This window comes from Sminthopsis crassicaudata, chromosome 4, assembly GCF_048593235.1.
Source record: "Sminthopsis crassicaudata isolate SCR6 chromosome 4, ASM4859323v1, whole genome shotgun sequence".
In the NCBI taxonomy this organism is placed as follows: Eukaryota; Metazoa; Chordata; class Mammalia; order Dasyuromorphia; family Dasyuridae; genus Sminthopsis; species Sminthopsis crassicaudata.
Window position 1 is genome coordinate 434,050,326 of NC_133620.1, and position 121,896 is coordinate 434,172,221.

Genomic DNA, 121,896 nt, shown 5'->3' on the forward strand with positions numbered 1-121,896 from the left:
TCCAATTGATGGGAACCCCCTCAATTTCAATTGTTTTTTTCTGAGAAGTTGCTATAAATATTTTTGTACATATAGATCCTTTTCTTTTTTAAAAATCTCTTTTGCAATTCATGCTTAGTAGTGATAGTTAGGTAAAAGGATTTGCACAAATTTATATGTTCTTTGGGTATCATTTATCAATTGAGGCATGTTTCTTCCTTTTTTAAAAATTTGACTCAGTTTAAGAAGACTATTTTTGATAAGAGACAGGAGAAAAGGAGGAAATGGTGGAGGATGAATTCAAGAGACTATGAGATGAGGAAGGGAAAAGGAGTTTTTGGCAAATATGCTTATTTATTTTGCTTTGTTTTAGTCATGTAAACTTGAGTCAAAGAATTCAGTTAAGAGAATGGGGAGGAAATATAGCTGTAGGCTTGAAGAGATGGAAATTTGTGACAGCCTTTGTGGAGAACAAGATAGACCATTAAATAGGGATGCATAGAATAATTGTCTTTCTGCAGTGAGGGCTCCATTGACATTAGACAGCATAAGTTTAAATTTAGGGCTATGAAATCTTGGGTGCATGGCAGACTATACTTGTATCTTCTTCACTATCACAAATTATAGATTAGTTAATCCCCTCCCTCAGTAACTAGTTCTTTTGCAGAGAATTAAATCCAGAATTGCCTCTATAGCATCCCTGACAAGAGATTTTCAAGTTTATTATTGAAAACCTCCAAATACAGAGAACTCACCACTCCCCACCTCCTTAGGCAGCCCTTTATTGACAATTAAAAATTTGTCAATATATTTTTGTCAATGTTCATTATTTTGTCAAATTGTCAAACTGTTCAAATTATTCTCAAATTTTCTTCCCTGCAAAGCCCTAGCTGTGTGCTCTGGGGTCAAATATGGCAAGTCTAATCTCTCTTATACAGAGAAAATTAGACTTGAAAGAAAAGGGGGGCTCTGGTCCATGTAGCTCTTTGTGTGTGATTCCATGAGTAATGAGTGTCTTTATAAATTCTTTTAGAGGATGATGATAATGTTGATGGGCAAGAAGGGAAAAAAATGCCTTTCACATTTGAAGAAAATACTCCAAGTTTCTTAACCATGGAGAATCAGAAATGCGGATCTGACCTGGAGGTCATCCTCTAAGAAGAATGAAGCAGATTGGAAAGATGGATAAAATGACCCTTTTCTATGGAGCAAGCACATGCTGTTATCTATCCATCCACTGACCATTCTTCAGAGCCAGAGTATCAAGTATCGTACTCTGGAGAAGCAGGGACTAGTGCAGGCCATCCCCATTCCCATCCTCTAACAAGCATCAAGTCTTTGGCTTTGACCTTTGGAATCTTATGGGATTGAAGACCAAATCTCAGTTTTCCTTGACTAAGGCATTCAATGGACTATCTCTGCACCAACACACCCCACAGGCACTGCACCCCAGAGAGGGAGGGAGTGTCACTGGAAAAGAATGTGCTGCTAAGGGTCATACAGTTATTTCTCTTCCTTCCTCTGATTTACCCGATTGTACTGTGGATGTTTTCATGTTGACTCAGAAAGGAAGCAACTAGTTACAAAACCAACTACCATCCCTCTTAGCTCCCCTCCGATTTCTCAGTGGGTCTCTGCTCCCCCTAGACAGGCCTGGGTGTGGATCAGCATAAAGAGGCCATGAAAGCAATGACATTGCAGGCTCATTATTTTGTTTCATCTTCCCCTTGTTCTTCAAAGGATGACCCATCCCCAGCTGAAGAATGGAATTTAAGGAGGAGAACTAGTAGAATTAGAGAAACCAGAGGCTTGTATAAGGAACTTCCCCAACCTGGTTATCAGTTTCCTCATATATAAAATTCAGAGATACAAGATTTCAGATTAAGAAAAAGAATCTTCTTAATGATTAGAGTTGTGCCAGTGTGGAATGGGCTGTCTTCAGAGGTGGCAGGGGTTGGGGGAGGGTGGAGATCTTCAGGTAGATATTGGATGGTTATTTGTCAAGTATGCTATAATAGTGTTATAGTGAGGAATCTTTTTGGATACAAATTAAGCTAGATGGTCACTTAGCTTCCTTCCAGCTCTAAATCTAATATTTCTGTGTGATTCTGAATGACTTGAACTAGATAATAATTCATATAGAGCTCAAGATTTATTAAATGTTTACTTACACAAGTTTTTTGAGGTACATTGTAATGTGCTGTTGTCTCCAGAGACTGCCAATCACTCTCTGGTCTAGAGGAGAGACTTCTTTCCTCCAGAGAGCTGCCTCAAGTCTGGTCCAGACAAGACTCTCTGCTCTAGGTCAGAGTTGAGGCGGCTCTCTAGAGGAAGAAGTCTCTCTAGACCAGAGAGTGATTGGCAGTCTCTGGAGACAACAGCACATTACATATTGGTGCCCAATGTAGGGCAGATTCCAGTGGAAAAACAAGAACATATGACCTGCACAGTTTTTAAAAGTTCAGTAATCTCCTCCAAAATTATAATCAATCCTTGGCTTTTCATAACCTTGATTATGCTCTCTAAACATTTTCCTTGAACAGAAGGCGTTTGCCCCATTTCACTGAAATTCTACTTTAGCTCTTTAACAAAGTTAAACAAAGTTTCCTTGTTACTCATGCTTCTGGGTCAGAGAGGCTTTTCCACTGAGATCTGGATCTTGTCCGTCCCTGTTTGGGCGCCAAATTGCAAAGTTCCTCAGAATAAGTCCTTAAATGCGAAGGTCTGGGCTAGCTCCTCTGAAGGGCTCAGAATAAGTCCTCGTCAGGATAAGCAAAAAGTCTTTGCCCCACGTTGTGGACGCCAATATGTAATGTGCTGTCATCTCCAGAGAGTGCCGATCGCTCGCTGGTCTAGATGAGAGACTTCTTCCTCCAGAGAGCTGCCTCAACTCTGGCCTAGAGCAGAGACTCTCTATCTCTCGAGTGCCGCTCTCTTTTATCCTCCCAGAGAATGGGCGAGGGATAACACAAGGGCTTCTGGGAAAAATTACTTCAACCAATGAATTTGCTCCTCCTAAGCATGCAAGCTCCTCCCCAGGAGTTCACAGATATAAAACTCCCAGTAAAGGCCAGAACTGTACATAGATCAATTATTATAACTTCCATTTTACAGAGGTTGCTGCCATTGGGCAAGTTGTTCAAGGTCCTCCAGCTAATGAGATTTGAAACTAGATCTCCTGCCTCTAGGTGTAACAGCCTTTCTATTCTACTGCACTGCTTTTCTAAGATGAGCTCTTGAACTTCATTTGCCTCATTTTTCCTAAACCCATTTTGCATCTTCATTATATGTTATGGGTTGGACATGATTCAGGTTGGTCCTAATATAATAAAAAGAGATTTACTTAATCATAGCATGAGAAAATATTAAACAAGAATATTTAACATATTCATATACAATACATAACAAGAATATACAGAGTGATTCTACTGAGTGAAGCTTTCCTGACTCTGAGGTGCCCATTACAGTCTATTAGCCATGCTACTGAACATACCTGTTGCTCTTTGTGGCTGTTTTGTACTTAGATGACAGCATATATTGTGAACATCTTGATCCTTTAGTTCCCTAAGTCAATTAAAACTCAAGAATGATTTCAATTCTTTTTACGAAAAAAGAAACTCTAGTAAAAAAAAAATCAACTGGAGAATAACTGAAGAAATTGTGGTATATGACTGTTCTATAAGAAATGATTGCATGACTTTAGAAAAAGCTTTAGAAAAACTTTAGAAAACTTATATGAGCTGATGCAAAGTGAAATGAACAGAAGCTAGAGAATATGGCTGACAGTGACAACAATATTGCAACAATAATCAACTGTTAAAAAACAAAACAAAACAAAACCTTAGCTACTCTAATCAATACAGTGATCCCTGATAGATTCAAAGGACTCATGATGAAAAATGCTGTGCACCTCCAGAGAGAGAGACACACAGAAAGAAGACAAAGAGGGGAGAAAGAGGGAGAGAAAGCAGAGAGATCTAATCAACTGAGTAAAATTAAAGCATTTTTTTTCCACTTTATTTTTCTTGCCTTTTTTTGTTTGCAATGTGGCTAATGTGAGAATATGTTTTGCATGACTTCATATGCATAATAAGTATCATATTTCTTGCCATCTCAGTGTATGAGGGAGGGGATCCAGTGTGGGACAGAATTTGGAAATGAAAATTTAAAAATTTAAAAAAGGAAAAAATAGTAGTGAGGGATTGGGAAATTGTTCATACCACAGCATGACTTCTGGTTCCTCCTTTTCTCCCTCTTCTTCCAGCCCACTACTTTGCTTTGGATATATTTTCTTCCTGTCACATTCTTGACCCTTGGGTTGACCAGTTAAACTATGCATTCTTCTTTATCCTTGAATCCACTGCCTCCTATCACTTATCATGCTTTGCTAAATCTCAATCCTGGATCATCTCCATCATCTGCCTTCCCTGCTTCTATTCACATGCTTCTGAGTCATACTGTAGAAGTCAAGTAACCATAACGACTTGGTATACTCTAGGAGAACATTTCTACTGACCCTTCTCTCTCAGAAAGAAGGAAATGTTTCTACACTCACTCCCTTCTACAGGGTGTGTCAGCTCATGTGGCTCAGATGGGTGCTATGTATGCTAGGCTAAGGACTAGTTGACAATATTCTCTGCCTTCAATACTTCAACAGGTCCATTTCTAGAAAGAACAAGCTGGGAAGACTTACATGAGCTGATGAAATGAGCAGAAACAGGAGAACATGGTAAACAGCAATAGCAATATTGCAACAACAATTAACTACTCTGGCCTGGATAATAGGACCTTTGGGTGAATATTGAACAATGGACTGATGTCATCCAAGGTGAAGAACTCTAGGAGTATGACACAAGACTGTCCTGGGACCTCTTCTGTGCAACAAAAAATCATAGACTCATAGATTTAAAGCTGAAAGTGACTTTGAAAGGCTACTGAGTGAGCCAATTGATCAATGATGGACCGAGTCAACTACACCCAGAGAAGGAACACTGGGAAATGAGTGTAAACTGTGAGCATTTTTTTTTTGTTTTTCTTCCCAGGTTATTTTTACCTTCTGAATCCAATTCTTCCTTTGCAACAACAACAACAAAAAAAATCGGTTCTGCACACGTATTTTGTATCTAGGATATACTATAACATATTTAATATGTATGGGAATGCCTGCCATCTAGGGGAGGGAGTGGAGGGAAGGAGGGAAAAATTTGGAACAGAAGGGAGTACAAGGGGTAATGTTGTAAAAAATTACCCATGCATATGTACTGTCAAAAATGTTATAATTATAAAATTAATATAAAAAAGAAAGGCTACTGAGTGTACCTTTATTTTATAGATAAGGAAATAGCTCCAGAGAAATTAAGTGACTTACCTAGTAAGTGTCTATTCAGTTGTCATTCAGTTATACTTAACTCTTCATGACCACATTTGAAATTCTTGGCAAAGGTACTGGAATAGTTTATTATTTCCTTCTCCATTTCATTTTACATATGAAGAAACTAAGGCAAACAGTTTAGTGACTTGCCCAGGGTCACATAACTAGTAAGTTTCTGAGACTAGATTTGGACTCAAGAAAATGAACTCTGAAGCCCTAACTACTGGCCCTATGATTTAAATCCATGTCTTCATGACTGAGTCCAGTGTCATACTCACTTCTCTATGCTGCCTTTCTCATCTTATCAACTACCTGGATGATACCATAAGATATTTGAGGTAGAGTGTGTATGAGGGGACAGTGTTGGTATAGTAGAAAGAATACTAGCTCTAAAGTCATAAGATCTGGGTTCAAATTCTGTCCCTGAAATTCATTCCTATGTGACATTAGATAAGTCTTAATCATCTTTTATTTTCTCATCTGTAAAATGAGGAGATTGGAATAGATGACCTCTAAGATTTCTTCCAGTAAGAAATCTATGAATCTGTGAGTATCAATTTTAAAAGTGCTACAAAGCTTTATTTTGAAAGACAGCCTCAGAATTCAAAACATTCTCAGCAGGCTGAAATTAATGGATCCTAACCAAGAAGCTGAAATTTAACAGAAAGAAATGTGAAGTTCTGGATTTAACTACAAAAAAATCAGGAGGAAAAGTATATGGTGCAGAATATGAGTCCTGACAGAGAGACATAAGGGGGTTCAGTAGACTGCAAGTTTAGTATAATTCAATAACATTACTTGGCAGCTCCCAAAGTGAATAAGATCTTAGGATACATTTGTAGACATTTTGTCTCCAGATTTTTAGAAGTTATAAGCAAGACTATTGTCATTTGTTCAGATCACACCATTATCTGTAATGTGCTGTTCATTTCTGGGCATCTTATTCAAGAGGGACCTTGGCAAACTAAAGTAGATCCAGATGAAAGCAGACAGAATGTGAGGGATCTGGAAACCATATCATATGAAGAACAGATGAAGGAGCTAGGGATGTTGAATTTGGAGACCAGAAGACTTAGAGAACATATGACAATTTTCTCCAAATAATTAAAGGGGATTAGATTTATTCTGTATTACTTCAATACATATAATAATTCACATCTAGAAATCACTTAATGGTTTGCAAAATGCTTTCCTTCAATAACTCTGTGAGTTAGGTATTGTTACTCTACACATTTTATAGACTTGGAAGCTGAAGTAATGAGGAATAAAGTGGCTCATAGGATCATAGATTTAGAGCTGAAAGGTACCATAGAAGCCTTTGATTCCAACCAACTCAGGCTTTTTGTAGATCATAAAATCATAGATTTAGAGCTCCTAGTTTGAGTTTCTCTTAAGAGACATGCTGTAGATTGCTTTGTGATGTAGCACATTTCTGATAAGTGGATGTAACTAAGAAAAATGGCCAGTTATTGTTAGAGGGGATTTCTACATTGGATCAGAAGTTTGATTCAAATGGTAGATCAAGTCCTTTCTTATTTTGAGATTTTATGAGTATATGAAAGGAAGTATTTCATCTCTGGCTTAGGATCAGCTCTCTAGAGAGAGTTTTTCTTGATAAATATGTTTATTTAAGTAATATTTATTTACATAAGTTTGTTATAAATAAAAAAGAATGAGGAATTTGACAAATTTTTATGAATTAATTCAATTTAGAGAAAAGTTTCTGAGAAATTAGAGCTGTCAAGTATTTTGTAGGCAATGTCCAAAGAATCAGCAAGTTATGTACCTACACTATCAAAGTAGAAGTAGGCAGCTTCTGTTCAAATAGGGTTTGGACTAGATGCCCTTTGGGATCCCTTCTAAGCCTAGGAAGCCACAATTCTAATGTTTCTTTAGAGAAGTGTCAGTGAAATGTTTTCACCATAACACACATTAGTCAACCCTGCCTCTTTTTCCATTTCCTTCCCACTTTAAGAAGAATATCTTGGAATGTCCTTCCATGCCCCAATTTTTTAAATGAAAAAAATGAACAAGTGCATTTAATTTCATAGAAATATGACATATATTTTCCAACTTTATTTTTCTTTCTTCTTTCGGATCTTTGCTAAAGTAGCTTGGCCAAGGGCTCCCTGGATGCTGCCTCAAGGCTCTGGAGTAAGAGTTTTCAAGCATTACAGGCACAGATGTTTTGAAAATCTAAAAAATTTAGATTTTGTCCAAAGCAGTGGTCTGGAAGTGATGACCTGTTTCCAACTAATGTGGTAATCCTTTTCAATTCAATATTTTAAAAAATTCTGCACATGCCCAAAGAACCATCTGACTTTCCTATTACAAACACTTTGATATTGCTATCACAGCCTTCTCAGGGGAATTTGGGGTCTGTTATTGTTATGTGTCCAATAGGAAATCTCTTGACAAGGGGAAATGTATACTTAGCTTGGGTTAGTGGATAGAATGCTGGATTCTGAGGCAGAATTCAACTCTTCCCTTAGACTATTACTGGCTCTGTGACTTGGACATTATACTTAATCTCTTGCAACCCCAGTTTCTTAATCTGGAAAATTAGGATTTGTTAATTTCCTAATAAATAAATAAATAAAATACATTTTCTAATTTGTAAAATTTCTAATTTACACAACTTCATTAGGTTATTGTAGGGACCAAGGCAAGTATTCTCTATCTTGGAAAAAAAAGCCATTTCATTGGATCCTACCATTTCTTCAAACTATCATTTTATATCTCTTTTCTCTTTCATTAGCCAAACTCCCAGAAAAAGCTCTACTCCACTCACTCATTTCTTAATCTTGCTTCTAATCTCACCACTTGATTGAAGACTTAGTTTTTCCAGTTGTTGATGATTTGTTACTTGTCATATCTAATGTCCTTTTCTCCATCATCATCCTTCTCAACCTTTCTGTATCACTTGATATTTTATGCTATTGATGTTCCTTACTCATGAATAATATCTTCTTTCTGTTTCTGTCAATGGACTACCATCCTTCCAGTTTTTCCTCACTCTTCTTTTCTTTACACATACAATCAGTTTTCCAATTTTGTTGTTTCTATTGCATAGTTTCCTTTATATTTGTCCCTCCCTGTCCTTTTCTACTTATCTGGCCACCAATCTAGTTCAGTGATGACAGAATTATAGAAATAGGCTTTTAATTAGTTTTCCTCTGTCTAATTTATTCTTTATAGTAGAGTGTAAGTCTGACTATGTTTCTCCCTTACTTGCTAAAATTTCTTCTTGCCAAGTTTACCCAGTTTTGAAATTTGCTTAGGAAGATCTATCTCAGACACCAGCTCTGGGACCCTGAACAAATCACTTAGCCCCTGTTTCCTTGTTTTCTCATTTATAAATTAAAGGACTTAGACTACATGGTCTCCAAGATCCTTTCCAATTCTCAGTCTAGGATGCTGTGATCTCTGATCCTTCATTTTGTCTTCATCTTTAATGTCCAATTTCTCATTAAGCCCCTCTTGATATTATAGTCATAATATCTTTTCCATTCAAATTTTCCTTGCTACCCTAGACCAAGGTCTCACCATTTTCTGGATTATTTTGTGCAGCCGCATAATAGCTAATATACTTGCCTAAAGTTTATTCTTATTATATTCTACCTCAAACATTTATCCTCAAATGTTACTTATTGCTTATTAACCTACATTGCCTATTGCCTCTGAAAGTTCAAACTTTCTCTTCCTGAACTCTGAAGCTTTTTATTAATTTCTTTTTGACCCTTTCCTTCCCATTCTCTTTTCTCTTTATCTTTTGGGAAAATGGAAAAAAGATATACAAAAATTCATTGAAGAGAAAAATTCATTAAAAACAAAAAATACATTACAAAGATGTATGAAAATTTACTGAAGAAAAGAACTTAAAAAGTAACATTACCAAATGCAAAAGGAGGTTAAAAAAAAGCTTACTGAAGAAAAGAATTCCTAAAAAATTAGAATTGAGTAAGTGGAAATTAATGACTTCATCAAGAAACAGCAAGACATAAAGAAACAATAAAATAAAATCAAAAGAATGGAAAAAATAGAAAAAGGTGAAATATCTCATTGGAAAAACAATCTGGAAAATAGATCCAGGAGAGATTTAAATATTGGACTATCTGACAACCATGATAAAAAATAGTCTGGATAGCATCTTTCAAGAAATCATTGCCCTTTGAAGAAAATTGCCCTGGTGACCTAGAACCAGAGCATAGAAAAATAATTGAAAATATCATTCCTTGAAAGAGATCCCAAAATAAGAACTCCCAGTTGATGGTAAATTCTTCAGCTTGAAAGGGGTACAAATCAAGACTAAAGTGGAGGGAGTGTTGGTGCACGATTTTTTTGTTTGTAGATAATTGTACACTCATTGCAGTCTTTGTAGCTGAGATGAAATAAAGTATGGATTTGTTCTCTGATGCTTGTGGTTATCTGGAAAATATAGCCAAATTGCAGAGAAAAAATGTTGCAAGCAGTCAGAAACAAACAATTCAAATATCATGAAACTAGTCAGGATTACATAAGATTTATGCATCAGAGAGCTTGAAATTTGATATTATGCAAGCAAAGGAGCTAGAATTACAAGTAAGAATCATTTTATACAATGAAACTGATCATAATCCTTAGATAACGTGGATATTCAATGAAATAGAGGACTTGAAAGCATTCTTGGTGAAAAGATCAGTGTGGAATAGGAAATATGACTTTCAAAACTCAAGAGAAGCATAAAAAAATAAATATGAAAGAGAAATAACAAGGGATTCAATAAAGCTAAGCTATTTATTTTTCTACATGGGAAGATGAGACTTGTTAACTCCTAAGAAATGTATTATTATTATTAAGGTAGTTAAGTTAGAAGGAGTATACATAGACAGAATGTATGGGTGTGAATTGAATAGGATATCTAAAAAATTAAATTAAAGGATAAGAAAGAAGAATGTCCTGAGAGAAGGGGAAATAGATATGTAAAATGAGGTAAATTAAAAGAGGCATGAAAGAACTTTTGCCATAAAGGAGGATGGGAAAAGGATTCCTGGAACCTTATTATCACTGGAATTGGCTCAAAGAGAGAATAGCATGGGCACTCATTTATTTTACCCTATAGGAAAGTGGGAGAAGAAGTGGATGAGAGAAGGGAGTTTTTGTTCTCAAAAGAGAACCAAAATGACATCATTATTTTAGAGTTAAATTACAGTATACCCAACTGTGGCTAATCAGACCAATAGGAGCTTCAAATCAGGTACCAGAGATCAGGTACAAAAATTCCATGTGAACACTTGGGCTAGACTCTCTAAATTTGTACATCTTGCATTTCTTTTGAGTTACTTCAATTCTATTTTTGCTCATAAGGCATAGCGCCTTCTCTGAGGGACTCTCCCATGCTGTTAAGTCCTGTCCCAATGTCTCTCAAACCACATAATCAATTCCAGCATTTTTAAGAGAGACCTTGAGAATGTCCTTGCATCATTTTTTTTCTGACTACCACGTGAGCACTTGCCTTGTCTTAGTTCACCACAAAAGCATAAATTTGACATTTGAACAATGTAGTTCACCTTATGGAGCTGCATTCTGTGCAATAGAGTTTGAATGCTTTGCAGTTGAGTTCAAGAAAGTACTTCAGCATCTGGTTTTTTAGAATCTTCCTGAGACAATTTAAATAGAAACAATTCAGTTTCCTGTCATGGTGGTCCAGGTTACAGAGAGATACAGCAATGAGGGCAGCACAATGTCTCTGTAGATCTTCATTTTGGTAGTTAGTCTAATATCTCTTTCTTTCCACATTATCTTTCTGAACCTCCCAAACATTTAACTAGTTCTGGCATCCTTATCATTAATGTGTTCATCCCTGGAAAATATGCTATCTAGATAAGTGAATTTATCCACAAAATTCAAAAGTTCTTCATTTGCTGTAACTGATGGTTTCACATATTGATGGCGTGGTGCTGGCTGATGGAACACCTGTATTTTCTTGGTATCAATTTTTAGACTGAAATTAGTACAAACTGCAGAGAATCGATCCTTGTTACATCTAGATTTCAGAAGCTGCATTGAGTTCAATCATCTGAAAACAAACAAACAAACAAACAAAAACCCAAAAAACCCCATGTATCAATATTCCCTCCACTTTAGTCTTGGTTTTCAAGTTGAAGACTTTACCATCAAAAAGGTAGCTGACCTCAATGCTCTATTTATCCTCATTGAAAGCATTTGACATTACTGAAAACTTCATGCTTAAAAATATGGAAGTGAGCACACTGCTTTGTTTCACACCCCTGATGAAAATGTGATTCTCGTCTATTATCCAGAACTTGAGCAAGCATTTCATTGTGAATTTATGCATAATATTGATGAACTTCTCTGGACAACCAAATTTTGACCTAATTTCCCATAAGCCCTCATGACTGATGGTATCAAAGTTCGATCACAAATGTTGTATACATCTGCTCCTGGTATTTTTCCTGGAGTTGTTGGGCAGCAAACACCTTATTGACCATTATGTGGTCCTTTCTGAAGCCAGCCTGGCTCTCAGATAAATGACTAATTTTCAGCTGAAGGATGAGCCTTTTAAGGATAATTTTGGCAAGAATCTTGTCAACAGTGACTAAGACAGAGGATTCCCCCCTTTACCCCCAATTCTCATAGGACAATCTATTCTCTTTATCTTTATAGAGATGAAGGTGTCCTTGAACTCCTGTGGGGTAACTTCTTTTTGCCATATAACCCAGAAAGTTTCAATCATCCTTTGTATGAGCAACTATAATAGAATCATTACCAGATGCTGATAGAAGGTTTGGAGGAGGTTGGGAGATATACATGAGGGAAATATTCAGTAATCATAAATGTGAAAAAAAAAGTTAAAGAAAGTTTCTCTGATAAAAGCCTCATTTCTCAAATGTATAGAGAACTGTATCAAATATATAAAAACAAGGTTGTTCCCAACTGATAAAAGGTCAGAGAATATGAATAGGCAGTTTTCAGACAAAGTAATCAAATTTATCTATAGTCATATGAGAAAATGCGCTAAATCACTATTGATTAGAGAAATGCAAAATTGAGACACTAATGCTCTATTGGTAGAATATATACTGATTTATTTTCTATAGAGCAATTTGGAACTATGCCCAAAGGGCTATGAAACCATGTATGCCCTCTGACCCAGAATTACCACTAATAGTTCTGTATTCCAAAAATATAAAACACTAAAAGGAAAATGACCTATGTGTATAAAAATATTTATAGCCAGCTCTTTTGTAATGGCAAAAAATTGGGACTTGAGGGAATGCCATCAATCAAGAAATGGTTGAACAAATTGTGGTTTATGATTGTAATGAAAGATTATTTTTCTATAAGAAATTATGAGCAAGTTGTTTTCAGAACAAGCTGAAAAGATGTACATGAACTGATACAAAATAGATGAGCAAAAACAGGAGAACGTTGCACATAGTCATAGAAATATCAATTGTGAATAATTTAGCCATTCTAGCAATACAATAGAAGACAGTTCTGAAGACTTATGCTGAAAAATGCTATCCATCTCCAGAGATAGAACTGATGGAATTTTAGCATTAATCAAAACACATTTGAAAATTTTTTTTCTTTTCCTTCCTTCGTTCCTTTGTTCCTTCCTTTTCTCCTCCCTCCCTCTCTTCTCTTGTCTTTCTTTTTCTTTTTTCCTTTCTCTCTTTCTTTCTTTCATCTTGTCTTTTTTTCTTTTATAACATGACTAATATTGAAATGTATTTTGCATGACTACATATGTATACCCTATATTAGATTGCTTGTTTTAATAATGAAGGAAGAGAAGAAAAGAATTTGGAACTCAATGTTTAAAAAAATGAATGTTAAAATTATTTTACATTTAAGTGGGAAAATAAAATATTCAATAAAAATAAAATAAAATAGGAAAAATCTCAGAAACTTTAATAAAATAAGTGAAAATACAATACAACATAGAAAACAAATAGTTGATTTTTTTTTTACTGTTATTACTACTTATAAAAAGGAAAAGCTTGTGATTAGCCAGATGCAATTGTGTGTTGACTTGCATTCTCCACATTGATTAGCCTCAAAGTCATTTTCTCATTTTCTCATTTTCACATTTTCTCAATGAACCACATTTCAGTGATATTCAGTTGATGGTGGATTCTGCAAAGGAAAACCTATACTTTTTGATCGAGTTTAGCTCACGGTCTAGAAAGTTAAGTTCAGAAAGTTGAAAACTCAGCAGAGGAAATAACATAGCAAATTAAATGGTTTTGAGCCATAACAAAGAGAGTTTTCCTTGGAAACTGTCATTGTTTCCTTTAATCAAAAGCAATTCCTCTCAGGCTATAGGAAAATACAAACCAGAGCTTTGGCCAGTTTGAAGAGTTTGCTCCCTCAGATGTCAGACACTCAGTCAACAAACATTTATTGAACTTACTATATGCTAACCACTGTGCGAAGCCGTGGGAGCATAAAAGAGGGCAAAAGAGAATCTCTACTTTGTGATGGAGGAGACAATGTACAAACAAACGTGTACAAATAGGTGTATGGAGCCATTCTTTTGACTCCAAATATGAATGTAGGTTATAAGAGGCAGGATCAAGGGGATATTAGCTTTGTGGGAAATTGTTTCCATTGATATAGAACCTAGAGCTAGAAGTGGTCTAAGAAATCTTTTTGGCTAACTTCCCAAATCTCCATTTCACAGATTAAGAAACTGAGGCCTAAAGAGAATAAGTGATTTGTCCAAGGTGATAAAGATTAAAAAGAGGTGAACCTGAGATTTGAACCACAATCTTTCTCTCCAAAGTCATTGTTCTTTCCACTGTAGTACAATGCTTTTGGGTTGCTTGGTAGATCCTTCATTTCCTAGATCACCAAGTATTTAAAAAAAATTTTTTTTTACAACATTATCCCTTGTATTTATTTTTCCAAATTTTCCTTTCCCTCCCTCTATTCCCTCTCCTACATGACAGGCAATCCCATACATATTAAATGTGTTACAGTATAACCTAGATGCAATATATGTGTGTAAAACCAACTTTCTTGTTGCATGGTAAGAATTGGATTCCGAAGGTATAAGTAACCTGGGTAGATAGACAGTAGTGCTAACAATTTACATTCAATTCCCAGTGTTCCTTCTCTGGGTGTAGCTGTTTCTGTCCATCATTGATCAACTGGAAGTGAGTTGGATCTTCTTTATGTTGAAGATATCCACTTCCATCAGAATACATCCTCATACAGTATTGTTGTTGAAATGTATAGTGATCTCCTGATCACCAAATATTTTTGTAAAGCCAATGCATATCATTATTTATTGTTATTAGGCAATGGAAGCATGATTCTAACCATCTTGTATTCTGGAGTTGTGAAGGTTGAATGTTATTAAAATATCTAATATGCAGGACTGTGTGGTTAGGTAACAGTCAAGCATATAAAAGTTAGGACACAGTAAAATGACATGATAGGCTTAGCATAGTTTATTTTTTAAGTGTAATTTTATTTTTTCTACTGATAATAGTCTATTTCCTATGCCTCTGTCATTCCCTCATTAAAAAAAGAAAAGAAAAACAAAACCCTTGTAACAACTATGCGTCGTTAAGCAAAACAAATGATAGCATGCATCATATCCAAAAATTACGTCTCATTCTACATCCTGAGTCCCTCATGTCTCTCTAAGAGGGTGGATAGTATTTATCATCACTGGTCTTCTGGAATCATAGTTGGTCATTGCATTAATCAGAATTTGTAAGTTTTTCAAGATGTGACTTGCCAAAGTTGTTATCATATAAATCAAGGGTGTTAAACCCGTGGCCTATAATATGCTCTAGAGCAGCCTGAAGCAGATTAAAATGTAATCGAGAAATATTAAAAAAGATTCAGTAGAACACAGGTGATATTAATATATGGTTTTTTTTAAGTCAACATATGGCTTACAGGGACAGGAATCTTTTTGTATGATTTAAGGGTCCCTATTTTAAAAATATTTTATTTTTTCCAATTACATGTAAAGACAATTTTTAACATTCATTAAATTTTTTTGAGTTACAGTTCTTTCTCTCTCCCCCTTCCTAAAATAGCAATGAAATTAATGTAAGTTATATGTGTACATTCATGTAAAACATATTTCCATATTAGTCACATTGTGAAAGAAGAAATAAACCAAAAGGAAAAAAATAACCATAAAAAATGAAGAAAGCGAAAATAGTATGCTTTAATCTATGTTCAGAGTTTATCAGTTCTTTCCCTGGATGTGGATAGCGTTTTCTATATTGAGTCTTTGGGAATTGTCTTGAATTGTCATATTTCTGAGAAGAGCCAAATCATTCATATTGCACAATGTTGCTCAGATTTCTATCTGAACTTGACACCAGGGGTAAAAATTTGTCTCTAGTTCTGCCTCCTTCACCAACACATTCAGTTTCCATTATACTATCTTCTCACTCTTTGCTTTGTAGATTTCTCCACCATCTTGGGTCCTGAAAAATCTCAAATATTAATTACACATCAATACACACAATCATGATCTTCACAGAATTTTGTCTGGGATACTCTCACTTGGAATCCCTGACTTCACCAAGACTCAAATCAAATGTGATCTCTTTTGTGAAATGTTTGCTAATCTCTTGCCATCAATTTGTGATCTTGCTTCCAGTGAATTTTCATTTATTTTGCACATCATTTCTTTTCTCTTTCTTCCATCCCCACCCCAAGATGCATCTCAGTAGAATGAATGTCACTTGAAGGAAAAAAATATATTATTCTGTTTTTATTCTTGTATACCACCCTACAAAGTGCTTGGAACAAAGTGTTTTTTATGAGTGCTAATTGAATGAACAGCTAGGTGAGTCAGTGAATGGGGCCGATCCTAGACTCAAGAAGACTCATTTTCATGGGTTCAAATCTCGCCAACTATTTACTAGCTGTGTGATTCTGGGCAAGTCACTTACCCCTGTTTTAGGTTCCTCATTAGCAAAATGAATTGGAAAAGGAAATAGCAAACCACTCTTGGGTCTCTGCCAAGAAAACTCCAAAAGGGATCACAAAGAGTTGGGCATAACTGAAACTTAACAAAAATTGAATGGAATTAGATTTGATTTAGATCCTGGTTTTTATGTGAAATTTTGAGAACTAATTTACTCATTTCATTAACTTGACAAGAAACATTGAGTCCTAGACTTTGAAGAAATTTTAGAGATCATTTAGACCAATTCTCTGCGTTGGATGGACCTCCTCTGCAGGGACTCTAATTGCAACCACAATCACAATATTTGGACAACCACATTTATTCAAAGCTTACTCATGTGCCAGATACTATGCTAAGTCCTGGGGGTTAAAAAATGTGAAAACAAAATTTATACCCTTAAGGAGTTCACTTTCTAACTAGGGTGGCAGCAGGCAAACAATGAGTCAGCATGGACAACTAGGTACATACAAGACACATGCAGTGTGAATTAAAATTAATCTCAATGGGGAAGGCCTTAGCAACTTTGGAAACTTGAAAAGTATTCTTGTAGAAAACAGAGTTTGTGCTGAGTCTTCAAGGAAGCCAGGGAACAGATGTGAGGGGGGGAAACATTCTGAACATGGAGAATACATACATGCACTACTCTCACCTTATGACAGTATATGTAGGAATAACAGCAATGAGACCAATGTTTTGGGGTCATAGAATACTTTGAAAGTATAAGAAGATGGGAGAGATAAAAAGAAACCTGGTTGTGAAGGACTTTAAATGCCAAACAGAACCCTTTATGCTTGACTTTTAGGTAGTAGGGAGCTATGGGAAGTTATTGAGTAGAGGGATGATTGAGAACATCACTTTGACACCTACTATTGTTATCAGTTAGAGGAGACTGGCTATCAAATGGTGCAATCCTAAGAATTGAGGGAATGTAGCAAGCTTCATCTTGTGAATTACTCAACAGACACTGTTTAATGTTTCCTTGCATCACTTGCAAAGTTTGTTTTGGAGGAAATCGGTCTTTTCTCCGGACTTTACCTCATCAAGTTTGAGACAGCTTTATGGCTCATGGGAGGGAAATGAGCTTTTCAATGTCCCGTCTCAGATACAGGCAGCCTGTGATGTATGCCCTATGCAGCCTGCTTGCCCAGGTGAGTTTCCGCCATGCCCGGCGAGGACGGTACCCGTCCATCAGCCAGTCCAGTGTGATTATCAATGCTTCCCCCATTGTCTATGGGTGGGAAATGGCAGTCCACATAAGGACAACGAATGGAATTGGGAAGAGCAATCAATGTTTGTATAGATGAGTTGGGGATTAGCTGAATTACAGATCAACCTTTCTGCAGATAATTTCTGCAGATAGTTCAATTTGGGAACCAAGGACCCTCAATTAGTTACATTTCACATTCCTAAAAGGAAGCCACTAGAGTGGCTTTCTTGATCTCAGTGGGTGTTTATCCCACTTTCTGTGTACATAACCCCTGGGAGAGTGCCATCATTCTAATCCCCTCCTGGAACACCAGGTTCTTTATCTGGAGGAGACAATGCTATTAGATTCCCTAAATCCTGGCATCTCAAATACTCTGCTTGCCAGGGATTCAAACCTTCCATCCCTCAGACTTGGTAGTTTTGGAAAAGATACAGAAGGGAAGAGGGGAAGCTGTTTTGCATTAACTCTCTGTGTTGCCCTTGGGGTATTACGCTGTGACTTCAGTTCATTACTGGGGCTACAAGACTCATCTTAAAGATCAGAGAGGTCTTTATGCTCAATTTTCCTATGGGATGAATGATAGTCTCAGTCCCAGAAGGACCACCTTCCACTCTTGTTCTAGGGCTAAATGGAGTTAGTTAGTGGGTTGAAGTTGGGAAGACCTTGACTGATTATAACGTAGAGAGCTTATGATCACATCAGATGAAATGGTGTTCTGAAATCAATTTTTTAAGGAAATTGGTGACTTCTAATGTGGATGTTGCTTATTGAGAGAGTTATGTTTGTTGGCAGAATAGGATAGGATAGAATAGGACCAGAGAGGAGGTCACATGGGATGTGGGTGGTAGTAATAAAATAAAATGGGCCATCTGGTCATTTCCATTTCCTCATTCTGGTTGCTCAGGTGCATAGGCACAATTGTCTCTAAGCTACTAACGAATAGCAAGTGCTGAAAATGTCTTCTAAATTTTCTCCTTTGAGACGAAGCTCCAGTTGTTCCAGTCTAGTTGCAACTCTGATGACTCCTCTTTATATAAGGGTCCTTGGGTCCTTGGAAAAAAAAGTGATGTGATGAGAAGTTTAATTTAGAGAATGATAATTCACTATTAATAGTACACCCCATGAATATAAGCTGATATGTGAATCCTGAGATGATTTCTCCTTGTCAGCAATAAGTATATGGTTCAAGAGTGCACAATTATTCTAATGTACACTTACAGAAAACAATACAATAGGAGATAGATCCTCTGAGGGGAAAATACTACAATGCTTTCAAAAGCCACATTTAAATGTTTCTTCAGATACAGGGAATCATAGCTGCTGCTTTGGATTATCTAGGTCACTCCAGGCCACATAAAGAGAGGATAGCTATGAGCAGTTGATTGTATTTGTTCTCCTGGAAACTTCCTGAGTTTAATAGTCTTTTTGTCAACATATTCAGGCTGAGGAAAAGTTTATCTGTATAAATGTGTAATCAAAGGAGATAATATATGCAGGGTGCTTCATGAGCCTCATTAATTATGATGCTAATAGCTGACATTTACATAGTCTTCAAGATTTATAAAATTATTTATATGCTGTGTCTCATTTGATCTCCATAACAACCTTATGAGGCAGTTCCTATAGGTGTTATTATCCCCACATGAAATGACAGAACTCTGCATATATTCAGACCCTTCACTCTCCTGCACCTGGTTATATGAGTCAATAGAGAGACAGATAGATAAATGTATAGATAAATAATACATGAATAAATAGATTTGTTGTTGTTCATTCATTTCAGTCACGCTCAACTCTTCATGACCCAGTATGGAGGTTTCTCGGCAAAAATACTGGAATATCTTTGGAGTTAGCCATTTTTTCCTCCAAATATTTTTTAGTGAGGCAATTAGGGTTAAGTGACTTGTACAGGGTCATATGGCTAGTAAGTATTAAGTGTCTGAGGCTGGATTGGAACTCAGGGCTGGTGCTCTATCCACTGCAGCATTCTTTTACAGATGAGGAAACTGAGACAAATGAGTTTAAGTGATTTGTCCAGAGTTAGCCAACTAGGAAGTGTCTGAGGCTCGATTTGAAATCAGGAAGATGAATCTTTCTGATTCCAGACCCAGCACTCTATCCAGTATTACTCAGCTATCCCTAAACGGATAGATAGATGTATGAATAGGTTATTAGACAGACAGAAATGAATGGATAGACAGATGGATGCATACATGCATGGAAGAAAAGACAAATAAACTGACAAGTACATGGGAAAATAGACAAATAAATTGATAGATAGACAGATAAAGAGGGAGGGAGGGAGGAAAAGGGGGAGGGAGAGAAAGAGAGAGAGAGAGAGAGAGAGAGAGAGAGAGAGAGAGAGAGAGAGAGAGAGAGAGAGAGAGAAAGAGAGAGAGAAAGAGAGAAGAGAAAGGAGACAGGGAGAGAAAGAAAGAAGGAGAAAAGAAGGAGGGAGGAAAGAAAGGGAGAGTAGAGAGAGAGGGAGGGAGAGAAGGAAAGAGGGAGAAAGAGAGAGAGAGGAGAGAAGAGGGAGGGAAGAAAGAGAGAGCAAATGAGAGAAAAGGACAAAGAGAGAGATAAAAGGAAACAGGAAGAGAAAGAAAGAAGAAGAGTAGGGAGGGAGGAGTCAGAGAGAGAGGGAGGAAGAGGGAGAGAGAGGGAGATGGAGAGAAAGAAGAGAAGGAGAGAGCAAATGGAGAGAGAGAGAGAAAGAAAAAGAAAGGGAGAGAGAAAAGGAAACAGGGAGAGAAAGAGAAAAGAAGGAGGGAGAGAGGAAAGAAGAAAGGAGAGAGAGACAGTGAGAGAAACAGAAAGAAACAGAGAGAAGGAGATAAGAAAAGAAAGAAAGGAGAAAAGGAGGGAAAGAGAGAGAGAAAGAGAGAGATAGAGAGACAGACAACATATTGTTGTCTGGGCAATGTTTTCTTTTTCCTACATGGATAGTTAAACAATCTCTTTTTCATTGCCATGGATCTCAAAGACGTTTGGTTATAGGTTTGGTGCTCTATTTAATCACTTCAATGTTAAATGTAATTTCTTTTGAGAGGACTCTGGTAAGATAGTGGTCAGAAAACTTTCAGCTCTCCACATTTCCTCCATGTTAAAAGACACAACATTGACTCAGAGGGAATATAGAGCAGCAGAAATAAACAAGAGTTAAGGTAAAGCAGTTTTTCTCCTAAGGCAACCTAAGAAGACCCCAGGAAAAACTTGATTTCTGGGGCGGAGAGAAGAACAAAATCCTCCATGTCATCTTTGAAGAATGAGCCAACAATAAGCCCCAGGGACAGCTGTGGTGGGAGGTGGATTCAGTCTTAGAAACTTGTATCTCCAGGACTGTGTGGGGTCTGATGGCTGAGTAGAAGAAGGTTGAAGGATAAGGGATACCTAGCACAGACTTGCCCCTGGCTGGACTGCCACTGTGGACAATAGGGAACTAACACACACCTAGTGAATATAGTAACACCTGGATTGTGGGTACTTTCTGGTAAGCAGAGTCCCTGGGATCGGTCCTAGGGAAGAGAAGACAGCTGAGGTTTGCAGCCACCAGTGAGACTGCAGGAAGGATAATCATAGGTGGAACAGTGTGACCAGGGGCTCTAACCATGGTGTAGAAGTGGAGAAGAGACCCCAAGCTTGAGCCCCAGGACAGACCACACAAAATAACATCAAGGACCTCAGGCTTAGGGTACAATTACCCATATCTTGATATCAGAACTTGATCATACAAATAGCTGCTAAAACTAAAATAAAATAAAAAATGAGCAAGCAAGGGAAAAAGAATTCAACCATAAATAGCTGCCTTGATAGAGAAGAAGAGCAGAGCTCATATTCAGAAGAAAATGGAGATTAAATAGCCAGTCCTTTTTCAATGAGAAATTGGATAAGCACAAAAAGAATCCTCAGAAAACTTTATTCTTTTAATAATAGCTTTTTATTTTCAAAATATATGCAAAGATAATTTTCAACATTCACCCTTGCAAAACCTTGAATTCCAAATTTTTCTCTCTCCCTTTTTGCCACCCCCTCTCCTTGACAGTAAGTAATCTAATATATGTTAAACATGCAATTCTCTTAGAAGAACTTTAAAAGAAAGTTTATTTAAAAATCAAATAAGAAAGACCAAGGAAAAAATAGAAATAAATAAATAACAGTAAATTCAAGAAAATTATGAAAACCAACTTGAAATAGAGAACCAAAAAGCAAAGGAAGAAAATAATTCCTTAAAAACTATAATGGGACAAAGGGAAATTAATGATGTTCTTAAGACACAAAGAGATAATAAAACAAAACCAAAAGAACAACCAAAAAAAAAAAAAAAGAATATGAAACATCTCATCAGAAAATCAACTGATCTGAAAAGCAGATTGAGAAGAAATGATATGAGAATAGTCAGACTACCTGAAAATTATAATTAAAAATTTTAATACAATATTATAAGACATTATCAAGAAAAATCTCCCTGAAGCTCTACAAGAAGAAAAGCAGAAATTTACTTATCACCACCTGAAAGAGATCTCAAGAGAAAACTTCCAGGAATATCAAAGCCAAGTTTCAAAACTCCCAGATCAAAGATCTTGGAAGCAATAAGGAAAAAAAACAATTTAAATATTGTAGAGCTAAAATAAATATTACACAAGACCTAGCAGATAATATGTTGAAGGACCATAGGTCTTAGAATACTATATTTCATAGAACAAAAGGTCTGGAATTATGACCAAGGTAACTCACCTAGCAATGTTAAATATAATTTTGAGTAAAAAAAATGAATATTTAATGAATTGAAAGACTTTCAGTTATTTTGGCTAAAAATGCAGAACTTAAGGGAAAATTCAACACATGACATCTAGGAGAATTATATGATAAACATTAAAGACCAATTACGAGAGACTGAATAAGGTCAAATCATTTATTTTTTGTATATGAAAATATTTATCAATTTTTTATGGCTGTCATTTTCATTTTAGTAGTTTGAAAGAAAGGCTTGGACTGATCTGAATATAATGGGGTGATTCTAAGGTGTGTGTGTATGTGTGTGTGTGTCTGTTTGTCTAGATAGACATAATAAGGAACAGGTGTGAGGGGAAAAAAGGAAAAATAGATACAGAAGAAGCTAGTATGGGGAAGGTAGGTAATGTGGAAACCTTACTCTCATTGATATTGGGTTAAAGAGGGAACAGCATGTATATCTAGAAGGGTCTAAAAGTTTTCTAAATTTAGAAAGAAAAGAGGTCAAGAGGATAGGATGAGGGATGAGTTAAAGAGGAAACTGTTTATAAATCATATATTTATGCAGATTGATTGAATGGAGGGGTATAGAAAAGTATATAGATTAACAGGGATGGGATAAGGAGAGAACAACACATATATATCTAGAAAAGTATAAAAATCTAAATTCAGACAGAAACAAGAGGGTCAGGAGATAGAAAAAGAGGAGAGGATAAGGGAGAGATTCTTGGAGGGGTGGGTAGGTTAAGTAATAGGAGCACAAGGTAGCAAATAGAAGTAAATTAGAGGAGTCAGGAGGAATAGAAATAGGGTGAGAAGGATAGTGAGGAAAAAAGGAAGGAGGAAAATAAATCTAGAATGTGAATTGGATGAATTCATCCATGAAATGGAAACAGATGGTAGATTAAAATTTTGAACTCAATAAGTTACTTTCAAGAAATGTTACAAAAATGAGAGAAAACATAAAATAAAACTCAGGAGTAGATTTTATTATGTTAAAAAATCAGAAGTAGTAAACATGATCTCAGACAAAGTTAGAGCTAAAATGGATTTAATCAAAAGAGAAAAAGAGGGAAACTTCACCATATGTTAGCCATATTAATCAATATTGTTTTAGACTATTTAAAATAACTAGACATTATAAGGTTGGAATATTGCTGTGGTGTAGAAAATGATGAGATGGTGGATTTAGAAAAATATGGAAAGATTTGGATTTATGAAAGAAGATGCCATTTACCTTCAAAACAACAGAGGAAATAAGCATAATATGATCTCACATATATGGAAAGTAAAAAATTCACAGAAGAGAACCAAAAAAACTTACAAGGAAGCAAAAAAAAGGATAGCTCTGAATACAATGTGTAGTATTTATTATATAGGCTTTCTTGAAATGGAAATTTATTGTTATATGTTTTGAACCCTCTCTCTTTTGCTGTGCACATGACAAAGATTTTCCCCCCTTATTTTGTATTTGTTTAAAATTCTTAAAAAATACTCTGAGGAGAAAAATAAAATATATACGACAGAAAATTTAAAAAAGCAATCTCTTTTTCTACAGTATATCTATGATATAACTCCAATCCACACATCCATTATCCTAGTTCAAGCCTTCATTCCTTCTAACCTGGAGTCCTGCCTCATGTCTCTTCTCATTCCCAACCATATTTTAGAAGCACCAAAATGATTTTCCCATGATGTAGCTTTGATCAGGTCCTCTTGTTACTCAATAACTCTATTGGCTCTCTGTTGCCTCTCAGATAAAATATAAAATATTTAACATTCAAAATTCTCTAAACTGGCCCTTTTCTCACCTCTCAGTATTCTTATACCTTTTCTCCTTTCTCACAGGCTGTACTTCAACCATATCGAGCTACTTAATATTCTACACAACAGAACTTTCATCTCCCAATTCTGCATTTTGCTTGGATTGAACACCATTTAGAATTCCTTCTATCTTCACCTCTGCCTCATGTAATTTCTGGTTTCCAGACTCAACTGAAGCCCCCCATTCTTTAGGAATCCTTTTCTGGTCCCTCTTCCTCTATGTTTAAAGGATCTTCTACCTCCCCTCAAACTACCTTCTATTCATTAGTTTATAATTTCTACTTAATCATTAACAATATGGTTTATTTCACTTAAGTCTTTGTTTTTCCAGCACTTAGATACTAGAGTAAGAATGGCTTAATAAGTGCTTGATTGAGCTACATTAACAGAAGTGTATTGTTGCATTTAAGGGAGATGATATTCCTACTGAATGTTGCCCTGGTCAAAGACCATATCTGGGCCACTCTGCTCAAGTTAAAGGGACAATGGCAAACTGAAGTGACCTGAGAGAATGACCAAGATGGTGAAGAACCTAAACATTATTTCATATTTAGGTCAGGTAAAAGGGCTGAGGATGTTTGAGTTGGTTCTACATATTATTTATTTTTAATGGTACCTCAAGTTTAAAAATATTTTAAAACATATCATCTCATTTAATCTTCACAAAAACCATGTCATAGAGCTATTGACAATAGTGTTACCATTTTACAAATGTGGAAGTTGAGTCTCAGCAAAGTTATGGCCCTTGTCAAGGTTATACAGCTAATTGAATCATCAAGTTCAACTTTAAATGCAATTCTAGTTCCACTTGATTTCCAGGGTACATATCCATGAACCCTGAAAAAGAGAATAACAAGAGGAAGAGGTAGAAATAAATAATTATCTTCAGACTTTTCAATGGCCATTGAAGAAGTAAAATTTTTCCTGTTCTTTTAGAAAGCTGAATTAAACATTAATGAATAAAGATCTGGACAGGGAGATTTGGACTCAATCTAAGGAATTTGCAATTAGAATTCAGAAACTTAGAATTGGAATGATTCTTAGAGGCCATTGAATCCCCAATATAACTGAATAAGAATCCCTTATAGACTATATCCAGTAGCCTTCACTAAAGACCTATTGAGGGGAAACCAACTACCTTTTGAAATAGCCCATGTCACTGGTATATAACTCTAATTTTAATAATATTTTCTTGCATAAAGCTTAATTCATCCTCCTATTCTACCCTCTGGCAACTTTTTGGAAAGCATCTACTGAAGGAAACAAATAGGTAGAGAATTGCCATGAAGAACTTAATTCAAGTGACGCCAACATTTATTGAGGACTTACCATGTGTCAGGCACAGAGCTAAGTACCAAAGATATAAAGAAAAACAAAAGATAATTCCTGTACTCAAAGTCCTCACAGTCTAATAGGGGATAGAACCTGTAAACTACTATGTGTAAGAGAAGCTATATAGGTGATAAATAGGAAATAATTAACAGAGGGAATATGTTAGAATTAAGAAGGGTTAGAAAAGCTTTCCTTCAGGCTTCCTTGACTATTCTCCTGCTTTTTAGTTCCCTTTTCTGTGCTGACTTCCTGATTTAGAATATAAGCTCCCTGAGGACAGATATTGGCTTTCTTTTTGCTTGTATTTTCACCCCCAGAACTTAGTGTAGTAACTGGCTCATTTTTTGTTGTTATTTCTATCGAGCATGACTCTCTGTGACCCCATATGGGATTTTCTTGGCAAAAGTAATAGTATGGTTTGCCATTTTCTTCTTTGCTTCATTATACAGATGAAGAAATAGAAGTTGGTGACTTGCTTAGGACTACACATAAATGCTTGTTACCTTTACAAGAGCCTCCTAATTATTTTCTCAGTTTTTAGTCTTTTCTACCCTCAAGCCACCTTCCATATAACTATGAAAATAATTTTGATAAAGATTTATGTCTCTTTTCTTTATAAAAATTTTTAGTGGTTCCATTTGGCCCATTGAATCAAATTCAAACTCCTTAGCTTGGCATTTAAAGTCTTTTGCAGTCTGGCTCTCATCTACTTTTCTAGATTTATTTTCTATTATTTTCTTCACTCACTCAATGTTCTGCTCATATTATTCTATTTGCTGTTTTTTCAACTCAGTATTTCATTTTTCTCTCCCTTACCCTTTGCACAGACTGTCCCACATACTTGGAATATACTCCTTCCCCTATTCAGTCTCTTGGGAAGCAAGGAAACAATGATTTATTAAGCACTTACTACCTTCCTGGCAGAGTGTGTGTGTGTGTGTGTGTGTGTGTGTGTGTGTGTGTGTGTGTGTGTGTATGTGTGAACTTTATAAATATTATTTTATCTTCAGCAACACAGGGATGTAAGAGATATCATCTCCATTTCACACTTAAGGAAATTAAAACAGAGATGAAATTACTCTTCCAGAGTCACATAGGTAGTAAGCATCTTAGGCTGGATTTGAATTTGGGGCTTTTTGAATTGAGATCCAGTGCTCTGGACACTATGGTATCAGCCAGCTGCCTCTCTGAATACTTAGTTTCCCTTTAAGGTTCACATATGCAGTTTCCTTTGAGAGGTCTTTCCTGTTCCCCCATTTGTCAATGTTCTCCTTTCTCATATCATGATTTATTTGTGCAAATTTTGTATTCCTTCAATAGAATGCAAGCTTCTTGAGGGCAGGAACTGTTTCCTATTTTATTTTCATATCCTTAGAGTCTTATACACAGGAGGTGTTTCAAAATGTATGCTGAATTGAGGAATTCCACACTCATTTGGGAAATGGAATCTTTATTACTGTAGATCAACGTTATCTCCTTAAAACTTAAAACTGCCTCCTCTTTTTGCCATTTCTTCTGCCTTTGCTATTGTCTGCATTGCTCCAGGCTCTGTCCTGAGTCTTGTGCTCTGCTGGCCATAGATGTGGACTTAGTCCAAGCCTTTCTAAACTTTCTCATCCCTATTCCTGTCCATCTATTTCCAGACTCTAAAGTATTGGAAGATGAAAAGAATTAAGAATTTGAATCAAAGGGGATTAGACTATAAGCAAGCAAAAGATAGGGTTAATATTTTGATTCCTTTCCATTTGATTCAATTACATTCCATAAAATATCTACTAAGCCCTCTTACCATGTGCAAGACATTTTATTAGGTTTTGAGGTTACAAATATAAAACCAAAACTGTTTCTGACCTTAAGGGAGTTAGGGATCATTCTCTTTCTCCTTCCCTCAGCTCTTTACCTTAAAGGACTTAATTTCTTTTTTTTTTTTATTTTGTTTATTTTTAAAGCTTTTTATTTTCAAAACATATACTCGGATAATTTTTCAATCCTGACCTTTGCATAGCCTTGTGTTTCAGATTTTCCCCTCCTTCCCCCCTTCCATCCTTTAGATGGCAAGAAAACCAATATATGTTTTATATGTTAAAATATATGTTAAATCCAATATGTATAAACATATTTCTACAATTCTCTTGCTGCACAAGAAAAATCAGATCAAAAAGGAAAGAAAATGAATAAGAAAACAAAATGCAAACGAACAACAAAAAGAGTGAGAATGTTATGTTGTGATTCACATTCAGTTCCCACAGTGCTCTCTCTGGGTGTAGATGGCTCTCTTTATCACAAAATCATTGGAACTGGCCTGAATCATCTCATTGTTGGAAAGTCACATTCATCAGAATTGATTGTCCTTTAATATTGATGTTGCTGTGTACCATGATCTGTTGGTTCTGCTCTTTTCACTTAGCATCAGTTCATGTAAATCTCTCCAGGCCTCTCTGAAATCATCCTGCTGGTCATTTCTTATAGAGCAATAATATATCATAACATTCATATATCATAACTTATTCAGCCGTTCTCCAATTGATGGGCATCCACTCAGTTTCCTGTTTCTGGCCACTACAAAAAGGGCTGCCACAAACATTTTTTGCATGTGTGGGTCCCTTTCCCTTCTTTAGGATCTCTTTGGTATATAAGCCCAGTAGAAATACTGCTGAATATTCTCTCGGCTCTACTTACTTCATTTAGTATCACTTCATGCCAGTGTCTTCAGGATTTCTGAAATTATCCTGCTGATAATAGAATAATAATGTTCCATAACATTCATATACAATGATTCATTCAGTCATTCCCCAACTGATGGGTATCCATTCAGTTTCCAGTTTCTAGCCACTACAAAAAGGGCTGCCACAAACATTTTTGCACATGTGGGTCCCTTTCCCTCCTATAAGATCTTTTTGTGATATAAGCCCATTAGAAAGACTGCTTGATCAAAGGGAACGCACAGTTTGATAACCCTTTGGGCATAGTTCCAAATTGCTCTCCAGGATAGCTGGATCTGTTCACAATTCCACCAACAATGTATTAGTGAAGGGATTTAATTTCTACTAGGGAAGGGATGGATGGGGGTAGGTGTAAATGTACAAAAGAGATGATAATGGAATTTGGGGAGTATGGACAAATGTGTAAAACCTACAGGTATCTTGTAGATAAAGATCTCTAATTGATTCTCCAGGACTTGTGACTATGGAGCTAAAATGAAGTTGGAAAACCTGGTATATTTGAATCCTTTCCCTGCCATTTAGGAGCAATGGCATCTTGAGCAAATAATGAACTTCAGTTTTCTTCATCTATAAAATGAAGATGGCAATAATTCTAATACCCATAGGTTCTTGTTCAGGGCCAAATGTCCCTTGGGAATTGTGTAATGTCAGCCAAATGATTTAACCTCCTTCTGTCTGAAGGACTGTGTGTTCGTTTTTAAAATGAAGATTGGTTTATATGATCTGTAAGGCCCTTTTTAGCTTTATACATGTAATCCCATGAATCTATGAAATAAGTTAACACATAGAAAGTGCTTTGTATCTAGCAAGTGCTGTGTAAATAGAAGTTGGGTGGCTAGGTGGTGGATAAAGCCAGGAAGATCATATTTTTGACTTCACATCTGAACTCAGACACTAGTTGTATGACTCTGTGCAAGTCAATGTCCTCAGTTTCCTCATCTATAAAATGAGCTAGAGAAGGAAATGGGCAAACCAGTCCAGTATCTTTGCCAAGAAAATGGGGTCTTGAAGAGTTGGACTTGACTAAAAAATGACTGAACAACAATAAATAGAAGCTATTGTTATTGTTATTTCAAAGAATAATGCTGTTTTTGCCTCTCTTCTAAATACTTGAAATATACACTGGTATTGGTTAAGAGAAAGTAGAATGCTGATGTTTACCATCTAGAGTTGGGACTGGAGGTCCAGCTCATACCCCAGATGGCCTCCATATGTTAACAGTCTGATCCTTCTCAGTTCATTGTGTATTCAGGATGCAGATTTGAAGAACCTTATACATTTTCCCCTCCTTTGTGCTTATATTGTCTCTATTTAGGACGTGTGTATTCTGTATTAATTGTATCTTTATTGCTTTTCTTTGGACAAAGCTTCATTCAATCCACAAAACTGGGGATGGCTTTCTCTTTTTGACTCACCAAATACACACAAACCACAGGCCAATAAGGCGGCGATTAAAGGTCTTTATAGAATAAATCTCTCATTGACTAAAGCTTTGCTTTCTATTACCACAAGTCATCAAAGTCTTTTGATGTGTGTTGGGCCCTCTTGCTCACAGACCTCAGCTTTATCATCACTTAGCAGGGCTATGAATCTTAATACCAGTGTGAATGTTAAATTTAGAAGAGGTCATGTCCAACAGGAGATACATGTAGGAATCAACTTGGAGTTCAGGCTGAAAAATCAGAGAAAAGGAGGGGGGGGGAGAGGGAGATTAGGAGGGAGAATTAAATAAAAGGTAAGTCCAGAAGAAAGGAAAGGAAAATCAGCAGAGACTGGAAAATCTTTCCCAGCTGGAGGCCTCACTCCAGGCTGAGTTCCTGGGCCAATATTTGTAGTTGAGGTCATTCTTACTTCCAAAGGCAGCAGGGGATATAAGAATAGAGTACATCTGACTTAGGGGCAGACATGTATCCACTTTGGCCTCTTGGTACTTAGTCAATGATGAATTATGGGCAGGCTCCAAAAACTTCAAACTGCCTAGTGATAACGTGTTTTCCAGAAATAAATTTGCATGCCCTGACTCAGGCCTGAGTTCATGAAGCACCAAATTTCTGGGTGCAAATGCAAGCATTTCACTCCATTATCTGTATGTTTGGCCTCCCACAGACAAGACAAAGGAGTTGCTTTGGGCAATTATTTATTGGGAGGGGAGCTAGCTGTCCATCAGTTCTGATATTGGTGGTTTGAGTTCTTAGCAACAGTTTTCTAGCAAAGTCCCCCCTGAAGCAACAGTAACTCTCATTTTTCATGGTTTTCATAATCTTCTTCCCAAAATAGACCAATATTTTTTGTTTAATGGATGAAAGAGAGATGGTAATTATGACAACAATTCTTATAGCCCTAGAGCTCTGCCAGCTAAAGAGCAAAGGAATGAAGATGGATTTTTTTTCTTTTAAAGCCACATTCTTCAAATATGACAAACTGTAAATAAACCCTATAGTGCCTGCTGAGCCCAACTGGAGTGGTGGAAACACCACATATGGGCACTGGAGAGCTCTAGTTTGGGCTTTTCAAAATGTTTCAGATCACTCCTGACATGGCCTGCCTGTTGGAAGCCATCTGCTTAAAAAGGAATGCTCTTGGCGGTGGGTGAAGGCTGCCAGTTTTACGCACTTAATTTCAAAACCTCTCATTTGCCACAGTGTGACTGTCCATTTTTGGATCAAGGCTAAGTATTTAGGATGAGATTCTTGGGTCTTGGATAAGCTGCCCCAATTAGAGTAAGCATTAGTTTAGTCGATTTCGGTTATGTCCGATTCTTTGTGATCCTTTTTGGGGGAGTTTTCTTGGCAAAGATACTGGGATAATTTGCCATTTCCTTCTCAAACTCATTTTACAGATGGGGAAACTGAGGCAAACAAGGTCAAATGACTTGTCCAGAGTTATACTGATAGTGTTAGAGGTTGAATTTCACTCAGGTTTTCCTAACTCCAAGTCCTGTACTCTATCCACCATACCACCTAGGTGCCCTTAATTTTACTGGACACAGTTTAAGGATTGTGGTAATATGGAAGGAGGTAAGGGCTTTGATGGGCCTTTCTTGGTACCCTTCTTATGTTGCAGAAGAGGAAATGAATCTGTTTCCTCTGGTGAGCACATATTGTAGAATGCAAGTATTCTGCAAACAGGGACAGCTTTCCACTCTAAAATCTTGTAAATAACAAGGGATTGTTGGATGAAATGCCCCTTAGATTGGCCAAATTCATATGGAGAGTGAAAGTTGAACAAAATCTATGAATTCTCTAGATCTTGCTTAACTCATATCCAAACCACCTGTCCTTAACCTTGCGAGAGGAACAGACTTTGCTCAGCTAATACCTGTTCCTAGAAACCCGGCTCACTTCCATAGCTCGGATGGATCAAAGTGAAAAGAATTGTCTATTTCCAAAGATTCCATCTCTTTCATTGGAGAATCTCCTGATGATATTTTAGCATTTCCTCCAGAGGAGAGAGAGTCCCAAATGACCAAGGCAAATGACTCGGTATCCTCCTATCCAATACAAATTTTGTAAGAAAAGTAAATTGAGTTACTAATTACTGCAGGAGAGGGAAATAGGAATAAGTCATTGACCTCCAAGTTTTCCAAAGTATCTACTTCATGACACTCCTGAGGGAGAAACTGTGAGGTACACATTCATTTGGAGGGTCAAATTCATCTATGACCATTAGGTCATACCAATAACAATGATTATTATTTAAATAGACAAAGTACTTTGCATACTTTTTCTCATTTCAGCCTCATTATCTGTGAAATTGGTGGTAGTGTGATTCTCATTTTATAGATGAGAAAATGGAAATTCAAGGATCTAATATCTTTAATCCTGGAAATCTAGGATCATATTAATTTAGTAAATATCTAAGGCAAGATTTTAATCCAGATCTCCTTCAATGTATTACTTATAAATTCTTGTTTCCTTTCTACCTCAGAGGACAAATCATTTAAATTTATTTTGACTTCAGTTTTTTCATTTGTTAAATAAAGGAGTTGGTCTAGGGGTTCCTTACAACTCTAGACCTATGAAACTATAATTTGAAATCAAATACTGTTCACTAAACCAGGCTGCTTCTGGTTATGATTGTTGTTTATCCTTATATATGTTTTATTTTGGGAACTAGATTATAAAGCCTTCAGGTGTAGGGAATAGCTCATATTTGTCTCTCTCTTCTATTTCTCTTTCTATCTAGCAAGCAATCAGCAGACATTAAATAACTACCTATTGGGTGAAGAGCAGTTAGTTAATAAGCATTTATTAAACTCCTCTTATGTACCAGGCACTGTGCTAAGTTACTCAGAGTAAAAAAAGAAGCAAAAGGTAGTCCTGCTCTCAAGGAGCTTACCGTCTAATGGGGAGACAACAGAATAATTATGTACAAATAAGTTAGAGAGGAAAAATAGAAAATAACAATAAAGAGGCACTAGTATTAAGAAGGGTTGGGAAAAGTTTCCTGTTCAAGATGGGATTTTAGTTGAATATTGAAGGAAGACAGAAAATCCATTAGGCAAAGAGGAGGGAGAACATTGGGATAGCCAGGGAAGATGCCCAAAGACAGGAGATGAAGTATCTTGTGCAATGATTAGCCAGGAAGTCAGTTGTCAGGATTGCAGAGCATGTTGTGGAGAATAAGGTGTAGAAAGAATGAAAAGGTAGGACAAGGCTAGGTTGTGAAAGACTTTGAATGTCAAACAGTATTTTGTATTTGACTCTGGAGGCAATAGGAAAATACTGTATTTGTGTGTGTATGTATGTGTGTGTGTGTGTGTGTGTGTGTGTGTGTGTGTGTGTGTGTAGTAATGTAAGGGATGGTGGAGGGTGGGGAGGATGTTAGATATCGTCTAAATCACTGGAAGGATGGACAAGAGTGGGTAGAGACTTGGGGCCAGCAGAGCCACTGTAGGCTATTTTAATAATACAGACATGAGATGATGAGGACCTGCACCAGGATCCACTAACTATAATTTTCTGAGCTATTAAAAAAAAAGAGATCCACACACAATCATTGTGTCCTCCCATTATTGTGAACAATTTAGAATTAGCTGTTAAATGTAATTATTACTCACTTTAGGTCTAATGCTATCCAACAGATCTTCCCCACCTTAACAACTTATATACACAAAGTAGACAACTGTTTAAGATGGTGATGATAGCTGGCATAAAGAAAGACAAATGTATCAGAGGAGAGAAAAGGATGTATTCAAGAGATGTTGCATTGGTGAAAGAATATTTTAGATAGGTCTTTGTATAAAATAAATCATACGGGCATTCAAGGACGGCATGGTGGGTGCTGGCTCCTACCATTTATGTGATACCATGAAGTCTTTGGACCTCATTTTTCTCACCAATAAAATGAGTGGATTTCACTGCAAGGTCTTTAATATTCTTTGTAACTCTAAATTCTTGCAAAATAGTATATCATCTTCCTTTGGCAGATGAGGAAATTGAAGTTCAGAGATAAAAAATGGTATGGCCCATGGTCACCCAGCTAGTATGTATCAGAGCCACGAGCCACGGTTCTCAGCCAGGTCCCAAGACACTAGGTTTAGCCTTCTTTCCACCAAGCCATGCTCCCTGTCAGCACAGAAAATCTGCAGCATCCCCGAGCACTCAGAGAATTGTAATTAGTATTTCTAGGCTCTGGAGAATAAACTTTTGCCTTCCTGGCAAGAGTTAACTCTAAGGTATAGCTGAAAGAATGTGGAGTGGGCTGGATCCCACAGGAGGGGCAGTCTGGCTGGACTTGGGTTCTGAGCTTTGCTATTGCAATCAGAAGACAGCCCAAGTCCGAGTTACAGAGCCCTTTGAGGAGGTGCCAGAGTTGACACATGTTCCCAATTATCAAATGTGATCTTGAGACAGTGTACAAGTTGCACTTGCATTCTGTCAAAGTGAAAGGAATGGCGAGGTCGAGATAAAGGGAGAAACACTGCTATGGTAGCTGTGCCCAGGAGGGGTAGCTAACACTGGGCAAGAACAGGAGCCCATCTGCCCTTCCCCAGACCCAAAGCTTTACCTTTGCAGAGCTGGCCATGGAGAGCATGTCTTTCTTTCCCCACACATTTGGGGAGCAGAGTGGAAGGAAATAATGTGTTTGGAGGAGTCTGTTCCTCAAGTATATTTGTTGGATTTTGGGTAGCATTCTTAAGTATTTAGCCTGGAAATTCCATGCATCTTAATATAATAGAGGGTGAACTGCAGTTTAAAACTGAAGAGAGATCTTAACTCTGATCATTAGTGGTATTCATAAAATTTTGGACAGAATGTTTCCAAGTTAAGCTGAGCCAGGACATAGGGATGCTTTTTATCCATCCAGTGGAACTAGGTTATTAGAGATGCTATCTAGTATATTAGAAAGAACATAAACTCTGAGTTCAGCTCTAATCCTAACAGATGAGGAAATGGGTTCAAAAATCCAAAAGAAAATGTCTAGGGCTACTTACTAACCATGTGATTCTGGGCAAGCCACTTAACCCTGTTTGCCTCAGTTTCCTTATCTGTAGAAATGAGAAATTGGCCAAGAAAACCCCCCAAAGGGTCACAGAATCAGATATGACTAAAATGATGGAATAATAGCAAGCTGGTCCTAGTAAATGTCAGAGTTGGGACTGAAAGCCAGGGTTTTTTTGCCTGGAAATGAAGGTCTCTTTTGCAATACAGCTATACTGATTGCTTATTGTATGTAATATTCATAGGATCCCTAGAAAGAGTCTTTGAGGTCATAGAGGCTAATCCCTGTCATTTGAGAGGTGGGAAAGCTCTATGGAAGGTCCTGTGCCAGCAAAATATAACTTCTCAAGAAGTTTCCATCTTGGTTCACCTGTCTCTTGGCTTGGGGATTAGGGGAAGGATGGGAAATGAAGAAGACAGTCTATTCCAGTGAGGAAAATTGGCTGATGTGAGCAGGGCTCATTTGACTCCTGCACCTTTGTCCAGGGAAAGAGAGATATCCTGAGATCTATTCCCATGGACCTAGGTGAACTTTGGGAAGTCGAGGGCATATTGGGGCAAAACAAATTCTGCATGTTGGCCACGTGGAAACTCTCAGAGCCAATGGTTTATAAATCTGCCAAGTGGCCAGGGAGTAAACACATCAGGGAAGAAACATGGGGCAGCTCCCCTGCAGCTGATGCACGCAAACCAAAAACAGACCTTGTTCAGCCATCTGCCTCATGAGAGCCATATGACTGGATTCAAGAAGCATGCTTGAGGTGCTGAGTAAGATGGGGCACCTCAGCAGAGGCATGTGGGAGCAGCCCGGGCATCTCCCCTGGGGATGGAGCCGTGGCCCTAGAGTCAGAAAGACATTCTTCATCATTGACCAATGACCCTATGTTTAGGCAGGGTTAATTAGCTGTTTGGTCCCTGCTGAAAATCTGTATCCATATTATAGATTTTCTGCTTTTAGGGGAAGCAGATTTCATCTGGGTCTCTAGCAGAGGAGAGGTCAGAAGGACAATATGGGATGTTAGTCAGATTCAGGTAGCATATTCCTCTCATCTCTGGGAACCAGGAGTTTTGCCTAAAGCTGAGAAAGGTAAAGGATTGGTTCATTTGGGAGGCTGAGAAGGGGTCTGAACACATTTATTTGGACATTGTGGGGATGCTTTTTGAGGGAAGATGAGAAAAGAGAAAGGGGGGATGGGTCTTAAGCTTTCAGAGTTTTGGGAGAAGCTAGACAGAACATGGAGTTAGAAAAATTCCTTTGGTTATGCAACTGCTGTTCTTCCGCACAGAATAATGTGAAGTTTTGGGGTGTTTTTTCCAACATGAATTGGAGCCCACACATTGCTGGCTTGTGTGTCCCTGGAGACAGCTTGGGGTAGGTCTATAAACCAGAGATCCCTCCAGTGTGTGGGAGCAAGAGAGCAGGCAGCTGAAACCACCAGGCCAGCAATTGTTCTTGGAACCCTCCAAATGGGGTACAGCCAAACTGATATCCTCCTGTGTTGTGTGAAAACATTTGCTCCCACGCTGGGACTCCACATTTCAGCTCAGGGCAAGTTTTGCATTTAAGAAAGGTAGGAGAGTGAGGAGAGTCAGGACCCAGATGTGAGAGCCTTTCTTACCTGGTGGTATTAGAATACTAGTCACAGCTGAGAGGCTGTACTACTACTAGCTAGCCTCTTCCCTACAAGCCAACTTGTAGGGAAGTCAATAGGCTCAGGTAAACTACCCTTTTACTCCAGGTGTTTCTAGAATTGCCTACTTTAATTTCTTTTTCAACACTTTTGGAAACTTTTATTTCCCCAAAAGTTCTAATCACCTTGTGTGCAAGATATATCCTTCCAGGGCTGTTTGTGATGGTGTGACAGCTGGGAGAGGGAAACCTGTCCCAGCCAGGAGCTTCCCTTGTGGGATTTTTCCCTGGGCCCCTTTAACCTTCTCTAGATTTGTTAGGGCACGTCAATGCTGCACAGCAAAGAGGCCCCGGCAGCTAAATCTGGGGAGACTAGATCATTTGATGCTGAGAATCCCAGTTGTTTCTTGCAAACAGCAAAAAGAGAGGAAGTGAGATCTTGGAGGATGGAGTTGTCTTTCTCCCTCTCCATGGTCCCTATCTCAATTAGCATCTCAGCACGGAATGTTCTTGGGGTTTCTTTCACATAAATCTTTATTCTGGGTTGCAGTAGCTTTGATAGAAAAAACAGGGCACATTTCATCATGTCTCTCAGGCCAAGCTCCCTGTTTCTCATCTACCTACTTTAGTCATGGGAGTAGGGAAGGAGAAAGTTGTAGAAAACATTAACAACTCAATGTGCATTTTTCCTGGGAAGACTTTGGCCAGTTTTCATGGAGGGAAAAAGGAACTGGCAAAGAAATTTCACTTGGGGGAAAAATGAAGAATAGAAATGTTAAATGTCAGTCAATTCAGGGGCTGTAAAAGTGGTTTTAAGGTAGGTACAGGAAAAATGGAAGGTACCTAGGCAGAACACAGCCTAAAGGGAAAGATACTGGTTAATCAGCTCTCAGTCTTAACATTGATTGGCTCCCGCCTCTAAGTCAAAGACAAACTCTCTCCCATCTGATTGTAGACCTAAATCTGGAAAGTACTTCAGAGAGGATTCAAAACCAGGTTTCCCTGTTCCAACTTCCAGTATTCTTGCTCCAAATCTAGTATGATCTGTGAATTCAATTTCCCCATAATGCTCATTTTGCTGCTACAGACACTGTAGCCTATTGGGAAAAGCCCCAGATAAAGACTCAGGAACCTTGAACTCTTGTCTTTACTCTTACTTCTCCCATTTTAATTATTTAAAAAAAAATGAAAATAGAAAAAAATCATCTTAAAATTGTGCCTCACTTTGCCATCTTAAAAAAAAATCCCTGTGGCTTTCCCCTTGTATTACTCAGGACAAAAAAAATTTCTTAGATTTTCTCATTTGGAAAATGAAGATAAGAATACCTGTATTTGCGACCCCACTGGATTATACAAAGAATAAAAGAGGTATAATGATGGAACAATAAACAATACTGGGTTTGCAATTCCAATCCTGGTTAGACACTACTTGTGTGACCCTGTGAAAGTAGTTTTCTCTCTCTCTCTCTCTCTCTCTCTCTCTCTCTCTCTCTCTCTCTCTCTCTCTCTCTCTCTCTCTCTCTCTCTCTCTCATGTTTGTTTATTTTTGCTGAGGCAATTGGGATTAAGTGACTTGCTCAGGGTCACACAGCTAGGAAGTGTTAAGTGTCTGAGGCCAGATTTTGAACTTGGGTCCTCCTGACTTCAGAACTGGTGCTCTATCCACTGTGTCACCTAGTTGCCCCAAGTTATTTTTATATTTATGTGCCTCAGGCAACTCCATGGGGATTATCTCCTAAATTATTGATGAAGTTGATATTCATGGAAGGAGTTAATTTTATGAAATTGCAGATCTTTTCTAGTTCTGTAAAATGAGATCATGAATATAAAAACATTTTTTCTCATCTGTTATATATTACACATGTATGGGTTTAGTTTGATCTGAAAAAAATGAGAAGGGAATAAAAACTTTAAATTTATTAGGGGAACAACAGAGAGAATAGTCCCCTGTGCTGTCTTGGAACAGGCTTCCTCTTTTTTCCTCCCTTCCCCTTTTTGTTTATTTTCTCTTTTCAGGATCTACTCTCCCTCTTCTTAGAGACAGAACCTGCTGCTGTCTTTGGAAACTTATGCTCTCTGGTCAATGGGAGAATCTAGTTCAAAAATCTTTTCGTTATATGTCCATAAATTGCTTTTTTCCAAAAGACCTATGTTAGTATTGTTAGGAAGATGATCTTTTTGGTTCAAGACAATAACTGCTGGAAGACTGAGAGATAATCTGTGGGCATAAAGACTCTTGTTAGGTGGGAAGTCTTTTTAAGGTCAAAAAAGTTTTTGTTGGACCTGGTTCCATAATAAGTCTTGAAGACAAGCTGGGAACCCAGGACAAGTCATAATAATGAAGGCAACTTTAACATAACATCTGATCAACTGAAATAGTTTATGTAAAGCACTTTGCAAACCTGAAATTCATAAAAGCTATATTATCTAATGTGACAGGTCTTATCTGAAGGGATTACATATTTGGACAGCTTTTCAGTAAAAAGGGAATTCTGCTTTCTTTCTCTCCTTCTCCTTTTTCCTTTTTCCTTTTTCTCTCCCATCAGTTGTCTCCTAATTTTTTCTCTCTTTCTCTCTCTCCTATACATTCTCTGAAAGTATGATATATTGAAAAGATAGTTGGATTTGGAATCAGAAGATGTGGTTTTAAATCCTACATAAAAAAATTCTACATCTTTTATTTATTAAGTAGTATGTGCGAATCTGGGAGTTAACCTGCCTGGGCTTGTTTCCTTGTGTCAAAAATGAGAAAATTGGTTTAGATCAGAGGAATTGAACACTTCCCAAATGCAGTCCAAACCAGATTAAAATGTAATTGGGAAGTAATTAGTAAAATAAATTAAAATACAATAGGACATAGATAATGTTAAGATGTGGTTTTCTAAATAGAAGTTTCTTAAACTGTGGATCAGAACCCTATGTGGGACCTTGTAACTGAATGTGGGGGTCACAAAATTGCAATTTTTAAATGGGATGTTTGATTATATATACCTGTCCAGGCTCATGTAAAAATATTTTGGGTCAAAAGCAGTAGAGAGTAGAAGTTGCAGAATCTCTAGTCTAAGTCAATAAGCTATCAGCAAGGATTCTTATGTACAATTTAATGGGCTCCATTTCTATTTAAATTTATTATCAGTGGCCCAGGTCATCTCTATTTCTGTACCATCTGTAAATCTATGATTCTCAGGCACCGAAACTGCTCTCTTTTCATGACCTATGACCATCTCATAGCACCTAGGATAGCCGCATCTTCTTAAATACTATAAGGATATTAGACATGTCAGAAAAAAAAAAAAAGTCCTAATTAGAACTCTCCCAAAGTGGGATGAGCTGTTTCAAGAGAAGTTGAAGTTCTTCAAGTAGTTTTTGGCTATGTCATATGTATTAAACTACATCAGTTTATCAATCCATAAGTATTTACTAAGCTCCTAATTTGTAAAGTTGAAATTATCCATCCTGTGGCTTCTTATGCACCAGAATCCAAAAACCTTGGGCTATTTGATTTTTGTAAAGAATAAGAATTTCTCTTCCTAATTAAAATTTTTTTAAGGCAAATATCTAAAATTATTTTGTCTTGTAATGGCTAATGGAAGTGAATTTTTATGGGAGAAATGAATTAAGGATTAGAAAATAGAAAAATCAGAAATTGCTGTCGGGAATAACCCACCTCAGGAAAATTGAGAGTTAACAACAGGAGTTTTTTTTTTTTGTTTTGTTTTGTTTTGTTTTTTTGCTGAGGCAATTAGGGTTAAGTGACTTGCGCAGGCTCACACAGCTAGGAAGTGTTGAGTGTCTGAACTCGGGTCCTCCTGACTTCAGGGCTGGTGCTCTATCCACTGCACCACCCAGCTGCCCCAACAATAGGAAATTGACTGAAATGACTGACCCGAAGGCTGTTTCCAAAAAGTTTAATAAATAATGATTTTTTTTTTTAACTGTATAAACTATAAATATACCATGCAATCCTTATAATTTAAAATAATTTACAGGCTGAGGTAGGGAGGGGCCTAGGAGAGTGTCGGAGGGCAGGGGGCCCGGGGCTCGCTCCGGCCAGCTCAGGGTCTCCCGGTCTTCCTGCTGAGCACACACACACAGGCCGTGTCGATCCGGATGAAGCGCCAGGCCGCCTGCTTGCCCTCCATGGTCAGGGCCTTGACGAAGGTGTGCGTGGTGGTACAGTAGGAGTTCCAGTGCTTGGAGTCGATGCCTCGGCACCCGCTGGCCACGGGCTTGGGGTCCCTGCACTTTGTCTCGAAAAAATACTGTTTGAAGACGTTGTTGTTGATGTTGACCTCCGCGAGCACCGTCACCTCCTTGCCCTTGATGTCGGTGGCGGTGTTCTTGTCCCCGACCCACACGCTGACGCTGTCGCACACCGAGAACTCGCCCCGGTGGAACACGGGGTGCGCCGACCTCTTGCCCCTGTGAGTCCGGTTGAGGGGGGCCGCGTCATCGGCAAAGTCCGCGTCCTGAGCATCCGCGATGACGGGCGGGGGCTGAGTGCTGAACAGCACCCGCGGGGAGCGCAGCCGCCTCTTTCTGAAAAGCTTGGGGTCCACGGAGACGTTGAGAGTCTGCCCGGCTCCCCTGCTGTCTACGGCCGGGGGGCCGCGGCTGGTGCGCTGAGCTGTGTCAGGGTCGTGTGGGGGCTTAGTCCGCTGGGGTTGGGGGATGGAGTGCCCTGCTGTACCATTGTCTTGTGTCTGCGGTGTTGCCTGTATGCCGATCAAAAAAGCTGTGATCAGAGCGTAGAACAACATGGACATCACTCTGTGCACCTGCAAGGGAACGAAAACGGGAGGTTACCGCGTGGCCCCAGTTACCTTTCCGGCACCATCCTTCCCGAAAGGGAATCCTGCCGTCCCAAACTCCCCCTCGGGCCTCCGCGAAGACAGCCTTCCACATCTAAGGTGAATGTCACCCTCATCTCCAGTTCTTGCTCCTGCAAAGCTTGGTTTACTCGCCATCTTCTACGGGACCCCATCCTGATCTCTCTAGGAATAACAGCTAACATTTACATAGTTTGCAAAATACCTTCCGATAACAGCGCATCCCTTTGTCATCTTCCCAAACTCATGCTTTTATTATTCCTATTTAACAAATGAGGAAACTGAGTCAGAGGGAGCTTAAATACATGCCCAGGGTCACGTATCTAGAAACTCAGCTCTTTCTTACTCTAAATCTAGTTCTCTGTCCACTGCACCAGCTGGCTGCCTCTTCTTGACCAGGATTTTTTTTTTTTTTAAAGATTCTTAAGTGTTTTATTTTTCCAAATACATGCAAAGATAGTTTTCAACATTCATCATTGCAAAACCTTGCCTTCCAAATTTTTCTCTCTCCCTCTTCCCCCCTCCCCTTCTCCTAGATAGCAAGCAATCCGATAGGTTAAACATGTGCAATCTTTCTAAACATATTTCCACATTTATTATACTGTTCAAGAAAAATCAGATCAAAAGGGGAAAAAAAACTTGAGAAAAAAATAAAACAAGCAAACAAACAACAAAAAAAAGTGAAAAGACTGTGCTTTGATGCACATTCAATCTCCATAGTTCTCTCTTTGGATGTGGATATGTTCTGGAATTGTCTTGAAGTACATTATTGTTGGAAAAGAACCAATTGACTAGTTTTTAACAGTTATATTTGTGTGTGTGTTATGATCCCTTTTGACAGTCGTCAACTTATGGATATCTTTTTATAAGGTCCATATATTTTTACGTAGGATTGCAAAGGTATCCAACGTGTGGATATCTTTTTATAATGTCCATATATTTTTACGTAGGATTGCAAAGGTATCCAACGTATGGATATCTTTTTATAAGGTCCATATATTTTTACGTAGGATTGCAAAGGTATCGTCAACGTATGGATATCTTTTTATAAGGTCCACATATTTTTACGTAGGATTGCAAAGGTATCCAACGTATGGATATCTTTTTATAATGTCCACATATTTTTACGTAGGGTTGCAAAGGTATCCAACGTATGGATATCTTTTTATAATGTCCACATATTTTTACGTAGGATTGCAAAGGTATCCAACGTATGGATATCTTTTTATAAGGTCCACATATTTTTACGTAGGATTGCAAAGGTATCCAACGAATGGATATCTTTTTATAATGTCCACATATTTTTTATGTAGGATTGCAAAGGTATCCAACGTATGGATATCTTTTTATAATGTCCATATATTTTTACATAGGATTGCAAAGGTATCCAACGAATGGATATCTTTTTATAATGTCCATATATTTTTACGTAGGATTGCAAAGGTATCCAACGTATGGATATCTTTTTATAATGTCCATATATTTTTACGTAGGATTGCAAAGGTATCCAACGTATGGATATCTTTTTATAATGTCCATATATTTTTACATAGGATTGCAAAGGTATCCAACGTATGGATATCTTTTTATAATGTCCATATATTTTTATGTAGGATTGCAAAGGTAATCAATGATATTGAAAGTTATAAAAAAGTTCACAGACTCCAGATTAAAAATCCTTTCTCCAAATTGTCCTGCATGTTTCCAGTTTTATTTTATTTTTAATTTGTATATTGATATTTATTTTATATTTTAATTTATATACTTCTAATAATAACAGTTGATATTTGAATAATGCTTTAGATTTGCAAGGAGCTTTATAAACATAATTTCATTTGATCTGTGAGGGAGGTGCTATTTTTATCCCCAATTGACAGATGAGGAAACTGAGGTGTTAGATGTGAATTGATTTGTTTGGGCAGTTTATGAGGCAAATCCAACTACAAGGATTGGCTTTTTTGGGAGTCTTGTTTTTATTTTCCTAGAGTTTACTACAGTGCCTTTCATCTTTTTGGCTCTTAATAAAGATTTGTTAAATTGTACTGGGTTACGTAAGAAGCAAGAGATTTTTCCCAAACTCCTAGGGAAGGCCATCGTATTCTTGTATATCTTAAGTTCTTGGTCATGTCAGGGTCTATTATAGGTCACGAAGGGAACAAGGGGTGTTTCTGGTGGTCAGGACTGGAGGAGGAATCAGGGACATTTTTGTGGCTTGTAGGCTGTGTTTCCAGCACTCTTCCCACAGAGCAATAAAAGGTCTCAGACAGCTAGGGTCACCAGATTGGGTTGTTCTGGGTTTGTGCTGCTTGTTTTTTGCTAGAGCTGTGGGACAAGGCTTGAGCAAAGTTTGGAACTTGCATTCTCCAACTTCCCCTGAGTTTCCCTCTGGAGACCTTGAGTGTTCACTACCATGTCTACGCACCTTATACTATTTGCTATGGAAAGAGGAATTTTCTGGTGTCAAAGGGCATTTTTTTTTTTTTTAAATCCACCAAACCTAAGAAGATGTTCCTAATTTCCCCCTAAATTCCCTGTTTGGTGGTAGGCAGTTAATGCTTGCCATGCCTACTAAGCCTGCCCCCTGCAGACATGTGTGTGTCTCACAGGGCCAGTCCCAGCAACCCCAGTGTGCCAAAAATCTGGCATTTTCCCACAGCCTCAAGCTAGTGATGTGACAATTCCTCTTTTGCCTGCCTCTATAGTCCTGGCCTAGTTTTGCATCAGGATTATAAAGCCCTTGGTTCCATATATATTTCTGACCCTTAATTCTGAAAGTTATTTTCGTTTTCCTACCACTCTCAAGATAGAATAGGGGATCTTAATTTTTTTTTGAGGGGGTCATGGACTCCTTTCACAATCTGGTGAAATCTATAGACCTATTTTTGAGAGAATGGTTTATTGCTTACATTCATGACTGAAGGCTACTGAAAATACTATCCAACTTCAGAAATATGTCCTGTCCTTGAAATCTATACATGGACTCCCGGTTAAGAACTCCTGAGCTAAAACTATATATGAGCTTGCAGAACTGAAGCAGTGACAAGCTTCGGGAGGTACATTCCTCCAGAGCCACAGGGCTCCATGTCTGGTAAAACATCCCAAGACTAATTTCTATCCCTACCATAACTGCCTTACTGAGCTTTAGCACCAATCTAAACCGAGCTCAGAGAAGAAATTCAAAGCATCATATAGGTCATCCAAATTCAACCTGCTCCTTTTATAGGTGTGGAAACTGAGGTCTAGAGAGAGTGAATTGTCTTGCCCAAGATTACGTGGATAGAGACAGATGGGATTATCGAAGATCCTCTTTTGAGTGTACTTTTCACATTGATTTTCCAATTTGATTAGAGTCAAAGAAATCTAAAAGGAATGGACCTCCAAGGACATCCTGTCCAGCCCATACCTGAAGAGGGAATCCCCTCTATAACAAACTTGACATCTTCCAACTCTGCTTGCCAGGGTGGTAGATATAGGAGGGGCAATTATTCCTATTTGAAAGATGTGTAGTTGAAGAAATAAAGTGGCTTGCCTAAGGTTACACTCAGAGTGAGCACCAAAGCTAGGGAGACAGTTCAGATCCCCTGGTGTTCTTTCCACTGCCCTTCACAACTCTTTCTATTTATCAGTGACAAAGAAAGGATGCAATGCTAACATTATGCTGCTTTCAAGAGTGGTTGTGAGCTTTTTATTGAGAAGATTAACCAATTCTAGATATGGATGTACCAGCTGAGCTTGAGGACTTCCTATGGGGGGGGGCAGATGCTATTGAGACAGATATAGGCTCAGTTAAAACTCAGGTTTTTGTTTTTCTGGGCAGTGCTGGGCACACCTCTCCTAATCCCAGTTGCCCTCTACTTTCTCTGACCATTCAGCCTCTTCCCATTTTAGTCAAAAACCCAAATCTCCCTTTCTCATTCAGGGCTCAAATCCAATAGGACATTCTTTTTCACACTCTCCATAAAGAAATCCATACAGGCAGAAAGGGGGCAAGCCAATAGCGCTGGGATGTAAATGGCTTGAACAAAATCTCCATGTGGAACTGGATCTCCTTCTTCTTGGTTGGGATAGTTTCTTTACATTCTTTTGAGCCAGCTCAATTCACTGGCTTGTGGATGTCAATAGACCTTGTTAATGTGTCAAGTCATGTGGGAACTGGATCCCATTCCTCTTCTTGTTTGAAATTGGTTCTTTCCAGTTCCTGACCCAGCTCAGTTTACTGGCTTTTAGGTGTCAAGTGAATTTGTTAATGTATCAAATCATATACTGCAATGCCAGGGCACTGAAATTCCTGTCAAGATGCATTTTTTTTGTCTTTCCATCTTTACTAGATTTGTGATTGTGGGTGAGCTGCTTAACTCTTTGATCTCCATTTTTCTCATGTATATAATACCTTTGATATTAGCCTCTGAGGTAGTCGTGAGGAAATTGTTTTGTACACCTGAAAATGCCACATCAATGTTATTATCTCATGGCATCGATGATAATAATAGCTACTATTATATATATCACTTTCCAGCTTGCAAAGTCCTTCACCTATATTACCTTGTTTCTTCCTCACAAAAATCTTGAAAGCTAGATTCTTTTATCTCCATCTTACAGATGAAGAAATTGACTTATCCTGGATCATACAGCTAGCAAGTATATAAGGCAGGATTTGAACTTGCTTCTTTCTGAATTTTATCCCCTGTGTTTCAGAGTCTGTAGCATCTAGCTATTTCTCATATATTGCTTTCCTTAAACTCCTTCTGCTGCTCTACTCTTAGGAATGGAGGTGACCTCTGGCTGTGCTGTATCTGAGAGCAAACCACTAATTTCTACGAAGCTTAAAAGGAGTTGGTTTTGTGCCCAGGAACAGACTTTGTCTACAATCCAAGGGCTAGCTAGCTACGCATAGATACTCATCCCTAGGGACCTGGGCACTAGATGATGAACTTTTTGGGTTTTTTGAGGGGGAGGAATTACAGCAACTCACAAAGCTCCTCTCCTAAGGACATGGAGAGGGGAAATGGTGCAAGTTGTCCATGGGAAATGCATCCATACTTATGAAATTAGGAATCTTCCATTTTTTTGGTAGACATTATTATAGATATTTCTAACCACATCTTTTAGTCCTACAAAAATATATGTTCTGAAGGGCAGGGACCATATCTTATTCACAGGTTAATACATTAAAAGCTAGAAGAAATCATTGAATCAATCCCTTCACTTTCCATAAGAACTGGAGGCTAGGAAGGTTACATATTAGTTTCCAAGATCACACAAGTAGTGGCAGAATTAGAATCCCAGATCTCTGATTTTAAAACCATCTCACAAGGCTTAGCACAGGACTTTGTATGTAAGAAGCACTCAATAAGTAACTTTTAGATAAGTTAAAGAATGAGAGGTGGGTTTAGGAGCTAAAATAAATCACTGCCTGATTTCTTTTAGTTAAGTCTGATTTCTTTTAGATTTCATCAGGACTGTATATAATAATTTTGTAATAGTAGTGCCCTAAAAACACCTGTGGGGCATATACTCATGTAATGAGGGGCAGAGTGGAATGGGGTGGGAAATTTCCAGATGGCCTTTTTCTTTGCAAATACGACAGTGGCCCTCAATGCCCCCATATGTGCACACAATCTGTACAAGTCACATACTTTCATCTTTGGTAACTTGCGTAGATGTTCAGGAAGCCAACATTCAACCAGATGTTCCTTTCCTTCTTCATTGTCATTCTTCAAACAAGTCTGATTTGGCCTTGAGATACTGAGGCTATACTCAATTCTGGATGTCACATGTTTTAAAAAAGACTGGCAAAATGGACAGCATCTGGACTAAGAATTATTAATCTTTTCTCTTTTTTTTGTATCATGTATTGCCTTGGCAGTCTTGTGAAGCCTATGGATCCCTTCTCACAATCACATTTTTCAATGTACAAGATAAAACACATAGGATTACACCAACTGTATGAACACAAATTTGTAATTTTTCACTCTCCAGACTCATTTACCCTCTTGAAATTTATCCATGGACCTTGTTAAGACCTCCTGACATAGAATGTGATAACTGAGTTAGTAAAAGGACTGAGATCCTAATATATGAGAATCAGTTGAAGGAATTAGAGATCTTTAATTTGGGGAAGAGAAGTCTTTCAAGCCTGTATGAAAGAGCCCATTGTTAAAAATCTGGAAAATCTTACGTGAACTGATGCAGAGTAAAGTGAGAAGAACCAGGAGAACATTGTATACAGAAACAGAAATATCGTGTGATGACTTGACTAATTTCAATAATACTGTTCTAATTCAGCCTATTTCAGATTGCTATCTCAGGTTGGGAGGAGGGAAAGAAAAAAGAAAATTTGGAAGTCATTTTTTTTTTTAATCTTAAAAATCATAGTTGGGGAAAAATAAAATATTAGGTTAAAAAAAGAAAGAACTCGGAAAATTTTACGTCTGTTCACCGACATGACAAAATCCATAAATGCTATGAATTAGAGCTAGATATCTTGTTTTATTAATTGTCTAGACTTAAAGTGATAGAGAAAATTTTAAGAATGTATATAATGTGTACTGTGCACAGGATCCCACTCCTTCCCTCCCACCCCATCCCTAAAGCTAGTTGTTAAATACTTACCACTAAGTCTCTAAGTGGCTCTCTTCAACTATATGGATGACTTTCACTGAGGAATAGGAATTTGAGTGCTTTTTTTTTTTTTTTTTTTTTTTTTGTCTCTAGAGGACAGAGCTATTAGCAATCTGTGGAAGTAGCAAAGGGGCAGTGTGTATAATGGATAGAGCACTGAGCTCAGGCAGCTCTAGGTTCACATTTTGCCTTAGACATTTACCTGCAGTGACCTTGAGTAAATTATTTGTTTGCTCTAATGGATTCCTCATTTCCTCATCTTTAAAATGAAGTGATTGAATTTGACTACCAACCCTAAGGTCTTCTGAGTCTGCAATAGGCACATTTCAGACTTAAGTGAGGAAAAAAATCCTAATAAGTAGGAAGTCTTTGGGTAAAGGCTGGATGTTGGAGACGGGGTCCCAGCCTAGGAATGAGTTTAGACTAGATGACTTCTGGGATCTTTCCAACTATGAGATTCTCTATGAAACTGGCAGGCAGAGAAGGAGTAATGACAAGGCTGGATTCCTAACCACCTTTTTTTTTTCTATTTTAGCTTATTGACCTAAAGATGGATGTGGGTTAATCAGGTTCTGGAATTTTATGTGTTCTTCTTTATATTCCCCCTTGCCTTTTTTCTGTCATTCAGTGGAAGCTGACCTGGGGATTCTAGGACCTGGATCTCCTTTCCTTGCTTTAATAAAAATCACTAAAATTATCACTAATTAATCACTAATAGTTAGAAAGTGTTCCTTGCAAAGTACCTTACTTGTTTTTTCATTTAATCTTGTGAAGTAGGTGCTATTGTTTTAGGCTAAAAGAGATTAAACCAAACTTGTAATTGAGGCAGGGTTGGGACTAAGGTCTTCCCTACTCTCCATCTGGTATTCCATCCACTGGACTTCCCCTAATTTCTTGCATCATAATTTCATTAGAGGGAGAACATGTATAGGGAAAAGTAATGAAACTCATCATCAGTCTGGTTTTATATTCCTCAGCTTTGATCAGTCCTGACAGGCAGAAACTTGAACCTTTTAAAAGAAGATCCAGATTGCTCTTTTAGCTTTATTCCATTCCTCCCATTCCCCATTATCAAGGAATCAATTCACTTCACTTCAATTCAACTCAACAATCAAGCTAGTGACTCTGAACCTGACATGTTTGTGACTTTAAGAGAGACCCTTGACCTCTGTATGATTTAGTTACCTCACTTATAAAATGAAAGCTTTGTACTTGGCAATGGATGAGGTCCCTTTTCACTCTAAAACTACATTCTTATGATCTCCCAGCTGGAGAAGGAAGAGGCATTGGCTTGCCAGCATTATATTCTATAGGTTTAGATTTTTTAAGTCTTTATTGAACACATGTACAGATAGCTATAAGTGCTTTGTTCTATATACTAGACCCTCTCTAACAGTTTATTTTGTGCATTGAAAAATGTGATTGTGAGAAGGGATCCATAGGCTTTACAAAACTGCCAAGGCAATACATGATACAAAAGAATAGTCTATTTGGTGTTTCATATAGGATAATAGAAAATATAGATAATTCATATAATTATGAATATATATCATATATAACATTTTATACATGTATACATGTATTTTTCTCTATAACAACAGAAAATAGATAATTTTGGTATGCATGCTAAAATTTAGATTTCGATGACTTCTAACCATACTTTCATGGTTAGAAATTTCTGGTACTTTGAAATATGCTGAGTATGTTCTCATATGGTAGGGAGGGGGCTAGAAAAGAGAATTTTTTTTTCTTTTTATAAACTTTTCTTAAAAGTTGGGATAAGAAAGATTTTCTTGAGATAGTGATATTGTCTATTTGATCTTATTATCTAAAAGACTCCTAAAAAAGTCTGTGCTCTCTATTCCAGTGGTATCATTTAGTAATCATGGTTTAAAAAAAATAAACATTCTCTCCTTGGTTAGTGGTGAACAACGGAAGGAACCATGGATGTTTATTTGTTTATTTAAAGTAAAAGAAAATGCTGAGCCAATGATGATCACCCCTCTTGCTCCACCAACCATCCTTAGTGTTACCAATGTGTAGTTGTGGGAGAGACCACTCGAGTGGATGACCACATCCAAGACTAGCTCTGGAGGCAGAAAACAGTCATTTTCTTTCAGTCATGTCTGACTCTTCACAACCCCATTTGAGGTCTTCTTGAAAAAGATATTGGAGTATTTTGGCATTTCCTTCTCTGGCTCATGTTATAGAGGAAGAAACGGAGGCAGAGTTAACCAACTTGCTCAGGGTCATATTTCTACTAAGTGTCTGAGGATGGATTTGAATTCAGGAATATGATTGACTCTAGTTCTGATATTTTATCTACTGTACTACCTACCTGTCCCTGGGGTCAGAAAATCTAGGGTCAAATACTATGTCTGGTGGTTATACCTCTAAGACTTTGGACCAGCCACTGAACCAGAGAGAGACTTGGTTTCCTTATCTGGAAAATGTGGGTGGTGGAAAAGATGGCTTGAGGTACTCTTTCTGATTCCTGAGCTATGATTCTATGAAGTAAACATTTTATTTGCTTTACCCCACCCTGGAATGGTAGAAAAAAGGCCCAAAGTAAAGAGGCAGATAAGAATGCTTTATTGGCCTGGTCCTGCACCCTTCGATCACCTTCCCATCATTCTGTCTGGTAGGTACCATTACTTAGTTTAACCTGGCACTTTCCAATCATTCACCTGGTCAAAGAGCCCTGGCAAAAATATACCCTGCTATAGATTCCTGTCCAAAATCCACCTTACCTGACTAAGTAATGCAACAGCTGGATAGAACTAGGCAACTAGTCCACATATTTGAATAGGGATTGTGGAACTAATGACTCCAGAAGACTTGGCAAAGATCCTTAATGGGAGAAAGCTGTAGAAGGGAATAAGAATTTCTGCTAAAACAAGACAGGAGATGAGCTGTGTTAGTGATTCTCAGACCACAGACTGGACTAAAGAGCCAGAAAGACTAAGTATTAGAGGGAGAGAAAATTCTTGCTCTTAGATGAAGATTTTTTCCTTTCCTTTCTCTTGTGTCGTCTTCTCCTCTTTTTCTGTCTTGCTTTCTTTCTCCCTCCATTCTTAGAAAAGCTTGAGTCACTTTCATTTTTCTTGCCCTCCCTCCCTTCCTTTCCTCCTTCTTTCTTCTTTCATTTCTTTCTTCATTCTGTCCCATCTCTAAAGATAAGTTGGCCCCTTTCTTTAGCTTAATAAAACAGACTCTCTCTCGGAAAGTAAAAGATTCCATAAGTTTCTTGATGATCAGTGAGAACAGTTTTAAGGCTCCTCTTTACATAAATACACCATTGCTTCTCCTTTATTAGGATTTATTGAGTGCTCTGACACTCTGTGCTCTTTTCATAGGAAGAACTAACTTAATACCCTTATTTAAAAACCTAGGAACTGATCAAGTAAGAGTATATCTATCTAGCCTTTGATATCCAGAAGAAAACTCAGCCAAGAATTCTGTATCCATTGTCCCCATGATGCCACATAAATATTTAGATAGATTCAAAATATTTAGATAACTGCTTTTTTTTTTCTGCTGACACCCACATATTGGGCTCAGTATAAATAGCACCTGAGAAGAACATTTAAATGCCTGGAAATTCAGCACAGGTGGCATAAATATCCACTTTGTATGTCTTTGGGTGTGTTCACTGAATTAATGGAAAAAGAATCTATGATCTCAGTTTACAAGCCATAAATCCTGAGGGAAAATTCGGGGGGGGGGGGTTTCTAGGTGAAATAAAATTAAATGATCTCAAATGAGCCAAGGTGAGCTTTGAATGAATGGGAGTGATGCTATTGTTCAAGAACAGAAGGTCTTGAATTCATATATCAAACTTATGAGTTAGAAGTTTAAAGGTAGGATGGATCAGACCCACATGACCTAGGAGTGATGGGGTCAAAAGGAAGGCCCTTAGGGAAGACTTTTTTCCAGACATGTTTGGAAACCTCTGTGTGCACATGTTCATTAACACAGACATGTCCTCTCATATCCAATTCGTATTTCAGGCCCATTCTAAATAGTACTTGAGTTCAGAAATATTCCTTTTCCTTAGCCTTAGGCTTATTTCACAGTTGTCCATTCACTTCTGGGTCTCTTTCCTGCAATGCAAGGTGCTGGTGATGCTTGGATAATCACATGAACTCTTACCTCAGTGTGGCCTGGACAGAAAGCTGCTCCACAGGGAAATCTTTTATTGGGTCCAGACGCTGAGCTGCATTTGGGTCCAGCATGCCATCCAGCCCCCCAGACTACACAGCCAAGGGCCAGTGGAATCTCACTCCAGGATTCTAGAGAAGGAACAGCATCCATTATCAGAAACAATATTTCATTAGAGTCAGAAGTAGGAATCCATGCTATTCTCAAGTCTTTAAATAAAATGAAATCACCCCCAAAGGCCAACTGGTCATTTACCTGGTTGCCTGTGATATGACCTGGAACTTATTTTTTATTTTTCTGGGTAGGTTTTAGTGAGAGAAAGAAACAATTAGTCCTTTGCTCCCAGAAACTCTATCCTGCAGAATGTGGATTGTCGTAGGCAATGTCCTTTGGAGAGAGGGTTAGTCTGTGACCCTTGTGCCAGGATTAATTCCTTTGGTTTGTTCTTGGGCATGGTCCATGACTACTTTTATACCCAACAAATCGACTGCATGACATGTGACTGCAGACAGAGGCACCCTTATCAGATGGCAAAAATGAAAATCATTTTATACACTACACATTTGCAGAAATGGAGCCAACTTTGGAACAGTATAATGAGAGTAAATCAAACTAGAAAAAAAATGCTCTGACAATTCAGAACAAGTCAGTGCTTTGAAGAAAACTCAGATGAGCAATCACAGCAAATTAAAAAATGCAAGTATTTGAAAGATAAGGGTAAATTTTTTATGAAAATATGACAGAAATCTCAGAGAACCAGGCCAAAGTTCAAATTTTAGGAATCTAGAGATAGAAAGGAGAAAATAGCTGAAGGGGGGAGGGATACCATTTAGTCTTAAAGTTGTTAACACTGAAATAGGAAAGAGGTTCTTTTATTTTTTTCTTGCCTCTCAAACAATTATTAAATATAATTATTAAAAGTTTGAATGGGAAGAGGATGGGAAGATATTAGGATAGCTTCTTTCTCACCCAGTTTCTTCCATTGTTTTTAGAAGTGACAAAGATCACTCTTGCTCCAATATCTTTATCTCTCTTCATTTTGGGTGTATATTTTTCCAATGCTAATACACAAGAATTAGCAAAAGAAGAGCTGAGGAGGCAGTGTCCATGTACTAAAATTGTTTTCACCCTTGGCAGTAAAACCCCATCTCTCTGGTGCTTTGTTTATAATAAGCCTGTAAGGTAGGTGGTATGAGAGCTGCTATCTCTATTTTACAGAGACGAAAACAGAAGAATTGAATGTCCTCTAAACAAAAGCTGGGAAAGCCTCTCCCCTTTCAAGCTCAAATTTTGAAGTTTGATTTGGTCTCAGGAAAAGCCTGAAAATACCTCTGACTCTTAATTAGATTTTAGGTCTAGAGGGAACATTTACCTGGCAATCCTTAGAGAGAGTCAGATGCTCATGGGGAAAGACAGTGAATTCTATTCCAAATTGGAGTTTAGTTTCTGAAGGGTGGCGTGCTACGGGGAGGTATGAGAGAAAGAATCAAACTTATGTATTCAAGGGAAGCAGGATATGGACAGTTATAGTGGAATGGAGAAAAACTCAACCATTTCTCCATTCAGAGCTCATGTTGGCCAAGCCTGACAAAATAACCCTCCCCTCTCCCACTCCTCAATCCAATAAGGTTCTTTAGTAGGCTGCAATCTTCCAACCCAGACCTAACCTAGTAAATCTCAATGCAGTAAAGCTGAATCCAAGGTGGGATGTATAGTGGGAAAAGCATTAGCATCAGAGCCAGGATGATCTGAGTCATTGCCAGCCTCTGACACTTAGGACACATATAATCATAAGCAGATCACTTTACCTCTCTTTGGTTCTTTCATCTATAAAATGAGGACCACAAATACCTGTAATAATAATTCACAGGGTTGATGATGAGGAACAGATGAGACCATGGATATTAAGCACTTGGTAAATCAATAAGAGCTCTACAAAGGTCAATTGTCATAATTTCTGGTGATTCCATTCTATGCCTGGGATCCCAATCTCTCTTGTTGGCTAAATTTGTTCTTCAGTTTCAAAGAAGACCTCAGGAAGGTGCTAATTTGTCAGGGAATTGGGTTTAACTTGCAAAGCTGTCAGCCTCTTTTTCTGCCAGCTAATAGAGCCTCCATGGAGGTAGAACTAAAGAATTCTCCTTCTGCTTGGACTTTCTACTCCCAACTGTGCTTGCTCATGCTGGAGGTATTTTTGGTAGACAGATTAATTCTAGTTGTTCTTCCTACCTCTCTGACAACTTCTTGGAGAGAGGAAAAGACATATAATCTGTGAGGAGCAGAAAGGTGGAAGGGCTGATGGAAGGGCTGATCACCTGGCTCCTCCAAGATGACTCTGTATCTATGACCAGCCTCCTGGCCACCAGGATTCAGGTCAAGAGTATGGTGAATAGTCTAAATACTAAGATCCTCTTTTGCCATGACATCTGACCATGTATTGCTGTACCAGACTGTAGACTGAGTTTCTTCTCCCATATCCTACAGAGATTTGAACTTACTGTGTAATCTTGGACTAGTTACTCTCTTGGGGCCCGATTTTCCTCCTCTATAAATTGATGGTTTTGGACAAGAGTAGACGTGAAGAACTTTTTTTTTTTCTGCCAAGGGCCATTTGGATATTTATAACATCATTTGGGGGCCATAAAAATTTTCACCTTAAAAACTCAAGCAGTGGGAAATTGTTGTATCTAGCTTTCAGCTCATCATTGATTGCAGTTGCCTTGGCAAGACCAGATTAAATAATTTCACAGTCTTATAGCCTGTGCACTGGATATTATCCACCTCTGGACTGGAAGATCTCTAAAGGCTAGAACTCTATGAATGAATATGAAAAGGCCTTCAAAATGGCAGAGTGCTATATAAATGGAGCAGTGTAGTGCTGAATCTGGAATCACAAAGACTTGGGTTTGATATACTAGCTTTTATGACTCTGGTCAAATCTCTTATTCTTACTCAGTCTCATTTTCCTTATCTGTAAAATGGAGATAATAATAGCATCTGCTTTACATGGTTGTTGTAATGATCAAATACAATAACATATGGAAAGTGCTTTGTAAATCTTAATGCTTTATATAAATGCTGGTTATGATGATGATGATGATGATGATGATGATGATGATGATGATGATGATTGATCATGATGACAACTGGCATGACTTCCTATTGCATCGGTGTAGTTCAGGATCTCAACAGCTGGTGGAAAATATTTGTGAATTTCTTTTTTAACTTGTTAATATTTTGGTTTACTTTTCAGACTCTTATATCCATTGAGAACAAAGGGAAAACTAATAAAGCATGGGAGCATTGGTTCTTCATTATAGGGCCCTGAGAAAAGTCCTTAGAGGTCTTTGAATATATATTTTATAGAAAACAATCTTGTATCCATCCTAGTAGGAGGACAAAGTAATTTAGATATAGTCTCATTGGTATTCTGTAAATGGCATTGATTTGAGAGCCCATCATTAACTGTGTTACAATAAAAGAGCATTAAGTTCTGGGCTTTTATCCAATATAGTACCTTGCCCTCAGTAGATATTCAATAAATGTTTGATGATTGTTTGGGGTCAGAAGATCTTGGTCAAAACCTGCTTCTAATGATCAGTGAGATCCATAGATCTCAATTTACTCATCTAAAAATAATGGGAGGGGATAGTAGGAAAGATGATCTCTGAAATCCCTCCCAGTTTTAGATCCAATGGGGTTCTATGATCTTGATACTATTATCCCTAAAAAGTTTATATCTAGTGAGAAGTAATAATAATAATTATATACTAATAACATAATTATACTATATGATTATAGCAAATATATTTAATTATATAAACATAATTTAAATAAATATAATTATAATAAATATAATAATTACGGTTAGTATTTATATAGAGAGAACTTTAAGGTTTGCAAAGCACTTTACATGACATCAGTTCTGTGAAGTAGATGCGGTGATTATGTCCCTATAACAGATAACGAAGCATAGAGCCTCTTTGTCTAAGGTCAAACCACTACTGTCTGAGGCAGAAGTCAAATTCAGATCTTCCTGACTCTTTCTACCATGCCATTCCTCTGTCTCTATACAGATAACTCTAATTAGAGTAAGAGAAATGCATAAAAGAATCATGGAGTATCACAAGAACAGCTGTCGGAGAAATTAGTTCTACAGTTTTATGAAGGAGTTGGAATTTTACCTGGATCTTGAAGGATATGTGGGATTCCAACAATAGAGGAAGGGATGGGTGGGAGAAGACATTCCAGGTGAAGGGAACAGGTATGGAGTTGAGAATGGCAAGTATTCTCACTTGCCTCTTCATTCACATTTTAAACTTCCCAAGCAGAGTGCTGGGTCACTTTAACAATTCCTAATGTGAATCCCTTTGTGAAATGCACAATCTTTATGTGGAGTGATTTAGGCAGACTAAATTTATCTTCTGGGCAAATATGGTCTTGTACATTCTTGGGTCTTCAGGGAGGTATTTTTGATGGTAAAAAAGAGCAGGCTAGAGTGTTAATGATATCTATATAGGTCCAGTATTAATAAAGGGATGCTCACCATCCCTGGATGATAAATTTGACACGTCTATCAACTGATGCTGGAGAATTAGCAGAGAATTTTTTTTTGGCTCAAATGATCCACAATGGGTATGGGAAAGATTGTCTTTCTAAGTGGTTTAAGCTAACAAAACTTCTTGCACATGTTCTATGACCTCTAAAAGGCACAGGGTTTAGAATTGATAGGGTTTGTTGAAGGGGAGAAGGTGGATGCAATAGGGGAGAGTACATGCAATCGCATATATGTATACTTGTATGTGTGAGAGACAGAAATAGATCGTACTCCATAGGGTGGACGGTTGGTCCAAATTAACTCTAGGGGTCTTCCTGGGTTTTTTTTGGTACTACTAATATTGAAAAGCAAAAACACAGATTTGAAAAGTGGTGAACTGGGAATCATGAGCCCTAAGCTCTGGTCTGGGCTATGGAACCTTAAACCTAACCACCCCACTTTTCAAGGCCTCTTATTTCTGCCCCTGTAAATGAGGAGGAAGAAAGGAGTTGGTTGTACCAGCTGATCTCTACATATTCTTTAACCTGATCTTAATGATTTAATGTTAAGTTGAACCAAGAGGCTGAAACAAATAGCAAAAGTTCCAAAATTAATATCTTATTCAAGCCAGACCTTAATGGAAATATCAGGTTTTCTGCTAATTGTTATATCCAAGGAATGGTGGTCATGTCACTGAAGCCAACTTTTCTTCTCTGCTCTTACTATTCACTCATCTGTTTCCTCTGTTCCAATAGTTCCCAAGTTATTTTTGGTTCAGATTGAAAGATCCCATGGACCATCTCTCATCTGCTTTCTACCCCCTTTCCTCTCAATGAGTCTTCTACTTGCCTTTCTAATTCTCATTTACTGGCATGAAATTCCTTACTGGCGTGATAGAAAGACTACTTTGTGATGGAATCCCATTGAGATAAATCATGAGTAAATTATTAACTTATTCCAGAACCTAAAATAGGCATGAAGACAGTCCCAGGGCTGTCTCAGAGATTCTTAGAGGAACATACACTGTCTTTTCTGACCCTTTCAAGCTATAGGGGGAGCACCTGATCAGAGAAGAGGCTCATCATTAGAATGGAAACTCCTTGAGGGCAGGGGCTATTTTTAATCTTTCTTTGCATTCCTAGTGCCTGCTTAGCACAGTGCTTGGCACATATTAAGTGCTTAATAAATGATCTTTGATTGGTTAATTTTGATCAGATTAGAAAGCTTGGGGTTGAATTCACCCTCTTTCATCCAACTCATAACCAATTTGGCCTGCATAGGATCATAGACTTGGAATTGGAAGGGATTTCAGAGGACCCTCTCATTTTACAGATGAGAAAACTGAGTCCCCAGAAAGTGACTTGTCCAAGGTCACATCGATAGCAAACAGAATGGGATTTTAACCCAGAATCTCTTCTTCCAAATTCAGCACAATACACATTTTCTCATTTTCAAAAATGAGAATGTTATACTGTGACCTCTAAATAATATCCCATCGTGTCTAATTCTGCTGCTTTCTTTAATCTGTACATGTGTGCATGTTAATGTAGATGGCTTTGAAGATTACCATTCATATGCATGATTAAATATCAAGGCTTTAGGAAAACCACCAAAAAGACGCCTTTCAGACTGACCTTTCAATATGGTTTTGAAGTGAATGCTTAGGAGTAATGGCTAGTTTAGATGATGGAAAGCTTCCAAAAAATCAGCAGTGTCATCCCAACATTTCTAAATTAGAAAAGTTAGGATTCAAACCTAGGCCCTCTTATGCTAAATCTAGAGCTCTTTCCACAACAATTTGTCTAAATATAGAATCTCTTACCTCTCTTTGGAGGTATTTAGACAATTCTGGCTACCTATTTGTCAGATATGTCCTTCCGGGGTATTAATTTCAATCTTGGAAAATGAGGGCCTTAGCATAGGTGGCTATTATCCCATCATTCTGTGATGCTGTAATTTCTCATTATGGAGAAGGTTGAGCTGAGGAAATGCTACCCTAATGTACTTCTCTAATTTAATTTAAGGATCTATAATTCCATTGGTATGGACTTCCTTCATGGAGGCTGATCCCAACTCACCATGCATGCCATGGTTTTCATGAACTTCTGTGGCCAAAAAAATTGTCAAGTGGGAGCTAACATTCTGGTGAGGAATCTCTCTACTTAATGGGATTGGTCTTCAGATAAGGCTGTTGGGCATGACTTGCTAGAACTTATACCTTCTTGTCATTGTTTTCAAGAAGCCAAGGTTACTTCCATATCATAATAATGATAAAAATAATAATGATAACATTGATACCTCACTTTAAGGTTGTCAAGGTGCTTTACAAACATCATTTTCATCCACATTTCCTTTATAATATGATGGAGGCAATAAAGTATAAATTTATTAGAGTATTTAAATATAATAATTGTCATTGCCATTACTATACTGCAAGTCCCTCCTTTTTCTGTCAATTTTTATTCAGACTACATGACTATAGGAAGAAGGGGGACAGAATTTGGGCATTTATATTTTGGAGACCCGATTCAATTTTTTTCAGTCTAATCTCTCTGTTATCCTTATTTTGGATCTAATCAGGAGTTTAGTATAATGGAACCTGAACATGAGGCTGGCCAGCTAGTAGGCTTTTTAGTTTTATGGAATTAGAGAAAAATCACTTTGGTTAGTTTCTACTGATTGCAATGTTTGAGAAAAAAAGAACATGTTTAACTATCTAGTGGTTTTGGCACATTCAATAGGAAAATAGCAGACCTGGTACCAAGGCCTTGGGAAGGCATAAAAAGTTCAGGAAATTGCCATATTTTTCAACAGAAAATTATTTAAAAGGGACAGGTCTTTGGGTAGGTCCCTTTCAAAGAAAACTGGCTCAAATGGACTCCTTGGGGGAGATACTGGATCGATTACAGAAGCACTTGCCAGTCACCATCAGCCACCCTTTGGGGCTCCCCAGAGACAGGGGCAGTTTGAAAGAGAGGCCATTGTGGTCGTCTGACCTTGAAACTTCAGATTCAAAGAGACTTTGATGTACTTGTAAGTGGCCTGCTATTGTTAGAGGCTGTCCACAGAAGACATGTTATTTACCTGACTGGACTCATGGTATGTGTGGCAGCCTACGAGACAGAGAAAGTCATAGAACAATGCCATTAATGTGGTCAACACAAAGACAGCTAAACACAAAGCACTCTGCTGTGAGGACGGTATATTTTTGTAAGCCTACCCTGCTGAAATAGTAACCCTCATCATGTAGCCCATCAGCTTAGTAATACTAATGATATATCTATAATCTCTCCAGCAGTGCCAAAAACAATCCAGCAATTTTTCAAACTTCTTTGAGACCCTAAGAAAACATTTCCTTGGTTCCAACTGGCTGATCCTTAAACCACAAAAAAGATCTGTTTCAGTTATGTTTTTGGCCTTTCTCCGCTCTGCACTTTGTGTACTCGAGACTGAGGGTAAATGACAGCACCCTGTCAAAGGGGACCACTCAGGTTGGCTGGTGGCAAGCTTTCCATTAGATGATTCTAGCTGTCCAGCTTAAAGCTGAAACCAAACTTGGCATCTGGACTGGCCACTCAGGTCCCAGCTCTTTATCCCCACTGGCCCGATCAGATTATATGTCCTTACTTTTGCCTTTCCTTTCTCAGTGTGAGGTATGTTTTCCAAGCAATAGGTCAAGCAGTGTTACAATACATAAGCGTATAATGTGATTCAGATGTCATTTAAGAAAAATCAAGGGAAGCTACATCCCTTAAAAAGATCAAGTCAGAGTCTAACTTAAAAAACAAAAAAAATCTTGAGGACCTTCTGAAAGCCAAGACAGTAAGTTCCACAATTAAAGAACAGTGACAGGACTTCAATTTAAATATTTCAGCCATGAAGCCATCTCCTTTGTTCCAAAAGACATTCTATGAAGTGTTGAATTGTCTGTTGGAACCATGGAGCTGTTTTCACTGAGAAAATCCTAGCATAGCTCCATCTTATCATACTACCTTGTGTGCAACAGATCCACTGAGGAATCATGTCCTGAACCTGGTGAGCATCATATGGAAAAGTCAGCCTTGGGACACAGGGAAACCAAGTTTTGACTTTACTCCTACCCTTCTGCCCCCATGATTCTGCTGAAGACACTTGGGAGCAAGAGTTGACATAATGTCTTTGACGCTTTTCCTTTTTCTTGCTGAGATTTCTTGGCATGTCCACTCACTTCACACCCAGAAAATCTGATTCAGGGCATGGAAGAGATAATTCAGCCCCACTCTGCCCAGACATGCTTCTCAGGCAGATCCTGGGGAACTTGGGGCTAAGATAAAGGACCGGGAAGGGAGATCCTCTTCCAAAAATGAAGAATTTCCTTTTGTGGTTGCCTTTGTCTGGAGCCCTGCTTTTTAGCTACTTCCTGTGTATTATTTTTTTTTTTAACCAGCCTGATTCTTAAATTGGCTCCTTTTCTCCATCCAGTGCCGCATGTACTTGATGGAGAATGGTAGAATGTCAGTCAAGCGGTTAACTCTAATGAAGGACTATTTGAAGGGGGTATTTTTAAGCTTAGGTAAAGCGGAGCTCTTTCATTATCTCGGGAGGAAAGGTCAGCACAGATGGAAACCTGCTGTCCTTCTAAAGTCACATGATTCTCATATAATTACATCTCAGAATATTCTCAATCTTCTAGAATTTCTTCTTTTGGGTTTCATTTGACCATGACATCATGAACAAAGGGAAAACTACACAGCAGGAGAATTCACCAAGGGGTTAACAAGAGCCCCACAGTGTGCAATTGTCTCTGGAGGCCCAAACCTTTTGAGTAATAAGAGAAGGCCGAGATTGAGAGCAGATTGTGTTCTCCCTTCTCTCCTCAGTGTTAAGGTCTCCTCTATAGCCCAGTGCATACTTATAGGATGAAGAAAATCCATTGGCATTTAACCTATTATCTCATGTTTAACATTCAGGAAAATATAAAATACCATTTTTGATCTTCAGTCATTTCGATTTTTATATTACCTCAAATCATGGAATCACCAAATTTTGGGATTGTAGGATCAATAGTCTAGGACTGGAAGAGATCCATCTAACTCAACTTCTTCATTTTTCAGGTGAAGAAACTGAGGAATAGGGAGTTAAGAGGCTTGCTCCTGACCATACCATGAAAAAGTCAGATTTGAACCCAGATCCTCTGATTTCAGAGCCAGTGTACTTTCCATGTATACTGTTGGAGTACTATAGAGATAACTTAATCCAAAGCATTTGTTTGGCAGATGAGAAAACTGTAGGTTCAGAATTTTATCTAAGATCACACAGCTATTTATTGTCAGAGTTGGGTCTGATATCCAGGCAATTCAATTAAGTTAAACAAATTAAGTCCCTATTTCAGAGAGCACAGTGATGGGCAAGGGTGGGGGGAACAAACCAAAGTTTAAAAAAGTAGTACCTCCCCTCATGAAGCTTTATAGGTAAGACAGACATAGGTAATAAGACACTTTATAGTGAGTAGTAATATCATTTGCCATTGGAGAGACACAGGACAAGTGCTATATAGCAAAAAAAAAAAATTAAAAAAAATTTAAAAAAGAGTAAAAAAGATGTCATTGCCTGGAGGAGGGAAAATCAGGGGAAAGCTTTAGGAAGGAAGTGGCTGAGTTTGCCTTTAAAGCATAGATATATAGATGAGGACTTGCTATTCTGATATATTGTGGTTCACTCCCAAGCTAGTTACCTTCTCTAGCTAGGAGAAATCATTTGCTAACATTTGGTTGGAATTGTTGGCTGCACATGCCTGGTGTCTGCTCTCTGTAACTGTGAGATGTAAGCAACGATCCTGCAGCTGGGCTGCCATTATCTATAATCACCGAAAACAAAGATGCTGAGTAACTGACTTAAAGATTATTTTTGAAATGACCCATTTTTCTTGGTTCCTAGGCAGTCAGTCTCATTGCTATTTGGGAGATGCACAAATCCTGTTCATTGGAGGCCACTGTAGATGAAGTTACAAACTTAGATATCAGAGGGGCTAATGGATAGTATGATGTAAAGGCTTTGGACTTAGGAGTGAAGATGAAGTGGCTTGATTTGACCACCCTCCCCTTTTTGGCTAAAATCTTTGAGAAAGATGTCTACACTGGGTGTTTCCATTTCTCTCTCTTGCTTGATTCAAACCTCTCTTGCAATCTCATTATTTAACTGCAACTGCCCACTTCAAAGTTAACAGAGACTTCTTTATTGCCAGCCAGAATAACCTTTTCTCGAGCACCATTTTTATTGACCTCTAGCTCATGATACTGTCAATCACCCTCTCCTATTTGATGCTCTCTCTTGTCTAGTCTTGTGATTCTCTTCTCTCCTGGTTCTCTTCTTACCTGCCTGACACCTTTCCTAATATCTTTTGCTAAATCTTCATTCAAGTCAAACCCACTAATCATGATGTCCCCTATAAGCCTATTATGAGCTCTCTTTTCTTCTTCCTCTTTACCGTCAAGCTTGGGGATTGCATCAACTCCCATGGGTTCAATTATTCTCTCTCTTTGTAGGTACTTATATTTTCAGCCTTACTTTGTCTCCTGAGATTTGGTGCAACATCACCAACTGATTTTTGGACCTCTCCAATAGAATGTTCTGTAGGCATCTCAAACTCAATATGTCCAAGATAGAATTTATTCTCTTTCCTTATCCTGAAAGTTCCCCCTTGTTCCAATTTTCCTTTTACCATCAAGGGCACCACTATCCTCCCACTGACCCAGGCTCATAACTTTGATGTCATTATTAGCTTCTCACTCATACTCACCCCACTTATGCAATCTGTTATCAAAATTTGTCATTTCCATTATCATGACATCTCTTATAGATATCTGCTTTTCACACATCCATCCCTTGGAACAGCTTGGGACCTTCATGGATTTTGCAATACCATTATCCTTGGTTTTCTTCCCTAATGTCCTTCCCTATTCGAATTTATCATATACTCAATGCCAAAGTGATTTTCCTAAAGTGCAGGTATGATCCATAAGTGTCGTATTCAATAAAGTCCAGTGGCTTCCTATCGTCTCCAAGATCAAACAGAAAGTCTTCCAAGTGGTTTTCAAAGCTCTCCACAACTTGAACTCTTCTTCCTTTTCTAATCTTCCTTCATTTTATCTCCTACTCATTCTACAATATGGCCACACTAGCCAATTTGCTTTTCTTCACATACATCACTCCATCTCCCAAATCCATGGCTTTGCACTGGGTCTCCCCATGTCTGGAATACTCTTGTCTCTTCATGTCCACTTTTACTAGTTTTTTTCAAGACTCAGCTCAAATTCTGACTTTGGCCACCTTCCATCTATGTTATATGTATCTTTTATGCACTAGTTATTTACAGGTTGTCTCCTCCATCGGGTATGGGATTCTTGAAGTCAGGGACAGTTTTTTTTTCCATTTCTTTGTATTCCCAGTGATTAGCATGGTTAGCTAATAAATGTTGGTTTACTACCACGCCCCATTTGCTTATCTATGAAATTATGCGATAAGAAATTATCTATGAAATTATAAATGAACTCAATTTTTTTCAGCTCTAAATCTCCAGAGAGAGACTCTATAGCTTTCTCCTTCATTCTGATACTTGATCATTACTAAGCAGTTAATAATTCCTTTGGGTTTACCCAACTTTTGCAAGAAGACAACCAAATTCAAAATATTGCCCAATAATGTAGGGAGATGGGAGAACATCTCTATTAGAGCCTCCAAGAGGCTCCTACAAAACTTCCTAGACTCCCAATAAAACGTAATTTGAAAATGTTTAACAAAATCAAAGTACAATACAATATTACATTATTTACAGGAACATTAATATAGAAAATGTTAATTTGTGGTTTTCTCCAGAGAGGCCTGCAGGGACACATTTTTATTTTGCATTTGATACCACTGATCTATACAGTCACTCCAGGTCATTCAACAAAGTTGGACTAATTTAGGACTGAGTTATTAGAATTGGCTTAAGGGCAGTCCCATATTTACTACTCAGGGTTCCTGGAAAACTTTTTCATGATGGCTTGGATAGCCAGGCCTGAAAACTGTAACAAGTACTTTTGAAAGTATGAGAAAGTTATCAAGGCAGACAGAAGACAGGTGGATGGAAAGCTTTTGGCCCGTTAATGTCTGATGAGCAGAGACTCTGAGGCATTAGTAGGCAGTGATTCCTGCTTAAAGTTGAGAGCTTAAAAATGCACACAGGTGCTGTGGAAAACTAGCTGGCTTCTCTCTTCAGTTTGTCTATTTTCTTTGTCCATATTTTCCATGAATGAATAATGCTGTGCTCTGTCCCAGCCTCTGGCTGTTTGCTGGGCCCTCTGGAGAAGGCAACTGCCTCGTTGTTTAGTTACAACCCGTGATGTGAGGCAGAAAATGAAAAACACACACACAGATACACACATGCACACACACACACATACACACACACAATGAGGCTGAGGTTGTGCAATCAGTAATGAAAAACATTTGTGAGCATTTCCCTCCTGTCTGCATTGATATCCCTTCAGAGTCGGGGCCCAGGTCTGTGCAGGAGTCTGCCTGTGACTAACTCCCCAGCTTTGACTTCTAAGGAATATGGGTATGTGAGCCACTGGTCCAGAGACCTTTCTACTAGAAATTGCCAAGCCTGATCTTTCCCCCATCCCAATCTCCCCAGATACTTTCCACTTTCTGCTCCATGGGAGGGATATCATCCCATGCAGTGCTGTGTTTATGCAGTTATTTTTAAGCTTTTTTGCCCTGTTGGATTTTATTTTGAAGCAGAAGGCAGACATCCAATATCCCAGAATTAATTGTCTTTGTGGCAGAATGGAGTTTCACTTAATACTCTTCTTTTAACATAATCATTAATAAAAATAATGGAAAAAAGCTAATGTTTAAATCTTTTTAAGGTACTTAAATACATTATCTCCTTTGATCCTCACATCTTACCCTCTTCCTACATTTCTCATCTTCTTGAATCTTTCTCCTTTCCACTTATTCTAAAAACACTGTAACTATTTTCACCTCTATTTTAAAGATGAGGAAACTGAGGCTCCAAGAGATAATGTTACTTGTCCAGGTTCTCACAGCTGGTGGATGTCAGAGGGAGATTTTGATCACAGATCTTTTTGACATAGAACTCTGTTAGGATTACTAGGTGAGAACTCAGGTTGTCTGGATAGTGACAAGGTGAGAATTCAGGTTGGACAATTACAAGGTGAGAACTCAGGTTGACTTGATAGAAGGAGCAAGCTCATTGGCTGAAGTGGTTCTTCCCACAAGCCCTTGCATTATCCCACGCCCATTCTCTGGGAGGATAAAAGAGACAACAGTGGGAAAGTTAGTCGGCCTGGAGAAGGATAAGAGCTGGAGGAGATTCAGAGCCAGGATTCAAGAAGAAGACTCTGCATTGCATCAGGCTTGACGGGGCTCTCTGCAGGAAGGGAAGTCACTTCTCTGGACAAGAGTTAACAGCAACTGCCTGGAGACAACGGTTCACTACAGGAAGAAGAATCTGTCTGAGAGATTTGAGTAGAAGACACAGCAGATCTCTTCCCAGAGAGTGATCCGGCAGCTTCTAGAGACGACAGCTCGCTACAGAACTCAGCATCCTTTCCCCAAAAACATTGCTTGAAAACTTAGTTGGTAGGCAGTACAACTAAGGCCTACTTCATAGATATTGGTGGTGTATTATCAAAAAGTGGCTTCTCGATCCAACTCACTTCCAGTTGATCAATGATGGACAGAAATAACTACACCCAGAGAAGGAACACTGGGAATTGAATGTAAACTGTTAGCACTACTGTCTATCTACCCAGGTTACTTATACCTTCAGAATCTAATACTTAATGTGCAACAAGAAAATTGTATTTACACACATATATTGTATCTAGGTTATATTGTAACACATGTAAAATGTATGGGATTGCCTGTCATGGGGGAGGGAGTGGAGGGAGGGAGGGGATAATTTGGAAAAATTAATACAAGGGATAATATTATTTTAAAAAAGTGGCTTCTCATCTGGGACAAGGTTTGGTTTGAAATCTGTGGCCTCTGAGCAGGGTTACTGCCCATTGGAGATTGCCTACTGAAGGAATAGCAACAACTCTGGTGCATCTGTGATCTTTGTAGATATTCCCTTCGCCAGTGTTGAGCCTTCTCATCCTATAACTCAGAAGTGTGTAACCCTGGCAGTAGACCAAAATCTTGGGTATGGCCAGAATCAAATTAAGATAGAATTGGGAAATATTTAACAAAATAAATAAAATATAATGGAACATAGATAAATAGGTAGCCTACAAGGATCCTTATGTACAGTTTAGTGGCTCTATTTTGAGTTTGACACCATAGATGTAAGATTCTTCTAAGGGAATTAAAAATCAGCTATAGAGAATTTATATACTGTCTTAGAAACCTTTCTCTGGATATTCCAATATTTTCTGGACCATAGGATGGCTCTATAGGTATAGTGGAGGAGTGATATAGCTCTTATCCTTCCTCTGGCTGCCATTCCAGGTCATCTCTTTTCCCAGAAATATATCTATATCCATATGCATGTGGTTATAAATAGATATAGAGATAGATAGATAATGGTAGATATTTATCTGCCTATTATCTATTTATCACCTATCTATCTATCATTTATCTATTGTCCATTGATAGCTTCTGTGATGTTCCTTGAATGCAAGTCATGATTGGGAATGTGTGTCAGCTTCCCTGTATATACTAGGAATCTTTTCTCCCCCTGAAATCTGGGTTCTTCTGAGATTTAGATGTTCTATGAATCAGTTAATTTGCAGTATCACCAAGAGAATACTGGTGTTAAAAACAATGGCTTCTGCAGTTTGGAGATCACTGAGAGGTTTCTCTGGTTTCCCAAATGCAAATCTATCCCATTTTCCTATGCAGTTCCAGGCTTAGCTCAGCATACATCAGCAGTACCTTGCTAAGATTTAGGTAATAATGGACTAACTCAATGCATCATCCATCCAATTGCATGTCATCACCTAGAGATAGATATTCTTCATCTTCTTTATGTTTTGTGTTTTCATGGCAAGGTCAGTTTCTTTTAAGAGTCTATGGATTACATCAAGGAGATCTTAGAGTATTCTAGGATGCTATCAGCCTGATGTCACTTAAAATCAAAATCATCTGGAAAGCTTCATCACCCATAAGCAGTATTAAATCCCAGACAATGATTTTTTTGTTTCTTATGGCCACTGATTGTGAAAGTACCATCAGAGAAAAAAACTGTCAACTTAAATTCCTACCTCTGCCAGAGTCTAGTTCAGGGCACTACATACAGTAGGTTCTTAATATGTGTTGAATGACTATTTGGAACTTGGAGTAGTGAAAGTTAAATTGCTGGCATTGAAATAAATTCATTTATTATAACACCTACCATGAGAGAGCATTTTTAAGGGTTATAAGATATTTAAGGGTTATATAAGGGTATGTGCATTACCAATTTTAAATCATATATTCTCTGAGATGATTACTACAGATATCATTTTTGTTTTACAGATGAAGAAATTGAAACTCAAAGTCATAAAAACTAATAGCTGGGGAAAATATACAAACCCAACTCTTTCAAGAATGCAAGTCCCATTCTCTCTCCAAAGCATCATATTTATGACAAATGGGGATGGGGACTCAATCTGTTCCTATTCTTATTAGCAAAGGGAGTTTCCTCATCTGGGAGTCCCCCATACCAGTTTCATTCATATGGGTAATTTCCAGATGAGGAAATTTCCTCTACCAATGTAAATTGGTACTTTGTCTCCAACTTATAGTATTATAGAGAATTGCCTTGAACACTGAGATGACAAGTGACTTTCTGAGGACCATAAGGCCATTATGTGTCGGATCTTGAATTTTTCTCCTTTCTTTTTATTCTAAAAACACTGTAGCTATTTTCACCTCTATTTTAAAGATGAGGAAACTGAGGCTCCAAGAGATAATGTTACTTGTCCAGATTTCATCTTTGCTCAAAAACTGGCTTTTTATTATATGCCACACTGCCTCTTGACAAGTAACCAAACCTTAAAAAATTAGCATCATGATGTGGTCCATCCATCCATCCATGCATCCAGATTGCATATTCTTCCTCCAATCCTGTGTGTTCTGCTAAAGAGAACTGATTACCTTGCCTGTCCTGACTCCTAGTTCTAATTCACCCTAAAATGATAAGGTTGTGACTTTTAGAGATTCCTCTGCACTTAACAGCCATCTGCAGCCTGGACTGCTTTGCATTTAGGTCAAGGGCTACACAAAAAACAAAAGAACCACTGGAAGTATTTGACGGCAAATTCTCCCAACCTCCCTGGTCATTGCTCATCCTCTCTTGAAGGCCAGCTGTCTCTCTGTTCTATCTGCGGTTGCCTTTCACTGACTTAAAACCACCAAGTTTCTTCATAGAAGCTGCCTGCCAAGTAAGCGGTCTGATCTGAAATGTGCGCTGAATGTGTGCAGTCTGGCTGGCTTTGAGGTAAGACAGCCTTTTAATTTCAACATGCCTCAAAAATCAGTGGAGCTCCTGAATCCCTATGAAGAAGAATTCACTTGTTTGAAGGAATAGCTTGGCCACCAAAGCTTGGATACATGAAGACCTTTCTGTTGTATAGTAGGATTTTTCATTTCTACTTAGGAAATGACCCAATTGCCTTGATGAAAGAAAATTAGTTTAACCTGTTCCCTTTCTGTAGATTAGCATTGGCACTGTGGATAGGGAAGCCAGCAGAATTGTTCAGAGAGTGAGCAGGTGAGCTGTCCAGCTAGCAAATGAGCTGCCATTTTGGGATGGATTTAGGGTGTTTAAAGAGGGAGGCTGGTGACCAATGCTGGTGAATACTATCTACGTGACTAAGGATTTTGAAATGAATTAGTTTATCAGTGGAGAGAGTAACTTATTCAGGTAGTTTTAGGAAGTGTGAGGAAAGTGCTATCTCCTACTATATGGGTAATCTGAGGTCACTTCCTTTAGGTAGGTACTTCTATGGGCTCTATTTTGTTTATATCCTCTGTACACTAAGGAGTTTTCAAACCGTGATTATACTTGGCAATTTCACCCAAGCAGGGATCTATTCATTATAATGGTGAATGTGTTAGAATAAAGAAATTCTGATACAACCTAATTAGTATTTGGAAAAGGCCATTGAGCCCAGACTCTGCAAAATTTTGCCATACCACACTGAAAAGAACATTGGTTCTGGAATTGGAGGACCTGGATTAAAAAGCAATCCATTCCCAGAGTTCCCTTCCAATACTTATTGTAACAAGGGAAAACCCTTGGATGAGAAGACTACGCCAGTGGGGGCAGGGTTGGACAACTTCCTTCATACTAAAAACCAAAATCAATCATTCAGACAGTAAAAATTGATTAAGCATCCTTACATGGCAGATACTACACTGAGTAACAGGCAGCCCTGCTAAATATCTAGTGCATATTTCTAGCTATATGTTCCATAGTCAAATTAAATTTAACATATCCAAGACATAATTAATTTCTTTCCTTTCTCCCAACCTTCCCTATTTCTGGGCACCATCATGATTCCAATCACTGAGATTTTCAATTTCAGAATAATCCTGAATTCTTCATCTCCCTCCTGTGCTCATATAAAATAAGTTATTAAGTCTTATTAATTAGAATTTTACAAATTCTCTGGCATCTACCTCCCTCTCTCTGTGCATCCAGTTATTAGTCTAATTCATGTTTTCATTTTCTCTTCCCTCTACTGTTTTTTGTCCCTTTCTAATTGCCATTCTTGCTTCAAATCTCTCCTCTCCAATCTATCACATACTTACTGACATAATTTCTAAAACACAGATTAAACCATGTCACTGCCACGCTTAACAATTTCTACTGGCTTTCAAATGTCTCTAGGAAAAAATACAAATTTCTTTGACATGTAAAATCTTTTGAAAGTTGGCTCTTTTCTGAATGTACTCCAATTTGTCAATAATTTTCCTATTATGTGATGCCTAGAACTTAACCCAATGCCATTTTAAAAAGATATTGTGGGGGAAGCTAGGTAGTACAATGGATAGAGCACGAGCCCTGAAGTCAGGAGAACCCGAGTTCAAATCTGGTCTCAGACACTTAACACTTCCTAGCTGTGTGACCCTGGGCAAGTCACTTAACCCCAATTGCCTTATTATTGTGGTCTGATCAGGGAAGAGTGAAGAGAGACTAGCAGTTACTTAATCCTGGATGATATATATCTCTTTATACACCCTAAGACAATATTAGTTGTCATATCTTATCAGTGCTTACTATTGAGCTTGTAGGCCACTAAATCACAAGTTTTTTTTTTTTTTTTTTTTCCATTTGGATCATTCTCTGCCCATAATTGCTTTATTTTGTATTTATTAAGTTGACATTTTGAAACAAAATCTAAGATTTTATATTCATCCATATTATATTTCATCTTATTAGATTTGTCTTACAACCTGGCCTTTTAAGATCTTTTTAGCTGATCCTCTTTCATTTAACATATTAACTGTATTTCTCAGCTGTCACTTATAGATCTGATAATCATGTATGCCATTTACATCTTTATCCAAATTATAGAAAAATGTTAAACAGCTTAGGACCAAGTCCAAATCTGGAACCCACCAATATAGAGTAGTCTTTTCTGATAGATATCAAATAATTGATGACTTCTCTTTGGGTTGGGGTTAATAACCACTTCCATGGGATTACAGAAACATATATAGCTTCAGAATAGGATGGAACGTCAGTGATCTCCAGATCCAACTACCTCATCTTATAGATGAGGAAACTCAGAAATGAAGTGACTTGTTGGAAATAAATGGCAGAGGTAGGCTTCCAACTCAGGTCTTCTGACCACAAATCCAGAGCAATTTCTAGTCTAATATGCTTCCCTGAAGTCATTTAACTGTACCATCCTCTACTATCCCACTTTTCTCCGTCCTGTCTGTGACAATAGTATGCAAGCCTTTGTCAAATGCTTTCCAAAAATCTAGGAACACCACAATGATATCATTCCCCTGATCTATAGTATCTGTTCAGTAATCCTGTTTTTTTAAAAAAAGGAAATGTGACTATTTTGATGTGACATGTTTTTTTTTTTAATTAAATTATGCTGACTTTTAAAGGTCTTGGCTTTCTTTTCTAGATGTACATCCATTTAATGATAATATATCCTAGATTTTTTCAGGAATGAAATTCAAGATTATTAGCGTGTTTTTTACTCAATAGAACTCATACCTCAGAGAGAGTGAAGGATCTCTAACAAGCTATCCCAAGAACCTGAGCTCACATAGCTAGTATTCTCCAGTTTACGATAATATGGATTATCCTTAAATATTATCTACACATGAAAGTATAGTCACTGATCCTGATTGGAGAGAATACTTGTTAAACTGAATATATCTGGGAATGTTCAGTAGATCTTTGCGGGGAGAAGATGGTGACAAGTTAGGAATGTGACTTGCAAGCTAAAATTGTTTCCATCCATTTTTCAGGTTTAATTCAGTTTCAGAAGTGATAATATAGTGAGTGATCATGAGGAAGGCCAGAGCTTCTCTTAGCCAAAGAAAAAAGCACTCACTGACTTCAGATCATGGTGAGTGCTTCTTGATTAGTCAAGTTTTGGGGTAGCTACAAAGACAAACCCCAAAGTTGCTACAGCCAAATGTTGTCTGTCCATATTTCCATTCAAGGCCATGCAATAAAAAATAAAAAAATCCCATCTCCTACACTTACAGGAAAACCTAGAATATAATATCTTTGTCAAGCTTAATCAGAACCAGAGTAAAATTCCGGCCGCCAAGAATAGAAACAGACACTAATGATTTCATTTTCGGTCCAAACTATACAGTGTTTGCTTTGCCTATTTTGTTTGTCACTTTCTCAAACAAGGAATTAGAGAAGGATGCCTGGTTTGAGGGAGTGCAAGAAACTAATCAACATGGAGCAGACACGTAAAGAGATCAAATGTCAAATGTCCTCAGGGAAGATCTTTCAGAAGTGGATTTCTTTTTTCCTGGCATCTCTGTCAATTAGTCCATCAGTGGTGAATTAGCTTTTCCTTATTCTCTCAGCAGCCAGCACTATATGTGAGAAGTAATACCACAGAGCCAAAGAAAGAATGTCTGGGGGGTTACTGTCATTCTTTTAAAAGGAGATGAATCACAGAACCATAGAATACCAGAATTGAAAGAGACCTCAGAGGTCATCTTAGTGCAATCCCTTAAATGAAACATGTATCCCATTTACGGCAACCCAGCAAGGAATCTTTCAGTCTCTGTTTGAACACCTTCCATGTCAGGAAAATCACTCTATCCTGAATTGGCCAATTCCCTTTTTAGCCATGTCTGATTGTTGGGGTAGTCTTCCTTTTATGAATTGAAATCTGCCTCCTTATTTATAAGTTCCACTCATGGGCCATAGTTTTGTCTTCTAGGATCAAGCAGAACAAATCTTATTTCTTTTTCTTCTGATGCTTCGTTAAGTATTTGAAGCCAGAGACCACGTTTCCACTACATTTCTTTAGGATAAACATAGAGGTGTGCTGAAGCCAGCTTTTGTTGATTGCAAAACTTTTAGTCTACATCTCAGAAGCTGACAAATACTACTAATCAGGACTATGCTTATTTTGGTGATTGCCAAGACTTAAGAAAGTGATGGTGAAAATATTAATAATGCAGATTAAACTTGAAAGTGTGTTATCGGGATTTTTCTGTGCAGTGAGGAGGTACAGATAGCTGGTTGTTAAATATTAACCATCATACCCCTGGATAAACACTACCACTGTTTTCCAGCTGAATTTCTTAAGGTATGATTTTCTCATCCCAATGGTCTTCATGTATATTACTTCTAATCTAGATCACAAGCCCTTTATATTAGGATTTGATCATATACTGATTAGGAATCACAGAATTGCCATGTGTAGGAACAGGAATGGACATCAGTTTAAACTCCAACCATGGAGACAAAATTTGGAAATCTCATGCCTCACCCTCTTGGCCTCTAGTCCACTGTCTTTAGAAACCCTCTCACCATGAAAAAGCAGTTAGGTCTTTCTTTTGTGGATCTTCAAGAACTCAGCTAGGACTATTATTTCATTGTGTTCCTTCCATTTCTCCATTGATACATGAGATCAGAAGGATCTTCTTTGTCTTATTGAAAGGTTGTGAAAATGAAGGTAAAAGGTATAAGGGAACAGTAGAATGGAGAACAGAATCTAAGGGGATGGTATGGCCCAGTGTTCTTTTCCTGGCCCAGATAGAGGAAGAGAACTGTTCAAGGTCACAAAGCTTATTAATCACACAGTCAGACTTGAATTTCTAGCTTCCTGATTTGAAGTCTAACACCCTTCCCTTATATCATGCTGCCTCTCTAAAAAGCACCTTTGTTGCCCAGTGGAACAATTATTGTTAAATCAGCCAGTGCTTCTCCAAACCACAGCGCAGCCTGCAAGTCACAAATACACAAGTTGGTCATTAATCCTGAAGGTTGGACCCAGGCCCTATTGGGCACTAGCTATGAACTGAGTAATGTTGGCACTGCAGCTGGGCCTGGCAATGACATTGGAATGACTGAGTGTACTTAGGGGCCAGCTCAGGGCTGAGCTCAGGCCCCTGACTGAGGGAGTAGTTGACAATCTCTCTGTCATATTGATGACAGGTCTAGTGCCCAGGTCACCACTCTTCCTGTATGGACCATATTCATACTGGCATTTGTATAGATTGGGCAGACTACTTAACTCATGGCATTCCCCAATGTGGAACATCTCTGAGAACTGCTATATAACTCACTCTTAGAGAAAGAGCAAGAGGAAAGGGGAAGAAGGAGGGAGGGAGAAAAAGAGAGAGAACAAAACAGAGGAAAAGAAAACCAGAGAGGTCTCCCCTCTCTGAGAAAGAAAAGAGAGCCTAGAGAAATGAGGAGAGAAGGGGAGGGCAAGGGAGAGGAGGGCAGAGAAAGACAGAGAGGTGGAGAAACAGAAAACAGAGAGCAAAAACAAAGAATGAAAACACATGCAGTAAGAGGACTGAACGCATACCAAGAAAACATAAACACATAAAATAAGAGAGAAAGAACACTGAGAGAAAAGGAGATGGGGAGAAAGAAAGAGCTGAGGAGGGAGAGATATACAAACATACAGGGAGACAGGGAGACACAGAGAGACATTCAGAGACACAGAAAGAGAGACAGAGAAAGACACACAGAGAAAGAGAAACACAGAGAAAGAGATAGAATCAGAGGAAGGGAAGGAAGGAGGAAGGGAGGAAGAGAAGGAAGAGAGAGTGAGAAAGAGAAAGAGAGAGAGAGAAAGAGAAAGAGAGAGAGAAACAGAGACAGAAAAGAGAAAGAGAAAGACCCTCATACAAAGAAACAGAGACAGAGATGGAGGGGGTGAAGGAGAAAGGGCTTTGATGGGAATCTCAACCTTTGCTCTAATGAGCAAAGAGAAATCCCTACACAAATCACAACCAGATTCTTCATCCACAGTCTGGGATTTACTGCTCCTCTTGCGGAAACTCTCTGGGGGCTTGGCCCAGACAACTATGCCCAGGGACCAGGTAATCATTGCCATTTACAATTCACAATCACTCCCCAAAGAGCCCAAACTTAACTCTACTAGTTTCCATTACTAAAAGATCTCTTTGATTTGCTGCAATCATTAATTTCTAACAAGAGGATAATTTTGCTGAAGGAATACCAGACCTCAGCCCAAGAACCCCAAGATCATGACATAAATGGCCCTGGCAGAACAGCAGCAATGATTCCATGGACTTGTCTGGGATTTAGCATCATCTTGGAATACTCTATGTCAACACAGATATTGCTAACCTTGGAGCAGTTAGGCTGGACATGAGAAAGAATGAGACTGGATGTCTTAATCATCATCTGATTCAGAGAAAATATCTAGGGAAGGGAGTCAAGAGTAAAAAAAAAACAAAAAAAACAGAGGGCAACATCAGGGGAATTGAGGCTTTCCATTGATGCTTGGATCCAGCTGGAAAAAGTTATAGTGTAACTCCATCTAATCAAATTCATTGCCACTATTAAATTAAAAAAAAGAGAACTCAAAACAAAATGCTGATAAATGATGTTGAACTTTGCTTGAGTTCGGCTAGTTGTGCTCAACAACCATAGGTCATAAATCAGGGACAACTGCTCCGACTCACACTCTAGATGAATTTGATCTGTCCCAAGAGTGTGTCCTCATGACTCACTGCTCACTACTGTCTTTTCCCCTAAAATACACCTGCTCCTTTTTTTAAATCAGCCCTTGAGGGGGTCAAAGGAAATCACAGAGGTTAAGTCTAAGACCCCTAAGCCTTTCCCTTGCACTGAAAGGGCCTGGAAACAATTTGACATGAAGACTAGCTGAAAAAAGGAGTTGAGGTATTAAGGCTGGAGAAGAGACAGACAGGCTGAAAGAGATAGAGACAAAGAGGCATGGAGAGACAGAGAGATAGAGCGGAATGAGAGAAGAAAGAGGGAGGAAGAGAGAAGGCAGTATTAAAAGGACAGGCTTGCAAGTTTGGAGACCTGGGTTCAATTTTTGGCTCTCTATTTATTAGCTAGATAGCTTAGTCATAGTCATAAATTCTCTAGGTCTCAGGTTCTTCATTTCTAAAATAAATGGACATGACTATATGATCTCACAGGTTCCAGTTCTAATGTTTGGGAATTTTATAATTCTGGGAAAAAAACCAAGAAAGAACACAATAGTTCCTTTACTATTATTTTTTGGAAGGCTGAACATACAAAAAGAAGAAATCCAACCCCAAGTTATGTTACCCCATTTTCTACACTCTGCAATTTAATCAATATGGTTCTCTCTTTCATAGGGATATATGTGTGTGTGTATATGCATGTACATATCCATGTATGCACACATTATGCATGTATATGTATATGTGGAGAGAGAGACAGAGAGAGAAGTAAGGAGGGAGAAAGGGAGAAGAAAACATAAGGAGAGGGAGGGGGAGGGAAAAGGAGAGAAAAAGAGAGACAGAGAGACAAAGAGACAGAGAGAAAAAGATACAGACACACAGACAGACAGACAGAGAGAAACAGAAAGAGACAGAGACAGAGAGATAGATCCAGAGCCAGATAGAGACAGAGAGACACACAGAGACAGAAATGAAGAGAGAAGAAGAAGAGAAAGAGGAGGGAGAGAGAGAAACAAAAAGACAGACAGACAGACACACACACACACACACACTCATAGACAGAAACAGACAGAAACAGAGACAGAGAGACAGAGCCAGCCAGCCAAAGATAGAGACAGAGACAGAGATAGAGATGAGAAGAAAGGAAGGGGGAAGAGAAAGGAGAGGAAGAGAGAGAGAAAAAGAGAGACAGAGACAGAAAGACACACACACAAAGAAAGATAGAAACAGAGAGAAACAGATATGGAGTCAGAGACAGAGAGATAGATGAGAGAGACACAGACAGAGACAAAGACATACACACACACACACACACACACACACACACACACACACATACACACAGTGCTCACTCCATTTTCTTTCTCTGTTTTTTTACACTCTGTACACTTTTGTACTCTGTTCCTAAAAGGCTCTCCCTCCTCATCGCAGGCTCACAGAATCCCCCTCTCTAGTTTTGAGGTGACCTTCAAGCACCACCTTCTATGCAAAGTTTTTTCTGATTCTAGTGTCCTCCCTTTCAATTTTCTGTATATTTACATATGCACTTATTATCTCTTTTGAATAGAATTTTTGAAAGTAAGGATTATTTCATGTTTTGTATTTGTCTCTCTAGCACTTAACATAGTGTCTAACACACACTAAGTGCCCACTAAACACTTACTGACTGACTGGCTAGCTTTTTCTGTGTAGTTTGAGGATATAACTGAAAGGTTAGAAGGCTACAAGTACTCAGATTTTAACTCAACCAAAAAAGGAACTTTTAAATGACTATATTTGGATAGTAATAGAACAAGTTTCCCCATAAGAACTAAATTCTCCAACAGAAGAAAATAGTAGTAAAATTTAATTTACAAAAAAGGTCAGCTTTCAGACACTTTCAGCTTTATTATAGAAGGGATTCAGTATTAAGTGGAAGAGTGAACTAAATGGCTTCTAACAATGGGCTTCTACATTCAATCTCAGTACTAGAAAAGACTTAAGTCACATGGTACCACCTAAACAGTCAATCTGTCAATCATATCCCTGACTAGTGGTCACCCAAGTTCCTTTGGAAAACCTCCAGTAAGACAGAATTCATTGCTTAATAATAATAATAATAATAAGTATTTTTATGGTGTTTAAAATTGGCAAAATTCTCTGTTATGTCATTTGATTCTCACAGCAACTATGAGAGGTAGATGCTATAATTATGCCCATTTTTATTGTTAAGAAAAAATGAGCTCAGAGCAGTGTCATGATTTGCTCAGGATTAAATAGCTTCTTAAGGCAGTACCATTCTGCTTTTGTAAATAATGTATAGAAAAGGCTCCAATTTTCAGGAAATACGACCTTTTGTTGAATCTTTAAGATATTATTTCTAGCTCTGCAAGATGGGACCAAGTAAACTATATCATCCCTTTCTCCTATGACAACTCTTTAAATACTGAACAGAGTTAACATATTTTCCCTAGTAAATCCTGTCTTCTTCAGGGTTTACACTACAATTCCTTCAAACAATTTTTTGGTCCTCTCATCATCCTGGTTATCTTTCTCTGTACATATGTAAATGTCCTTCCTAAAATGAGTCACCCCAGAAGTACACACAATTCTCTCCACTTGTGGTCTGATCAGAGCAGGGCACAGTGGGGAAATCACATTTCTGAATCTGGATAATATGTTTTTTTAGTAATTCAGCATAAAGTCCCATTAGTTCTTTTAACTGCTATATCATACTATTGACTCACATTGAACTTGTCTTTACTGAAACTATAGGTTATTTTCACTTAAATTGTTTTCCTTCCCGGTCTTCTTCTCAGAAGCCTTCTAATCTAACATTTTCCATTTATCTTTATTCATTTTATCTTTTTAGAGTGTTGCATATGAAACCAGAGAAACTGGGTTTGAATTTTGGCTTGGCTGTGACTATAAGCAAGTCACTTAATTGGGTCTAAAGTTCCTCATCTGTAAAAATGAGATGGTCAGATGAGATCACCTTTAAGGTCCCTTTCAGGTATAAATCCATGGTCCCGTGATCCTATGTTTCTGCAAATGTTGGATTCCAATTTATTCTTCTAAACCTCATGCTATACATACAGTTGATAGCCATATCATCTATGTTTTCATCTAAATAACTGACAAAAGTATTAAAAAGCCCAGAGCCAAAGGAAAATGCCTGAGGCATTCCACTAGAATCATTCCTCTAGGTTGACATTACTTTTCAGGCATAGTCTGAATTCAACCAATTGTTAATCCACTTAACTGTATTATTATCAATTCCACACTCTTCTTATCCATAAACAGATCGTAAGAGGCTGTCAAATACTTGCTGAAATTTAGGTATACTCTGTCTATGGCATTCTAATTGCACAGTATGGTAACCTTGTGAAAGATGTTGACAGTTTAAGCTTGGAACATTTCCAGTGATGAGTAGATTAGACTTCACAGTGTGGCCTGTTCTGTGTCGGACAGATCTAATGGTTAAAAATCTTCTTATGGAATCAAAATATTAGCCCTTGTAATGTCTAATCATTTATTCTGCTCTCTGGAGCTATGCACTAAGTACACAGTTATATATTTTTCCAAAGTAGCTCTCACAAAGGACAACATCATACTCTCCTTTGGTTTTTTCACAGAATTATAGAATGTTAGATATAAAATGACAGATTAATTAAAACATACTTAAAGGGAAAAAAAAGGAAAACTAAAAGAAAAAAAAAGAAATAGAAGGAACTTTAAAGATCATTGGTCTAGCCTATTCATTTTACAGAGGAAGAAACCAAAGTCTGGAGAGGTGAAGGCCACACAGCTAGAAAATAGAAGGGCTGGAACTCAAAGTTAGGTCTGCTGATTTCCATCCTCAAGCTCTTTAACTTGCTCTTCTTTCAAGGCTTTCTCCAGTCTTATCCCCTTACTTCCTTCAGATATTCTTCATGTGAAATTGTGTCTCTCCATCATAATTGCTGCCCTCCTTTGGGTCTTGTTCTAAATGTGTAAATAACCCCCTATGCTGTATATAGGGCCTGGAAGAGAGGGGCAATGGAGTCATAGTTTTAAGCATTGTAACTTCTTTCACCTCATCAAAGAAAGAGCAGGTGTTCATTAAGTGAGTAGTGGGTCATTAGAACATGCTGGAGACAGTCCATATTTGGATGCAGGGTGGGTCTGAGTCCATATGACCTGAGGTTCAGTATGATAAGGTTAACCTGACATGATTTATTCTCTTTTTAAATTAATTTTATAATTATAACATTTTTTGACAGTACATATACATAGGTAATTTTTTACAACATTATCCCTTGTACTCCCTTCTGTTCCGAATTTTTCCCCTCCTTCCCTCCACCCCATCCCCTAGATGGCAGGCATTCCCATACATATTAAATATGTTATAGTATATCCTAGGTATAATATATGACATGATTTATTCTCAATGAAGCCATGCTACTTTTTCCATATCTAAGTGCTTTTACATCATTACGACATCATGGAAGAAATATTGGTCTCCATGGTAAAGTCTTGTATCTGATACATTAGGTGTGTAATTCTGGGCAAACCAATTGTCCTGAGTTTCAGCATCTTCCCTAATCTATCAAATGTGGCTCATAATACTTGTACTATTTACTTCCTTGGTTTATGAATAAAGTTTATTATTAAAAAAAACCATAAGGTGCAAAATAAATGGGTCATATTCTATTAGGACTAGAATATTTTCTTCTTGTTTTGTTTTTTGTATCCTCTATACTTAGTATAGTGTGGCAGATAGTAAAGACTTAATAAATACTTGGTGACTAACTGAAACCAGGCTCATTGGCCTGCAATTTGAAGGATCATTTTCTTTTTGTATTTGAAAATTAGAATATTTGTGAGCATGCATGCAGTCTAATGACAGTGATAGGTTCTTTCCAAAATTATATGTTGCAGTGGAGTTGAGTAGTATGGTGGTACAATGAATAGGGATCTGACCAGAGAACCTCAGGCAGGATGGCCATTGATGAATTTTGTGACTTTGAGCAAATGACTAATCTTTATTCATCCCAAAAATGAGAGATTCAGACGATGATTTTCACGATATCTTAGGCCTCCAAATCTATGACTTTACAAACCTATAGACACATTTAATGTGCAATGTAGGTTTATATCATCCACTTTAGAATTTCTCTATTATGATCCCAAGTGGTTCCCAAACTCCAGCCTCTTTTCAGCTGTCTTTTCTGTGTTGTCTTCCCCAGTGGGAATACAAACTCTTTCAAGGCAGGAAATCTTTCTGCTTGTATTAGCACCATACCAGGCACAGAGTAAGGGCTTACTAAATGTTGGTTGACTGAAGGCATGGCTGATTTCCTATTGATGATGGAAGTTTTTTTTAGTTATTTGAGCACCCCTTGGCCTACAGTGGGTTCCCTTTATAACTTTTGTGGTCATCATTGTTTCTCCTCCTCTTCCTCCCTTTCCTCTTCCTTTTCCTTCTCTTCTCCTTTTTTCCCTCCTCCTCCTGTTTCTCCTTTTTCCTCATAGAGTATCTGTGTTACTTGTCAGCCATCTTCTACCTTGCTAATGTTGAATCCAAATCTATCTATTATAATAGCATCTGCCTTAATAGGATTGAGGATCAAACAAGATCATACACATAAAAGTGCTTTGCTTTTTTTTTTTTTTGACATATTAGCCACATGATACTAATGCTCTCCTTCTTCATATCTGCTTCCCAGAGTCCCTCTCTTCCTTAGGATACAGCTTAAACTTGAAGCCTTTTCTGATAACAACCTCCTCCCCCAACTTAGTGCTCTGCCTCTCAAACAACTTTGTGTGGAATTACTTTGTATATATTTATTCTATTTTATGTATACTTGCTATCTTCCCATTAGAATGTAAGTTTGCTGCAAGGAGATACTGTTTTATTTATTACGTTTTTATCTCTAATGCTTAGCACAGCATTTAGCACATAGTAGATACTTGATAGGCAGCTATGTGAAGAGAGTACTGGACTTGGAGGCAGAAAGTTCAAGTCCAGTTGTATAGACTTCCTAGTTAGGGCGCCCTAGGCAGATGATATAACCTCCATTTGCCTCACTTTTCTCATCTGTTAAATGGGTATGATGATAATAGCACATACAGCACAGGGTTATTATAAGCATCTAATGCAGTAATATTTGTAAAATGCTTTATAAACCTTGAAGTTATATAAATATTAGCTATTACTATAACAATAATAAATACTTGATGACTGATTGACATGTTAGTGAACTATGTTAGAAAATGGCTATTCAACAATTTGGAATTATGCCTTCAAAGTTACTAAACTTTGACCTAGCAAAGAAACTACTAAATTGAGGCTCCAAAGAGATTAAAGAAAAGAAAATGTCTGATATGAACAGACATATTTATAGCACTTCTTTTTATAGTGGCAAAGAATTGGAACTAAAGGAGTACATCCACATCAATGGAGTAATGGCTGAACAAAATATGGTATAATACTAGAGCATTCATGGCATACACATACCTGGGAGACTTTGGGCAAATCCGTTTATCTACCATTTTTATGGAAATGGAATGCTACTATTTATAGGAAGTGATTAGAGGAAGAGTTTCAAATAAATCTGGAAAGACTTGTTTAAACTGATGCAGGGTGAAGGGAGTAGGACCAGGAGAGGAATCCATACAATAATAGCAACAAGGGAAAGACAAATAATGCTGAAGGCTCTGCAATGACAAAAAAGAAAACTTGAGTTGGAGAGGTGAGGCACTCAGGATATAGAACAAGACATACATTTTGGTACACAGCCAAGGTGAGAGTTTGTTTTGCTTGACTACGAACGTTTGTCATGAGGCTTTTGTTTTTGTTTTATGGGGAAAGGGAAGTGGCAGGATGAGAAAATCAATGTTTATCATAAAACAAAATAAAATTGAAAACCATTAGAGCTTTTCTCTAACTTCCTTGTGCCTAACACATAGGAAGTATAAATACCCATAGTATAAATGCTTCATAAATATTGTTGATTGGCTCTATGACTTAAGGTTTTGTCCTGTTAATGTGTTTCTCTATGCAAATAATCATCTATGTTCAAGGATATATATATCCTACTTGGTCTTGGTAAATCTTGAGGAATTTAGCTAGGCTGGTCTTTGTAGGAAAATCTGCATAGTTTATCACTGGCCCTGTACTCAAGCTCCCTTAGATTTAGATCTGTGAGTAACCTTAGAGATCTAGTTTTAAATGAGGAAACTGAGGCATGAAAATAAAGAGGCTCACATCACCCAGGTAATAGTAGTTGGGCAAATTTGAAATGAGTGCCCTTCTCCAAATTCATTGCCCCCCCCATCATTATACAATGCTTTCTTCTATTGGCACATCACTCAGGAAACCAAGGTCACCTTCATGCCACAATGAGACATTAGAGGAGAACTTTATTTAATAGTGATTTATGAGTGTCTTTAAATCTTTTCATGTGTTTCAGTTCTTCCTCTTCCAATCAGAGTAGAAGAGTCTGTGAATTTTTCAAGGTCAAGAATTATTTTTCTTTTTTCTTTGTTAGTAAGCTCTCCACCTATAGTGTTTAGGTAGGGTTCTGTCACATGGTGAGACTAAATTGAATGCTGCTGTCCAACTAAGAACCCAAGGTTCATAAAGCCTCTCTCCCTCAATTTCCCCAGGAGGCCTTGGCTTGTACAATTTCTCCTTGTCAAAATTCATAAAAAATTTAAATATGCAATTAATCCAGTTTTATCAACTTTACTATAAGCAAATAGTGGAAAGACCATGAAATTTTAAAGACAAAATTTGGCCCTGGAGAAAAGTTGAGAAAATGCACCATTTATTTCCCTCTTTGTAGTTTTGGGGAACTATGACAGTAGACATCACATATATCGGTCAGTGACAGTTGATATATTGATTGGTTTGACTAAACTTTTTTTCCCCCTTAAAACAATTCTTTATTATAAAGCTATTGTGTAGAGGATATCGACCAATCAAATTCTGCAGAGGCATTATCCATTTCCATTCTAGTACATAAGCATTTCAGTCAGCTTGTCTATTAAAAATGATCCAGAGACTATGAACAAGAACTGATGCTAGTAATCCAGATAGAAAGGAGGCAGGAACAGTGGAACTCAATGGATCAGGTCAGAATATCAAATAAGGGAAGGCAGCAAGATTTTAAATCTATTAAATTTTGACTGATCATCTACACTTCAGAAATCTTCAAATGTTTGAATCAGGATTTAATTTATTATTTTGTTAATGGCCTAGATATAAGAAAATAGAAAAATGTTAGTAATGCCAATTAAACTTAAAAGTGTTTCCCTCATTGGTTATTAAACCTTTACTAACATTCCCCATTCAGCGGCAGAGAAGAGTTAACCAAAGTGGGAATAATGTCTAAAATAGGGAAGTAGTCTCCAAAGAATGACAAAATCTTAGCATCAATAATGATGAAAGAAGAGACAGGAAGTTTGTGTAAGGGAGGCAGCACTTCTCTTCTGCAGAAATACAATGAAAAGCTCCATTTCTTGATGAAAGTTAGCTGAGGAGGCAGGGTTGACATATTCCCTAAATATGGAAACACATGGAGACATAGGAACAATGACCAGTTAGCCACTGGGGCAGCTGTTCCTAATTACTTTCCATCATTACCAATTAGGAACAAATCTATTTAAGCCAATGTTGGAGCCAGGCATAGTTCTGGTGATCATTAGCCTGGCACATTTGATTTTAGGGAGGTTGAAGAATTTTTTTGTGTGGCAAATCAATAGATTTATGGTTCAAAAGATTGGAATAGGGTCAACAATCTATGGGTATTCTTAAACTGACAGAGGTCTTGGGGTTACATCCTTTTCTGTCTTTCTATTAGTGGCTATAACTTTCCACAGGGAGTTTGAAGAATTGGAAGGGCCGGTCTGAATGTATTTATATTGAGCAGGGAACAGGGATCTTAAGAGTAAGAACCTGTCCTGTATCTTATAAGTCTGTAGGTTCGTGGGAGCAAGTTGGGGTGTAACTTAGTTTTCTTGGGTCAAAGATGGAACCTGCCCATCATATGAACTGTCCATGGGTTCTGCCAAGTAATATGTACTTGAAAATCTCTTGTTGAGACTTTCCTGAGATCAGAAGAGGTGAAAGAATGTCAGATAGGTGGCTTATGACCCTAAACACCAAAAAGCAGATGCCAGGAAAGGATGGTTTAGAATTCAGGGGTTCTCAAACTACAGCCGGGGGCCAGATGTGGCCCATTGAGGACATTTAAGTGACCCGCCAGGTTATGGCAAATGGGTTGAGGGGCGGAGACAGAGTGTGAGCTTTTGTTTTTACTCTAGTCAGTGAACTGGCCCCCTATTTAAAAAGTTTGAGGACTACTGGTTTAGATATTAGATATCTATTCCCTTTGCTGTGCAAAGGGAAGTAAAGGAGACTCATTAAGAGTTAGCTGTGGATAATTTATAAACTAAAAAAATCCATGTTAAACTGATCCAGAGTTGACTTCAATCATTATATCATAGATATACTCAATGTAACTATACTAAAACCCAATCACCTCTTCACAAAAGACACCATGATCATATGGAAGGTCAATTAATATGGAAAGTGTCTGAAGGACTATCTGCTTCCTGATAACACAACTGGAAACTCCTCAGGAGATGGAACTCAAGCATCCAACAAATCTGGCTGTCAATGCCAAGTTTAAGTTTGAAATTTATACACTGAGTTTACCGTGAAATTGGCAACAAAAAATTAACAACCTCACAAGTGTTACCAGTTGTGGCAAAGCCTAATCTGTATTAAATTCTGTAATGAATAGCTAAACAGCCTCTTGATTCCCAGGGATTTCCATGTGTCAAGTTAAAAACTTGGCTGTTCTCCTAATCCTAGGTCAAATTGTGAAGTTCTCACCACAGACTGTGTCTATAAGCAGAAAGTAAATATATTCAGTTTGCTGTGGCTTGTCTATAAGGAAGCATTCGCTTGAATGGCAGTATTAAAACAAATCCTAGCTAATCATAGGCTTGATGAATTGTTGAATACTGCTGTGATCCACATGGTTGTATGGATATAGGCTTATGCTGAAGCCATTTTGTGGCTAGTAGGTGGCTCAGATGATAGAGAACTGAGCCGGGAAGCAAGATCTAGCCTCAGACACTTACTAGCTATGTGACCTGAGAAAATCACTTGACCTCTGCTTGTCTCAATTCCCCAGTTACAAAACAACACCTGCCTCTTAAGGTGTTTGTGATGAAAAAAACCAAAATTATATTTGTAAAAGTGCTTGGCACATAGTAAGTAGTATACAAGTGGTTTTTTTCTTTCTCCCCCGTAATAATATTCATGACTTCTAGAAGAGATCATAATTGATCGGTTAGACTAGCTCCCAGTCAATCAAGTAGTAGCACAAGTTTGTTTTGAGTATCTTACAATGGGCTAATATTCTTGGGCACAAAACAGATACATGATTTGGTTACTGTTCAACTATTAAGAGGAAAAGACAAGAAGGGCACACAAGAAACAACTGGAGAAAACACAAGGTAACAATATAATGTAACAAAATAATTAGCCTGTTGCCTACACACTGAGGTTAGTGGATGCCTTGGGTTCAGGAGTTCTGAGCTGCATTACAGCTAAAGCCAAACAGGTATCTTCACTAAGTTGTGGGAAGGGACAGATAAAATTACACAAACAGATGTTATGGAGAACATCAGGCACAGCAATAAAATATGGTGACTGCTACTCCCCCGCCCTTTCAGGGTATGTATGAGGTGGTGGTAGCTAGACACCAAGCTGCCTAAAGAGGGTCAGATTAGTCTAGGTCTAAACGGAGCAACTCAAAGCTCCCAAGCTGATCAGCAGTGGGATGTGGTCCATGAGTTCCAGTGTGCCTCCAGTCTGGGAAAGACAGGGATACTCAAATTCAAAAAACAAAACAAAACAAAATAAGAAACAGGTGATATGCAATTGAATGCTAAGCTATATGACAGAATTGTTCAATAGTGTAGTAAGCATCTCTCAACACTGAGGTTTTAAAGCATTGGTTATCTTACTACTGTTCATGGCTGTGGTGGAGAGCATTCTAGCTTAGGACTAGATCTAATTTCTAAATTCTCTTGCCACCCAGATTCTAGAATTCTACAACCATAAGGCCCTTAGGCCATGACTACCTAAGGAATTCAGAGAAAGACAATATCATTGAGGATTGGAATAATTAAAGGGAGGTTTCCTGAAAGAAAGGGAGCTTTAGCTTGGCTTTAGAGGCAAAGGATTGACTACCTAGAGTGTTCAAGAGACCCCAGATTTAATACAGCCAATGATGCAGTGATGTAGACTAGACTTCATTAGAAAGAGAAAGAGGAAGTTTCATTCAGTTAGAAGCAGAGAAGAGTCAGAATCCATTATATTTCATTGAAATAATTCCCATGATCAGTCTCTGCAAAGTATAACTTTAAAGAAATCCTAATTGAACCTCTGAAACTGAACAGCTGATCTCATGGAGTCAGCCACAGGAGGATTCAGGATCTGGCTTCTGGTAATACAGGTGCGTGCCCAGAATTCTATTATCTATAGAGAACTTCTTTGGCTCCTTCCTCTGATAACAGCCTGGCTAGTCCTTCATAGTTGGACAGCCAGAAGAGGGAAGATTGGTGGTCCTGGATGATGATAGCTGTGATTTCCCCAAAATAAATTATTTTATTTTGCTTTCCATAGCCTTTTTGGCAGATTTCCAAAAACTGAGAAGTATTAGTGGGCACTAGACTACCTCTACCTAAAATAATCCTTGATAGTCCCTGCATTTGGTACAAATGCATTTTGGACTCTTTAAAATTCTCAGCTAAAATTACAAAACTATGGAGAACATTGGGCATAAAAATTAAGGCAGAGTGATGGCTGAAAAGGTATTCAAAAAAATCAAAGAGGAAGTAACCGATAGCAGGATCAGACACAGTGTATATATCCTCAGATGTCTATATACCAAAGCAAAGAGTGATGGGTAATAGAAGTGTTACTACTGGGAAAAGGTAACAAAGGCTGAGATTACTCAACGTTGAAAATTAAACATGAATATATTGTTGGTGGAGGCAGGAATCAGGACATTTGGAATTATGCAAATTTCCAAATGCTTTGGCTGTGCTGGGCCCATACTGCCCGCAGCCCCTCACCCTCCCCAAGAGTTCATTGACAAAAAGGCTCCACATACACCAAAATATTTATTGCAGCATTTTTTTTGTGGGAGCAAAGAATTAACAACAAAATAGGTACCCAAAAATGGGGGAATGGCTAAGCAAATTGTGGCATATGAGTTATTATTGGAGAATTATTTTACCATAAGAACTAATAAATAGAATGGATTAGAGACATGAAAGACTTGCATGAACCAGTGCAAAGTGAACCAAGAAAACAATATATGCATTGACTACATCATTTTACGTGAAAATAATGACAACCACAAAATAATCAAAACCAATTTTGCAAAATTGCAAACAAAGTTGGCCCCAGAGAAAATATATGCAAAGATGTTTCCTTCTACTCTTTTGCAGAAGTGAAGTGGGATGTGGTCCATATTATGGAATATTGCATATGTCAGATTTTTTTTTTAAAAAAAAGGAATTGGCTGATGTGGCCGATTTTTTTCTTTTTCTTTTTTTTTTTAAATAATTTTTTTGTTACAAAGGAAATCTCTCTGGGAGGGAGGAGAGAGAAATCTAGATGAAAATTTTATGTGGAAAAAACAAAAGATATCACTAAAAATCTATTTTTTAAAAAGTGAGGAGAGAGATTTTATGACTGGAGTAAAGTGAGTTTAAAAAGCATGATTTAAAAAAAAGAACAAACAGATCAGATAAAAGGGATGGCAGAGTAGTATGCTTGTTAAAGAACACTGCACATGGAGGGAAATTCTAACTTGAGGAGGCCAATCAGCAAACATTTATTAAGTGCCTACTACTGGACAGAAACTGTGTACCATTCTAGAAATATAGCTGTTTCCTATCCAGAAAACTTGAGTGATCCTTAGAAGCAAGTGATCTTTTGAAGTTTATTCAGAAGAGTGGTAGGGATAAGAGGTTGGGATTGACCCAAACTCTTTAGGTTAAAAAGATGTCAGCATAATCTCACTTCCTTGAGCAAATGTAAGTGTAAACCTATCTCTTTGTATAATTTCAACCCTCTTTAGATGTCCCATTTCCTGTATTTTAGCTTAATTTAGACCAAATTTGTCTTCCTGGCTTTGGATTATTGACTCCATTACCAGCCTTTGCCTCTGGATCTTAGATATACTTCTTATGTCTAGTCTCTTGCTGATTTTGTCATTTTAGAAGCTCTAATGATGGGCTCATCTACTTTGAATATACCGTCACACAATAATTAACATAATTAGTAAAGACTTCAATCCTAAAAATCAGATCAGTAGAATAGCATTGCAGTTCATTGACACAGCTCTCAATTATATCCCTCTCTCATCCTTGTACAAAGACTGGATGACTTGTACAAAGACTGGATGGATACTCATTGGGTATATTGAAAAGAGAATTCTTGCACAAGTCTGGGTTGAATGATATGGCCTTGATAGTTCCTTCCAAATGTGAAATCAAAATGATTAAAATCAAGTGAAAGCACAGAATATCATGAATCAGTTGTATGTAATGCATAGTATGATAGAGAACTTTTAAGATGATATGAATAGGAACAGATTGTAGTGCTTTTACAGGGGTATTATGTAAGAAGATAGCACAGTGCAATAGATACAATATGGGGCCCAGAATCAGGAAAACTCATCTTTACGAGTTCAAATCTGACTTCAGCTATTTACTAATTGTATGACCCTCATCAAGTGACTTATCCCTGTTTGCTTCTGGGTTCCCATATCTGTAAATATGAGCTGGAGAAGAAAATGTCAAACTACTCCAAACTACTTTGCCAAAGAAAACAAACAAAAAACCCAAATGGGTCTACAAAGACATTATGCAAGCCACATAATATCAAGAAGATTGGGAAGGCAGGATGATATTAGATTAGGGAGGGATTTGAATGTTGAACAAAAAAATTTGAACTGAGATCTAATATAAGACAGGAGAAGTTAATCAGTAAAGATTTCCTGAAGATGAATTTTAAGTAAATTTATGAGAGAAGAAACATGAAATCATAGATTTCATATATGCTCAGATATGCTAAGATAGTTGAAATAGATCTACTTGAGCATGAAAATCTGGCATCCCTCCTTTTCTGCTTCTATGTTCAAGGAGAGATGGATACCATTTGGAGCAAAGTCATCTAATGAAACAGTGATATCTGTTGAATTTTCCAACTATAGATAGAAATCTACAAAAGATTGCCAAGGAACAGCTTTATGATGCTGTGAGAAGTCTAGAAAAGAGACTCAGTGCAAGGGAAAATTGATCTGCTTAGATGTTAAAATCCTAATTCCTCTAGGTATGAAATTAAATATGACTCTTTTTCTTTGCCTTTGGGTCATGTTCAGTAATCTTTCAGATTCCCACTCCATTCTATGTTCTTGAGTCTTTGAAATCCCCCCCCCCCAATGCCACAAACACAGACTATAAGATAGCATAGATATAGACCTGTGTAAGTCATAGTCCCCTGCCCTTGGAAAAATTAAGTACTCATTTCTGATATAATTTATCATAATATTCCTGAGAATAATTGAATGTCAAATAGGAAAATACTGACCTCACATACAAGCACTAGACACATAAAGAGCTGAATGGAAATGCTATAAAGGACCTCAGCAGTCACATTTTACAGGTAAGATAATTTGGGAGAATGGTGAAAGATCACTTAGTCTATCTCTTGATTTACAGAAAAGATTAAAAAAAAAACCTCAAGATATTACCCTTGTCTTCTTTTTTCATCCTCCTTACTCACAAAATAACATTTTTATATAGTTTCAGGAACATATAAAATAGCTCAAATAAAAGTTTAATAAATGTGTATATATACACACATATAATATTCTCCCAAATAATCTTACCTCTAAAATTAAGAGATCATACAAAGTAACAAATAAAATGTTTCTTTGGGAAGTTCCCTAAACTTAGGTGAAAAAGTAATGTCTGATGTCAAGTTATTTCAGTTATTCTGGCTTTTCCTGATCATATATAAAAATGTCTTATTTTTAGATTGACCATTGTGTATGAGGTAGAGGAGGTAAAGGAGTGAAGTTAATCATTTTATGATCTGGGTGTTTATATGTACATATACATACAAATATATGTTCATACACAAAACATAAAACACTCACAATACACAAAATAACAATGAACAGATATACTACATAACAAAAACATTGTATAAATACATGTGTACATACACACAATGTAATAAACACATGTGAAATATCCTATGCATGTATACGTGTGTGTACACTTGCACACCCAATAAAACTATACATGCCTATGTGTACATAATGCAATATATAATTAATATTGTTGTTGTTCAATCATTTTTCAGTTGAATGATTACTTATAATTACATTTGGGATTTTCTCGGAAGAGTAACTAGAAAGGTTTGCCATTTCCTTCTCTCACTTATTTTACAGATAAGATATTGAAAAAAACAGGGTTAATTGACTAGTCCAGGGTCAAACAACAAGTAAGTGTCTGAAGTCAGATTTGATGGAGGGAGAGGAGTCTCCCTGATTTAAGACCTGGCACTCTATCCACTGAACCATGTAGCTGTCCATAATTAACACATATTACATACATATACACATAATATTTACATATTTATACATATATACATTATAATAAACATAATATACATATGTACACTAATGTGCATATCCACAAATATATCACATACAAGGATGCATGCATACTTATTCACATACAAACACTCATAATACTGACTTGGATGCATCTCTTTCTGACATCCTCAAGGACATCAGGATGCTATATTTGGCTTTGTCTGTAGGCAAAGAGATAGACTAAATGATGCTCTGAACTGCCTTTCTACCATTTTTATTCTCAACATGGCAGAATTGCCCTGGAATCACTCTATGTTTGGAGAGGAGAGAAGATTGGTACTTGAAGTATTCAGAGTATGATCTTGTTGCTGTGTTTTCCAACCCATGAACCTGTCAGAGCTTCTGTATGTTCTAGGGCCCTCAGGGCACCCCTTGGATTTCACATGCAGAACCACTTGACCCCAAGACTCTAGTTATTTTTGGAATTTCTTCAATCCTGGTTCAGGTCAAATTTTGATCTAGCAGCTTTTTGGGTATGGAAGTTAGGTTAGTATTGTTCTTTATCATTAATGGTGTTGACTTCATTATAGGGGGGGGAAGGCAGCTATGAAGTCTGGAATTCCACCCACACATGGAAAACAAGGCTCATAAAAGCAAACAATGGTTCTGTGTTTGTCACCCACGGAGTACCCCATCCCACCACATGTGATAATGTATTTCTTCTCCCAGTGCTCTTCACCTGGGATTGATAAGGAGCAAAAAGTGAGCTAATATCAGGAGGCCAGCTAAGTAATTACATGGCAGAACATAAATACTTGGAACCTCTGTATAACTGGGAATACATTCCTAACACTGGCAGAAGTCCCATCTTTAATGTTTAGATAATTATCAGCACAGAGATCTTTATTTAACAATATTTAGACAATGACTACAATAACCTAAACAAGTTAATTATTTCAACGTTAATAAGGAAAACATGCCTTCATCTCTGGACCAAACATATTTGAATCAAGTAAATTGGTCTCTAAGGCTGGTCCAGAGCAAAGTAGGTACACTTGGTCGGCAGCATCCCTTATTCCTGCTCCCTAACCTGTCTCATCTTTATATCCCTCTTTCCTCTTTTTGTGGCGTTTCTCCAGGTTTCTCGTACCCTCTTGTCTCTAGATGCCAACACTTTTCATAACTATTCCCCCCTCTTGCTAGATATTTCTTATTCAGGTATCCCAATGTACTAGTTCCCAAATCAATCTATATCTATCTTCGTTCAAGTCTCTGTTAAACAGCAGAATAAGAAAATTCATAAGTCAATTCCTCACGGATTCATGATTTTGTTGGGGTTCCCCCACTTTTATTAATTGAGATTACAACCTGTCCACATATTAGGAAACTGTCTTTGTGAGTTTTAGAAGCCATCAAAGACACTACTTGGTAAGCCATTCCTGAGGTGATGATCCACAGGCCATAGATATGCAGTGTATTCAAAGTCTTTCCAGATTGAAATTAATGAGCAGGACTTGTCAAGAAGTTGCATTTTCCAGATGCAGCCTTCAAAAAGTCAGGACCACCTCCAATGCCATAATGAGGCAATGAGGAACACATTTGAAGTCAGGGAACAAGCACAATGCCAAATTCATATTAAGTTGCTCTTCAATACTTCAATTGATTTATGATCTCACTCCCTCCTAATGGTATAGAATAGATCATAACCCACGCACAGTTTCTCATCGGTGGACTCACAGAAATGCACAAATCATCTGTATAGTGTCCATTCAGCATCCTGGGGGCCTTCCTCTAGATCTTCAAACATTACTTGGGTACCATTACAATCAAGGGACATGATCTCTCATTCTCACCACATGACTTACTATTTCCTTTTGCAGGCATATATCTCTGACTAGTTTACATAGATTCTGGGCTTACAGTTCATTGTTTGCTATGGGATGTTGCCTATTTACACCCACCATGCATCTTTCCATTGACTTCTGGGTGACCTGCAATTTGGAGATTATGACATCAACCATTTGCAGTCATATATCATCAGGGGAAGAAAACTGGCACTAGAAATAGTGTTTTATTTCACTGAAGTAGTAAAAAACACTCATCAATTTCCCAGATGCAGTTTAGCCTACTCTTCTCTGATTTGATTCTGGGCCAAATGCATTGTCCAGCTGGAGCATCTCTCCAATATATTATATATATATGTATATGTCCTAATAGATCATCAGTTCAATGGGTTATTCATCCAACTGCATATCACATCCTAGACAATAGTCATTCTTCATTAGTTTAGCTTTTCTTGGATTGTCAGGCTAAACTTTTCTGAGTGGGTGAATCTCAATGAGAAGACTCTGTAAGGTCATCTGCAACCAGGGAAGTCTGGAGGACCCCACAATCTATATGGAATTCCCCTTCCATTTGGATTTATTCTTTAGGAGAGTGTCAAGTGTCTTTAGCAATAAATATCTCATTCTCTTCTATCTTAGTTGACATTGATAATCAGAGAATCATCAAAGTTATTTGTTATTGCCTCTCTCAAGGAATCTTGAGTGATCTTAACACCTGCATGAAGATATCCTGTTGGGAAGGAGATTTTCAACTTTTAAGTTAAATGCCTTAAAAATCAACCAATATGATTATGGCTAAGTTGCTTAAATTCCCTAGGCCTCAGTCTTCTTATCAGTAAAACAGGAATAAAATAGGTGCAATGGATGGAGTGGTAGAGTCAGGAATTCCTGAGTTCAAATCCAACTGACACTTATTAGCTGTTAATTTTTGTTTGCCTCAGTTTCATTATCTGTAAAATGGGAATAATAATAGCAGCTACAGAGTAGGCAAAATATAAATGTTAGCTATCATCATTAAAGCCTTAATGTAAGCTATTGCAGGGGCAGCTAGGTGGCACAGTGGATAGAGCACCAGCCCTGAAGTCAGGAGGACCTGAGTTCAAATGTGACTTCAGATACTTAATACTTCCTAGCTGTGTGACCCTGGACAAGTCAGCAAAAAGCAAAAAAAATATTGTATATAAAGTATTTTCCAACCTTAATGCTAACCATTGCCAACTAATATAACTAAAATTGCTATTATTTATCAGTCTTCATGTTCAGAATTCTCTATAACCAGTTTGCATAACAACATAATTCTTGGAGAGAGCAGAAGTAACTTAGGCAAAATTATAAAATAGGAGAACTATGTTTCTGATGCCATATCATGTCTCTTCCCCATTCCTCCTTCACTCCACTCCTTTCCTTTTCCCCCTAGGTCCCTTTCCCAGCAGCTTCTAGATCTGGATTCTTTCCATTCTCTGCATTAAGCTTACTAGAACTCATTTCCTTCAGGCCCCTGCTTGGATTTTTCATTTCAGTAGAAACTTTCTAGGAGTCCTATGTCTAGAACTTTTCCATCTCTGCATTAAGCTCACTAAAACTCATTTCCTTCAGGCCCCTGCTTGGGATTTTTCATTTTAGTAGAAAGTTTTTAGAAGTCTATGTTCAGAACCTTTCCATTATCTGCATTAAGCTTACTAGAACTTATTTCCTTCAAGCCCTCCTTAGGTTTTTGTATTTCAGTAGAAACTTTCTGGAAGTGCAATATTAATTACCCTCAAGAAACCAACACTAAAAGTGAGAACTTTCAGGCACTGTGCCAAGAGGTGGGAAGAGACACTTGGCACATTTTCCATCATAACCAATAAAAGTGATCACCAATGTCAAAGACTGTTTCTAACTGGGAGATCTGGTTTGGAGAGTTTTACCTCCCCTAGTTTCCCTAGTGCTCTGCCTGGCATATCATAGGCACTCAAATAAAGGCTTATTTGAGCTACAGAGGGTTTACCAAGCATTGGTTGTCCTAGCAGCATCCTTCAGCAAATTTTTATCAGTTCACAAAACTTTTCCTCCTCAAGGCCCTTATCTCTTTAAACCTATTAGCTCCCCAAAATGACTCTTCTTTCTCTGACTGAATTCTGCTCTGCCTGCTTAGAATCATTTCTTGCCAACCCCTTGTCGCCTCCCTCCTGCCCTAGGCTGAGCAATAGGAAGTACAGAACTTGGGTGTTTTACTGACCCAGAGTTTAATTTGGAATTATGCATCCTGTGGAGTGTGCTTTGGAGGGAGCTATTCTTTCTATTCAACCCCTCTCAATTGTCTTCATTGCCCCCTTTTCAAAAAGGGAACTCATAGGCTTGTAAGAATACATAGATTTAGAGTTAAAGGAGATTGTAAAATTTGTATAGCTCAGTATTTCTCAAACGGTCCTCCAAGAAACCATGAAATATCTTTAAATTGCTGGGTTTTTTTTTAATGTATTATTTTGTTTGGTGATAGTTTTAAAAATAATTCTAAAGAATTTTATAATAGTTCTGTGAATGTTTTGTTTAAAGTGAGGAATTCCTGATGCTGAGTGAAATGAGCAGAACCAAAAAGAACACTAGAACAATGTGATCAAATATGATAGACTTAACTCTCATCAGCAATGTGCTGATACAAGACACTTTCAATAGACTTGGGATAGAAAATGCCATAGAATTATGGAGACCGAATGTGGATCAAAGCATACTATATTCCCTTTTTTTGGTTTGCTTTTTATTTCTTGTGATTTTCCCCTTTTTGTTCTGATTTTTCTTTCACAACATGACTAATATGGAAATATGTTTATAATGATTATACATGTATAACTTAAATTAGATTGCTTGCTGTTTGGTTGGGGAAAAATAAGGGAGGATAGGGGAAAATGTGGAACTCAAGATTACGTAAAAATGAATGTTAAAAGCTATCTTTACATATAATTGGAAAAATGAAATAATATCGAGGGGAAAAATAAAGTGACCACTTCTTCCTCTACACTTCCACTAACTAAGCCACCCATTTTATGGATAAGTCATCCAAGGCCCAAACAGAAAGATTCAGGTAATATAGGTAGGAAGCATGCGGATTCAAGCCCTGGTCCTCTGACTCCCAAATTTAGTAATCTTTTCAATACTGCACCAGAGCAAGGGAGTTCTGTAGATCAAGGAAATCTACTTCTGCTTTCTATTCCTTCAAATTTGCTATGTCAACTACTTCTTACCACATCACCCACTTTCTCCTCTTGCCTTTCAGTTTTCTATGTGATGTGTGCACTTATATAAACCTAGAAAACAGAGCATTTTCATTGGGAGTCTCCCCTCCCTAGACTGGCCTCCTAGCTTCCATCTGCCAACACCACCACCCCATCCTCTTAAAAATTCCTCTGGAAAGCTGGCCCCATAGTGGCCATCTGCCCACGGAAGAACTGGGAGTAATGATGACAACTCTGGGCTTTAAAAGCCATTGGCGTCTTGTGACTTTGAATTTTAACCATCTCCTCCCACCTGGTATTTTTGGTCTATAAACATGCATCTCCCCCAGTGATCTGAGCCATATCTCTTCATCTAAGTGCATTATAAAAACGGTCTGAGTGTAGTTCTCAGCTCTTGGCCTAGAGTTGCTGGCAGCCCTGGCTTAATATTAATGAAGAACAATGTAAGCCTAGTAACCCCAGCCTGCTACAAAATTCCTGAGGGGTCAGAGGCTGACTTCTGGTCTACCCATGGCTAAATGTCTCATACACTGCCAGGCACATGTGGGCGATTGATAAATATCATTAGATGATGGTGGCAATGACAAAGATCAGAAGAATAGGTCTTTTCTTCTGCCACTTGCTATTTAAATTTCCAGGATTTTCTTCAATTCTAGGATAAACCTGTGAAGAGAGGGAATGTTCTTCCCCTATTAAGGAAGAACAGGGAAAAGGAATCTTTACTTAACCTGGCTGGCACCTCAATTACTGCTAGATTGGCCAACCTATCTTGTAGTTGTATTTGGTCTCCAGGCTTCTCTAGGTACCCCATATCCTCAATTCAATTCAATAATTAGATAGTAACATCTAGAATGTGCTAGGAAAAGGGTGTTAGACCTTGGGAATATAAAGACATGAGTGCAGATGAGTGAATATAAAACATGAATATAATAAATCTAATGACATTTCCACGGGCGTGTGTGTGTGTGTGTGTGTGTGTGTTGGGGGAGAGGAGCAGAGAGTATCAAGAACTAGAATTGGTAAAGATTGCCTTGATGAATGGATATTTGGGCCTTGGAAGGAATTGGGAGTTAGAAAAAAAGTGGATGTGAAGAGGGAGAGCATTCCAGGTATTGGGGTGCCGTTAATGCAAAGGCATATATAAACAGAAGACGAAATGGCATGGATAGCGAACAGCAAGTATGCCAGTCTAACTAGAAGAGAAGATTCCAGCCTAAGCCTTTGCATTATCATTCCTTTTCTTTAGTCATCTGGAAACAGAATTTGGGTTATTCTCAAGAACCTTAGCTTTACTAGTAATTAAGGGAATTAAAGTAAAAAACAAACAAAATTTACTGAACACAGAATTGTCAAACCACAGAAAATAAGAATCCCTAATCTAGCCATGGAGGCTGGCACAAGCTTCCTGAGCCAATTAGTTCTCCTCTCTTTGATCCTCTCTCCCATCTCAACCCTGCCACATGACTAGACACAATTCTTTATGGGCAAAGCTGGTTTTTGCATTCATCATCCCTTTCCCACCACTCAGTACAAGTCCATGTCAAAGCTATAACCCTCTCTATTCTTTCCCATCAACTTTCTAAGTCAGTGTTTTTGAGCCACCTCTCATATTAGCAAAGATCCAGCTCCTTCCTTCTCCAGCCTGTGATTTGTTGAAACAAAGTCTCCTTCTTCACCTATCCTTACCCATATATTCTACCCAAACTCACAGTATCTCAGACAGCCACAGAAGTTCCAACCACAGTAAGGAAAGGTTGTTTTTTTTCCCCCTACCAGCCATCTGGAAATTCCTCTCATAGAAAGAAGACATTCTAAACAAGCCCAGAATACTTGGTCTCAACTTTCTCCTTGGTGGGTACTTGGAGATCAATTCTGTATATATAAAGGGATCATCTCCCACTTCACCCATGGTTTAGATCAAGGGTTCTCAAACTAAGGCCCACGGGCCGCTGAGGACATTTATTCCGACCACCGGGTTATGGCAAATGGGCTGAGGGGCAGAGACAGAGTTTGAGTTTTTGTTTTTACTATAGTCTGATAGGGACAGTGAACTGGCCCCCTGTTTAAAAAGTTTGAGGAGCACTTGTCTAGATCATATACAGCCACTGAAATGTAGGAAAGCATGGTGATTGAAAGAGAAAAAACAAGGAAGAAATGATCTCCCTGCCCTGCTAGTGAGCAGATGCATCTGTTTAAATTCTACCTGTGGAAAAAGTGTTGCATTTAACTGTTTTCCCTGTTATAATGACACAAGCCAACTTACTTTCAAAAAATTATTTCACGACAAGCACTGTATGTAGGTATCAGAAGGATATTTGAGAATCACTTTGGTTTTCAGTTCAGCTCAGCCATTAATTTGAGGTTGAAAATTGATCAAATTTCTCAGTCTTTATAGCCTATTTTAGTTGTTATTTTTATAGAATCATTAATTTTCATGCTAGATGATGGTCTTGGTGGCCATATAGTCCAACTCCCTTATTTTACAAATGAGAAAACTGAGGCTCTGAGGGGTGACACTGCACAATATCCCAGAGATAATAAGTGGCTGAGCAGAATTTGAATTCAGATCTTCTTGGCTCCAGATACAATACTCTTTCCCCTAAAGTACAGCTGCATTTTATAAAAATACAAAATGAGAGTTAAGCTAGACTATTCCTAATATCCCTTCTAATTCTGTGATTCTATGAATCTTACTGTAGGGAACAAGTGATTTCAGCAATTTCTTTTTTCTGGGGTTCCAAGGAAAAAAAAAAGGAAAGGAAGAAAGGAAGGAAGGAAGAAGAAAAATAGAAGAAAGAGAAAAAGAAAGAGAGAAAGAAGAAAGGAAGGAAGAAGCAAAGGAGAAAGAAGAAAGGGAGGAAGAAAAAGGGAAGAAAGAAAGGAAAAGAGGAAGAAGAAAGGGAGAAAGAAGGAATGGAATAGGGAAGGGAGAAAGAAGGAAGGAAACAGTTAGTTATTAAGTACCTGCTTTAATAGATGTAGAAAAAAATTTTTAGAGATGGAAAGAGAGCATTCAAAATGAAGAAGCATCATGCCCAGGGCCCTTGCTATCATATTACTCCTCAGGGACACTACCCTTCTCTTTTCTTCAGGCCTTTATGTTCACAGTCCTGAAGGAATGGGGAAACTCCTCTGGGACTCTGAACTCAGATCTTTCCAAACCAAAATGAACATTCTTATCAATTGCTCTTTCCAAGAAGTGAACAGTAGATGTGCCAAAGACTAAAATCAATTAGATGTAAGCTCCCTTCGGGCAAGGAACAAGGTTTTCTTTTATGAGTCAGTTAGTTAGGCTATTAGTTGATTGTCTATAGAGTTGCTTCCTCTTGTAAATGACTCCACTCCTCTTCATTGCTCTTTTACTTTGGCTTGTTGGATTCACGATAGTGGAGATTCCTTTAGGGGCATTGGTTGGGCTAAATGACCAATACAATCTCTTCTATTGTAAAATTTCTGTGTCTAGAGAAAGCCCATATCACAGATGCAAGAGCTGCTTGAATGGCACCTTTGGCTCTGTGAGAGAAAAAAGGAAGCAGCTTCCAGGTGTTGTTTCTGAGTACTAATCAACAGTAGGACCTGGGAGGGAAAAAGGACTATAGGATCATAGGTTTTGGAAGGAGCCATAGAAACTATTGAGTCAAACCTGCTCATTTTACAGATAAGGAAACTGAGGCAAAGAGGTTAATTCATGTGTATCAGGAAGCATCTAAACTCAATGTAGGTATTTTCTCCATTCATCACTGGAAACTTTTTTTGTCTTCTCATTGAGACTTCTAGGAGTTTCCTATTTTAACCTATTCTTGTTAACAAGTGCTAAGGCTCACCTATTTCTAAGCTATTGAAAGACTTCAAGTGTTATGGTTCCCCTCTACATTTTTGCACCTTGGAGTAAAGCCTATTATACCTTACTCAAGTTGGCGCTGGCCCTTGGGTCTTGTGTGACAGCTCCCCTTTCACTTCTACGGTTGGGAGTGGTGGGAAAGGGACCAAAGAGCACAGTTTTTATACCCTCTATAAGTATTCATAGAACTCTAGGGGACATTGGTATAAAATAGTTTTTTAATAATAGTGATGTAATTACATTTTAAGGTTCAAAATTACTTATAACAAGTATAATTTCATTTTATTCTCATTTCAACTCTAAGAAGTATGTTGTTTTCATTCCCATGAGGGAAATGAAGATGATAGAAATTGAAGAAAAATTTCCAGTGGGAGCTGCCTAACACAATAAAATCTGAACTTCCTTTATTTGTCTGTTAGGATACTGTGTAGTGATGATGATGATGATGATGATGATGATGATGATGATGATGATGATGATGATGATGGTTTTTATATAGCATCTACTACATGTCAGTTACTTTACAATTATCATCTTATGTGATCCTCACAACAGTTCTTGGAAATTGTTGTTTGTCTTTCATTCTCAAAGAAGAGCAATAACATCATGAGCATGATTTCTTGACCTAAATGTGAATTGGATTTGAACAAGGAAGTGTTGCACAAAGTAGTCAGCCTTGATCTTTCTTCCAGAATCACTGGATTCCAGCGACAAGACAAAAGTCAAGATGACTGGTGATGGTCTAGGATGTAGTGGATCAGTTTGACCTTTCTAAATTAAAGTCTTTCTCAGGTCTCAGCTTGTCTGAGGCCATGTCCACTCCATAACTAAAGGCTAGGTAAGAATTTCTTGAAAGGTAAATGCTATTTTACTCCCCATTTGACTGATGAGAAAACTGAGGCAAACATAATTTAAGTGACTTACCTAGAGTCACACAGCTAGTGTCTGAAGTCAGATTTGAACTTGATTCTTCATCCTATCCACATCACCTAGTTGATACAGCTATTTAATTAGCCTGATTCTGGGATGCCAAAGTAACCTTAGCTAATGATGTCAGTCCTTTTAGCCTTTCCTCAGGAAGCATTGCCAACAGCTTTCTGGGATAAAGCCATCCATCAAACAGGGTCTTTCTGGCCACATGATCCTAGGATGAAAGTGTAGTGAGTTTCATTTCTTTAGAGCAGGGGTTCCTGGGATCCTGAGTTTTTTTTAATGTTTTGATAAATTAGATTTTGACATAACTGTTTTTCTTTATAATCCTATGTATTTTATTTTATGCTTTTAAAAACATCATTTGCAGAAGGGGTCCAATAGTCTGTCCAGATTGCCAAATGGATGCATCCATAATATAACAAATGTTAAAGAGTCCTTAATCTAAAAATAAGGTTTATATTTTCTTGAAAGGCAGACATCCTACAAGAGAAGTCATAGTTCAAGTTGTTACCAGTATCTTCTACCTTGATTTTTTTTAACATCTCAACTTCATGTTTTAGGTAATGGAGAACTAAGGGGATGGGGGGGCATTGAGGTTAGAAGGAAGGGAAGCAGGAGGCTACTGCTACTCCTCTGCAAGGACACCTCTATCACTTTATCTCCAACTGACCCTGGACATAGAGGTTTTCATGAATCCAAAAGTAAAAGTGAACAAGATATCATGGGGAAGTAGATGCCCTCAGTATCAGGCTGATTTTGTGACTTCTCCTGGGTTCTTGGTGGAGGTATGATTTTTTCTGGGACTCCCAAGCCTTAAACTCAATAGCCACAATGATGCTAATTCTCCTGGAAAATCTGGGCTTCTATCAACTGTGAGTCAGTGCTAATTACACCTCAGGCTAAGCATTCATTTCATTGTCATTTTATCCATCCTTATTCCTTGTAAATGCTTATGATGCTTTTCATATGTCTCAGGTAGCTTCAATTTTAAGACTATATCAGTTGGTCATTAAAAATGAGTCCTGAAAAGCCTAACAACTTTTCCATTCTGACAACAAGAAGGGCCAAAGTTGTAAGTGTCCTAACATGGTCCTATGGGCAGAAGGCCCTGATTCCATCCTTGGTGATTGCCTGGCCCCCACTCTAGACTGACAAGAAGACTAGGCCATGGGGATGCTTTGTGTCTCTGGGATGAGTCACCAGAGCATCCCCACAGACACGGCTCCCTTCTGGAACCTTTCTGTGACCACTATAGAGGTTCAGAGAAATCTTTCTGGAGAGCTATATATCCCTTGATGATGAGTGATCTGCTTGAATTCATACTGCTTGGGAAACATGAGAACTGAGACCAAGGCTCATTAGAGACCGGCATCATAGAGAGAGATTACCAGGCTCAGAGCCAGGAATAATAATATTAGCTAGCATTTACATGGTACTTTACAATCTCACTTGTTATTCACAGTAACACTGTGAGGTAAGTGGTAGCCCATTTTATAGTTGAGGAAAATGAGTTTGAGAGAAGTGAAGTGCCATATCCAGGGTCACCCGGCTAGTTAGTGTCTGAAGCCACATTTGAATTCTGGTCTTCCTGACCCAGAAACCAGTGCTCTATCATTATGCCATCTATTTGTGTTTCTTCATCTGGGAATTCCCTATATCAATTAAATCATCTATATTCTGATGGAAGTGGAAATCTTCAACATAAAGAAGATCCAACTCACTTCCAGTTGATCAATGATGGACAGAAACAACTACACCCAGAGAAGGAACACTGGGAAGTGAATGTAAATTGTTAGCACTACTGTCTACCTACCCAGGTTACTTATACCTTCGGAATCTAATACTTATTGTGCAACAAGAAAATGGTATTTACACACATATATTGTATCTAGGTTTTATTGTAACACATGTCAAATGTATGGGATTGCCTGTCATCGGGGGGAGGGAATGGGGGGATAATTTGGAAAAATGAATACAAGGGATAATATTATAAAAAATTACTCATGCATATATACTGTGAAAAAAATTCTAAATTAAAAAAATTAAATTATCAATTCAATTATTGTTCGCTTTTTTTTTCAGATGTGTCTAACTATTTGTGATTGCAATTGGGGTCTTCTTGGCAAAGATAATAGAGTGGTTTGCCATTTCTTTCTCTAGGTCATTTAATAGATGAGAAACTGAGACAAATGTATTTTCTAAACAGTTATGAATTTTCAATATCAGTGGATGTGTTCCCACTCTTTTCTAGTTCTGTTATTCCCAGCCTTAGGTCATGATGGCAATTGGCACTAGGGACAGGACTGCATAAAGGTCACAAAATATCCTCCTCTCCAAACACAAGATGGAAGGAAGGCTGTTTTGGTAGGGAGGAAGGGAGGGCCAGGCCAGGCTGGGTCATTTTTCATTAGTGTGATGATAACCATTGTCTGTCATTGCCATTCCCCATTTGCAATACCCAAAAGATGTACAAGTGATCTTCAGCTCTGTATGGGACCCACTGTTACCTTTTTATTTGCCATTTAATTGTTCAGAAAATGCAAGGCAAGGGTGGAGAAGGGAAACAGGCAGCTTTCTGTGCCTTAATAGCATACCCAGAAGGTTAAAGGAGTGGTCATTTTCTAGAACAGAAGTCAGCACATTACTGGTGCCCTGTGGAGAGGTAAGGAGTTCAGCCTCTACTTAGCTTTGAATCTTTTCTTCTTGATTCTAAGAAATGTGATTTCTCTACTTGTTCATTTTTTCCCCTAACATTCTAAGCTTTCCCCAACTTCCACTGATAGGGAGGACTTGAGGTTTTTTTTAATAGCTGATTCTTGGGCCCCATTTCTGGGATTTAGACAAAATAGCAGTTGTAGACAATTTCCCACACCCCAGAGTTGGTTGATCTTTCTCCTTGGTCCCCACACCCAGAGTCTTTTCTTCTCCTCCAAACTGCTCTACTCCTGCTCCTGACCTTAATTAACTTAATCCTTTCTCTTCCTCTGACTCATCACTGTTTTTTCTTCTTCTTGTTGTTCAGAAGTTTCTGTTCTCAGACTCCTCCTATCCCATCTAACTAACACCTAAAGTCCACACTATTTTTCACCTTTTGTTCTTTTCCAACACTCTATATTCCAGTCAAACTAGCTTGCTAGCTATGCCAAATACATGGCATTCCTGCCATCTCCCACCTCTGGGCCTTGGCACAGGTGATCTCCCCTCCCTCCCCCAACACACACCTTTCTGGAACAAACTCCTTTCCCAACCTCACCTCATCTTATGGAATCCCTATTTTCCTTTCGAGTCCATCTCAGGTGTCACCTTCTAGGCCTGTGTCTTTCCTGATTTTCCTCCAGTGGTTAGTGATCTCATCCTCTTGAAATTACTTTATATAATTTTTCTATGTAATTTGTATTGACTCACCAGTGTATGTTCTTAGCACCCTCTGCCTGTTTTTCTGTCACGCTGTCCCCATAACTGTAAAGTAGAAGGTGGATCAACATGAATAAGGGATAGTTCTTTGTTCCATGTGTCTGGGGCACACAAGCTGGATGAAGAATTAAATTGGAACTACCTTTAGCAACCACAAAGCCCCCTTAATGACTTCAAACTTCCCTTGAAAACAAAGCTCTCATTATTCTAATGTAAACCTTTTACCCGTGTTACTGTATGGCCAGTAAGACATGGAATAAGGTAATACCAGAAGAATCTAAAAAGAAGGGCACCTAGAGTGTAATGGAGGTGTGCCTAGTGAATTTGTGAGCAGACAATAGCATATGATAGGAGAAGAAGTCTGCTGAAGAGCAGGAGTTAAAATATTACTTCAAAGAACTGTATGATAGTAAGATGAGGTGGGCTAGTTATTTGACAGGGTTAATAGGGCTGACTGATTGACAGGCTCAGTTAGAAGAAATTGAGGAAAGCCATTGGCAAATTAGGTGACTCTCTGTAAGGAACTTAAGGGAGGACAGGGTTAAGAGTCCCAAAAGATGGACAGGTTCAAATAGACTGTGACTTATATAACTGAAGGGAAATTTCAAATTGTTAGGAATTTTCAAATTCAAAATGTCAGATCCTTTTTAATATTGAGTGTATCTTTACATATGTTGTATTATCCCCTCATCCCCCAATCTATATTGACTTAGGCTCCTCAAACTTATCAGTTTCAACTGTTTCTAGCGACTAATGATCACTGATTTAGAGTGAAAAAGGAAACAGAAAAAGCCTTGGCATCTGAGAAACCTGTGTTCAAGTTCTTTCTCTAGCCAATGTTAACTATGATTATGGATAGATTACTAAACCACTCATTGTCTGGGGCAGTTGTTGAATCCTTTCAATCATGTCTAATTGTGACTAACTCTTTGTAGCCCCATCGGAGGTTTTTTTGGTAAAGACACTGGAGTGGTTTGCCATATTCTTCTGCAGCTCATTTTACAAATGGGGAAATTGAGGCAAACAGGGTTTAAGTGAGTTGGTCAGGGTTATACATCTAATAAGTGTTTAAAGCTCTCTTTCTCTTTCTCTGTCTTTCTTCTAGCACATGAATTGCTACCAAGGTAAAATGATCAGGGATGGGTGGATACCTGCAGACTTTACATAGTCAGTGTCCTGTTTTGAAAACACTTTGGACAACTGGACAAATTTAGCAAGATTTCACAAAACACTTAAAAATCTTTAAAACATTTAACGTTCTATTTTATTTTAGAAGGAAAGGCATGTTGTGAATCAACCCCAAATAAAAAACACTTGAAAACTCCACCCCCCCAAATATTTTCTTTCTTTTCCAAGATACAGAGTTGCTGACACATGGGCAGAGAATCTGGAGGCAGGGTTTGAAGTCTGACCTCTTTAAGAAAAAAACTTTCTAATTAGTGACCTTTCTTTTAAAATAACAGACAACACTCTTGAACCGAGTTCAAAGGAAAGCTAACTCCTAGAATCATTCAGTTTCATGTGTGGTAAGAAACTTTCTCTCCTGGTGTGTCATATTTTGGGAGAGTTGGCTTGATTTGCCTTTGCAAGTTTCAGAAAAGGGTGAGAATGAACTTTTTCACTTTTTTTTTTTTTTTGTGCTGGAGCCAGAGCCAGAATTTGCTTTATTCTGCAGGTAGAAGGAAAGCAGTCCAAGACAACTCAGTAAAAACAAAACAAAGCAAAACAACAACAACAACAAATTCCACGAATGTTTAATAGCTTATTTACTTTTTTTATTGGGAGCCCAGGAAATCTTCTCTTTGCTTGATTTGCTATTGTTTGTCCTTCATTCTTGAAGTAGATCATGATATTGGGGAGGAAATGCTATGAAATATAAGTGAATTGAATTTAAGTGAGGGTGGGCTGGGCAAAGTAACCAGCCTTATTTTCTCCTCCAAAGTCATCAGCTTTAAAGTGGGAGCTAGGGTAATGTGACAAAAGCAATGAAAAACCCCTTTGCTTTCACTGTCTTGTTCTTCAAGCAAGTAGAACCCATTACTTGTAATTGTGTAATTAAAGGGATGCCATTAATTTCATTTTTAATGTAAAAATTTAAATTATCATGAACTTCACAAACAAACAGAAAAGGAGATTGTGAATTTTTGCTGTGTACCAATTGGATTTTTAAAAAGTATATATTGAATTTAACACTGTGATATAAACCTGCCCTGCTTGTTTGGGTTCCCCTTGAATTTCCTTGTCTCTTCTTCTGTGTATTTTTTAAAATGCCATTCATTTTATAGGGGAGAAGGAATTAGATGTGATAATGGCAGCAGGGTTTGAAGTATAAACCTTTCTTCTCTACTTCCAAAGATTATCTACTCTTATATCACTCCTTCTAAACCACATATACAATTAGTTCTTTGTCACCCTTGGAAAGAGTAAGAAAAGGCAAGAACTTGAATTAGGTTTAGATAGAAATATGTCATCAGATTGGATATTATCAATGTCTTCTTTGCATCCAAGAACTGGTAATGGAGTTCTTTTATGAGACACTCCATATTTTGAGAGAAGAGATGTGTAGTAAGACACATGGGAAAATATCTGAGATGGAAGAAGATAAATATGTGATATGAGAAGATGAGGTCAGTCATTTGACATTACTTATCTTCCTTTGGAACTTAAATTGAATAGGAAGTCACTTATTCAAGCTGAGCAAATGGACCCTGAAGTAAGGAGGACCTAATTCAAATCCAGCCTTAGACGCTTAACACTTGCTAGCTGTGTGACCCTGGGCAAGTCACTTAATTCTAATTACCTTGCTGGGGAAAAAAAAAGATAATGTTCAAAATTTTTGGTTGCTTATTTCACAAACCTATAAAAGGCATAGAATTGGAAGAAGGAAGGTCATATAAATAACTGCAAATAGAGCAATTTGACTGGAGCACAGAATGAGTAAACCTGGAAAGATAGGTTTAAGACATTGTGATGGGAACTTTTTTTTTTTAACCTCTAGAGTTTCTGGAGCAGAAAAGTGACTTGGTCACACTTGTGATTTAGGAATATCTGTTTGCTAGCTATTTGGGAGTAGAGAAGGGAAAGACTAAAGATGGGGAGAACAATGAGGAGGTTATTGCAATTGTTCAGGTGAAAGGTGATGAGCGTCTGAACTACTGTATAAGTAGAAGAGGATGCCTGGGAGATATGTCATGGAAGATGGGATCAATAAGATTTGGCAGTTAATTGAATGTGCAGAAGAGTAAAAGATATAATTTTGAGATCCTTGGTGACAGGAAGAATGGTGATATCCTTAACAGATGGAAAAAGGTAGAAAGGAGAATGGATTGTAGGAGAAAAGCTAGGGCTGCATACATGGAGCTAAGAGTCATTGTTTTCATAATGGTAACTCAATCCATAGGAACTGATGAGATTATCATAAAATGGTATATGTGGACAAAAGGTCATAGGAAAGCTCATTGGTGGGTACACCCACACATGGAATGGGGAGGGACATCGGTGATGAATCAGCAAAGCAGAATAAAAAACACAGAATGACCATACAGGTAGGAAGAGAACTAGGAGAAAGTAGCATCATGGAAAATCTTGGGAGGAGAATGGTCCATGGTAATTTTTAAAAATTCAGAACTAGAAGGGACCTAAAAATCTTTTCTTTCTGGAAATGAGAAAACTGAAGGTCAAAATGACATAGGTGACAATCAGATTTAGATCTGAATGAAAGAATAAGTTTCTTTGATGTTCAAATTTTCTGGTTGCTGATTTCATCAGGAAAGACTTAGACCCAGCATAACACAGAACTTTCCCTGTTATGGGAAAATTCTAGGCCCAGAGCTCTGGGAAGAAACTTCTTTAAAATTATGACAATGTCAACATTTTAATGGTATCTTAGCCCTGTTGGCCTTATAAAAATATACTATGGGGGGAGGGATATGATTTTGTGGGAAATTAAAGCCCTTTCACAGACATTGCAACCAGGATAAGATGATATCCTGCCTCCATCCCTACTCCTTAGCCCATAAGTTTTAGGCAGCTTCTGAAAAACTGGATTTTGCTTCCAGAAAAGCTAACAAATCTCAAGGTCCTCAGAGAGTTTTACTAGTGGAGAAAATGAAAGGAAGGATCATGAAATTATAAATCTAGAACTATAAGGGATTTTAGGGATCATTTTGTCCAAAACTCTCATTTTACAGATGAAGAAAGTGAAGCCCAGATGTGTCAAACAAGTGGCTGAAATTCAAAAAGGGTCACAAAAAAGTGGTAGGACCATGGATTCATCCAAGTACCTCATTCGGGATACTAGATCATCACAGTATTAGATCTAATATTTGAATCCAGGTCTTCCTTGATTCAAAATCCAACTCTACATTATCTAAAAAAAGCATGGAAAATGGAGTAGTAAAAATAAAAGATATTATTCACTAATGGGAGAATGAGCAAATTCAGAAGAATTTTTTCTTATACAACAATAAGTATAGCTAGCATTTAAGTAGTGCTTTAAGGTTGGCAAAGTACTTTAAAAGTAGAATTTTATTTGAGTCTCACAACAACCCTATGAAGTAGAAGTTATTATTATTTCCATTTCACTGATGAGGAAAGTAAGACTGAGAGACATGAACGACACATAGCCATTTGAATCAGGATTTGAATTCATATCTCTCTTCCAGTCTAGCACTGTAAATGCTATGCCAACTAACTGCCACAATGAGGGTAAAAGAATGAATGAAACAATTAAAAATATATTTGTTAACTGCTTACTATATACCAAGCACTGTAATAAATCTTAGGGATACAAATTGAAAAAGTGAATCAGTTCTTACCCTCATGAAGCTCCCATTCTAGTTTTGAGAGACAATGTATAAACAAATTTCAGATGTAGCAGAGAGAATGGAAAGATCCAGAAGTCCTAAGGGCTCAGTAGTAGGAGAGATGGCAAAGTCCAGATATGCCTCAGGCTTCATCTTTTGGGAGTGATCTCTTTTTTGATGAAAAGTCAACTCATCCTAGAAGCCTTTATAGTAATCTTAATTTTGATATAACTGAATAATACACAGCTATGCAAAGAGATGTCCATGTTTCTTAGTTCTTTCTTTTTCCTTATCTAAACAGGCAATAGCTTTCAGACAATCATACACTTTGGACTATACAGATCAGAAATAGCAGATATCAAATACTGAAAGAATAATAAATATCTGACAAAGCTGCTCCCTCAGAAACAAGCTCTATTCAGGAAATCATCTAGAAAATATAATCACCAGATTCACAGCTGATCTTCCTTTTTTTCTTTCCTCTCTTTCCTCCTCCTCCTCTCCTCTCTTCTCTCCTTCCTTCTGTCTCTCTGTCTTTTTCCTCCCTCCCTTTCTTTTTCCTTGTCTTTTTCCTCCCTCCATTTCTTTTTCCTTTCCTTTTTCCTCCCTCCCTTCTTTCCTCTCTCCTTTCCTTCTTTTCTTTCCCTGTCTATGTCTCTCTGTCTTTTTCTCTCCCTTCTCCTTCCTTTTTTCTTTTTCCTCTCCCTTCCTCCTTCTTCTTCCTTTTCCTTTCCTCCTTTCCTCCCTCCATCTCTTCCTTCCTTCTTTTTCCTTCCTTCCTTCCTTCCTTCCTTCCTTCCTTCCTTCCTTCCTTCCCTCCTTCCTTCCTTCCTTCCTTCCTTCCTTCTCCTTCCTTCCTTCCCCTTCCTTTTCCTTCCTTCCTTCCTTCCTTCCTTCCTTCCTTCCTTCCTTCCTTCCTTCCTTCCTTCCTTCCTTCCTTCCTTCCTTTTCCTTCCTTCCTTCTCCTTCCTTCCTTCCTTCCTTCCTTCCTTCCTTCCTTCCTTCCTTCCTTCCTTCCTTCCTTCCTTCCTTTTCCTTCCTTCCTTCCTTCCTTCCTTCCTTCCCCTTCCTTCCTTCCTTCCTTCCTTCCTTCCTTCCTTCCTTCCTTCCTTCCTTCCTTCCTTCCTTCCTTCCTTCCTTCCTTTTCCTTCCTTCCTTCCTTCCTTCCTTCCTTCCTTCCTTCCTTCCTTCCTTCCTTCCTTCCTTCCTTCCTTCCTTCCTTCCTTCCTTCCTTTCTTCACAACTGCATGACTTTGCTTAATGTTCATTTGCTTCCTATTCAGAATTTTCCAATTACAGAAGAGATGATTTTTCTCTGCTTTGAGAAGCTATATTGTAAAGTGCTCATGTGCTCTGATAGGACAGTGAACAGACACAGTCTTATAATAAACATTTAAAGAAAAGAAAGCCGAATGAAGTCCAGGACATATTGAGAAATATTAGAAATTATTTTGGTGACTTTAAACTTTATTAAAAAAACTACACACACACACAACTAGGGATTGGGGGAGAGATAGATTTTTGGATTGACTGATCTATTGGCATATGAGTCAAAGGCTCCTTTCAGTCTTCATTTTCTACTGAAGCGTTTCTTCTCATTTTTTTGCACATCACAACTCAAATCTAAAATTAGTGTCCTTTTCACTGGAGTGTGTGTGTGTGTGTGTGTGTGTGTGTGTGTGTGTGTGTGTGCCTATACACGCTCATGTGCACACATGCCCTGGATTATTGTAGGGATGTTTTTGTTTCTGTAGCCAATAAAGATGCCAGCTTGTAGGAGGATCTGTGGTTATCTGAACCAAATTTTGGTAGGGGGCAGAAAAGGGAGAAGTGGAGGAAAGTGAAGTTTGGAATCAGGTGGCTGGTTGGTCTCAGAGCTGATGGATGGCCCACACAATGACTTCACTCCAAGCAATGTGAAAACTAATTGAGAAAACATGTTCCAGTGATGTCTTCATGGAAAAATCCAGATTGGGGCATTTTTTTTATTCCTTTAGAATTCCTTGAATATTTGTTGTGCGTGTCTCTACAGCCTCCTGGATCATTACCCCATTCTTACTGAGAAAGACTAAGATTCCCTGCTTTAGCTGAAGTTAGCTCTGTGGGGAGTGGAATTCCCTCAGAGAACTAATGGACCAGTGGTCAGTCAGAGTATGGGGCAGGGACAAAGATAATCTGCCCTTTTTTGCTTTTTCTATAAAAAGAGAGAAGCAAAACTAAAGTTCCTGGAAACTCATTCTCTCCTACATCCGTCATAGTCACTCTCCCATACATACCATGCCTCAGTCTATTCAAAATGAATACCATTTTTTTCCTTTCTCTATTATTTTTATCAAAGTCTTGTCAACCATTCAAGGACTATTTCCTCCATGAAACTCTCCCCCAATTAAATTCCTCCAAAGAATTAGGAACTTAATTGGTACCAAGGACACAAGGGAAATAGAGACTCAGTCCCTGACTTCATAGAGTTCCATTCTATTGAGAAGATATCCCATAGTTTTCGATAATTATAATCCAGGTCATAGGATAAATCAATCTATCAAAGAATGAACTGTTTATAAAATACCTACTATGTACCAAGCACTGTGTTAAGTACTAAGAATACCAGAAAGAGGCAAAAGGCAGACTCTACCCTCAAGGAATTTACGAGTTAATGGAGAAAACAATATGCAAATTCAAAGCAAGTTATATACTATATTGGATAAATAGAAAATAAGCAACAGAGGAAGGCACAAGAACTAAAGCTGGGAAATTCAGAAAGGATTTCTTGGAAGAGAAGAAGGGGAAGTAAAGGAAGTAAGCCTTTATATCGCATCTATTATTTGTTTGGGTACTGAACTTTTATATAGTATCTACTTTTGTGCCAGACACTGAAGGGAATAATCAGTTATGCAGTACCTATTATGTGCCAGCACTGAAAGGAATAAACATTTGTATAGCACCTGCTATGTACCAGATGATTTACAAGTGATTTACAAATATTATTTCATTTGATCCTCAATCCTGCAAAGTAAGTATTACTACTATCCTCATTTTACAGTGGAAGAAATTGAGGTAAACAGGTTATGTTACTTCCCCAGGGCCATACAGCTAGTCTGTATCTGAGGCCACATTTGAATTCAGGCATTCTTGTCTTTGGGTCCTGTGCTCTATTATCTGTGCCACCTACCAGCCTCAGGAAATAGCACCTGAGTTGAGCCTTCAAGAGAGACAGGAACCTTGAGAGGGAAAGAGGGGTAGAGGTATTGAAGGTGTGAGAATGGCTTATGGAATGTACTTTATAGAGGCATGTAGAATTCTGGGAACAGTATGTTTGTCAGTGGTATTTAGTGGGGAGGAGTGTGAAATAAAGCTGGTGGGGTAAGTTTGAACCAGAATGTTAAAACCTTAAATGCTAGGCTGAGAAATTATTTCCCTTATTCCAATTTCTATAACTCTTAGTGACTGCAGCAGGCAATTCAGTGTTAAACATTTCCCTTTCTTCCTCTGTTTAAATACTTTGTAGGTAGAGGAAAAAGAAAAAGAGGACATTCCATGCAGGGGGTATAGCATGAGGGAATAGACACTTGGGGATCTTCATGAAGGCACAGGGATGACTAGGAGATGTATAAGAGACAAGTAGTTCTGAATTTAAAGGTAAATTCTTTTAGGATAGGAACCATGCCTAATGTTTCTTGATATTTCCAACAATAACTTGAATAATACTGAGCTTTTAAATAGGTGCTCAGTAAATACTCATTCAAAAGCATGGAGTTGATTGATGGAAATACAATATGGAGCCCTGGGATGATGAGTTTTTGCCTTTTTCTGGTTTTTTAAAATAGACAATTTACCCTTTGTTCTTTGGTTATCATCTGTCAATTAAGAATTACATCTGATAGCAAAGGAGATAATTATTCTATCACTGCATTATAAATTTTATAAAATAAACTGTTTCTTTCTATCTACATTTATTTCTTCCTATCTTCTTTACCTCCCCAAAGGTCAAAAGGAAATAGTCATATTGTTGCATTGGGTAAGGAACTAAAATAAGATGATAGAATTTGGAGCTAAAAAAGGAGTCCAATACCCTCCTAAAAATACCTACAAATGCCTTCAGTCAAAATGGCAACTTTCAAAGAATTCTGTATTGAAAGGATGATGTTTTATCATTTCCAAAATAAAATCTGGGGCAAAAAAAAATACATCTGAACATTCACTGATCTTTCACCCAGATGTCAAGAGGCTTGTAAAGATTATTTAAAGTAGGGAATGCAAACCAACCAGGATGTTAATTGTAAAATGTTAAAATATACAACTGGGTAAATAAAAATGATTTCTTGTGCCAGAAATACCAATAGTAGATTTGTACAAATTAGGGCATCTAAAATGGAAATGAAACTGGGGGGGCATTTGCCCCAGGACTTAATTTTAAATGGAAAGATAGATCTAAGAAATTCAAATGGAGTGTACAATATGTTAGAAACCTTCCTTTTCATTCTTATTTTTTCTCTAGCTGAGCCCTCTATCCCAATCACAGAGGTTTGTTACTACTCCCAACTTATCATTTCCTTTAGTGGATAGAATGCAGGATCTGGAATCAGGGATTTGAATTCAAATTCTTCCTTGGACACTTATCTCTGTGATCTCTTGATCAATTCACTTCACTTCTTTGGATCTCAGTCTCTTTATATGCAAAATAGCTGACTGGAACTGTTGGCCTAGAAGGTTCCTTCCAGTTATAGATCTATATCTATTCTTTAATTCTTTCCCTTTCCAGGTACTACTCATCCTTTAGCATTCTGAGTTTCAAGGATGTGGAAGTGGGGAGAGCTTGGGAGTGACTTGTCCAAACATTTCATTTTACAAAGGAAAAAAAAAAACAAACCAGAAGCCCAATAGCCTCCAAATGTGAAAAAACCTGCCCAAAGTATTATAGTAGATCCAGGATTTGACTCCAAATTCTATTTCATCATTCCCTATGCTATTTAAGAGCCAAGACCACATCCCTAGCACGTAGCACAGCTAGCTAAATAAATATTTTTGGCACCTGTCAATCTCTGCTTTTTCATTTGAAGCTGTCTTTCCTTCAGAAAAATCAGTAAGCATTCATTGTCCCTTGCTTGATTAGCAGGCAATTAGAACTACCTTGACTCACATTTCTTGAGGGTGAGGTGAGGAAGGGGGAGTAGGGAGGGCCCGAGACAACACTGGCCTATTGGCTTATTATCCTTGATATTTTGATGAATCTGTGATCTCACTAATGTGGGTCCTCCCTCTAATGATGAAGAACATGAGCCATCCACGTCCTTTCATTCTGTATGACTGTGTCTATATACTCCCAAATATCCTCTGCACACGGGTCCGCCCAAAATTCTGGAGCCCTTCCTCTAGTTCATGGGATCGAAGATTTAAAACCGAAAAGTCGATACTCTCTTTTTGCAGGTTTGGGACCTGAAGTCAAGACAGCTGAGCAAAGAAGGCAATGAAGTGAAATGACAAAGTCAGGATTCAAATGTAGATCCTCCTTGCTCAACCCTTGTGTTCTTTCTACTACACTATGTTCTCTTGATACTGAATGGATACCAATGGAGCATGTGAGCTTTTACTCCATGACTGGCCCACTTTCTTTTCAGTGATATACATCTAGGATATTCTTTAAAAGCTTAACAAATGCTTTTCATTCATTCATCCTTTATGTGGCTTCTCTTGTGAAATTCTTGGATGTTAATATTTATCATCATAGGTACAGAAAGACTGGGTCTTTTGAAGCAGGTTTTTCATTTCCTTGAGAGAGAGGGGCATTCAATGTAAAGAATGAGATACAACTAATTCTAGATAGGGAAGTCAGAAGCCGCATGAAACATACCAAGGCAATTCAGCACATCTGTACCAGATAGCAAATATTTTGTGGTTACTTGGAAACGATCATGTAGTATAATGGATTGTAAATTTCTTTATAGTAAAAGGCTACTGTGGTAAATTTGGACACCAGAGCCCATTCATTCATCACCACATCATAGTCAGGTCCTTCTATTTCCAGGGGTTTTTTGGTTTTTAAAGACCACTGCTGTCCTCTAAATCTCTCAAACTTCTCCTTAGCCGAAGAGTAAATTTACAAGAAAATTCTAGTTTTTGACTATGAATCCAAAGACAGAAAGGAGGAGGAAGAAAAAAAGTAAGAGAAGAAAGAGAATTTGTAATACTACAAAACCAATTAGGTTCCTAGATAAATCAAAACAATTATATAATTGGGTCATAACTAATAGGAGGAAATGTGGTGCTGAGAAAAGAGCCTTGGATTTGGAGGCAGAGGATATAGGTTCAAATTTCAGTTTATTATTTATATTGTCAAAAGTTGGAATGGAAAGATCTTGGTCCAGGGTGGGGGTGGGGATGGGTGAAAGACATTGCCTGATAGAAGCAGAAAGATAAGGGATAAGACTGGGATAAGACTCTGGTAAAATGCTGCTACTGAGGCTGCCACATGAACAAGGAGCCTCCTATTTTCTGCAGCTTTTGTTTTCCCTCAATAATTGCTTCAACATCCAGTTCTACCTTCCCTGCCCACCATCATCTTCTCTTCTTTGTTCTTAATAAATATCAGATATCTCATGTTATTACAATTCTCATTCCCTGAAACTGTATTCCTTTTATTCCTTTCAAAGATGAAGACTCAAAAACAAGCCACCCATTCTTGCTCTTCTGAGCTATTCTGAGAAAGGCAGTAGGTAGGTAGAGGATGGATCACTCTCAAGCAATTTTCTAAACATCTCGTTTCATTGTAGAAAAGTACCTAATTTGAAAACTAAATGGGAAATTACATACTCTCATTTATTCTGACAGCTTATGCCCATTTTTATTCATGTTTTGTAGAGATCTATGAATGCTGTATTAATTGGCCTTGGTGGTAGGGAAGGTTCTACTTGGCTGATGACTCAAAGGAGGGACCCCTGGTGAGTGACTGAGTGTGATCCAAGGTAGGATTTCCTCCTCGAATTAACACTGTAGACACTGTAGGACAGAGAGGCTATTTGTTTTGTTTTGTTCTGTTTTCTTCTTCAACATAAGGTAGAAGAGAAAACTACTAAATCACAACTTCTTCTCTTGCCACGGCTCTAACACATTCTACCCACCCTTTCTTTGTGCCTCCCCCAGCCCTCTATAATCTGATACTTATCTCCCTCGAGTCAACTATCTGCAGATACAATGATAGATACTGAAGGTAGAATTACTAAACTGGACTAAATGTAGATGACATTTTGGGGGGTGGGCAATATATATATTTTAGGGAGTGACTTAAGAAGGTTTGGATTCTGAAGTCTCAACCAAGTGATTCAAATAGTCTCTATCTCTTAGAGATTTTTAAAAACTTCTTCAGTTCTTTTGCTTTGGCTCAGTTTTGTTAGTGGAAGTCCTTATCTGCCAGAAATAAGTGCTTCCATTCACAGGATCAGAATTTAGCATTTGATAGGAGTTTAGAGACCACTCTCTTTGTTTAAGAGGTGAAAAGGACATTTATTTTCCAGATTAGGTAAAATGACATCCTAAGAAAACAGAGATAGATTGGGACTCATGCCTTCTTCCTACAAGTCTTTCTTCTACCAATTTCATGAATTTTGAAAATTTTCCTCTTTGAATATTGATGTGTATCACAGTCAACGTGGCCCATATAGTTCTTGGAACTACAGCATTTGACTATCTTTTAGTTGGTGAGGAAACAAGACATTATTACAATAGATAGTCTCTAAAAACAATCTAAATCCATCCAAATTAGTGCTCATACTCATTTGTTAGTGATAGTCATTTAAAACTGCTCAGGGGAAAATATTTCTTCTGGACATGAGTTAAATATGTGAATTGGTAGTCTGTAAAATCAATTACCTCATTGAATAAATGAATACAAAAGTCACAGGTACCACTAGGCCTAGTTTTGGAAATACAAATACTACACCAAAAGTAAGAGAGTCTGTCCTCAAATTATTTACAGTCTAACTAGAATGGAGTATCCTAGGTGGGTGCTTTGTTTTGGGAAGTCATAAGGCAAATGATTGACAAACCCTTTCCAGGAATGATAGTGTAGGTAGTACTGTATCCAAAGTTAGGAACTCTGGGGAGAGGGAAGGGTATGTAGTTGAGATCTGGTCCTATCAGATGTAGATAATTCTAATCAATCAGGAGTCCAAATGGACAGCTGGACAAAAACTGGGCATCTGGATTGAGGCAAAGGCAAAGAAGGTAGAGTGAAATGGAAAGACATGAACATGAATGGAAAGAAGCAGACTTGGGCTTGATATACTTCTAGCAGAGTCATAACTATAATCAAGACCAAATTCAGATCAAAGGATAGAAGTATGTATGATAGATAACAGAGGAATAGGCTATATAATTGCTTGACTAGTATATTATAGGAAAATTCTTTTTTTTTAAGGGAAAGAGTTTTATGTATTGGACAAGATGCTTCTGAGGTCCCTTCAAATTTGACTATAGAGTGACTAATGGTTTATGGGTTGAGAAGGGAGGTAGACCTTCAGAGAGGAGCATTATAATGACAAGATGCATCAGGTAAGGATGAGGTGATTGTAATACAGGTTTCTGAAGGGTAGTGAAATGAGGCACAAAGAGGAAGTACTCCTCCATGTCCCCATCCTGAGGCAAAGATTTATCTGTCCATACTAGTTATGGCTCTAACCATAGGACAACCATTTAGTAACCTTCCAAAGCAGATACAGTAGTTACCATTACAAATGAGGGGGCAGAGCCCTATTTCTAATGTATAAGGAAAAAGTTTGGTGTTAGCAAAAGAAATTGTGTCTTTTGTGAATTCTAATCTCTAGATGGATTTTCGACAGAAAGGCCCTGGCTTCCAATGCCAGTTTTCACTGCTCTTGATTTCAGTGTCTGCTTTGGGACACTCCTCTTCTATCCCCCAGAAATGAAGCCTAAGTACTTCTCATCCACTCCTTAGCAGTGAACCCTTCATATGGGGATTAGTGTAATGGAGTGGCTGAACTGATTTTTCTGTAGTATTTGCTCTATGATAGAAGCCAAGTGGTCACTGAAGCATTCTACAGACATGGTGTGAGTAATGCTTGATATCCAATTCAAAGAGGAAACTTCTCATATTTTTTTTCAGTAGTCTATCCTCAGTAACTATGAGAAACTCCCTTCAGGCTTTTCCCCTGCCCTCCTGGCAACTAAGGGCCTTCCTCTTGCCCTGACACCCAATTCCATCTCAGTCCAATACTTAGTGGATTAAGTAGGAAGCAACTGCATCAGTCTGAGTCTTGAACCTGCCCCTGCTCCACAGGACTCAGAATATTTGGGTGGAATAAGAAGAGTAGGGATGGGAGTTTCATTTTCCCAGAAGTGATTAGGAAAAAAAGGATAACTAGAGATGCCCTAGGTTAAGGTAAATTTAAAGAAATAAGCATGCCTATTGTGTTTTGAAGGCACTGGACAAAGGAGGATACAGCATTATTCCTATGTGCTCAAAGCCCTGTGTATGTATGTGTGTGTGTGTGTGTATGTGTGTGTATACACACACACACATATATATACACATATATGTGTGTGCATGTGTGTATATATATATGTGCTTAAATTTTACAAAATCAACTAGTAAGTCAATAAGCATTTATTTATTAAGGACCTATTATGTACCAGGAATTGTGCTTAAAAAAAAAACAACAACCCAAAAGCATTATTATTCTCAAGGAGTCCACACACTCTAGTGGAGAGAAAACATGAAAATAATTATGTCCAAATCAAGATATCTACAAGTTCAACAGAGGGAAGGGACCAAGCATTAAAGGGAGTTAGGAAATTATTCTTGTAAAAAGTAGAATTTTAGTTGGGACTTAAAAGAAGTCCTTTAAATGGACTTAATGGAAATAAGGAGGCAGTATTAGATACAAGATAAATCAGATAAGATGCCTGGAGTCTGAAACTGGAAAAGACTTCAGAGGTTTAGTTCAGTACCTTCATTTTATGTGAGAAAGCCAAGGACCACTGACTTCAAAAGGCCTGCTCAGGATTATCCAGGTAATAAGTTCGAGGGATGATTTTCATAGTACCAAACTTCCTCCTAACTGTTTATAGAATTCAACTGAACTACTTCCCCCACTCAAAGAAAAGAAAAACAAGGAGAGCTTATCAACTTCCCCACCCCCAAGTTCCCTTAACACAATCCTTAGGCTTCACATCATCTTTTAAGGACATCACATCCATTCCAAAGCAGCTCTCCATCATCCATTTTATTAATAATTCACCAGTATAAAAATGTAGGGAGTGTCAATAAGAATTCAGTGATTTATTTGAGGAGAGGTTGGTAATCAGCCCTCATTTCAAAGTAGGCCCCTGAGATTTAAAGAAACTTTTATTGAAATCCAGAAAGAGGAATAAATTTTCCCTCCATGCCAGTCCCTCCTGTCTTTTTTGCTCTTGGGTGTTTTATTTTCATTGTATTTTTCTGCTGATAGATAACTATCGCCTTCATCAATAGCCCCTGGCTAGGAAATGAAATATGAGTTGCCTATATTGATACTTGGCAATGGTAACAAAAGAGGCCTATCTGGTTGGTTGAACTTATTACTCATTTGGGAGTCTGAGAGTTCACCTGACAAAGGGAGAGAGAGGCAGAATTAAGGGAAAGACTATAAGATCAGGGCGTTGTCCAGTCTCTGGCACACGGTAGGTATTTAATAAATGTTTATAGAATTGAATGGGACCAGAAATTCCTCCTCCAGGGCAGGTTGGGGGAATGTTTCCAGAATTTGGATAGTCTTGGTTAAGATTTTCTGGAGAAGTTGTTCTGAGTTTCTGACGATCATTCATTATTACAACCAAGCTCCTAGTTCCATAACTGGGAGTCCTAAGTGGGAGATCATGCATGCCATAGTGAGTGAGGGTGCATAAAATACAGGCAGAGCAATGGCTATAGAGCTTTCCTTAGGGATTTCCTTAGCTTCAGATCACATATTGACAGAGTAGAATCAGGGAAGATTTCACTTCTTTTGTTTCCAGCTGGGACGTGTACTTCGTTTCTCTTAATACCCCAAGCACCCAAAAGGCTTTGCTGTAATAGACTTTAATGCCTGAAACACCCATAAATTATCCTCCAAACTGTTACAACTTCCAATCTGGAACGACTTGGAAAAACCAGCCCGGCAAGCAGGATTTTTTTTTTTTTTTTTTAATCTCACTTTTTAGGAGCATAGAAAGTTAGAGCAGCAAATCCTTTTCATCATAATCTGGGTGTTAAGTTCTTAAGGAAAAGAACAATCGGGATCAGCCCGAAGTAAAATACCGTCGGGGATCGTTTCCTGGCCCCTGAAGTCTTTTTTCTCTCCCTCTTTCTGTCCTCCCTGATTTAGAAGGTGGTGCCATCTCAGCCAAGCCTCCACTGCACCTGGCAACACCCGGCAGGGAAGGATGTCCCAAGAAGGAGAAGCTGAAGCCTTAGCTGCTCGGCCGGACACCTGAAGGTGCCCGTGGCGGTTTGAAAACGAAGAGGTTGGTGCAGCCCAGCCTCCATGCCAGTTTCTTGACAGTGGGCACATCGGCGTTCCCATCCCTACAACGGAGCCTTTGACCTTGGGCACCACTAAAGTCCGGGAGCTCTCGGGAGAGCCCCGAGCCCTCAGGGTCCCAGCTGCCGCGTGGGGAGGTTGCAGAAGGACTAGAAAGTGAGCGCTAAGCCGACTCCTGGGCTTGGGGCTGAGCTCTTCCCCTCACCTGGGGAGCCCCTGGGACCGCGCTGCCTTCGGGCAGCAATGCTACTTTCCGGATTCAGCCTACTGTGGTGCACTCGCGTGCCAAACCTTCGTACCTGACTCTCCGGAGCTTTCTGCGTGATCAGAGCCAGTGGCCCCTGCCCCCACCCCTCACCAATTCCTCCCTCGCTTTCAGGTTTCTCTCCCCAGGCGCCGCGTACCCTCCGAGAAGCCTTCCCTGGCATTGCGGGCTTCCCGGTGCGGAGCGCAGCTAAGGCGCACAACCGCGGAGCCACCGGAGCCTGGCAAGGTCCGCGTACCCCCAGCCCAGTCCGCCTCCACAGCCGCGCTCTTGGCAAAGCCGCTTGGGACACTCACCTCGGGGCTGCGCCTCTGGATGCCGGGAGCCTAGGGGTTGCCCAGAGGGTCGGAGATCTCGCTGGACCGGCGTCCGTAGACACTCTCCCAGGCGGACACAGCCATCCACCCTGCCCAGGTCCTCGCCGTGTGCGCCTCTGCCCGTGCGCTGCAGTGCCCGTGCTCTGGGGCAGTCCTGACTCACTCGGAGCTCCGCTCCCCTCGGGCTCGCAGCGCTTTCTGCTGGAGTGGCTGCCTCATGCTCTCCTCCTTAGCATTTTTTTATTTTAGTCCCTCCCCTTTCAAGGCTGCTCAAAACCTCCTCCCCCCCCCTTTCCTGCCCCCACCCCCACCCCAGCACCTGCTCTGACTGACTCCGAAGGGCTGTCTGCTCCGCAAGGGAAGCGTCCCTGAGCTAGTCCAAGGTGGCGAGACTAGGAGAGAGATCAAGCCCAGGCCAGTGCCAGGCCCAGGAAGCTCCGGAAGGGCACAGACTTTGTCTCTTGGCAGCACCTCAGGCCGTTGTGTCTAAGGAAGGAGAGGGGCACCGGCTGAAGGGCTGCACCCAGGTTCGGGAGGCACCCAGAGCGGGGCGCTGTGTTTGGGGCTATATTCTTTTAAGCTCCCAGTCCCCTGGTTGCGTGCCCCCTCCTGGTGCAGCT

The 121,896-nt window shown here is 38.2% G+C and overlaps 1 protein-coding gene across 1 annotated transcript; it reads right to left on the reverse strand.

Moving 5' to 3' along the window:
• Positions 1 to 40,081: 40,081 nt before the first annotated feature.
• Positions 40,082 to 121,528, reverse strand: NGF (nerve growth factor). The gene is made up of 3 exons (XM_074263156.1): positions 121,256 to 121,528; positions 51,791 to 51,930; positions 40,082 to 40,966 (listed from the first exon to the last, which is right to left on the reverse strand). Exon 3 carries the CDS (start codon positions 40,952 to 40,954, stop codon positions 40,244 to 40,246), a length of 711 nt encoding a protein of 236 aa, XP_074119257.1. The 5' UTR covers positions 40,955 to 40,966; positions 51,791 to 51,930; positions 121,256 to 121,528; the 3' UTR covers positions 40,082 to 40,243.
• Positions 121,529 to 121,896: the final 368 nt, after the last annotated feature.

Excerpts from the sequence above, each read along its gene's own strand:
- NGF (XM_074263156.1), bottom strand. The coding sequence starts at position 40,954 with ATGTCCATGTTGTTCTACGCTCTGATCACAGCTTTTTTGATCGGCATA.